The 101,054-nt window shown below is 45.3% G+C and overlaps 1 protein-coding gene across 5 annotated transcripts; it reads right to left on the reverse strand.

The window, feature by feature from the left end:
• Nucleotides 1-13,987: 13,987 nt before the first annotated feature.
• On the reverse strand, nucleotides 13,988-95,245 carry PRRX1 (paired related homeobox 1). 5 transcript variants are annotated; one of them, XM_083445406.1, is made up of 5 exons: nucleotides 94,419-95,243; nucleotides 38,474-38,649; nucleotides 28,945-29,126; nucleotides 21,425-21,496; nucleotides 13,988-15,258 (listed from the first exon to the last, which is right to left on the reverse strand). In XM_083445406.1, the coding sequence occupies exons 1-4, from the start codon at nucleotides 94,660-94,662 to the stop codon at nucleotides 21,442-21,444; spliced, it is 657 nt and encodes a 218-aa protein (XP_083301532.1). In that variant the 5' UTR covers nucleotides 94,663-95,243; the 3' UTR covers nucleotides 13,988-15,258; nucleotides 21,425-21,441. The 5 variants fall into 5 exon arrangements, 4 of the variants coding, with proteins under 4 accessions (XP_083301532.1, XP_083301531.1, XP_083301530.1 ...); XM_083445407.1 differs by having other exon boundaries at nucleotides 15,120-15,255; nucleotides 94,419-95,245; XM_083445405.1 differs by lacking the exon at nucleotides 21,425-21,496 and having other exon boundaries at nucleotides 13,988-15,255; nucleotides 94,419-95,244.
• Between the last annotated feature and the right edge of the window lie 5,809 nt (nucleotides 95,246-101,054).

Raw genomic sequence — 101,054 nt, forward strand, 5'->3', positions numbered from 1 at the left:
CGGCTAGTTTTATATAAAATATAAATGCACTTACTGAAACGTGAAGGTTCTTTTTCTCATATTCTGCCTGGGAACTTCTAGCTTTCAGAAGCTTTAGGGTATCATACCAATTCATTGGTTCGGAAATTTTCCTCTATCACTGCATCAGGGGAATGATGATTAAAATAGAAAGAGACAACCCTTTCGCAAGTCTGCAGTCCATTTAAGTATTTAGAAGGTAATGGAAGAAGCTTCTGGAAACTTAAGATAAGGATTTTGCCTTGAGCAAAGATCTCAGGTTACATAGAAACATAATGGGACACATAAGCAAACGGAAAATCCCCTTCTGGAAACAAAACAAAACAAAAGATCCATCACGTAGTCAAGCCAGTCTCCAGTGATCTTGGCTACCTGCTGGAGTTTGTATTTCCAAAAGAAGATACAGGAGAGGTAGGCAGGACCAAGGTAAAAGATAAAGGTACCTCAGGTTACAAACACTTCGGGTTGCAAACACTTCGAGTTACAGGTTCCGCTAACCCAGAAGTAGTACCTCGTGTTAAGAACTTTACTTCAGGGTGAGAACAGAAAGCACACACTGTTAGGATATTTCCGTTCCACCTTAAAAGGGAGCAGGATGTTTGTGTCACAGCCTGCGCATTTCCTGTTTCACAGGATGTTTCTGTTGTGTCTTTGCTTTCATTTCTCTCTCTCTGCCGGAGACATTGAAGCAGGCAGTCATGTTTTTCTTTGTTCTGATCAACGCAGAAATAAACTTGTAAATAATGCTCTCCTGACTGCATCTTTCGCTGTGCATTATCTGCTGATAGAGCGTGCACGGCTCTGGAATGTGGCAAGCTATTTCTGGAGCTCGTGTCGCTAATTGCTGATACTGCGTGTTTGTGGGAGATCGATGGACGTCCGGAGACGACGTGGAGTCATGATGGACTTTGTCTCCCTGGCAGTATCCCAACACACACTGGCAGAGTGGCAGCAGCGGGAGACCCCATTAGCTAAAGTGGTACCTCGGGTTAAGAAAGGTTTCAGGTTAAGAACAGACCTCTGGAACGAATTAAGTTCGTGACCAGAGGTACTACTGTAAAGGTAAAGGACCCCTGGACAGTTAAGTCCAGTCAAAGGCAACTGTGGGGTGATGCGTTCATCTCGCTTTTCAGGCCAAGAAAGCCAACTTGAATTAAAGGGGTGTGTGTGAAGGTTTTATAGTCATATGTGCAGGGCTGGACTCGATGACCTTTGGAGTCCCTTCCAACTCTACTATTCTATGATTGTATGGTATTTTGGGAGGAGGGGATAATCCTGATGTATATTTTGCTCTAGGAGTTTGGTCAGAATTGAGCATACACATAGCGGCTGCCATGCTTTTTAGTTGTTGTCATCATGTTGTTGATTCAAAATGCTTTGGAACCGTGCTGCATCCAGTCCTTTTGGAAGGAAGGAAGGAAGGAAGGAAGGAAGGAAGGAAGGAAGGAAGGAAGGAAGGAAGGAAGAGAAAGAAAGAAACAAGCCACGCCAGCCACTGGAGCAAAACATAAGGGGTAAATTTTTAGCCCCCAGCCTCAGAGAAATAGCCTCCAGTTTTGCAGCCTGCAAAACAGGGCTTCAATATATCTTGGCAATTGTAGCACAACCGTAATATTACAAAGACATTCTGTTCCTGCACCATTGTGACCCGAAGCCAGCAAAACCAGGGGAGGGGCTGAAATTCATATTTATGTTAATTAACCATCCAGTTTGTTTGCTGCTGGCTTCTCGATTTGGGGGGGGGGGGTGGTTTTTAAGGTGTGTGTGTTTGTTTGTTTTTGGCATGGGGCGTTCCCGGCACATGTGAGAGAAGTTTCTATAAAACTTTAACATCATGGCTGTGCCCAGGATTCTGTAAATTTCTCCCAGATCAAACATATCCGTGCCTTGTGGCTAGGCACTGGGAGCAAAAGTGTGCAGTACACCGCTGCAGCAGCTGTGTACAAGAAAGGCCCAAATGGTGCTTTCTCTGTTGCAAAGCAGGTTGCAGAGGAAGCGTTTTGCACTGGGGAAGGGGTGAGGAAGATGTTAACCCTTCCTTTGTCCACTCAAAGCATTTTTCACACACACTTACACACCCACCAGTGTCCTAGACTCTCTCACCCCCCCCCCTTGCTTCAATGCAAATCACTCTCTCCCATGGGCTGCATTCCAGGTATGGGATGTAATAATTTTAAAATGCATTGCTTTTCCTTCTTCTGGAATGTTTTCCCTCTTGTATTCCAAACAAAGTACTCTTCCAGTTCATTCCAGCAATAGATTTGATGAAGGATGTAGAGGCTGCAGCCCCGCCTATTCTTTCTTCCTTGTCAAACAATTGCCTTTCACACTCCGCTTTTCTCTCTGGTGAGAAGAAACGGAGCCTTTTTGCAAATTCCTTCATGAAAGTGTTAGCTGAAAGCTTCTGCAGTCGCAGCAGCGAAAGGGAAATAGCTCAGGCTTTGATGTAAATGTCTGAAATGTCTGATGACAGAACAGATTGACCAAAAGTATTTCTTTCAACAATAAACTGTAGGAGCTTAGAAGAAACTATACATTTTAGACGTATACCATCGCAACCTTTGGACACAAGGAACCTGTTGCAGATGTTGCCTCCATAATTCCAAATGATTTCCACTAGGAGCACTAGAAAGTAGAAGTCACAAATGCCTATGATTTTCCATTCCCAAACTAAAAATGACTGTTATGGACGAGTGTCCCAAACAAACTACAAATCTGTGAATAGTTTGCCCAGATCACAGGGCAGGAAAAGGATTGGTGAGTGAGACGCCGAGCAGTGAAGGTAGGCCTGTTATTTTTAAAATAAGGAGTAATGTACAAGCGAGACAACCATGCCTTCGATGTACAACAAATATTCATAAGAAATTAGGAAATGACTTCATGATTTAATTCATATGTATTTATTTCATAAAAATCACACACCGCTTGACTGTAAAACAACTCAAAGCAGTTTACAAAAGACAAAACAGTAAAATCGAGGGGGGAAATCACAAGTCTACTTTAAAGCATACAGAAGTTAAAATACTAAAATGGATTAAAATTACCCCAACTATCTAAGTATCTTAGCGGGCTTGTCTGAAAAGGAATGATTTTGGCAGGTACTGAAAGAGTACCATGAAGAGGCTAGTTCCAAAGTGCAGATGCTGCCACACCAAACAATCGAGTTATGACAAATGTGGAACAGGTCTTATGTGGCACCTGTAGCAGTGCCAGTTTCGACAATCAAAGCAGTCAAGAGTGTAGGATGTGATCCATGAGAGGCAATCAAGTACAACATTCCTTGAAATGCCAGAAAAGACATGCGAGGGGAACTGGCGGAAATGACTGGCAGAATCCGAGACCAGGGAGAAGAGTCGGTGGAAGAAGACTGGAAAAAGTTTAAAGACTATCTACAGAAATACTGTAAAATTAATGAATGTTAGAACAAAGTTGGAATGAAGTTATATGGCTTTAGTAGAAATGTTATAAGGCATTAAGTATAAATAGATTAATAGAGTGTTAAAGGAAAAAATAAGGTTAGAATGTCTTAAGATAACTATAGGATAAAAAACAGAGGGAGATGGAAAGGAATTGCTGAAATAATTAATAGAAGTGGAATACAAAAAGGGAGGTGTGAGGAGGTCATTGAAATAAGTGAATGGAAGATAAGATATTGAAATTGTTTGATGTGTTTTAAATTGTTTTTGTTTTGTTCTGTTAGTTTAATGTGTTAGTGTTAGTGTTATGTAGTGTTTTTGTATTGTATTGTATTGTATTGTCCATTTTTATTTCTTCTATGTAGTGTTTAAATTGTTGGAAAAGTAATAAATATTATTTTTTTTAAAAAAAAGACATGCGAGGGAATGTTTGGTCCAGCCAGTCAAAACTTCCTGTTCCTCCTGGCTGGAGCATCCTTCCTTTTGCATGTGGGCGTGACCTAACCTGTCCCGGTAACAAAAGAACGAGTCACGCAGCACACCTCTCTTTTTGACTTCCTTGTTCGTTTGACCAGCTTCTTAGCTAGGAATGCTCTGCTAGCTCTTAGTTAGCAGAAGCACTGGGATTATTTCCCCTTATGGGGTAGATCCGCATGTACATATTTGTAACTAAGTCTGCCTTCAGGAATTCAGTTGTGAACTGATGTGAGCAAACTTCTTTTATTGACTTTGAATAAGATTGTTGTGTCTTTATTCTTTTAAGAGGGATTCAAGGGAACTTACCAGAAATGTACAATTCAATCTGAGACAGATTGAATTGTATAATAGTGAGAGGCTCACATGAGCCTGCAACCAGCTATCTGCTGTGCATATAAAAAGGGGGAATATCACTCTGCTACATAAAGGAACTTGCTAGGACAATTTAGGGAGGATATTAATAAACAGTATATGCTCTCCTGTCTCCCTGAACATTCCCACAAAGAAGGTACAAGTTGGGTGAGACGATCTTGCAGGCAAACTGGACCCAAGTTGTTAATGGCTTTGTACAAATAGTAATACCTTGAGCCTGGTGTGGTAGCAAATCAGTGCAGATCTCTGAACCCAGGGATGGACCTACTGTACCCACATGTTTTTTAACATTAAGGAAGGGTATGGAATGGTTTTCATAACACAGATGGACACATGACGTCCTAAATCTAAAAACATTGGAGCAGTCCTTGCACTCAGCTACACAGGTCAATTTATGTTATTAATGTGTTATAAAAATGTGACACCAGATAGCACTGTAGAGCAGCAATCTGAAGTCAATGAAAATTTCTATTGGGAGCTGTATTTTTATAGCGTTTTTTTTTCATGGTGTTTTTTTATACCTGTGTAGATCCTTGTTGAAGCTGATGTGACAACACTGGAAAACCAAACACCACAGGCAAAAATATAATAAAAGGCAGAGAGTCATGGTGGAGCAGTCCATGGACATAAACGGGAGCGTTCCACATATTTCTACCAGAAATGTTCTGTAAAAGACAAGCTAAGATTCTTGAGATGCTTTGTTCCATATCAGGGGGGTGGAATGCACTTGGTTCACATTAAGCCAGCCAACTGCCCTGAGGATAGAGGATCATCCTCTAAATGTGTTGTAAAATAAAAGCCGATAAAATGCTTTTGTGCAGTAAGAGGACAGGACTCGATGTGGCAGTCAAAGTTTCTTTTCATATTATAGTTTAGAGCTCTCCTGATGTGCTCCAGAGCGCAGCACTACTTCAGCCTAGCAGAGAATGTGCTCAGGAACTCAGCCAAGGTGGTAATTGGCAGTTTGGCAACATCTCAACATCTCCAGAACATGCTGAAGCAATGCTAGAGCCACATTTTGTTTCCTAATCTCCATTTGTATAAATGTTCTACTCTTTTCCATTGGCCCCAGAGGTGAGGACAGATATACAGGCCCAGAGACCGGGGTTAGTTAAAAAATACACCCACCCCAGAGTCTCAAGTAGATGCCAAACCATGGCGCCTGGAATGGTTTCAGCCTCCTCCTTCCATTCCCCCCCAAAGCTTCTTCTCTTCTTCATTTCAACTCACAGGCAACAAAGCCAACAGGAGAACAAACAAGTCTCTTTGTCACACTAGGCTGTGCCTATTATGTCCTGTGATTTTGGGTCCTGAACATAATTGATCCCCAGCTAAGAGGGGGTCCACACATCTGATCTCTGAGCACCCTCCTCATCGTGCTTTGTAAAGTCACAGTTTGGAGTCATTTTTTAGAGTCAAGATTTTAGAAGTAATGTACATAGAGTACATAATGTACACAATTTGTTCCGGAGGTCCGTTCTTAACCTGAAACTGTTCTTAACCTGAAGCACCACTTCAGCTAATGGGGCCTCCTGCTGCCACCACGCCGCCGGAGCACGATTTCTGTTCTCAACCTGAAGCAAAGTTCTTAACCCGAGGTACTATTTCTGGGTTAGTGAAGTCTGTAACCTGAAGCGTCTGTACCCTGAGGTACCACTGTATATGATTCCCATTAAGTTTATCCTCTGCCTATTTGAATGATACTAATCAGCTTTGTCATATTGCTCTCTCCTGCAGCCCCAGAAGACATTTAGGATACATATTCAACATCAGTTTTATACTGATTCATCACCCTTTGGCTTAGCCCCATTTTTATTTTTATTTTAATATAAAAAAGGGAAGGGAATGAAAGTAGATGGGGAGATTTTATAACAAGAAAACTCCAAATCTGCACTCAAGATAAATTAAAACAAATAACCATTCAAGGACTGATCGTGTGTTACAAACTATGCCAGAATGAGTGATACTTGATGGTGGAATCTGCTCTCCAGAGAGGGAGCTTTTCATTACTGGGACTTGTAATTTAACAGGCGTGGGAACGTTATGCTGTGGCCTGGTCTGCACCAAGGGGGTGGGGTGCCCCGTTTTGCCGCTTGAGGTGAAATGGGAAGTTCCACCGTACCCCACCACCAGAGAAATGGTGTGGGTGCCGGTGCTGATTTCTGGAAAGAAGGCAGGGGTCTTCAGTCCTCGCAACTGCTTCACTGGGGCAAGACCAACTGGGAAGAGGTGCTGGAGTTACTAGGCCTGCACTGGTTTGGTTGTTTTGAATAGTTAACTTCACTGGCACCATGCTTTTATCGCTGATCTACACTTGACTCCGGCTCTTGACCCTCCAACCGAATGAAAATCCATTTTCAATTTAGGACAGAGGAGAAGTAATCTCTTGATGTGGAGAAAATGAGGCGTTCGCTGTGTGCTCACTCAGCGTTTATCTCCACTTTCCAAACTTCATATTTCCATGCCAGGGCTCGGATTTTTAGGACAATTTACAGGAGGCTCCTCTCCAACAGCAACAGGAAGGCAAGGAGAATTTGGCATCTTCCCTCGCTTATCTTGGAGGCTGTCTGTGCTCACACAATGCAGTCACCCCGCCCCAGTTCACACATGCAGGGGGTTGAAAATGGGGTTGTGCCCTAGAGTCAGATCCAGCTCAGATCCTGCTTCACAAAGCAGGTCAGTTCAGTTTGGACTGCTTTGGAAAACATCCACTTTTAGATTCAGCTCTACAGTAGAACTGTGCTCTGGAAAATCTGAGGCTTTTTACGTTACATGGGAAAAAAGGAGAAATGGCTCTATGACTTATAAATTTCCAGAAGGAATTACATGGAATCTACAGGCATCATGTGCCCTTGTGGGTGAATTGAGGCTGCCAAATTTCAGATAGATAGGTGCAAGGAAGGCTGTTAACATTGTTTCTGTGGGAATGTTCAGGCAGGCAGGAGAGGATATATTGTTTAATAATATCTTTTCTAACTTGCATTAGCAAGTCCCTTTACTTAGCAGAGTGCACTCCCCTTTTAAACACACAGCGGTTAGCTTGTGGCAAGCTCATTTAAGCTTCTCAATGTAGGATTCCTGGTAATCCCCTTTTCTCCCCCTTAAAAAGAATAGACATGGCACCATCTTGTGTAAAGTATCATAAAAGAAGTTTACTCACACATTCAGTTCACAGATGGATCCCTGAAGACAGACTTAGGTTACAAAGTTTAACATGGAACCACCCCATATGGGAGTTAGTCCCAGTGACTGCAGACAGGCAGTCACTGCTGCTCACATGCCGAAAGCAAAATGGAGAAGAGAGAGAGTGTGTTGCCTGCCTTGCCCTTTTGTCACCTGGGCAGGTAAGGTCACGCCCACCTCTAGTCACATGCAGAGGAAGTTTGTCCCAGCTCAGGAGGAAACAGGAAGTTTTCTACTGACTGGAGCAAACATCCCCTTTCATGTCCACTCTAGGAATGTTGTACTTGACTGCTATCTATGTGTCACATCCCACAGTTTGTTTGTTTGTTTGTTTGTTTGTTTGTTTGTTCACTTATTTGCCTCAAAAACTTTATGTATCACTTGAGTGTAGCCCTTTGGTCACCTGAACAGTCCAAGTTAGAGCTTAGTAAACAGAACACTTTGCTGTGCCTTGAACAGCCATTTGATCTGCAAGAATTACCATATATTTTGCTCTATAAGACTCACTTTTTCCCTCCTAAAAAGTAAGGGGAAATGTGTGTGCATCTTATGGAGCGAATGCAGGCTGTGCAGCTATCCCAGAAGCCAGAACAGCAAGAGGGGTTGCTGCTTTCATTGCGCAGCGATCCCTCTTGCTGTTCTGGCTTCTGAGATTCAGAATATATTTTTTCTTGTTTTCCTACTCCAAAAACTAGGTGCGTCTTGTGGTCTGGTGTGTCTTATAGAGGAAAAAATACGGTAACAGCTGATGTGATGTTTGCCTTGATTTTATGGAAAGCTTCGCTGATTGATTTGTGCATCTCATGTGGCTACTAAGAGTGGACCATGCAGGGTTTATTTTCCTGGTCAGCTGGCAATTCTACCGCCAAGTAATGTTGACCATGGATTGACAGGTCTCCGGAGGCTCAAACTCTGAGAGGGTGGAGACTGGAAAGACAGGAGTGGGGCCGAGAGATACTTGATGAGGGCAGAAGATGGTACAGGACCAATCAGAGAAAGTTCTTAGCTTTGCCTGCTGCCTTGGGGGCTGACCCTGATGGTCATAGGCTGGTAGAAAATCAAATAACAGCAAGTCAAGCAGAAAATATCCTGTGCCCCTAGGTTCTGACCCTGAGCTGTTACTTCTTCCTCTGGAAATCCCAAAAATAATGATGTTGAAACTCTGAAACTTCAGGTCCAGTCCTAACACCTAGTCATTAGTTACCTTTTGACACTGCAGGCACTTTTTATTGAGGCTTATGGGGAGTAGTAATGGGAGCCATCGCTGAGAAGTTTTTACGCCATTCATTGCATATAATGTTTGATTCTGCTTTAGATTTTATTGCTGTAGATTTTAAGAGTCCCTCCACATTGGTGTTTTTTTTTTATTGTGGGTGTATTCCTCAACATTCCTGAAAGTTGACACAATAACGGGCCATCAATGGTGGATGTATTTTGCTTTGATTTGTTCTGCCATGCTTCCCCAACACAACACCATCATGACTGCCTAGAGGGGCTATGGTGCCACAAAGGCAGGAGAAAACAGGAGAAAACAGAACATTAGTGATATAAAAAGTTACAGGATTTCAGGAGAACGTTATAGGATATGAACTGATTAGAAATGAAACAGTGTGCTGGTCCCAAAAACTTTGTAGGCACATGCGTTATGAAAAGTGGGATTGTAATGGTTCTAGGGGTTGCTTGTGTGTAAATCGGCGCCACACCTGGGTGGGTTGCCTGAGTGAACCCTTTCTGTCTGGACAGCCACTCGCCCGTGGCTGTCTCAATCGCTGGCAGAATCTGTCACTGGGCGTTTCTTGAACTTCTTCCAGCATAAAAGTTCTTTGACGCCTAGTCTTCGCCTACTCTCCCTGCGCAGAAGCCTTCTGCGCAGGGAGGGTGTGGGCATCGGAGGACCCGTGCTCTCTCCGCTGGTCCCCGACGAGGAGTCTTGGAGCCACCTCGCCGATTCCCCCATCTGCCCCCCTCCTCCACTGGGGCTACGCTGATTTCCTTCCCCAGAAGATGTGCTTCTTCTCTCCCTCCCGGGACGCTCTCCAGAATCCCTCTGGAGCCCTCCTTCTCCCTCTGGCTCTGATGGCAGTTCCCTGACAGGGATGAACAAAAATCACCATGAATGTGCATAAAAAAGAAGGGACCCTGTGCTATATTTTATGAAATGCATCTGAGGAATTGGTACTGTAAACCTCAACATGGTCTGGTGAAGCATAGCATAGAAATAATACTGATGCCTCTGGCCTAGGTTGACACACATTTCCTGTCCTGCCGCCACCTTTGACTCCCAGGACACATCACCCAATAACCCATTAAGCTTTATGACATACATATTGGACCAGTTCCTCCACCCATCAGTACCAGATAGCTGTCCATGAAAGGTGAGTCTTCTTCACTTGTTGTTCCTCATGCTGCTCATTCACCAACCTCTTGGTACACTGGGCCAATCATCTGGGGTTGCTGATTTTTTAATTATTATTATTTATTTTTGATATCCCGCTTTATCACTACCATAAGGAGTCTCAAAGCGGCTAACAATCTCCTTTCCTGTCCTCCCCCACAACAAACACTCTGTGAGGTGAGTGAGGCTGAGAGACTTCAAAGAAGTCATTCAGTGGTCATTCAGCGACTGCATGTGGAGGGGCGGGGAAGCGAACCCAGTTGACCAGATTACGAGTCCATGGCTCCTAACAACTACACCACGCTGGCTCTCCTTTTTGATGGCATAAATATTTCCTTGCCCAGCCATAATAGTACTTGGTGGTCTGTAGGTATCTCCAAACGTGACTCAGCAGTCTCTAGTGATGCAAGGGAACCCTATAAATCCTCAGTGATGCAGGTGGCGCTGTGGTCTAAATCACTGAGCCTAGGGCTTGTCAATCGGAAGGTCGGTGGTTCAAATCACTGCGATGAAGTGAGCTCCCATTGCTGTGTCCCAGCTCCTGCCAACCTAGAGTTTGAAAGCACCTCAAAGTGCAAGTAGATAAATAGGTACCACTCTGGAGGGAAGATGAATGGCGTTTCCATGCGCTGCTCTGGTTTCACCAGAAGCAACTAATTCATGCTGGCCATATGTCTTGGAAAAACTGTCTGTGGACAAACGCCGGCTCCCTCGGCCAGTAAAGCAAGATGAGCACCGCAACCCCAGAGTCATTCGCAACTGGACTTAACTGTCAGGAGTCCTTTACCTTTACCTTTTTATAAATCCTCAACTTCTGGCCTGTTCTGGGCAATTCAGCTTTACTGACAAGAGCATATTGCTGTCAGAACATATTTCCCGCTTACCTGTCAGAGATTAATCTACACTTCTTTGTCTGCTAAGTGAAAACCTTAATGGGTCTTTTAGAAACATTATAAATGTGGGGTCAAGGCTGATACTATCTGGCTTGTCATGCCTGAATCCTTGGGGATTTGAGGATGGGCTCAACAGCAAACAAACAACTTTGCTGAACCAGCTCTCAACTTTTGTGGGTTCTAAACTAGACCCCTATACTACATATATTTGCTGCACACAACTTGCTAAAATAATAGTTAGCTGGCGGTCTTGCCATCTGTTTGCTTGATGCATATATTCTATATATACACTCTTAGGTTATCTATTCCTGTTGTTTCTGAGCATCAGGTGCTTGTGTGCTAAAAGCTTGGCTGGAACAGTCTCTTACATAATGCCACGCAGGAATAACCTAATGGCAAAACTGGTCATGGGCTTATCGATACCTCTGTATTTAGCTGCTAGCATTCTCAAGCTCTGGTAAAATACCACAAGGTACTAAGTATTTTATGAGGTGGGCCCTCTGCCTGATTCTGTGTAACCTCACTTTTCACAGTGAGGGAACCACCACAAGGCCCTCAGAGCTGGCCCTTCAGGTATACTGGGCCGAGGCCATTTCCCTTGAGTGGTCAAAATGACTGTCTTAGAATTTTAGAATAATAGAATTGTAAAGTTGGGAGGGATTGCGAGAGTTATCTAGTCCAACCTCCTGCAATGCAGGATTTTCTTGCCCAACGTGCGCTCTAACCCACAACCCGGAAATTAGAGTCTCACGGTCTACTGGCTGAGCATCCTTAGTGCTGGACTGGCATGTAGCTTAATGCTCCTGTACACATGCTCTGCCATAAGGAAATACTGTGCTGAGGACACTGTGAACATCACAAACATGGGATAAATGTTGACCTCTACCTGGAAATCAAGTCAAGAGTAAACCATCAGCCCTATATGTTAATAAATGTGCTAATTGAAAGTATAAGGGGGAAAGGAAGGCATTTCTTCCATGGGAGATCTGATGTGACCTTCAATAATAAGGAATGTGCAATATTAAGGAATGTGACAGTGAAGATCTCTCAGGCAAGCTCCATTATAGTTGGAGTGAACTGGATGTCCCCAAAAGAGGAGCATTTGTTTTGTCACCTTACACAGATGGAAAGTTGAGATCCATGGAGGGACTACAGGTGAGTAGGGAAAACGAAGGCCTGCTAGGAAAAGTCAGGAGATGCAGAAAGACAGGCAAAGTTACAGAACTGAGTAAGGTAGGGAGTCAGGGAACAAAACCTCCTAAACGAGGCAGGGGAGGATTGGAAGGCTGGTGAACACAGAGACATCAAAACATAATCTGAGCCACTGGCTCCTTCGTCAACATATGAAACTGAGTTAGACCATCTGGTCTGGATTGTGCCGTGTGCTAAAATGGGTTGAACTAGTAGCATTGATTTAAAAACAAAAAAAAAAGCAGCAGAGCAACAGAAGGAGTGGGAGAGATTGGGTGCAACGGAAGGTAATGTTGCTTTATATAACTAAAGGAGAACAGCTGATAGCTGCACCTGCCAAAATTCCCCCTTTGGAGAACCAATAGAGGTGAAAGGTGGCTGGCTGCTGTTCTCCCTTGAAGCTCCTCACCCTGGAGCAGCAAATTCATTCACACCTCTTCATTCACAAGAAGCCTGTCTTTCCGCCAGCAGAGGTGGAGAGGTAAGGGAGTTCCAGAAAGTTCACTATTTGCTCTGGCCCTGCCCATCCCCAGCACATGGCCCCTAGCAGATCATCCTGGAGCGAATGCAGCCACCCATAGAAAAAGGTTGCCAATATGGCAGATGAAGCTGATGGACTATATGGAAATGGCGGAAATGACTGGCAGAATCCGAGACCAGTGAGAAGAGTCGATGGAGGAAGACTGGGAAAAATTCAGAGTATATTTACAGAAATATTGTAAGATTAATGAATGTTAGAAGAATGCTGGAATGAAGTTATATGGTTTTAGCAGAAGTGTTATTAAGAACTATATGAATATTAATTGTTAATGTGTTAAAGTGGAAAATTTAAAGTTAAATTGTGTTAGGATAAATTATAGGACAAAAATTGAAGAAGAGGGAAAGGATTTGTTGAACCAGCAAATTTGAACTAGAATACAAAAAAGGGAGGTGCGAGGAAGTCAAAGAAATAAGCAAATGAAAGATATAGATATGAAATTTGGATGTGTGTTTAAATGTTTTTGTTTTGTTTTTGTTGTATTGTTGTATTGTATTTTTTTATTGTTGATGTATTGTTTGTTGAATCTGTGTATTGTTTTTCTTTATTTTCTTTCTTCCCATAACTATAAAATATCTAATAAATATTATTTTTTAAGAAAAAGGTTGCCAATAGCAAAGGATGGACTTAACCTGGAAGGTGGGTGAAATAAAAGTGGATCTCCTGTTAGAAGATGGAGTGAAGGTTGGATCTGAGAAGGCTGAAAGGGAGACTCCCCAAGGCCTTCCCTTCCCTTCAGAAATGTGTCTTCCCTTCAGAAGATCCTTCCTTTAAATACAGTGGTGCCCCGCAAGACGAATGCCTCGCAAGACGGAAAACCCGCTAGACGTAAGGGTTTTCCGTTTTGGAGGTGCTTCGCAAAACGAATTTCCTATGGGCTTGCTTCGCAAGATGAAAATGTCTTGCGAGTTCTTGCGGGGGGTTTTTCCCTCCCCCCCCCTTTTTCCCAAGCCGCTAAGCCGCTTAACAGCTGATCCGCTAAGCCGCTTAACAGCTGATCCGCTAAGCCCGCTAAGCCGCTAATAGCGCTAATCTGCTAAGGCGCTAATGGGCTTGCTTCGCAAGACGAAAAAAACTGCAAGACGAAGAGAATCGCGGAACGGATTCTTTTCGTCTTGCGAGGCACCACTGTAGATGCAAAAAAGGGACTCAGCCTGGGAGTTCCTACATATAAAGCATGTTCTCGTCCACTGAACTACAGCCCTTTCACGGTGTGGAGCGATGCACTCTCAGGTAGATACTGAGAGCGCAGCTGACCATCTCTCCTTTCTCCTTGAGGAGGTGAACCCCCAACCCTTCAGCCATGTCCTCACCTCCATCCAGGCCGAATATTCTTCCAAAACAGGCCTGAAAGGATGGGAGTGGAGTCCCAATGGTCAGGGCCCTTGGGTAGAAGAAATGTATCTGTTGATAGGAGCATGAGGGAGTCTCGGGGAGATTGGGACAGCCAGCAGAACATCCTGCTATGTTTTGCAGTTTGCTGCATGACCACTTACAACCAGAATGCTCTCTCAGTTCATTTTATTTTGTTTAATAAAAAAAAAAAAGAAAACTCACAAAGCTTGCATGTATATTTTATATATATAAATATATACAGTATATATAAATCAAATGATTCTGGACAACACTGTTGAATGTGGCAAGAAACAGAAGTAGCAAGAAAGTTACGTGGGGCCACAATCCAACAGAGGTGCACACATTTAAGCCCACTGAAATCCAGGGATGTAAGCATGTGTAACTCTGTGCCAGATTAGGCCTCCAATTTTTAAACAGAAAACTAATTCCCATGGACAGCACCTGCAAATCTGGACTCTGCTCTTCTTTGGGTTTTCCAAGAAGCTGGAAGCATACACAGGCTTTTGAGTGCCTCAAGTGCACACACTTACATTCTCATAAAATGAGTTCTGTGTGACTTGAAAACTTGCATATTCCTACATCAGTAAAAATGGGTTCAAAATAACATACTTTCGTATCTGGCATTTTTAAATCTCCTGCAACCAACATAACAGTATCAAAGAGACTGTGGCAGAACAAACAGTGACACACAGACACACACTTCTAAATCAAGATTGGCCTCAAATTACTAACAAGAAGAAGTAAAGAAGAAAAATAATTTCCAGGCAATGGATATAAAGACTTGAACACGAAGGCACCCAGGTGTGTGCTGGCAGTCACAACTTTAAATGTGATCCACTATTGCTTTTGAGTGATGGAAGTGATGATGAACAATGGGGTCTTTGGTTCCAGAAATCCTTTTTTTTTTTTCCAAAAGGCCTATGAACAAAAGGGGTGAGTGGCTGGCACAGAAACTAATGGTCCATGGGGCAGGTGGGGGAAGGAAATGGATAAGTTTAAGTGCAGTCATAAGCCTTGCATCCTTCACTGAAGAAGCTCGTGCTATATTGAGCTACAACAGACTTGCTGGTACTTTAAGTGGCAACATTTTCCAGGAGAGAGAAGAGTCACCTTTGAAGCTATTTCCTTTGAATTTGGATCCTGCTGTTATTCCCAATACTGAGTCCTAGTTTGGGCTGACTGGCTTTCTGGGCATGAACGAATTGCCAAGCAAGATGGCGGCCCTTTTGACCTGTTGCTTTCCTTTCGGCAACGGAGGCCACACTCCTCTGCTGTCTCTAATTCACTGTTGGCACCTGGTTCCTCTGTAAACTGTATTCCTTTGCCTTCAGTCTCAGGTTAGCAATGCTGTTGGCCATATTCATGCCCTGAGCAGGGCTGGCATTGGTACAGGAGGCAGAATAAGAAGCCATGGCACTGCTGGAAGAAGAAGAAGGGGGGGGGGGGAGAGAGAGAAAAGACATCAGAATATGGCCTTTGTAAGCCACCAGGTTGCATTAGATGTCTTCAGGTAAAGGAAAATGCGCAGCTAGCCTGATCTTGTAACTTTTAACTGCAGTTTGATTTTCAGCAGGCCCAGCTTTGCGACGCAAATGGTCATAGATTAAGCTACCGTATTTTTCGCTACATAAGACGCACTTTTTCCCTCTTAAAATCTAAGGGGGAATGTATGTGCATCTTATGGAGCGAATGTGTGGTCCCTGGGGCTGGGGGGGGGGGACCCAGGCTTCCCCCGCCAGCCCCACAAGCTCTGGGAGCAGCGGGAAGGCTGCTCCCTGACCTGCTCTTTGGGGCTGGTTGGGGGGGGGAGCCAGGCTTCCCCCACCGCCAGCCCCACAAGCCTGGGGAGGCTTTGCGCGGCTATCCCTGGCTTTTGCAGGAGGTGGGGGAAGGGACAGAGCGAGGCTCTCTCACTTCCCCCACCTCCCGCAAAAGCCCCCAAGAGCCGCACTCCCTTTAAAGAGCTGTGCGGAGTGTGTGTGTGGCTCTTGAGGGCTTTTCCCTGAGGAGGGAGAAGCCTGCAAGCACCGCACACACGCTCCACGCGGCTCATGAAAGGGAGCGCTGAGCAGAGCCTGGGATGCATACCGGCTCTGCTCAGCGCTCCCTTTAAATAATTTTTTTTTCTTGACTCCCCCCCCCCCCAAAAAAAAAGTAGGTGCGCCTTATGGTCAGGTGTGCCTTATGGAGCGAAAAATAAGGTATTGTGAAAGGGTAAAGACCAGGGGCAGGTGGAAATGTTTGCAGATACTTGGCAATCATATCTGCCAATATTTGCAAAGCTCTTGCAAAGCTCGGAGCGGGCTCATGATTTGAAGCATGGAAAGCAACCCTGGAAAAAAGTAAATATGGTTTCTGGGACACTTTACACACACACACACACACACACACACACACACACACCACTTTTCACCATGTCTGGGTCTCAAGGCAACTACCTGAGAGCAGGAATAACCGAAGTGGTCCTCTACATTTGTGGTGGACTATAGCTTCTATCATTCCTGGACCCTGGACCATTGGCCCTGTTGTCTGGGGCTGAAGGGAGTTGGGGTTCAAAGCATTTGGAGGGTGCCACATTGGCAACCTCTGCTTGAGAAGGTGGGGATTTCAGGAAGCCGGCTTCATATACTGGGCCTCTATCTTTCTGTGTTGGATAGTCAGACCATTGTGGGTTATAATGGGACTGGTCACTTACAGGTGTGAGGCTGAGATTTGGGAGCAAGGAAGAGCACACTACCTGTGCGCACCTGAAATGAGAGCTGTCGGGCAGCTTCTCTCTTGCTGAAGATAAGGGCAGGGAAGTTGATTCATCTCTTTTAAGGGCTCTCCGATGCCATTGCTAGGACAACAGTAGGAACAGCACAACTCCTGAACAGGTAGGATCTAATCTAAATAACTATTGGGGGGAGGGAGGGAGAGATGTCGCTGAACCTAAACAGCTGCCACTCCTTAGACTCAGTGACAGCCTTCTTCTCCCACAACACACTTCCATGTGGTAAGGAAATGCATATTGTTATAACAGTTGAGATGTTCCTGCTGCACATTCAGAAGGATGACATGACGTCATCTCTCTTGGGTCTGCCTCATTTCGGAATACACAATACAGATGGTAGACTCTTCTTCCTCGAAGGCTTTTAAGCTGAGGTTGGATGGCTATCTGACAGGGATGCTCTAGTTGAGATTCCTGAGTTGCAGGGAACTGGACTACAAGACTCTTGTGTCGGGATTCACAGAATGCTGTGTGAGATAGTAAGTCTGCAGGCTTGAGTTTGCTAGCTGATGCAACGGGCTGATGCAATCAGCCTGCAATACTTTCTATGGAAGTGCTGGGTCAGAAAGACTCGGCAGTAATGTGCTGTCAGTTGATTGGTTGTCATTGGTTTAAAGGGGAAACCTATCCATCAGTAAGTGGGTGGTATAGAGGAGTGTGGTCAGAGAGATAGAAAGGTCTTCCTGTTTGCCTTAAGGTGCAGCCAGGTACTCTGTTTGACTGTATGAATGGCTCGTGTATTATAGCCTGTAGATTATGGTATATAATGGTGTATATATATATAGCTCACAATAAATATACTGCACTGCACTGAAGAACCTGGAATTCTGACTAGTTCTGCTAAAGTGCCGCAGAGAATTTGCGACAAGTTATGGGGTCCCTTTTAACTGTACAGTTCTTTTTTTTTTTAATAAATTTTTATTGTTAAAATAATTCAACATTAATACACATACAAACATACATTTCATACAACATACCTACAACGTACCTACACTCAATCCCACAGATAATTCCCATCACCATCCACCACCCCTCACCCTTTGTGTTAGACTTCCAATCTACTCAACTGCAATTTCTTTCCACTTCTATTACTTTCTTTCACACACCTTTAACCTAATTTCATACTTCTTTTTCTATTACACATTGTTATCCATCTTATTTAGTATTCCAATATTTGAAACGAAACTTGTTTCTTCTAATAGGAGTTCTGATTTTTCGATATAGTTTTGCAAGTATCTTTTAAACACCTTCCAGTCCCTGTCTGCCTTCTCTTTTGAGATCCTTCCAATTTCTCCCATTGTTTTGGATATATTGAGTGGCTTGCCAAATTATTGGAGTGCTACAATATAACTGTACAGTTCTATGACTCTATGTTCCAATGTTGTGTGTTGACATTGAAAATCAAGTTCTAAAGCAAAGCTTTGGTAGAGGTAATCTACCAATCAAAGAGAATAGAAGTTGCAAGTAAGTCACTGCGGAGTCCACGGATACTTATGGACTGCGTTGTTTAATCCCCCCCTCCCTTGCTGATTCTGTTGCTATTATTTACTTTCTTTATTAAATCCAAAGCATGTCACGGAATCCTTCGAAACAACACTTTTAAAAATGAAAGGATCAAGCCACTGAAAACAACAACAAAATTAAACCAAGCACTAAGTATCACCTTTAACCATGGGCATTGATTATAGTCGTACCTTGGAAGTCGAACGGAATCCGTTCCGGAAGTCCGTTTGACTTCCAAAACGTTCGAAAACCAAAGTGCGGCTTCTGATTGGCTGCAGGAAGGTCCTGCAGCTAATCGGAAGCTGCGGAAGCCCCATTGGACGTTTGGCTTCCAAAAATAGTTCGCAAACTGGAACAGTCACTTCTGGGTTTGCGACATTCGGAGGCCCAAACATTCGGTAACTAAGCTGTTCAACTTCCAAGGTACGACTGTACTAGGAAAATCACTTCTTTCAGTTTGTACATGGAGTTTGGCTAAGTATTCTTCAAAATAGCCCTATTATTCCAATTTTATAGATCAGATAAGCTGAGTAATGATGACTTGCACCTGGCTATTATAAGACAGGAAGACAGATATCACATATTAGTAATATTCAGAGTTTCACTCAAGCCCCTGCATGTTAATGCATACCGTATTTTTTGCTCTGTAAGACTCACTTTTTCCCTCCTAAAAAGTAAGGGGAAATGTGTGTGCATCTTATGGAGCGAGTGAAGGCTGCGCAGCTATCCCAGAAGCCAGAACAGCAAGAGGAATTGCTGCTTTCACTGCGCAGCGATCCCTCTTGCTGTTCTGGCTTCTGAGATTCAGAATATTTTTTTTCTTGTTTTCTTCCTCCAAAAACTAGGTGCGTCTTGTAGTCTGGTGCATCTTATAGAGCGAAAAATATGGAAGTTCTTTAGAGCGCCCCCACCTGCTCAAAAAAAAAAAAGGAAAGAAGGTGGGAGTTATATTCTTGGCTCTAGGTCAGGCATCTCCAACCTGCGGCCCTCCAGATGTTTTGGCCTACAACTCCCATGATCCCTAGCTAACAGGACCGTTGGTCAGGGATGATGGGAATTGTAGTCCAAAACATCTGGAGGATCGAAGGTTGGGGTGCCTGCTCTAGGTCTTTCCCAATAAATTTATATCTACAGTGCATTTAGCCAGGGTAGCCCAAAGGAACAGGTGAGAGTTGATGAATTTGGGGTGATATCAAACACGGTTGATGAGGATATAGAGAGATTGTCCACATGGCAACAATCTGCAGTTTGGATTAATGATGTAATAAAACGTTTGGAACTAAATTGGAAGGTATTGGAAAAAGCAGGTGTCTTCCTATTCTCCTGGAGCTTCACCAATGTTCTGCAAAGCATACAGACCCATAATTGCTGTCTTCAAATGTGTGGAGTAGTATGTGTTACAAATCAACACTCGCTGCAAAGTTGGAGATGAACTAGGCGTGCACATCAGCCCTGTGCAGGTGTTGGAAGATAATTGTCTTATAACTGGATATCTGGTGGTGTTTCTAGAGTCCTCTATATTTTAGACCAGGAATGAGGAATCTGTGCTCCCCCCCCCCCAATGTTTTTGGACTCTGGTTCCCATCATCCCTGACCATTGTCCATGATGACTGGGGCCGACAATTTCAGAAGCTGTGCTTTTTTCTGGGGGGACGCATACCCCTAAACATTTTGTGAATCTTTGTACTTTTGTCCATTTACTGTATTTATTTTTCCCAATTTGAACTATAAAATGGTGATTTTTCTTGAGTCAAAATGAGAGCACCCCTAAACATATTTTTTTTAGAAAAAAAGGACTGATCAGAAGGGTCTAAGGTTTGCCACCCCTGCTTTGGATGTTAGAAGGTTCTGATGGTATCTAACTCAATCAGAGGTCCCTTCCCCTTGCTCATTGCAAAACTGTTTTTGGAATACACAACCTCTTTGGGTAAGAGTGGCCATTAAGCTGTGATGCTATCTGAAGCCAAATATATATGGAGCTGGCCCACACATTCATAATATAATCATTCGGTTGCCTTTCTCTGAATTCCACAATGACTGGCAAGTTGAACATGTCATCAGCTGTCTCCATTTTGAAAAGCACAAAGTCTTGAACTGCTATAAAACTGCTATATTGCCTGTTTGTTCTGTGATGACTCAAACAAGAATCTTAACTCCACAAGTCTCTTAAAATGTTCTGGGAAGGCTTCAGTAACTGAGTAGCATTTTGCAAGGCTGAATTTAGGCAGCCATCATTGGAGGGAAGGGTTTTGACCAGGGTGTGGATAGAGAACGCTTTGACTGCCACCACTGCCATAATCCTTTCATATTCCACAAAGCAGGGGAATCAAAATACAGTGGTGCCCCGCAAGACAAATGCCTCGCAAGACGGAAAACCCGCTTTTCAATGCGCTCCGCAGGACGAATTTCTCTATGGGCTTGCTTCACAAGACGAAAATGTCTTGCGATTCTTGCGATTTTTTTTCGCTCCCCAACCCCTTTTTCTAAGGCACTAAGCTCCTAATAGCCTTTTAGCAGCTAATCCGCTAATCCCTTAAGCCTTTAATAGCCGCTAATAGCCGCTAATAGCGCTAATCCGCTAATAGGGTTGCTTCGCAAGACGAAAAAACCGCTAGACGAAGAGACTCACGGAACGGATTCTTTTCGTCTTGCAAGGCACCACTGTACGAAGAGGTGAAGGCTGCTTCTACAAAGTTCTCAGAAAACTGAGCTAAGCCTACTGCCATTGATCTAGATAGGAACTTTGACGCAGTCTAAGGACTCAGCTAGATTGGTGTATATGCATTGTATATGCATATACACCACCAGATGGCACTGTGGAGTCTTGTCTTTCCCTACTGGATTCCCCTGTATGAGTTTACAACGCTTTTAACTGAATCACTTCTTTGACATGTCTAGATCCAGCCTAAGAGACTAGCAATTTGTAACGTAAACTGGAGTTAATGTCTTCACATACATGCACGAAGGACCTAACTAGTGAGTTAGAAGCTTGCTGGTGGTCTGGGCAGGGCAAGGGGGGAATCGTTCACTAAACCCACCCTCAGGGGTCATTTTATTAGGCTTTTTCCTGCTTTTATCATTATTGTGCGTTCTGTTGCGGTGACTTCATTGGAGGCTAAGGCAAAGAGAAGGTAAGCTTGAGGCTTCTGTTACACACGCCTCTTTTGTATCTCCTCATCCTGTCTAGCACCTGACAGAGTCGAGAGACCCTACAAAATTGGCCTGGGAGTGGAGTTGGCACCCTTTTCCCAGAAGAACTCCAGGCGACTATGGACAGCCCCACAACCATGACACTTCTGCCCAGAAAGTTACCTTTGTAGAGTCTTCGCTTAGAATCCATTAGGGACCCCCTCGTGCAAACAACATCTTAGGAGGGATGAGGAGCTATTTTAGAAAGTGTGAAAGGAGGAAGAAATAATAAGGCAAGTGAGTTCATCAGATACCTTGTACTTGAGGGCTCACCCACCGTGACATTAAGGTGCCCTTGCAAGATGGTGGCACAGTCTAATGGCATTAGAGTATGATGATGTCACCCACCACTTCTCAGTAGGACTTGGGAGCAGCCAACATGGCGCTCTTTAGATGTTGTTTCCCATCATCCTTGACTATTGACCATGCTGGCTGGGAAGGGTGGGAGTTTGGTATCCAGGAACTTCTGGGGGGGCACCAAGTTGGCTATTCCTGGTCTAGCAAGAGAGTGTTGGAACTATATGTGTTATGTACTGAGTTGAATAGGATCCAAAATGCAGCAGTCTAGAACAATAGGATTCAGAATGCAGCAGTCTGATTGGTCCTAGAACAATAGGATTCAGAATGCAGCAGTCTGATTGGTCCTAGAACAATAGGATCCAGAATGCAGCAGTCTGATTGGTCCACAGGAGCCACCCAGTTCAGCTCCAGGTGGAAGTGAATCCGCAACCTGATTGGCCTACAGGAGAATCCTGGAATTAGCCAATCACGTGGGGCCCATTGTGTAAATAATGTATATAAAGCAGACATTCTGGGGGGACTTCCATTCCTCCTCACCACTATGAGCTGAATAAAGAGCATGAAATCCACTCTTGACTCCAAGTACCATATTTTTCGCCCCATAGGGCGCACCAGCCCATAGGTGTGCACTGACCCCTCTCACTCTCCAGGCTTCAGCGAAAGCCTGCATTCGCCCCATAGGACGCACACACATTTTCCCTTCATTTTTGGAGGGGGAAAAGTGCGTCCGATGGGGCGAAAAATACGGTATATTTCAATATGGGAGGGAGGTACTGAACTGGGGCTCTGCAGAGGGTAGACTTTAAATGAATTGGCCGTGCTTCTCTCTTGGCCCAAATTAAGGCCAGGGCCGTTTCATACCAGCTTGCTATCAAGGGCTTCAAAGTTAGGACGTAGCTTGTTGAAAATAAGCAAAAGTGAGCGAAATCAACATAGCACACAGGAGCCTTTTGCTAGCAGAAGCAATGAGGAGAGCTGACAACAATTTAAATGAAATCCGATGAGTCTGTTTGAGCTGAATGACTGTTGAGTCATTCTGTCACTCCATAATGCTAAGCAGGTCCCCAAGGCTTCTTCACTAGGAGCAAATGAGGCCCTGCAGCCCACGTCCTCCCTTTGTTACTCACCCCGCTCACTTTTCCCTACATCAGCCCAAAGGTGGGTGGAGGGCTCCTGTAAACTGCCATTGAACATCAACAGAAACTCTTACTAAGATCCACTGTTCTTTCCAACGCACAAGCTAAGCCACTAGCAAGTGGAAGTGAGAAGCTGAGGGGCACAGAGGGAGAGCTTCGCTGAAGTCTCTTGTTGTGGTTCGCACTTAGAAGAAGGTGGTCTTGGCTCATACAGAAGTGAGGGAATGGAGTCAATATTGATGGTTTTTCAGTCATTGCTCAGCTCTAATTATGGCCTCTCTCAGATATTAGTTGCTCACCAGGATGGTGTCTCTTTTGTAAAATTCACTATCTTACTATGTAATATACAACATTATAAAGAGCCTTGTGAAACATCCTGCCTGAATTTAGCTGTGAGGAAAATATTGTTACATCAAATGAGTGTAATTATTTTTGCTCTTGGACCAGGAAAATTAGGTTACCTTGTTTCTTTCTCTATTTGTGTTGGCTGCCAGGAAATTAAAAGCAAAATTTGAGGCTCAACTCTGGATGTTTTTTATCTTCGCTATGGCTTACAGCTAAGCAAATGAAATAATTACTACAGTGGTACCCCGCAAGACGAATGTCTCGCAAGACGAAAAACTCGCTAGACGAAAGAGTTTTCCGTTTTTTGAGTCGTTCCGCAAGACGAATTTCCCTATGGGCTTGCTTCACAAGACGAAACGTCTTGCGAGTTCTTGCAAGTTTTTTTCCTTTTTCTTAAAGCCGCTAAGCCGTTAATAGCCGCTAAGCCGCTAATAGCCGCTAAGCCGCTAATAGCCGTGCTTCGCAAGACGAAAAAACCGCAAGACGAAGAGACTCACGGAACGGATTAATTTCGTCTTGCGAGGCACCACTGTACTACTAATGGTAACACTTCCTAAACTGCCCAACTCCAGCCACTCTTGCAGACCAGATTCTGGTCTGTGTGGACCATTGCTTGACTCATTAAAACATCCTTACATCCTATGTCAGAAGCCACTATTCATATATTGAAGATATCCCCATCCTCTTTGACCTCAGTACCCCAAATTGTACAAAACTCTTGATCGATGAAAGGATAATTTGTGCTGGGCTCTTGTTTAGGGGGTTTTGGTTGTGGGGCAGTTGTTGCTGCTGTTGATGTCAATTTTTTTGCAGCTTTGTTTTGGATCTTATTATTTATATGAAAATTGTTTTATTTGGTTGGGTACTTTTTGATGTTTTGTTTATGAATACTTTTGCTATGTTTGTAGTTATGTAATTTTTTAATACATTGTAAGCCTAGGACTTGCCGATCGCATGGTCAGCGGTTCGAATCCCCGCGGCGGGGTGCGCTCCCGTCGTTCGGTCCCAGCGCCTGCCAACCTAGCAGTTTGAAAGCACCCCCGGGTGCAAGTAGATAAATAGGGACCGCTTACCAGCGGGAAGGTAAACGGCGTTCTGTGTGCTGCACTGGCTCGCCAGATGCAGCTTGTCACGCTGGCCATGTGACCCGGAAGTGTCTGCGGACAGCGTCGGCTCCCGGCCTCTAGAGTGAGATGAGCGCACAACCCTAGAGTCTGGCAAGACTGGCCCGTACGGGCAGGGGTACCTTTACCTTAAGCTGCCTTGAGCATGGGTTTTACTTTGGAAAGGCGGCAATTGATTGATTGGTTGGTTGGCTTGCAAAGTCCTTTGTATACTAAAAATGTTACAGAAGTGAAAATGTGGTTTTACATCAAGTAGATTCTAATGGAATTCCAAGAAGCCAGATTGGATAGAAAGCCTCAATCTGCTTAGTTCCGCAGAACTTTGCTCTTATGCTTGAGACATCTGTAAATGGCTAGGGGGAAAGTTTCATATCTTGCAGCACAACTTGTGTCTCCTTCCCTATCCCTCTTGCCTATGTTGTGAGGTCCCTAGGAGTCCACCGTGTTGGTTTAGATCAGGCATAGGCAAATTCCGGCCCTCCAGATGTTCGGGACTACAATTCCCATCATCCCTGCCCACTGGTCCTGTTAGCTAGGGATAATGGGAATTGTAGTCCCAAACATCTGGAGGGCCAGAGTTTGCCTATGCCTGGTTTAGATCAAGTTTATACATGTGATGTCTATGCATATGAAATATCTCTGGGAACTGGTGTACTGAACTTAAGTTTCAGTGGTTCAGGGTACTTCTTTGAAGAGGAGTAGCCATTAAGTTTACAATGCCCTCAAAATAAACCGTGTATTTCAAAGAGGCTGGTACAGGAGAACTGGTTTCTTTTTCTTTTTAAACATTTGTATCCTGTCATTCTCCAGTATAGAATACAAGAATAAATCTATGTGGTCTCTTAGCCAGTCACCCATCCCGACATTGAAAACAGGCCTGCTTCGCTTCTGCAAGGCAGTGGAACCCAATGAATTTAGCCCTCTGTGTGATTGGCCCAGCCAGTGCAACTTTGGGAACATGTGCCTTGTCTTTCCCCATTCTTGCTGGAAATAAAAAAAAAAAGGTAATTACGTACCAAGCAAAAGCTTTTGATTTCCCACACGGTCCACATTTGTTATGTTTCACTCAATTGTACAGGGTTTTGCCAAGAGAGTTTCCCACAAGTTTTGCGCAATTTTCCCATTGACTTTTTTTTGTGTTGTTTTTTGGGAAGAAATAAGAAAAAGTATTTCAAAAGATGACCTACAATGGTGGCTGCCAGTGATGTGGGAGGAAAAAACAACAATGCTTAAGCCTGGGAACAATCTTCCTTTTGGCATGGGTTGTCCATTGCAGTGGACATAGGGAATTTGCTTATAATTTGGCAGTAATTAAAGGAGATTGTCAGATACAAATATGATGCTGGGACCAAAAGGAAGAAGGAGCTGTTTTGAAAAAAAATATGTTGATGTGAAATGAAAGATTGTGTCCCCCATCTTTGCAGTTTGCCAAGGGTTGTTGTAAAAGTACTGAGAAACCGATTCTTAGAATGAGCTCCAACTGGCTAAACTCTAAAAGGCTTCATTTACCCTCAGCAATGTCAGCACATAGCTAAATATTTTAAAGTGATTTATTGGTCTATCTTTTTTTTTGTAAACCGCTTTGAGGTAGTCTACCATCAAGTGGCATATAAATTTTATGAAACCAATAAATCAATCTGACTGGCGGTGTTTGATTCAGGTTTTGAACTTCCCTTGGGCAAGATGCTACAAGCTGCTTTTCCCACACTGAGTTGACCTCCACACGGCCATTATCACCGGTTACCCCTCCTCTTGCTCCTCATCACTTCTACCACTGATTGCTCGCTCGCTCGATGCAGCCAGAGGATCATGAACTACAACTCCCATGATCCCTCACCACTGGCCATGCTCACTAGGGAGGATGGGAGTTGCAGTCCAACAACATCTAGGACTCAGACATTTAGAAAGGCTGAGCTAGAGAGTCAACAGCCAGCCAGACCGTGATGTGATCTCCTGCTTCTGCTTCTCACCATCACCGTTGTCTGGGCCAGAACAAATGGCGGGTGAACAAGCAAGCAGGCTTCAAAGGTCCAGGAAGCTCTTGCCTGTGGCCCCCAGCAGATACTCAACCATGCTACCCTTTGACAGCAGCTCTGCTGATCGTCTACTGGCCAATGTGGTCTAGTCCTGCCCAGGATGGAATTCCTAACTGGCTTGGTTGAATTGAGGACAGATAAAATTGTGGGAATGTTCAGGGAGGCAAGAGAGGGTATATTGTTTATTAATATCCTTCCTAACTTGGCACTAGGAAGTTCTTTTACTTAGCAGAGTTTCACATTCCCCTTTTAAACACACAGCGGGTAGCTGGCTGCAGGCTTGTGTAAGCCTCTCACTATTAGGTTCCTGGTAAATTCCCTTATATCCCTCTTAAAAGAATAAACATGCCACCATCTTGTGTAAAGCATATAAAAGTAGTTTACTCACATTCTCTTCACAGTTGGATCCCTGAAGGCAGACTTAGTTACAAAGTATATACATGTGGAGCTATCCCATATGGGGATAATTCCAGTGTCCTCTATTGGCTGAAACCCAATAGAGAGCATCTCTAGATAAAAGCTGCTCCAACGACAGAGGAAGTCAAAAAGAGAGAGGGTGCTGCGTACCTTGTCCCTTTTGTTACCTGGACAGGTAAGGACACATGCAAAGGAAGTCTGTCCCAGCCAGGAGGAAACAGAAAGTTTTCAACTGGCTAGACCAAACATTTTCCTGCATGTCCACTCTAGGAAAACAAGGAATGTTGTACTTGACTGCTGCTTACATATCACATCCCACAAAAACAGGGAAATGGCTGCCAAAGCAGCAATGGGGAAATGAGTGACTGTGAACAGCATTCCAAATGCCCCCCCCAAAAAAGTAGGATCAGGTGTTTTTCAGAAGGTGGCCCCTCATTTCCCCAAACCACTACTTCTAGAGGGGGCAGAAATAAAATATGGAGCATGTGTCCTAGTATATGGCAAAGCGACACTCATAGGAGGTTATATATGTGAATAAATGTTTTTCAGCCCCTGTTATTCATCTCTAGCAGCTTCACCCTCCTCCCCTTGGTGGCTCCAATGTCTGAGGTAAAAGGCAGGATTAGCCACCTTTCCACTCTCTCCTGGATGGTAGACGCTTGACTTTGTCTCGGATGGGATTCACTGAGAGTGCAGCAGGTAGACAAACCTGTCCATTTTGGCTTCTCTCCATTTCTCATTTTTCCAACGTTACATTTCTGCACGGGCTTGTGATATACATTTTTAACAAGTCCTCACAAACCATCAGCATTTTAGCACACATTTCTCCCAATATTCATGATTCCTTCCTAATATTTCCTAATATAATGTGTTTTTGTTCATTCTTTTCCCAAATACATGCATTTTTATGCATAAAGGTAAAGCTAAAGGGACTCCTGACCATTAGGTCCAGTCGTGGTCGACTCTGGGGTTGTGGCGTTCATCTCGCTTTATTGACTGAGGGAGCCGGCGTACAGCTTCTGGGTCATGTGGCCAGCATGACTAAGCCGCTTCTGGCGAACCAGAGCAACGCATGGAAATGCCGTTTACCTTCCCATCGGAGTGGTACCTATTTATCTACTTGCCCTTTGACGTGCTTTCAAACTGCTAGGTTGGCAGGAGCTCACCCCGTCGCGGGGATTCGAACCACCGACCTTCTGATCGGCAAGTCCTAGGCTCTGTATTTTAACCCACAGCGCCACCTATTTTGTATACTTTTTTTCTAGGATTGCATTTCAAAATTCAGATAAGTACAAATTTTGAAGGACAGCTGTGATTTCGGTTCACATGTTAGTTTGAGACATGTGAATTAGATTGCACTGAAGTGTGGACTGAACCTACATGACCCTGTTCTTTGTTTGTTCTCTCTTTCTGTGTGTGTGTGAGAGAGAGAGAGAGAGTGAGTCATGATGAAGTATGATCCCTTCTGAAGAAAAAGTCTCATCATCAGGAATGTGTTTATTTCATCCACAAGTAGTAAGAATGGATTAAAACAAAGTAATTTACTTAAGCAAATGCACATCGTGTCAAGTATTCCGCCTGAAGCTCCAGCTCTGCCACCATCTTGTCTCTGCCTTCTTGGTTTTCCAAAAAAGGCTTCCAAGGTTCCTTAGGACCACATTTCTTCAGGGGTGATTCTTTCACATGCACAGAACAGATTTGGTATCTGGGATACAATCTTTTTCTAGCTGCCCCAGCCGTATTGGATTCCTCAACTGTATTCATGCCCCAGCCCTCTGGATATAACTAATCTACAAACATATGTTGTTTTGAAGCTAGTTTGTTAGCCATGGCTTTCTCCAAAGAATCCTGGGAATTATAGTTTGGCGAGGGTGCCGAGAAGTCTATCAAAGATCCATCTTCCCCCTTCCCCATGCACGTACAGAGAACAACGTCCCAGGGCTCCCTGGAGAGAGAATGAATGGCTTGAACACCAGGTTGACAATGCAATCCTATTCACACTTCCAGAAGTAAGTCCAACTGTCTTAAATAGGGTTTACTCCTGTGAGCAAGCATGGATAGGATTGCAACTTTGGTGTGTCCCTGTGTCTGCATTGCCTACTTGCTCACAGAAGAGTAAAGGAGATCATATCTAAACCATTCCGAATAGTTTTCTTCTGAATAGATGAGAGGCAGTGGAGAGTCTTGGCTCAGGCCTTCGTTCCATTCCCTTTCCTCCCCAGAGGAAACCGGCCGGACACGGCAAGAGAAAAACTGGCAGTGTAATATGGATGTGTTAGGGTCACCTGTAAGGAGAGGCAGTCCCCCAGGAGAGATAGTCGGTGGGCCTTGGAGCGGGTCGAGGTACAATCGGCTGCTCCACTGCGGTCACATCCCCAGAGTAGGACTTGAGGAGGGATGCGTTCTTGTTGGCTAGCATGGCTCTCTCATTCCTGCGAAACTTTGCCCGTCTGTTTTGAAACCACACCTAAGACAGGAGGACAAACACAGCAGTGTCAGCACCGCAGTCAGTGTCAGGCGGCAGGGGGACCTGACCCCCACGGCAGGTTGCCAGGAATGGAGAAGACAAGGAAAAGTCCTTACCATCTGCTTTTTATTCAATATCTACAGAGAGAGAGAGGCTTGAGTAAATCTCCACCCCCCCCCCTTTTCTCCTGCTTCCTCATTCGTCAACAGCACCCCCACCCCTACAGTTGCCTCTTAGGATCATCTGTCTCCAAGCTCTTTGATCTCCTACTTTTATTTTATATATATATATAATTATTATTATTTTCTTTTTAAAACATAAAATATACAAACATTGCAATAACAATTCATACAGGTCTTGATCCGCCGAGCTTGTAACTTCCCTCCATCCCTTCAACTGGTTTTTTATTTCCACATAGATTATATGTGCTCTTTGCATAGATTATATGCGCACTTTTGCATAGATTATATTCCGCATAGATTATATGCGCACTTTGACTGTAAGTCCCTGACCTTCTTTACACTTGAAGATACTATTTTAACATTTTGTTGCAAGACTTATTTCCATCCTGCTAGTGTCTCCACATTTTTACAATGATCATTCAAATACCAAATAAATCTACTCCAGTCTCTTTGGAATTTCTGGTAACTTTGGTTCCGGATCCTACCAGTCCGCTTGGCCAACTTCTTCGTCTGCCACTCCTGCTCTCCTACTTTTAAGGCACGCCAGGTTCTGGGAGATGGAGGGGCTGGAAGCTTTTCTAGTGTCAGCCAGCTGCTCCAGCTCTGCCTCCTCCTACTCTCCCATTATTTTCCAACTTTCCCCCTCATCTTCCCCTGAGCTGTGACCTCCCTCAAACCCCTGTTGTAATTCTGAACTGTCTTCCTCTTCTCTGGAAGGGTCAGGCCAGGGAGGCCATCTCCATCATTCCTCCTCTGTCCAGTCCCTGACAGTCAGGTTCTATGACATGGGCGGGGCTTCTTGAACAGCCAGTTATTTTAATTATTTCACCCATCAGCAAGAGATATCAGACCAAGGCAACAATTAAAAGGCAAATAATGGCAGAACAACAACTAGTTACAGTGGTACCTCGGGTTAAGTACTTAATTCGTTCCGGAGGTCCGTTCTTAACCTGAAAGTGTTCTTAACCTGAAGCACCACTTTAGCTAATGGGGCCTCCTGCTGCTGTCGTGTTGCCGGAGCACGATTTCTGTTCTCATCCTGAAGCAAAGTTCTTAACCCTAGGTACTATTTCTGGGTTAGCGGAGTCTGTAACCTGCAGCGTATGTCACCTGAAGCGTATGTAACCCAAGGTACCACTGTATAACAAAAACCACATCACTCCTAAAAAGTTTTGTGAGCCCACTTTTTTTAAAAAAATCATTTTGTCACCCCCTTCAGTGATGACACCCAGGGCGGTCCGCAGCCCCCCACCCCCTTCCTCCGCCACTGCCTAGAGAAGCATATCCTGCAACTGTCACTCAACCTGAATTCAGTTAGCATCTAGCCACAAATGCCCAGATTGCTCTCCGCTACACACAAATTAAAACGGATCTGTTATCACTTTGAAAGTCAGCAAGGCAAAGGTAGCTTTGGTTCAAGTGGCCTCTTTGTTTTCACTGGCCACAAGAAAATGCTTTATGTCGTATCTTACTAGAGGTGATGATCATTAAACAATGAGCAAAGGGATCCTGTACATTCATTAGGCCAAATTAGATGTACATGTGCTGGCCCATGCGGCTATAAATCAGAGATGCGGCTGTGTGTCTTCTATTGCACTGAGCACACAGGGGACGGGAATGAAGCCCAGCTCCTCCCATCCTCTTCAGCAGGTCTAGTCTAAATAGGGCTAGAACTAAATACAACCCAACATGGACAAATATACTAGAGGGCATGTCTTGTTTATTATGCAGCTATGCTTCTTGTCAGGGAACTGAGAGTTCGCAACACCTCGCTGTTGAATATTTATTTATTTATTTATTTATTTATTTATTTATTTATTCATACCCCACCCATCTGGCCGGGCCTCCCCAGCCACTCTGGGCAGCTTCCAACAAAATATTAAAATTCAATGTTTGTCCATCAAACATTAAAAGCTTCCCTAAACAGGGCTGCCTTCAGATGTCTTCTAAAAGTCTGGTAGTTGTTGTTCTCTTTGACATCTGGTGGGAGGGCGTTCCACAGGGTGGGTGTCACTACCGAGAAGGCCCTCTGCCTGGTTTCCTGTAACTTGCCTTCTCGCAATGAGGGAACTGCCAGAAGGCCCTCGGTGCTGGACCTCAGTGTCCGGGTAGAATAATGGGGGTGGAGACGCTCCTTCAGATATACTTAAAGTGTGTGCTAAGAGCTTAGCTACACATTGCATACAGCTGGACTCACATACAGCTGCTTATACAAAGGTCTCCCTCGTACAACTACCCCAACAAGGGGACTCATCCAGACTTCCTTTCGTGCTGCACAGGTCTGGATTTTAAAGCTCCGTGCCCAAGCAGCTTCTTTGTTTGTTTTTGTCTGGGAAAACTCGCATTTTGCTGCTGAATTGGAGCAAATGGCAATCAAGTTCCCTGCAGATTGCTTTGCTCCGATTCAGTAATAAAATATGGATTTTCCCGGGGAAAGCGCCAGGACAAAAGAAAAACCTTCTCGAGCAGAGAGCTCGTCCATACTTTTCCACAGGTCTGTTGGGTTTTCTGCTTCTCTCATGTTGTCTAGACACAGGTCCAAGCCTTTGCCCCGTAAACCCTGCTTTGTGTCCTCTAAATCAGAACCAGCAGCAATCTGCAGAAAAGCCAATTGTTTTGTTTTTTTCTGATTCAGCGCTTCAACTGCAAGTTTTCCCTGGGGGTAAGTGTTGGGACAAGCGGAAGTGTCGATGAGCACACAGCTTTAAAGTGTGGACCTGGAAAAGGTTAAGGTACCCCTGACCATTAGGTCCAGTCGTGACCGACTCTGAGGTTGCGGCGCTCATCTCGCTTTATTGGCCGAGGGAGCCGGTGTACAGCTTCCAGGTCACGTGGCCAGCATGACTAAGCTGCTTCTGGTGAGCCAGAGCAGCACATGGAAACGCCGTTTTGCTTCCCGCCGGAGTGGTACCTACTTGCACTTTGACATGCTTTCGAACTGCTAGGTTGGCAGGAGCAGGGAACAAGCAACGGGAGCTCACCCCGTCGCGGGGATTCGAACCGCCGACCTTCTGATCGGCAAGTCCTAGGCTCTGTGGTTTAACCCACAGCGCCACCCATGTCCCTGGACCTGGAAAGCATGGTGCAAAAAATAAGTCTGCATGAGCCCAGGCAGGGAAGGCTAGAGTATCTTGAAGTCTCACTCTTCACGAAGGAGGAATACTCTTGGTTAATCAAAGGAATAATAGCTCGTTGCCCAAGGATTAAAGGAACTATGCAATGATATGGTTGCTGATGCACACACACACATCCTTATTGGGGAAGATACGCAGTTTGAGAGTTAACCACTCCTTCTCTACCAAGTTATGGAAAGCTTGACTCCTTCCCTCAAGCAAGTGCCTATTTCTGCTCTCTTGAGTTGCTTGTGCTTTTCCTGGAAAGAGAAGGAGACAGGAAAAGCATCAAGGGTGAGCCATTTCAAGCCTCTCCAGTCTCCCCTGACTGTCAGGTTAGCGGTAGGAAGGAGACTCTTGGATAAACAGCCAACTCCGTCTGCTTTATACATGAGCAGCTGCAATGTGTAGCTAACTTTTGGCATACGCTCCATCCACAAGGAGGCACGGCTAATACCTGCTCCCAAACAACTTGGACTTCCCTGCTCTCCCATTGTCATGTGAGACTTTGAACATCAGAACAGGGTTGAAGTGTGAAGTAGTCAAAAGTACCCATCTATGACGCGTGAGGGGTTCTGTCTTTCTCTCCGCCCTCCCTGCCCAGGGTAGTTAGGAAAATGCAACTCTTACCCCAGTGCATCGGTTGCTATTTTGACTGCTGTGTGGATTGTTCCTCTTGGCCCCTGTCCCAATTTCCTAGCAGTTCCAGAACGTTTTCCTGCTCCTCAAAGACAACCGGTATACCATTTCTCCAGCACATTCAAGAGCCTCTGCTACCTACTGCTACTCAGATGAAATCTCCTAGATGAGAAGCCAGCTGCGATCTGTTCAAGTCCATGTTAACACTGCATTGACTTGGGAAGCAATTGCAATCAGGAATTATAAAGCCTTGAACGGTGCAGGGGCACAATATCTCAAGGACCCCTCACTTCAGATGAACCTACCCAGACTCTGAGATCATCCTCAGAGACCCTTCTTTGTGTGTCCCCTCCACAAGAGGCTCGGAAGGTGGGAATACAACAGCAGGGCCTTTTCTGTGGTGGCTCCTGACTTGTGGAATAGGCCTAATATACATACTAAAGGACCCCTGACCGTTAGGTCCAGTCGTGGCCGACTCTGGAGTTGCAGTGCTCATCTCGCTTTACTGGCCGAGGGAGCCGGCGTACAGCTTCCGGGTAATGTGGCCCACATGACTAAGCCGCTTCTGGCGAACCAGAGCAGCGCACGGAAATGCTGTTTACCTTCCCGTCGGAGTGGTACCTATTTATCTACTTGCACTTTGACATGCTTTCAAACTGCTAGGTTGGCAGGGACCGAGCAACGGGAGCTCACCCCATCGCGGAGATTCGAACCGCCAACCTTATGATCGGCAAGTCCTAGGCTCTGTGGTTTAACCCACAGCGCCACCCACGTCGCTAATATACATACTATACCGTTGAAAATGTGTTTATAGGAGGGGGTGGGGATTATTGGATTGTTTTTAATTTTTTATGTATTTTTAGGTTTTGAACTGCCCTGAGATCTATGGATAAAGGGTGGTGTATTATTATTATCATGGAAAAGGACGTCCCTATTTCATCGGAGAAATGTTGGAGGGTGTGCAGTTATAAAACGATGGCTGCTGGGTCAGGATTTGTTCTGCAGTGGCAATCTACAGGAAATAACTCCTGTAACCCACAGAGTTGCTTGCCTGCCCACACCTGCAGGCAGCCTTTGTCCCCCTTCTTTAAAATATAGTTGACAGTCTAGAGAGGCCCCTGGCTCTCACCTTTGCAAGCATATGTTTCTATGATTAAAAATAGATAGGGGACCTCTATGAGGACTTCAGCAAAGTCCATGGCCCTACAAGATTTGTTTTGGCAGCCTCACTTGGCTTAGAACTTTGCCTATGCCGTAAATTCAACTTTAAAAAAAAAAGGGCATAAATTTTCTATGCATTTTTCCTATTTCCACAGAGTTTCTTCTGATTGTTAAAGCAGAGAAAACCCGCAGCTGCTTCTAGACATTAATAGCTATCCCCCCCAACTCTGGAATTTCATATGTTACATTTAAGTCTGCTGCAGAAAAAACACACCACTCTGAAAAAACATCAGGATTGTCAGTTCCTGAGAACAAAGACTTGGAGCGCAATTCAGCCCAAACTAAAGACCTTTTCATTTCCAGTGGGACTGATCTAAGCATTGTTTGATTTTGCCTCACTAAAATCACAGGGGACTTTGGTTGGATTGCATCCTCTGCAAGCCTTGCCCATTTAGGCATGAAACCTCCCTCCTAAATGGATCGCCTGAATTGTTATACAAATTCTTTTTTATTATTGTTAAAACAATTCTTTATTACAAAACAATTTACATATAACATAGACAACAACACATAAACAAACATAGACACTAACTAACAACGTATCATTAAGTTCCAGTTCACCTAATTGTACTTTTAAAACCTTATTAATCTATATGCACTTCATTATTATTATTATTATTTCTATTACTTATCACAAGAAATTATACTTTTATGGTTTCCTTATACTTATACAAGATTCAATCTTGAAGTCAGGAGACTTGCATTATCATAATACTTTCTAAAGTATCATCCAGTCTTTGTTGACTTTCTCGTTTGAGTTTCCTCTTATTCTCCCAATCATTTTCGCGGGTTCTAAATATTCTAACATCTTCGCTTGCCAGTCAGTTTTTGTGGGGATTAAGTTTCCTTTCCAATTTTTGGTTATCAAATCCTAGCCGCCGTGGTTGCGTACATAAAAAGGGTTCAATGGGTTTTTTGTATTTCAGTGGACATAAATACCTAACAGAAAGGCTTTGGGTCTTTTTTTAAATGAGAATTTAAAGATCTTTTTGAGTTCATTATATATTATATCCCAAAATTCTCTTATCTTAATATAATCCCACCACATGTGCATAAAGGTACCTACCCCTTTTTTTACAATTCCAGCAGGCATCTCAAATTTTATTGTACATCTTAGCCATTTTGGCTGGAGTCGGGTACCATCAATACAGTACTTTCATTACTTTTTCTCTCACATGCTGTGAGCCTTATGTCTTCCCTCCACAGCCTTTCCCATTCATTCATATATATATTATGTCCAATGTCTCGGGCCCAACAGACCATAACCGATTTTACCTCTTCCTCCTTGACTTCCCAGTCAAGGAGGAGATTATACATCTTAGAAAGATATTTTCCCTCAGGCTGTATTAGATTTTCCTCTAGTTTTGATATTTCTCCAGCAAACCCGTTTTTCTTGTCTGTACTTTATCTTTCATTCAGTTGGAAGTATTGAGCCAGGTATACAAAATTGTTATACAAATTCATTGGTTAGGATTGGTCTGGTCTGGTATCGACAAAATGCTATTATTTTTAAAAAGAAATTTATCCCTTCACTTCCAGGTGGCCCATCCTGCTTTGCCACTTGAGGCAAAATGGTACCACTTATTGCGCTTCTGCCACTGAGGCAACTTGCTTCACTTTGACCCATGGGTGGGCCGGCTGTGCTGAGTTCATTTTTATTTTTTTAAGTATATCTTTATTGATTTAAAATAAATACATTTATGGGCATAGCTGTCAAGTGTCCCTTATTTGGCGGGACAGTCCCTTATCCCAGCGCCATGTCCCGCTGCTGTCCCTTATTGATGATGTCCCTTAAATAAGCTACTGAAGGTAATGGGGCCCTTTCTATGTCCAGCTGTCCATTGTCAACCAAAGATTGTTGCTGTTTTTTGTGTTGAATATATGCTATATGGTAATTTATGGACCTAATAGGTATCTAAAGCCATTTTCACGCAACAAAATATGTATTTTATCAAAGTAATTGTTGATCCCTTATTTTGGCTGCTGATCCCTTATTTTCGAGGCTGCTGGTCCCTTATTTTCAAATCTGTAAGTTGACAGCTATGTTTATGGGAAAACAGACAAAAGAACAAATAAACAAACATGCAATCAAACAAATAATGAAGTCAAACAAACAACCACAATATAAGAAACAACAAAATTAGTATAACTAACATCATTTATACTTCCGATACTGAAATCAATTATAAAACTTATAAAGAAAGAAATTAAAAATGACTTCCAATTAATCTCACTGTACTTTATCTATCCTTATACCGCACAGTTGCGTATTACTTATATAGTCTCTTTTTATCTCCCTACTAACTTATATTTATACAATACAAGGACCAGTCCAGTTCTGCCAAGATGTTTCCTTTTATACCATAGTTTTTAAAGTATTCTTTAAAGATTCTCCACTCCTTATAGACTTTTTGTTTTGGTTGGCCTCTTAGCCTTCCTGTCGCCTTCGCTAGCTGCAGATATTCTACCATTAGGTTTTGCCAGTCTGCTGTATTGGGTATTGTTGTATTTTTCCAATTTCTTGCTACTAATATTCTGGCTGCCGTTATCCCATGCATGAACAATGTTCTTTTCAGTTTCCCTATTTCTTTTGACAGGATGCTTAATAAAAATATTTCCGGCCTTTTTTAATGTAAATTTAAATAATTTTTTAAGTTCTTCATACACAAAAATACACAAATATCTGTACACTTCCACCACATATGCAAATAAGACCGAATTTCTCTGTTACATCTCCAGCATATCACTTCAATAACTATTCTGTTTGAGAAGAACATTGGCACAACTATTGTAATAACCTGCAGTTTTGTAAGAGTATGTATTTAAAGTAGATGAATAAATGAGGAAATTAAGTTAATTTGGATATGCACAAAAACATTTAAAAAACAAATTTAAGGAACTACAGAAAGAGGGGGAAGGAAGTCAAGTTTTGAATTGTTAAAATGATTGTGAAATTATTGAAATGTATAAAATTGAAAATAATGAAAAGAAGAAGGAGGAGGAGGAGGAGGAGGAGGAGGGGGAGAATTTTTTAAAAGACTAAGAGTTCCAAAGCTAAATGTCCTTTTCAAAGAGTGGCTTTTCATCTGTGACAGAGGGAGGGAGGGAGGGAGGGAGGGAGGGAGGGAGAAAGAAAGAAAGAAAGAAAGAAAGAAAGAAAGAAAGAAAGAAAGAAAGACTGGGGAGAATAAGATCCATCAGATATGTTACTTTCCAGCCTCACAGTCCAGTTTTAAAGCAAACCCAGAAAATTACCATCAATAGCAACCTTGAGTAGAGAAACTAAAATTATTTTTATCCTTTCTTTTCCAAATTGCCATATCTGTAGCTCAGGGCTTGTCCACGCTTCCCCTTCCCCTGGGGAAAGCCGCTTTTTGCCGCTGAATCACAGTAAATGTCCATCGGGACAACTGGCATTTTCTCCAATTCAGCGGTAACCAGCAGGTTTCCTGGGGGGGAAACAGAAAACCTCTCGGCAGTGGCGGAGGAACTTTCTTCAGCACCTGGGGTGGGGCAAGCCACCTGGTGATGCATGTGTGACGTCCGTACGGACTGCGCATGTGCGGCATCCCATACGGTCGCCATGTAAGCAGCAGCCCATACGGACGCCGCTCGAACCGCGCCCATACTGACTGTGTGTGCCCTTGGCTGCTCTACAGCTGGGGAGAGCCAGGGGCCACCTTGTCACCCCCCAGAGTGGCACCCGGGGCAGACCGCCCCCTCCGCCCCCCACTTCATACACCCATGCCTCTAGTACCTGTGCTTTCTAGGCGTGGGACAAGTGTGGATGAGCCCTCATTTGCCAGTAGAAGAGCCCTACTAGAACGGATCAAAAGCACACTCGGTCCAGCATCTTGTTCTTCCAGCGACCAATCAGATGCCTCTAGGAAGCCCAAAAGCAAGACCTGGGTACCACAGCCTCTCTTCCCTCTTTTGATTCTCAGAAACTGGTATTGGGAGACACAGTGCTTCCAAGAGTGGACGCGTTGCAATGGACAGCCTTATCCTCTCCTTAACACATATATGAGATTGCTCAAATACGGTACTAAATTAAATGCAAAACATTTGCAGTTATTAACAGCATCCCCCTGAGGGTTCTTTATCTATGTCACCACAGCTGTTCCTATAGCCTATTGCCCTCATAAGCTATCTCTTGGGTCATGTGTGTTGCGATCAAGGCAAGATTAATTACCTGGACCCTGGCTTCAGTGAGGTTGACCCGGCGCGCAAGGTCTTCTCGTACAAAGGCATCCGGATAGTGTGTCCGCTCAAAAACTCTCTCCAGGGCCTGCAGCTGACTGCTGTTGAAGGTAGTTCGGTTCCTTCTCTGCTTTCTCTTCTTCTTCTCTTCAGAATTTAGCTGGTCACCTGGCAAAGCAGAAAGCAGAGAAGATGGTTATTCTGGAGGGGATTTTACAGGTCAAGAGGTCTGTCTTCATTGGGAGCAGATGGTTCATGCAGTGGCGTAGCGTGGGTTGTCAGCATCCGGGGCAAGGCAAGTAATTTGCGCCCCCTAACCCGTGGATTTGCGCACCCTAACCCTAACCCCCAGATGTTGCGCCCAGTGCGGCCGGCCCCCCCTGCACCCCCCACGCTACGCCACTGGGTTCATCATCCCTCTTAATGACTTCTGTTTAAATACATTCACCTGTGGCTTGAATAGAGACAACAACTCTTTATTTCTCTACAGCTTTCTTTATTTCTGGTATCTGAAGAAGTGTGCATGCAAACGAAAGCTCATACCAATAACTAACTTAGTTGGTCTCTAAGGTGCTACTGGAAGGAATTTTTTAATTATTATTTTATTTTATTTCGTCTACGGCAGACCAACACGGCTACCTACCTGTAACTTTCTCTACATTTGTTAAGTATCCTAGCATTGGGAAGGCAATTGCATATTGAATGGACACTGCAGCAATGGCATTAATAATAATAATAATAATAATAATAATAATAATAATAATAATAATTTTATTTATACCCCACCCTGCCCAGCCAAGACCGGGCTCAGGGCGGCTAACAACCAATTATAAAAACAAGTTGATTAAAATACAATTTAAAAGATTAAGATACAACATTAAAACATTAGGGGGGCAATCTCTTCATAGGAGGAGAAAGGAAAAAGAAAGAGGGGGAGGGAATCAAACTGATTCTAAGCCAAAGGCCAGGTGGAACAACTCTGTCTTACAGGCCCTGCGGAAAGAGATCAGATCCTGCAGGGCCCTGGTCTCAAGAGACAGAGCGTTCCACCAGGCCGGAGCCAGAGTTGAAAAGGCCCTGGCTCCGGTTGAGGCTAATCTAATTTCCTTAGGGCCCGGGACCTCTAGGGTGTTGCTATATATATGGACCTTAAGGTCCTCTGTGGGGCGTACCAGGAGAGGCGGTCCCGTAGGTACGAGAGTCCTAGTAAGGTAAAGGTACCCCTGCCCGTACGGGCCAGTCTTGACAGACTCTAGGGTTGTGCACCCATCTCACTCAAAGAGGCCAAGGGCCAGCGCTGTCCGAAGACACTTCCGGGTCACATGGCCAGCGTGACATCGCTGCTCTGGCGAGCCAGAGCCGCACACGGAAACGCCGTTTACCTTCCCGCTAGTAAGCGGTCCCTATTTATCTACTTGCACCCAGGAGTGCTTTCGAACTGCTAGGTTGGCAGGCGCTGGGACCGAACAACGGGAGTGCACCCCGCCGTGGGGATTCGAACCGCCGACCTTTCAATCGGCAAGCCCTAGGCACTGAGGCTTTAACCCACAGCGCCACCCGCGTCCGACGAGAGTCCTAGGCCTCTCCTATTACAGGCTGGACTTTTTGCATTGGCCTCTAACCTCACTGCTTTCAATGTTCTGCCCCCACAACCATGTATAGCTATTTCTACCAACTTGGGGCAACACATGTATCTCATGAAGCAAACTGTTCTCCACCCAGCTGCAGGGGAAGCCTCTCGGGCACCTGGGGTGGCGCGAACCGCCCATGGCACCCATAGGGACAGCCCATCCCTATGGGCACCGCGCGCCCCATCCCATCCGCTGTCCGCCCGCTGCCTCCCCCCCCCCCAGCTGTAGGGCGGCTGAGGCCCCACAGCGCACCCCATCTCTATGGGAGTCACATTTCCCGTTCCTATGGGCATCCCTATTGGCCCAGCAGTGATATGCCCGGGGGGGGTGTCAAACCCTCCCTCAGGAATGACACCCAAGGCGGCCCGCCCCCTCCACACACCCCTTTCTCTGCCACTGTCTCCACCAAAGCTGACGTCATTAAAAAATGGTTAGACTTCAAGGTACTGCAGAACTTTTTGCTCTCTGCTTTTTGCATGTTCCCTGATTGCAGCCAAGCTGGTGCCAAACGTATTGCTCTGCTTTCCTTTGGACCACATCAGCCAGGCCAAGAGTCTTGTCATCTGGGCAGCCCAGGATCTCCATACATATTGGCAAAACCTATTGATGTTTCGCAACTTTCCGACTAGTTGCAGGACCTTAGCCAGACCTAGCAAAGTCAACGCAGAATCCACGGAAGCAATTGGCGACTTGGCTGCAGACAGGATAGACGAAGCAGGAAGCAGGAACTTGTAGTTAGGTGTTTATTATATACAGTGAACTATTTACAGGAACAGAACATGGATATTTAGCTTACTCTCCTATACACGACTCACAACTCCTACCCTGACACAAAACTCTGAACACTGAACTCCAAACACTGAACTAACACATTCCAGTTAGTAGGCCTTTAATTATCACTCCCTTGAGAGAGCCTGACCAATCAGGGAGCTGTCTCCATGCCTCTGTTATCACCAGGCAGACTAACTCCTTCACATGACCTTCTGGCTGTCTGCCAAACCTTAATTGACTCTGTGTGAGTAGCTGCACGTACACAGTTTCCCAACAATACATACTGCCCCAGGGAGGTCACTTCAGTGCTGCTAGCCCAATGGTTTGACTTCACCCTTGGAGGTGCACTCCATTGTCTTTTGGGATAGATAGATGCCAACAACTCAACGTGAGGCATGAGGCTTATGGAAGGATACTACAACTACAGATTTATTAATCATAAATCAGGACAAATAAACATGTCGTCTCTCTCTCTCACGTCGTCTCAGAGAGAACAGCTAAAGCAAAAGCTATACACACAACAGAAGTTCCCAGCATACTGTACTGGAATGTAAACAGACATGTGACACGTAACAATCCCATGTTTGTTCCTTAAGGTGGAACGGAATTCTCAACACCTGCCTCCCCACTCTGTTCCTTTTCCATTCTCTCTCCCATGGCTAGTTTCTCACTCATGACTGCATTGTAGATTTGCCCTTAGAAGTCATGAGGAATGCACTGAAAGCCAGATTTTATACTTTGAGCAACATCATTGCTACTTTCTCGGATGCTCATGCTTTGTGTACTGTGTAAGGAGCCAGGAACATTTATGACAGGGGAGAATGCCTAGAGAGGGCAAGAATTAAGACACGAAAAGGTAGTGGTAAAAATATATGTGTGACGCTTATTTAAGCAAGTGCCTTTGCTTCCCCACCTCCCATAGTTAATTTCTTATTCTGTTGAGATGCAGGTGGCGCTGTGGTCTAAACCACAGAGCCTTGGGCTTGCCGATCAGAAGGTCGGTGGTTCGAATGCCTGTGACGGGGTGAGCTCCTGTTGCTCAGTCCCAGCTCCTGCCAACCTAGCAGTTCAAAAGCACGTCAAAGTGCAAGGAGATAAATAGGTATCGCTCCGGCGGGAAGGTAAACGGCGTTTCCGTGCACTGCTCTGGTTCGCCAGAAGCGGCTTAGTCATGCTGGCCACAAGACCCGGAAGCTGTACGCCGGCTCCCTCAGCCAGTAAAGCAAGATGAGTGCCGCAACCCCAGAGTCGTTTGCGACTGGACCTAACGTTCAGGGGTCCTTTACCTTTGAAAGGAAAAAAAGGCTCTCTGATACAGACACCAGCTGATCTCAGTGGGAAAGCAGAATCCATTCATTCTTCTGTTTGCCATTCAACTGAGAGCAGATATCAAAGCACGTCGTTGTGGGTTATCAGTCTCAAATAGCATTTCCTGGCTCACAGCTATACTGTACATCTTTCACTAACACCTGGGAATTTTGATGCATGCAACATGTGAAACAGTCTTATATAAAGGTGACTGGTTCTTTCTTGTTCAATACTGTGTCCTCAGACTGGCGGTGACTTTCCTTCCCAGTCTTATCATGCAAGATCCTTTACCTGGAAAATATGGGTTCAACCCAAGGCTTTTGACTTGGAAAGTTTCCTAACCAATGCTAATACAGTGGTACCTCTGGTTAAGAACTTAATTCGTTCCAGAGGTTCGTTCTTAACCTGAAACTCTACCTCTCCTTTAAATCGGAACCAGTGAAGGCAGTGAAGGTCCTGTGTGAGTGCCTGGAGGCGGTTGGAGGATGGATGGCGGCTAACAGATTGAGGTTGAATCCTGACAAGACAGAAGTACTGTTTTGGGGGGACAGGGGGCGGGCGGGTGTGGGGGACTCCCTGGTCCTGAATGGGGTAACTGTGCCCCTGAAGGACCAGGTGCGCAGCCTGGGAGTAATTCTGGACTCACAGCTGTCCATGGAGGTGCAGGTTATTCTATGTCCAGGGCGGCTGTCTACCAGCTCCATCTGGTACGCAGGCTAAGACCCTACCTGCGCGCCGACTGTCTCGCCAGAGTGGTGCATGCTCTAGTTATCTCCTGCTTGGACTACTGCAATGTGCTCTAGGTGGGGTTACCTTTGAAGGTGACCCGGTAACTGCAATTAATCCAGAATGCGTCAGCTAGACTGGTGACTGGGGGTGGCCGCCGGGACCACATAACAACAGTCCTGAGAGATCTGCATTGGCTCCCAGTACGTTTCCGAGCACAATTCAAAGTGTTGGTGCTGACCTTTAAAGCCCTAAACGGCCTCAGTCCTGTATACCTGAAGGAGCATCTCCACCCCCATCGTTCAGCACGGACACTGAGATCCAGCGCTGAGGGCCTTCTGGCAGTTCCCTCATTGAGAGAAGTGAGGCTACAGGGAACCAGACAGAGGGCCTTCTTGGTAGTGGCACCCACCCTGTGGAACACCCTCCCTTCAGATGTCGAGGAAATAAGCAGTTATCCTATTTTTAAAAGACATCTGAAGACGACCCTGTTTAGGGAAGTTTTTAATATTTAATGCCGTATTGCTTTTAATATGTGATTGGGAGCCACCCAGAGTGGCTGGGGAGACTCAGCCAGATGGGCGGGTTATAAATATATTATTATTATTATTATTATTATTATTATTATTATTATTATTATTATTTAAACTGTTCTTAACCTGAGGTACCACTTTAGCTAGTGGGGCCTGCTGCAACCACATGATTTCTGTTCTCATCCTGAAGCAAAGTTCTTAACCCAAGGTACTATTTCTTGGTTAGCAGAGTCTGTAACCTGAAGCGTCTGTAACCTGAGGTACCACTGTACTAGCTTCAGAGGAAGAATTTTCTTCGGGACCAAAGCAGAGGAGGAAAGGGTTAAATTTATTCTCCATGCCTGTTCTCATCCTGCTATCAGCCACCCAGCCCCGATCCTGCCACTGATGAAATTTGAAGTTTTAACAAAACAAAAAACAAAACCTGCATGTTAAATGCAAAGATGCAGCATTTGGTGTCATGTCTAGTTTGGTCTTGAATCATACTCTGTAAGTCTCAGGTTGTCTTGTGCTGAATTGAGTTTTCAAATTCTTCCGAAGAGGAAGACAGCAGAGGGATGAAAATAAATTTAAAAAACACAGAGAATGCCTGCCTTGGAAGGGTCGCCAAAATTCTCCAGCTGTTAATAAGCTTTGTTTTTTTTAAAAAAATCTACTGCAGCTTCTGGGGAAAGTATCATGTTAAAAAGGCACAGATCCCTGAACTGATCAAAGCCTTATGCGACTGAAAGAAATTACTAAGAAGCAAAATATAGTCAATTGGCCCCACATCTGCTAGCAGAGAGGTGTCTCATCTATTAGGCAAATGGGACATTTGTCCTTGGCATCCGTTTCATACCCACAAGTCAAATCCAAGTTTCAAACTGCAATGACATGTTCTGCAAGCTGCTAAATAAAATACGAAAATTATACAGTTCATGCAAGTGTTTGGTCTTTTAATCTAATAAAACTACCACAGTTGATTTTTCCAGACATTTTTTTTACTTTCATCGTCAACATTGCTGGAGTGAATGGAAGTGTTTGAAAATCGTTTGGGTGGCTTTCCTTTCCTTTCCTGCTAGAATTTTTCACATGAATACTCTCTCTGGGAGGGAAATAGCTCTAAGGGAGAAAGTTTGACTAAGAAGGCAAGCAACTAGGCACATTATTTAAGCCAGCTGTTTGTTTCCCTATACATCTGACACTGGGATGCGGGTGGCGCTGTGGGTTAAACCACAGAGCCTAGGACTTGCCGATCAGAAGGTTGGCGTTTCGAATCCCCGCGACAGGGTGAGCTCCTCTTGCTCAGTCCCTGCTCCTGTCAACCTAGCAGTTCAAAAGCACGTCAAAGTGCAAGTAGATAAATAGGTACCACTCTGGCGGGAAGGTAAACGGTGTTTCCATGCGCTGCTCTGGTTCGCCAGAAGCGGCTTAGTCCTGCTGGCCACATGACCCGGAAGCTGTACGCTGGCTCCCTCGGCCAATAAAGCGAGATGAGTGCCGCAACCCCAAAGTCGGCCATGACTGGACCTAATGGTCAGGGGTCCCTTTACCTTTACCTTACATCTGACACTGCCTATGCCACTCAGCTCCACTGGACAGTAAACCCGCTCTGCTAGAATAACTGGAAGAAATATATGAACTATTTGAAGAGCAACTGTAATCAACCAATTGCACTAGTAGGACTACAAGAAGTTTTGTAAGGAGAAATATATGAAATATTGCAAGGTAGAGAAAGAATAGAGATATTAGTTATGAGACTTAAAGGTAATAGTGAAAGTAAGAAATGTATATGAAGTGAATAGATTGGAAAATTTTCAGATGTGATTGATGCTATTTGAGTTGTATATTTTGTCGGAAGCACTGACATTCATTTTTCTTGCTGTCAGTTTAGGATATTTTTTCACGGATTAGGAACAGTGATCATATGCATATAGAGTCATACCTCTTGTTACGTTCGGTTCAGGTTCTGGTCAGACCTCACCTGGAGTACTGTGTCCAGTTCTGGGCACCACAGTTCAAGAAGGACACTGACAAACTGGAACGTGTCCAGAGGAGGGCAACCAAAATGGTCAAAGGCCTGCAAACGATGCCTTATGAGGAACGGCTAAGGGAGCTGGGCATGTTTAGCCTGGAGAAGAGGAGGTTAAGGGGTGATATGATAGCCATGGTCAAATATATAAAAGGATGTCACATAGAGGAGGGAGAAAGGTTGTTTTCTGCTGCTCCAGAGAAGCGGACACGGAGCAATGGATCCAAACGACAAGAAAGAAGATTCCACCTAAACATTAGAAAGAACTTCCTGACAGTAAGAGCTGTTCGGCAGTGGAATTTGCTGCCAAGGAGTGTGGTGGGGTCTCCTTCTTTGGAGGTCTTTAAGCAGAGGCTTGACAACCATATGTCAGGAGTGCTCTGATGGTGTTTCCTGCTTGGCAGGGGGTTGGACTCGATGGCCCTTGTGGTCTCTTCCAACTCTATGATTCTATGATTCTAGATTACGTCTTTTCAGGTTGAGTCCCGCGGCAACCCGGAAGTAATGGAATGGGTTACTTCCAGGTTTTGCCGCTCGCACATGCGCAGACGCTCAGAATGACGTCACACACATGCGCAGAAGCGGCAGATCGCGACCCGCACAGATGCAAGTTGCGTTCTGCTCATGATGTGAACAGGGCTCCAGAACGGATCCCGTTCGCAACCAGAGGTACCACTGTAATTTGCTCTGAAAAAAATCTCAAGTGCACTTTTTCACAAGATTAACTTTTTTAAAAGTTCTATCAGAAAAAGGGAGGCGGAGATGGGTGCATCTTTCAAAATGGCATGAATGTTGGGGGAGCAGTGGATGGTTTGCTTTTTGTGATACAGATGTTGCTCTTTCCCAATTTACGGAATACAGTGGTACCTCAGGTTACAAACGCTTCGGGTTACAAACACTTTGGGTTACAATCTCCGCTAACCCGGAAGTAGTACCTCGGTTTGAGAACTTTGCCCCAGGATGAGAACGGAAATTGTGTGCCCGCGGCACAGCAGCAGCAAGAGACCCCATTACCAAAAGCGTGCCTCAGGTTAAGAACAGTTTCAGGTTAAGAACGGACCTCCAGAACAAATTAAGTTCATAACCCGAGGTACCACTGTATGCAGAATTGGCTAAACTTACCGGAAAAATAAGAAATCAAGATAACAAACTTTTTATCAAACAATGGAAATGGTTCATGGAATATTTACAGATAAGAACATTGGCAGGATTATTGGAATAACCTGCGGTTTTATAAGAGTATATATTTAAAGTAGATGGATAAATGAGCAAATTAAGTTAACTTGGATATGCAGAAAATATTAAAAATACATTTAAGGAACCGCAGAAAGAGGGGGAAGGAAGTCGAGCTTTGAAATGTTAAAATGATTGTAAAATTATTGAAATGTATAAAACTGAAAATCATAAATAAAATATAAAAAGGACATTGCTCTTTCCCTGTAAAATCCCCCCCAGCAGTTGTTACAAAATGAATGTGCTTCCTTTGCCCCAGGAAATGGGAGGGGAAAAAGACTCTGTAACTACTAGAAACGGCTGGCTATAAACCTAGCCATGCTTTGTGCGTTCCTTGATCATTATAATGCAATTTCCCTGTTTTCCAAAATCTTGCATGCTTTATTCAGGTTGCAACAAAGTCATTTGTATCATTTAGGCTGATATCGATCTATTCAGTATCTCTGCTTTTTCTAAACTCAACATCAGCTTTTTGGATAGCCATATTGATTCGTCCTCCAGATTTTTTCGCCTCCGAGTAATGGGTTATGTCTTTAGCCCTTGGATTTTTTGTTCTCCAGGCATCATAGAAATTAAAATTCTCAATTAAGTGGAAAAAGGCGAGTGGTAATCTACCTGAACTCAACATTTTTTCTCTTTGCGTTGTGTCCATTTCTATCGATGTCACCCCATTAAAATCTCCCATAATTACTATATTTTCATCCACATTATCCCATAATCTCTCTTCCAATTTCTAAAAAATTCATCTTTTTTACTATTCAGAGCATATATTCCCACCACTATGATTTTCCCTTCTTTTGTTTGTATTTCTACTCCAAGTACTCTACCTTCATCATCTTGGAATAACATTTGAGATTTCAACACTGTATTTACATAGATGACCACTCCCCTCTTTCTTTCCAGTCCAGATGCTATATATTCCTGTCCTAGTCTCATATTTTTTAACACCCTTACATGTGTTTTGGATATATGTGTTTCTTGTATACATATGACATCCCATTTTTTCTTCTTTAATATACATTCTAACAGGCTGATTTGGGCAAATGAGGTTTGGTTCACAGGCAGTGATAGAGAGATAGATGGAGAGACTAGCAAGAACATGCCACCATGGGCGTCTAAGGGCTGTTCACAAAGCCCCATTGCGGCATCCCATATGTTCACTACAGCTGCCTACTTCTGCTGGCCCATCACTCTGCACCAGATGATCCACATGGCTGACCCCACATCACAGGACTGAACACGGTGCCCCTGCTTCCAGAAGGATGCCCTTGATTTACTGGCTGTTTTAAGGCTAGGGCAAGCTGCAGTGACAGAGATATGATAAAAGCAGCAATATGAGAGTGGAGTGGGGATGAGCTGAGAGGAATCTGGCAGTCGGTCATGGTCAAAGTCCAGATGTGCAACGCTGTGCCTGAAAAGATTCACTCACAAACTACAGAAAGATCTGTTAAATTCCTTCACCAAGCAAGTTTCCTCCCATAGCTTCCTCCTTTGCGGCAATTTTTGTGGTCGTCACAATTTTCCATGGGGCAGCATCCCATTCCTATTAAAGCCGTTATAAAACGTGAAGTATAGAGCACATAAAGAATTCTGGCAAATACCGCACACATGATTCTACAATCTGCAAGATACGCGCAAATAAATTATGACATTCTGGGAACACGGTGACCTCATAACCCAGAAGGAAATCTCTGTAGAAAAGCAAGGCTTAAGATGTAGGATGTAAGCAAAGTCGAGGGACACATAATGCTAATCAAGCTCTGGCTGAGGGGTGGGGGTGGGGGGCAACCACGTCAAGTCATAATTTCAGATCATAATGGGTGGAAATGATTAATTGCCAAGCAAAATTCTCCAGCTGAGCTGCCAACTTTTTTCTGGCAGGGCTCCTGTGCTTTTAATAGCTACAAGACTGACAGTAACTTGAACAGGTCCCTATATTCAGGTTTTGGTAATATGTACATTTATTTATTTAATCAATCAGTTAACTGATTAATTAGTTAAAAGGAGGGTGGCTTAAAAATCTTAAGATGAGAGCCCTGTCTTGTATATAGATTTTCTATCCAGTCATCTTATGACAGGTACTACCAGATTTTGCGGCTAAACCTGAAAGGCGCATGACTAAATTAGTCCATGGAAACCAAAATGCTTGTTTACAAAGCTATTGTACTACCAACCTTACTATACACTTGTGAAACATGGACCACTTATAAACGCCATCTCCAACTCCTCGAAAGATTCCATCAACGGTGTCTCTGAAAAATTTTACACATCAGTGTACTGGAAAAAGCAAATATCACCGGTGTTGAAGCAATGATTCTTCAACATCAACTTCGTTGGACTGGTCATGTGGTGCGGATGCCTGATGATCATCTTCCAAAGCAACTATAGTACCCCGAACTTAAAAATAGAAAGCGTAATGCTGGTGGTCAACAAAAGAGGTTTAAAGACTGTCTCAAGGCAAATCTAAAAAATGTAGCGTAAACACTGACAACTGGGAAACGTTGGCCTGCGAGGGCTCCAGTTGAAGAACAGCCTTTACCAAAGGAGTCATGGGCTTTGAAGACACTCGAACTCAGGACGCAAGGGAGAAACCTGCTAAGAGGAAGGCACGCTTGGCGAACCCTCACCGGGATCAGCTCCCGCCCAGAAGCCAATGTCCCCACTGTGGAAGGATGTATGGACACAGAATTGGCCTCCACAGTCACTTACGGACTCATTGCTAAAACTGTGTTTATGGAAGACAATCTTAAACGGCTACAAGTGATCACTAAAGAAGAAGAAGAAATGCCTTTGGTCATTTCATCCTAGATCTGCTTTTGGGATGTTCCCTTATTACTTAGACCTGGGTTAACTGTAGCTGGAATTTCATTTTGACTTGTTTTGTAGGAACCACCAGGGACTTGCGTGTGTCATACAGAAAGCAGTCTTTGGAATGCCATTGCCAGCTGGATTCGCAGGTCAACAAAAACAAAATCTCATTTTAATAAAGATTCCATCTGTATGTCATTCAAATGCTCAGTTCACAAACGCAAGAATGTTTGGCTCCAGATCACCTTCCTTGCCAACTCTGCAAATAGCCAGGAAGAGAGCAGCAATGCTGTAATTCACCAGCACTGATTGGGTGTTACAGGGTAATGAAAGACAAAAATACGAGCTGGAGCAAAGGGTCAGGCCACCAAAGGCAACACTCTTATTATATAAAAGAACAGAAATGAATCTTATTTGCTTAAATGAGGCAGGTTCCCAGGATAATACCAAGATCTTGTTGGAACCGTAAGCGGATTTTCATTTAGAAAGTGAGCTCTGAACCACTAATATGCTTTATGGGTCCCTTTGGCAAAATCTGTCTTGACTAGGACTCAAGAAATGAAGGCATGAGATCCAATAACAACACAACCTGAGACTGCTTATTGCATTCCAGGCTCCATTAGTCTTTCAATGCAGACAAGCAGCTCAACACATTCCACGGATGAGGAATAAAGACTCTTTCATCTCGTGCTGGTGTGGTGGATCTCTTTGGTTTCTTTGAAATTAGAGTGTTCAGGGCAAAATCTTATTTGTTGCTTTCCTGCAGCTTAATGGTCTTGCCATTTTCAGATAAATAGTTCTGAAACTAGATGGAGACCGTTCTGCCCTTTGCTGCCAAGGTCTCCTGTTCCCCCCTTCCACATCTGCAGATCTGGAGTCAAGGACACTTGGAAATCATTTGACTAGTCCCAAAATAGCTCTCTGAAATTTGTAGGGTGAATGAGCTATGCGGAGATTATTAGCCTGGTGTCAATGGGTATGACCAGTGGGTTTTTTCTGGGGGGACGCAGGGGTACGCAAACCCCTAAACATTTTGTGAATCTTTGTACAGTCGTACCTTGCATCCCAAACGCCCTGGAACTCGGACGTTTTGGCTCCTGAACGCCACAAACCCAGAAGTGATTGTTCTGGTTTGCAAACGTTCTTTTGGAACCTGAACGTCCAATGGGGCTTCTATAGCCTCTGATTGGCTGCAGGAGCTTCCTACAGCCAATCAGAAGCCACGATTTGGTTTCCGAATGTTTTGGAAGTCAAACAGACTTCTGGAACAGATTCCGTTCAACTTCCAAGGTACGACTGTACTTGGACAAAGGTATGACTGTACTTGGACATTTGCTATATTTATTTTTCCCGATTTGAACTATAATATTGTGGTTTTCTTGAGTCAAAATGAGAGTACCCCTAAACATTTTTTTAAGGGGGAAAACGCACTGGATATGACTACACCTAAGGCTGCAATCTTACACACTTTTCAGTACACTAACTCAGACATAATAAGCCCCACGGAACTGGACGGACTTCCTTCTGAACAAAATCACTCAGCTTTATCAGCTGGCACTTGGAGGGGAGGGAAACTTCTAGCATAATTGTGTCATGACCTGGACCAGGGTTCAAATCCCCACTTGACCCTGAAGTTCATTGGGTGACCTTGGGCTAATCCCTCGCTCTCATCTTAACCTACCTCACAGGGTGGTTGTGGGGATTAAGAGAGGAGGGCATAGAACCATGTAAACCACCTTGAGCTCCGTGGAGAAAAATGAGGAAAATAAATGCAATCAATCACATTGAGGAGAGGTGAAAGTCACATGGCAGTTGGTAAAGGGATGATTCAGAGACCTCAATATTGATCGAATACTGAGTGAATTTGGAAAGTGTTAATTCCAGAAAGAAAGAAAAACACAGAGAAATGACATACGTAGATATGAAAATTAATCATGTCAGCTAGTGGCGAAAGCCAAGCCAAACCTGAACATGAAGCCCTCCACAGATATGAAAGCCGTTTTCCTCTTAGAGGCAGGAATTAATGACAGTCCAAGGTCAAGACCACAACTAATCCTGGATTATTTGAGTCAAATGTTAAGGTTGCCCCCTGCAGCCGCTGCCACTGCCACCACCAGATAGTGGTTGGTCCAGTGGTTGTAGACTGAGCAGATCAGTTGGCAAGTGAGGCTATCAGAATATACCACAACCATTGGTTTATTGATGTGTGCGCCAGCAAGTAAGTTCCCCAAAACGATGTGCACACTAATTTTGGGAAAGGCAGGCTGGGGCTGCCATGTGGAGTGCATCAGCTGGGCCCCACAGAGCCGTGGCATTGCTTGGGTTCCCATCAACCCATGCTCTCCCACTTACGCACGTGTCAAAAATGGCGCTGGAAAAGGGGCGGGGCAGAATGGGGCTGGGGCGGAACAGGCAAATCCCCACTTACGCACGTCCTTTACTGGAACCCCAGGGTAAGTGGCTTCCACAGGGGAGCCGCAGAAAGAATGTGGTCAGTCGAGGGAGCTGTGGACTCGGAAAAGTTGAAAACCACTGGGAGGGAGCACAGCAACTGCTGTGTCCAAGTAACATGGCACATTATTGTGGCGCGGCAAACATTCATTACTCCAGCATTGCAATCTAAGAAGTTCTGTACAGATGAGTAAGACTGGAGTGAAACTTAACATCTTTTTGAAGTCAATGTAATTCCTTGGGAGTAAGCAAACAGAGGCTTTGCAAAGCACTTTCTCTGGAATGTTACCCCAGAGATGGAAACTTTAACCCATCATGAACAACAAATGGATTTCACATTTCGCTAATACACTCACATCTCACATCTCTTAACCTTTTGGTATGACGAATATTTGGAACGTATTGTTCCTGGGTTCCTGCCAGAAATCTAATGACCATCTTGAGATTCTAAATCTCAAGGATGAGTAATATACGTTTCCAAAGACTGCTGTTTAAAACATAATTCCCTGTAGAAAAATAGACGGAGTAATTATTATTTGTATTAATTTAATTTGTATGTTTCGTTTATTTCATAGATTTATATGCTCCCCTTTAGTATGACTATTTCCAGTACTGTTGAGAATTGTCTGTGCTATTTCTATGCAATTCCACAAACAACTGAGGAATAATTTCAGAGTAAAAAGTGGGGGCATCATCCAGTCAAAGCAGAGCACATTCTGAGTCCCATTAATTTCAATAGCACAAGTTGGCATGCACACATCTGTTCCTCTGGAATTTGTGGCACTTAAAAGTTGGGTAGTGCTCTCTTTGAAATAACTGCATGTTGCCACCTTGCAGAAGGGCCAAACATCACCACAGAAAGTGAGGATTAAGAAACTGGCATTGAATTTATATCTGCTTTTCATCGACCATTTCCACACAAGGGCTTCAAGCTCTTGCACTCTACATACAGATCTCCGTCCCGGTCTGAGTGATCCATATCATTAAAAAATAAACAAACCAACCTTTGGTGACCAATTCATTAGAAAAAGCAATCGTCTTCTAATCTGTTCCCTGGATATCTTCCCATTGAATCACATATATACTGCAGAATTGTGTGGGGTTTTTATGCCTGTGTATAGTTATGGTTTTCCCAGTAGTGATGTATGGAAGTGAGAGCTGGACCATAAAGAAGGCTGATTGCCGAAGAATTGATGCTTTTGAATTCTGGTGCTGGAGGAGACTCTTGAGAGTCCCATGGACTGCAAGAAAATCAAACCGATCCATTCTGAAGGAAATCAGCCCTGAGTGCTCACTGGAAGGACAGACCCTGAAGCTGAGGCTCCAATACTTTGGCCACCTCATGAGAAGAGAAGACTCCCTGGAAAAGACCCTGATGTTGGGAAAGATGGAGGGCACAAGGAGAAGAGGACGACAGAGGACGAGATGGTTGGACAGTGTTCTCGAAGCTACCAGCATGAGTTTGACCAAACTGCGGGAGGCAGTGGAAGACAGGAGTGCCTGGCATGCTCTGGTCCAGGGGGTCACAAAGAGTTGGACACGACTAAACGACTAAACAACAACAACATTGCCTTTTCTGTGGAAGAATAAAAGCATTAGCCCTGATAAGAGTGCTGGTAGCTTGAGAACTGAGAAATAAATGAGGGGAGATGACGAAACTCATCGCTCCTTATTGAAACAGTTTCTCCTAGCTTACCATACAATTCAGAGGGAATGAGGGGAGAAACAAGCGTGCGAAAAGATTTTTCAGTGTGCTGGAGTCAGGGAGCACACGTTTATTCTTAAAGGGGAAATGTATTTAAAAAAAGAAAATTTGGTCTATAAGGATTCCGATGGGAACCACCAATTGCAGGGGTTGGGGTGGAGAGATGTAATATTATTGCAGAAAGGAGACCTGGAAGAATAAGGACAGAATGAAGAGATCACTTTGACACTATCTGCAAGTCCACACAATACATTTAAAACATATTCAATTTAAAATGCATTACTTCCCCCAAAGCATCCTGGGAACTGTAATTTCCCCCTCACAGAACTACCGTTTCCAGCAGCCTTAGCAAACCGCAGTTGCCACCTCCATTCTGGCAAAGTTGTGTGCTTCAAATGTGCATCATGAATCATCTGGGTCTGCTCCTGAGTGGGTCAAGGGACGAGACCAGCCATGCCTGGTGCCTCTGGGGCAAGGCTCGCCCAATACATTTTGGCACCAGGGCAAACCACAAAATGGTGCCCCTCTCTGCCAGGGAAGAAGAGGTGAGTGAATCTCTACATTGGGAATGAGGACGGAATAAAGATCTACCATACATCAGGAACAAGGATGTGGAGAAAAGCAGTGACTCCTATTTGCCAGGAGGCCTCTGGCATTGAGGGGGGAGCTAAAGCACATCCAGCCTCCAAGGGGTGAGCCTCAGCTGCTCATGTGGATCTGCTGCTCATGTGGATCCTCCCACCCAAGGCAGTTGCCTCACCTTGCCTCAGGGAAAACATGAGGGACACTGCAGAGGCAGGAGAGAAAAAAACAAAATATTTCCAGCCCAAGCAGACCATAGCCTGCACCCTCACATTTCCAACTCCTTGTTTTCATAGTTTACTCCTTTCCCTGGATTACCCTGAGGAAGAGACTGAAAACCCAAAACTTCTGGCAGATGAAGGTGATGGACTATATGGAATTAGCAGAAATGACCGGCAGAATCCAAGACCAGGGAGAAGAGATGGTGGAAGAAGATTGGAAGAAATTTAAAGATTATTTACAGAAACAATGTAAAATTAATGAATGATGGAATGATGTTGGATTGAAGTTAAGGGGTTTATAGCAATAAGGTTTGAAATACTAGGAGGAAATGGAATGTTAAACAGAGGGAAAGGTAAAGTTAAAATATCAAGAAAAAAATTAAGATAAAGGTAAAGAGGGAAAGGATTTGCTGAACAAACAATCGAACTGGAATACAAAGGGGGGAGGTGTGGGGAAGTCCAAGAAACAAGCTAATGCAAGATATGTTTTGAAGGATGGAATTGTTTTTAATTGTTGTTATTTTTTGTACTTTTTCTGGTATTTTTTTTCTTTTTTTTCTTCTTTTTATGTTTGTATTACTTTGTGAAAATTTTAATAAAATATTATTTAAAAAAAAATGAAAACCCATCTAACTGCTGCATTCTGGATTAGTTGTAGTTTCCGGGTCACCTTCAAAGGTAGCCCCATGTAGAGCGCATTGCAGTAGTCCAAGTCAAGCAGAGCCTCAACATTCAGAGTCAATATAGCACTGAATGCCCGGTGCTGAGTGCAAACAACAGCTTGGCTTCATGTTCTCCTTACAGACTTCCTGCAAGCATCCAACTGACTAGATCTATGGTCAGCAAGGTTTACCTCACCTGGGCCAGTTCACTCCAGCAGAGATCCCTCTATGGGCCAGATCGTGTGTGCACCTGTGATTCCCGCATCTGCGCAGACACGATTTCTGGCACCCTGGATACGAGTCCCCACACCGCGCTGTGCCAGTTTAGCACAGTGCACTGGGACTAGCCAAGCAGGCAGCTTGGTTCGGGGGTGGCTCGTAGGCCGGTTAAATGACCCCCATGGACTGCTTGTGGCCCATGGGCCTTAGGTTGCTTACCCCTGGACTAGATGCACCTTCAGTCTAACCTGACCCTGCTGTTCTTACTGTCTGTAACAGCCACATGTTGCTTACGCTCTCCCTGTGAAAAATGTATCATTTTCAATAGTTTGTGACATAGATCAGGACAGAAAGAGAGATGTTTCAAATGCCTTAGGGCCAGTTTAAGACAGCCCTTCTAATGGGTTTGTAAAACACAGCTCATTAAATGTTTGCTGGGGGAATGAAAACAGGAAAGATTTTTCCACCCCGAAAAGAATGTCGAAGAAAAGGCCCTTTTCAGTGAACTTGGCAGGCAACTTGGAGACATTTATCTTCCCTGCCGAATGCTTTCTGTCACTCAGCCTGTAACTAACAATATGCTGACAACTGCACCACAGACTTACTCTGTATTTTATTTGGCATGGGGGGATTATTCCTTAGCACCAAGTACTTGCAACTGGCATTGGTTAAATGAGGAATTACAGCCTTTCAAAAGCTCTGCGTATTATTGGCAGCAAATTTGCCTTTGACTTCAAAAAATGGTATTATGTACCTTCACACACTCATAAGCTATAATGTGTCTGGCATCAGGCAGTTAATTTAGGACGGAAAATTGAATGTCTCATGGTTAGTCTCTCCTCCAGAGAGATTTTAATTTGTTACATGTTATACAACTAGGGTTCTCTTTCATCTTTCAAACCAAAGGAGCTCTTAAGCACTCTAAATGAAACAAATGATGGGATAAGTTCATTAGTTACACATGCTGTACATTTGTCATTCCCACGTTGATTTATGTGAGAATAACATGTACAGCCTGCGAAATGAGTGGCCTTATACTAATACACGCTCAACATTTATATAGCAGTTAAGAATGCTCAGAGTGCTTCAGATACATTATCTCAGCAGCTCTCAGATCCACAACAACCCTTTGAGGTTGTACGTCATATTGCATATAGTCATATACTGCAGAGGCTGAGGTTGAAAGACGATGGCTCACCTAAAGCCACCTAGTGAAACTGGGGTGAGTTTATGAGCTGCAAACACCTTGATCCAAAAGCTCAGTCTCTTAGTCACTAGCCACACAGGTATTTGATAACAGGATGGTCGTGTGAGGGTAACGAGTTCAAGAGTTGTTGCAAGTCCACGAACCATTCATTGCTCATTCAGAACATCTGGGAAGCTCTGCAATTTAAATTTGAAAGGAACCAGTAGCAAGAGTCTCACAACAGACCATGATCTTAGTGAAACCTGGCCTCAAAGAAACTGCAACACCATGTCCTGTTTCTGAAGGCCAAGTTCAAGCAGCAGAATAATTTGTCTCTGTTCATTTCCATGGGAGACTTGGATCTACACAAGTGCCTGTTGGATGTCAGTGTGATATCTTTTGGCTTGCTACTGCAAATGGAGGTTGTAGAACTCCCCAAGATTTTTATTAGGGAGGCATAAGGCAGGAAAGGGACACAAGCACAGGAATTAAAAAACAATGACTAAAGCATAGAGAATTGTTGTTGAATTAATCCAAGAGAACGATACAAAATGTACTGTGATATCTCCTGCTTGATCAGCGGATACTTGACTGGGTAACACAAAAGTCTTACTGGGTAGGTTTCCAGCAACAACAACTTTGCAACTCAATAGCTTGCCTTCTCTTACACCAACCTTTCTATTTCCAAAACCTTCCTACGCTCCAACCAGGAACTTGGAATCCAATTCTATTTTTTAAATCAGATACTATACATTTTACTTCATCTATCTTTCTGTCTGTGTAGATTCACCCTTTCCCCCTTTCGATTTGTCTTCTTTTTTGTTGTTATGCTTTCTCTATCTCCTTCAGTCTCCAGAAGATTAACCTAGTATCACCAGCACAACTCAAATTAAGTAAATTGTGGGTCAAAGCCCATCAGTTGCAAGCCAACATCTTACACCTACAAACAAAACATCACCTGAACCACAACTCAAAAGCATGTATCATTTTTTTAGTGTAATGTGCACATCAATGCAAGATTTCAGTTACATGCCTTTTCTGTTATGATAAAAAACAGTCACTATTTGTACTAAGTGAAGAGCTGTGAGAAGGCAGAAATAGTATAAAATCTGAGCTAAAATAGGGATCCCTCTGGCTTGGTGTGAACTTGACTTTCTCCATGTTAGCAGACCTTGCAGCTTGAGTGAATTAGATCAGAATAATCACTTACAATTTATAGAGTTCAAAGGCTTTATTCATGCAGGAAATATTTACAGGGTGAATAGTAATGAAAGCAACAGCAGACATCTTGTCTCAACAAGTTGGAAGAGAACAATAAACAAAATGGCTCAGCTTCAAGGGGTGGAGTTAACTTAGACAGAGGCTTACAAACAAGTGTTGGCTCGATTGCTACACAAGGATTGCCCTCTGGTGGTTTAAAGTAACACATGCATTTACTAGAAACTTCAGAGAAGGAAATATATTTGCTTTTCTCCAACACTCCAAACTTCACAGTTGAAATGTCAGATGTGCATACCAGTGAATCAAATGCTAACTCGGCCAACAAACTTGCATTAGTGAAGACTAATAGCTGAACCTGCATTCTCATTCTTTGTTGTTGATGTTGTGTGTTTTTAAATGTCATATGTATGTGTACAACTTATTTGCTTGTCTTGATGGTGCTGATTATGACAATAATAAATGGAAACTTTCTTTTTTAGGAGGAGATTTTGTGATGGCAACAGGGTTGCCGGCCAATCAACACCATGCAGAACTCTTTTCTTTCTTTCTTTCTTTCTTTCTTTCTTTCTTTCTTTCTTTCTTTCTTTCTTTCTTTCTTTCCTCAACCCTGGAGAGGAAACATTGGAGTAAAAACAACAATAATTCTTCCAAAACACCCTGCTGCTGGGAATATATTGTGTCTGTTTTTAGCCTAGTTTTCTAATAGACTTTGAAGGCTGGGGTGACTACCTCCAAGCTAAATGAAGTGGTCATGCTCAGAGTATTTGGAGATGATTATGTATCAAAGGGCAGGAGAGAAGAAAAAGTGGAAGGGCTGAGTATTGAGTTTGCTTCAGATCCTAGAAACCTGTGGAGACAGGCAAGAAGGGAAGAGCCGAGTTCCTTTTCTCTTCCAGCACTTTTTACTATAAAAGGTTTTATTGAAGAGTCCAGAAACAGCTCACCATGGAGATCCTGCTTCCTGTATTTCCATAGGGTACCCGTACAACTGTTGAACATCTGTAGATGTACTTGTGACTGGCTTGAGATTGCCATTTCTCACTACCCATGACAGACAAAAATAGCAAAGCTACTTAAGGCCTGGAGGGTGTGAATCTGTTTAATTGGAAAACAAAACCCTGACATTCCTTGCCAAGAAGGCCAAAAATAGCTTTGAAAAAGCAGCAAGATGGAGTGAAATCAGTGGAATGCTTGAATGGGGGGAAGACTATAAATATGTCTTCTTCTCTGTCTCTCTCTCTTTCCTGTGTGTGTGAGAGAGAACTTCATGATTTCCCTCCTCTGCTGGAGTTTGCCCTGAGATGTAGAGAAAGCAGCTCATAGCCAAACTGGAGCAACTAGTTTCATTGGACAGCTCCTTATCGTTTTACCTCCTTCCTTGGTGGGATACTGAAACCTCCACAGGGTTCCTTCACTAAGCAGTAAAGATCATTGTGCGACATTCCATCCCCAACCCCACACACTTTGGACCTAAGTACACATTACATGATGGTGTGGTTTCCAATCACATTGAGGATTTAAAAATAAATAAATTAACACCAAGATTTTTAGGAGGGATACATTATCCTAAGCAATGCATCACATGGAACAAGGAGATTCACAGCTTCCCTCTCAAGTTGAAATACTGGTGAAAATCTCCCAGTCCGTCCCCCCATGGCAATTAGCGCATGCGCACACACGTGTACACACACACACACAGAGAGAGAGAGAGAGAGAGAGAGAGGCAGGCAGGCACTACAGTGGTGCCCCGCAAGACGAAATTAATTCGTTCTGTGAGTTTTTTCGTTCTACGAGTTTTTTCGTCTTGCAAAGCACCAAAGTGTATTGACGGTTTCCCATAGGAATGCATTGGAGGTTTTTTTTTTAAAAAAAGGCGCAAGACGTTCCATCTTGCGAAGCAAGCCCATAGGGAAATCCGTCTTGCGAAGCAGCTCAGAAAACGAAAAACTCTTTCGTCTTGCGAGTTTTTCGTCTTGCGAGGCATTCGTCTTGCGGGGCACCACTGTATTTAAAACCTACAACATGATTTCAAATCAAGTTGTTAAGTACAGCAGAAAACACTTTTTCTGGCAGTAGGAAGTGGCTTCATAGAGGGAGGTAGTTCAGGGAAACACTGGCAGAAAATTGAAATTTAGGGCAGCTGCCATGATCAGTACAATTGTAGTAAGAGGCCCACAGTTTTGTGTAAAGTTGAGTTCCTGTTTCATCATTTTATAAAGTTTGCAACAGCAAACGTTTCAACTCTAAACACTCCTGTGATGACCAGAAACAACTTATTTAATTAGATTGAGAAATGGATGGAAAGATTTGTGTGATGGTAAAGGACCCTGTGGTGGTAAAGGAGCCTTGGGACGCGGGTGGCGCTGTGGGTAAAAGCCTTAACGCCTAGGGCTTGCCGATCGAAAGGTTGGCGGTTCGAATCCCCGCAGTGGGGTGCGCTCCCGTTGTTCGGTCCCAGCGCCTGCCAACCTAGCAGTTTGAAAGCACGCCAAAAGTGCAAGTAGATAAATAGGGACCGCTTACTAGCAGGAAGGTAAACGGCGTTTCCGTGTGCGGCTCTTGCTCGCCAGAGCAGCAATGTCACGCTGGCCACGTGACCCGGAAGTGTCTTCGGACAGCACTGGCCCTTGGCCTCTTGAGTGAGATGGGCGCACAACCCTAGAGTCTGTCAAGACTGGCCCGTACGGGCAGGGGTACCCTAAAGGACCCTGGACAGTTAAGTCCAGTCGAATTTGACCCTAACTACCTCTGGCTCCATCTACCACTGGCAGGGCCCCCCTGACATGGCACTTCTGAGGGTATGTGGTCCTGGGAAGTGGGATGTTCCAAACCCCTAGTAGAACTTGGTGGGTCGTAAATCTCCTTGACTGCAGCAGGAGTTATTGTTATTTATGAGTAGTCATGTGCAGGATGCTACAGCGTAAATCACTTTCCGTTTATTTATTTATTTGTTTGTTTGTTTGTTTGTTTGTTTGTTTTTAAGCGCCAAGAGCACAAGTACTTCTCGCTCCTTCTGCTGCCAGTCTGGGGTGGCACAAGAGGTTTTGCTCCCTGAGGAGAAAAACAAAATGGCGCCCTCTCATGGGTCCACGTGGAGAAGCTGACCTAGTTGGTAGTCGAATGTGTGACACTGAAAAGACGCCATTCTCCACCCCCAGACAGAAGTTGGCTAGTGCACAGAGCTGGTGGCATGGTGCCCCCAGTTCTGTCCTCCAATGGCAGGAGGGGGCTGCTACTGCTGGCCCTCAAGCGCTGCTGCCTGAGGTATCTGCCTCACTCTGCTCAATGATAGAGCCAGCCTTGTTGCACTGGCATTCATTGCCCCAAAACTTGGAAGGTGTAAATGTCCTGTTTCCTGGGAAATCGGGCTGAATGCTGGCTGTATATTTCCCTGTATGTTCCTGCCTGTAAGGGGACTGAAAACCTTATTTTTAAAAATAAAAGAAATTGGAATATTCAAGGAAGAGTCCTAGCCCAACTTAGGGCAGGTTGGGCCCTCCAGACAATTCTTCTGAATGGCTTATATAGCCCTCCGGCTCCATTCAGCCTCATCCCACCCTCTCCTTTCCTATTGCCTTGAGGATATTTTTCTCCATCCTTGTTAGGTAAGGAAGGAGAAGGGCTGGAAGAAACCAAAGCTAACCATTCCTATAAGAAACTGTTACACAGGAACAGCACATAATTGCTTAGGGAGTTGTTGCAAAGGACCGTTCCTGCATAAATTGGAGCTGCTTTGAAAGGTTCGCAAGAACGCGGACAATGTACCCTTTCTCTGGTATGTTCAGTTTAAAAGATCTGTCAAAAACTCAACTTAGGCAAACACTCTGGTTGTTTTGCTAAGCTTCGCCACTTCCGTTTTCCTGCAATGATCCCACTCTGTTCCATAATGCCCATTTAGCGACAACTTCTGATATCCGAGCCCTAGCCCTGTTCTCTTTTCAGAACATATCAGTTGAGAGACAAGCTGTGGACTTTTCCCACTCACCTTTCACTCAAAAACCCTGACATTGTTTTTGCTCAGTCTTTTCCCCAATGTTCATCTTTAAACCAGGCAACAGGGGTCTGGGAAATTTCAGCGTAATTGGTAGATAAATGTTTCAGAAAGGCAAGGAGCTGAAAACACTAGGTAGTAAACGGAACCCTTCGCATTAGGGTGACAGGTATGTAACAGCTCCTTCTTCCTATTGGGAAGAAATAAATTCTCTATTTAAAGGGGGGAATATTTCAAGAGTGTACTGAGCAAATACTGAGCAATGCGAAAAAGTTATCAATTTCTCCCTTCTACTGTACATCCTTGTGCAAATTAATTGAAACAAAGCATGTTTCCTATCTTACTCGTAATCCTGTACTCAAAACAAACACAAAAGGTCAGCTGATCATTATGGTGTTGGAAGTCTGCAGCCAATAGAAGGAATGATGCGCTCACCACAATATATTGAGGTTCTACGAAAGAGAGTTATTTGAGAGCTGGAAAAGAGGTATCCTGACAGTGCTGGGATATTGCAGCAGGACCTAGCCCCCCGTCACACATCGAAAACGATGAAGCAATTCATGACAGAGCAGGAAATACAGGTACTTGATTGTCCAGGGAATTCCCAGCAGAATTCAATTCCGAGCACAATTCAAAGTGTTGGTGCTGACCTTTAAAGCCCTAAATTGCCTCGGTCCAGTATACCTGAAGGGGCATCTTCACCCCCATCATTCTACCTGGACACTGAGGTCCAGCGCTGAGGGCCTTCTGGTGGTTCCCTCACTGTGAGGAGCCAAGTTACAGGGAACCAGGCAGAGGGCCTTCTCGGTAGTGGCACCTGCCCTGTGGAACGCCCTCCCACCAGATGTCAAAGAGAACAACAACTACCAGACTTTTAGAAGACATCTGAAGGCAGCCCAGTTTAGGGAAGCTTTTAATGTTTGATGCATTACTGTTTTAATATTTTGTTGGAAGCCACCCAGAGTGGCTGGGGAAGCCCAGAGTGGCTAGGGAAGCCCAGCTAGATGAACGGGGTATAAATAATAAAATATTAATATTAATATTAATATATGTGAGAGCTTTTCTGCATTCAGCCTTGCTTTGGCAATATTTTTGTTCTGATCCCCTAAGATTTTGCACACTGCACTAAGCAGGGATGTTTGAGCACTCGCAGTGGCAAACCAAAAGTCAATTATACACTGAGTGCGCCTTATCCTGCAAACTATTTTGTTTGCAGCATCAGTGGATAGAACTCAGCACAGGGACATCCTGCCACCCTAGAGGCAGTCGTGAGAGTCAGATTCTGCAGAAAGAGGCTTAGCAGAGTACAAACAAAACGTTCTCCATTTATGCCCAGGATAGAAAACGCTGGGGTTTTAAATTAGATCAAAACAAGAGGAAAGGGGGAAAATAATTGTGAGCTTGTTTAATACTATATCACTGTAATATCTGTACGTGTAATAAAAGGCCAAGTTTCTCTATCCAGCACATTGAATTAAAACCTGTATTTTATATGAGCCAGGAGAAACAAACATTGCTTTGGAGTCCAACAATGCTATGATCAAAATCTCTGCAGCTACTTTAAGTGGTTTTTTAATTATTGCTCTATCTTCTCTCCCACCCACCCCCACCCCAATGTTTTCAGCTGTTCTTATATTTATCTGTGATCTGCCTTGAGTCCCTGTCAGAGGAAAAGGCAGGGTATAAATAAATATGTAATAATAATTTAAAGTGAAGAGGAGGTGTAGAATCTAGACAGCCAGTCACTGAACCTTCATATCGTATCTGTTTTAGCTCTACATTGAGTCCAGAAAAGAATTGCTTCAAGGGCCAAATCAGACTCCTAGTCTAGGAGATTAGCTGCCCCTTATTTAAAGTACATCTGCAGGGACTCTGGTATTGTTTGGAGCTATGATGTTGGCGTATAATGTCTGTTTCAGCTCTAGGAGTCAACAAAACAATGTGGCCATTTCCTTTCTCCATCACAGAGAAGCACTCTTGTGCTCTGCAACTACCAGTCTTTGCTTCTACAAAGTTCTGGATAATTAGTCTTCAAGCAAGTGATATTGTCTCCTGCCTTGTGTGCGTTTATAGGCAGACAAACAGATATGCTGAATTTCACAATTGCTCCCCTAGGAACAAGATACAGATTATACAGAGCAGACGTTATTCAGGTCTCATGATCAGAGTTTTGGTTCTATGGTCCTGTGTCCTGGAAAAGCTCTGTATAGTTGCAAAGAGATATGGATTCGTTATTATTGGAATCAATTAGCTTGTTCAGGAAATACGAACTAGAAAGCTGAGAAACATGCTGAGAAGCATACCCAACAGTGCTGAAAGAAGTTATCTGAGAATGTGGCAAGCACTTTGCAACAGGGCATAGGATGTAAATCAGATCAACCGAAGGCTTGGTTAAAAAGGAACGTTTTTTGCCTGACACCTAAAGGTGTATAATGAAGGCGCCAGGTGAACTTCCCTGGGGAGATCATTCGACAGACAGGGAGCCAATGCAAAGAAGGCCCCATTCTCGTGTTGCCACTCTCCGGACCTCTCAAGGAAGAGGCACATGAAGGAGGGCCTCAGAAGATGATCTCAGGGTCCAGGTAGGTTCATATGGAAAGAGGAATCGCTGTCCTGAGCCATTTAAGGATTTATAGGTCAAAACCAGCACTTTGAATTAGGCCCGGAAACTAATTGGTAGCTAGTGCAGTCGAACCAGGATCAGTGTAATATGCCCAAACCATCTTGCTGCTGAATTCTGTACCAGCTGAAGTTTCCAAACCGTCTTCAGAGGCAGCCCTACATATGACCCATTGCAGTAATCATATCCTTGACAGATTATGCAGAAGAGACAGGAACAGATGCACTGTGGCAAGCCTCTAAAGAGTGGCATCACCTGTTGGCCCACTTCTTTGTGGGGTGATCATATTCAATGTTTTGAGTTATATAGAATGCTTCACTCTATATATGTGAGCCAGCGTGGTGTAGTGGTTAAGAGCGGTAGACTCGTAATCTGGTGAACCGGGTTCACTTCCCCGCTCCTCCACATGCAGCTGCTGGGTGAACTTGGGCTAGTCACACTTCTCTGAAGTCTCTCAGCCCCACTCACCTCACAGAGTGTTTGTTGTGGGGGGAGGAAGGGAAAAGGAGATTGTTAGCCCCTTTGAGACTCCTTAGGGTAGTGATAAAGCAGAATATCAAATCCAAACTGTTCTCTTCTTCATCTGGATTGACAAGTGACTGAGGGGACTCAAGAAAGCCACTTTTTTCAGCCTCACCCCCCCCCCCCAAGCCTTGCAATATGAAGATAATAAAAGTGATCTACACGAGAACGATGCCGTAGTGTAAAAGACTACTAACACAGGATAGCTGGATAGCTCAGTTTGTTAGAGCGTGGCACTGACAACATCAAGGTTGCAGGTTCAGTCCCCATAAGGGTCCAACTCTGTGATTCCATATGAAGTCCACCAGACACTCTGAGCACTGTCTGAATGCTGAACATTACTTCCGCAGCAACAATAGTGAGCCCAGTGAAAGAAAAAGCTGGACTTTTTCTGCATCCCTTGTTTCCTGGGATCCAGCTGAAAATGAGCACAACTGTTTTGCATGCAGACTGTTTTGGATCCAGCTGCCGCCGCTCTATTCCTCTTCTCCGCCTCTTCCCCGAATTTTGTCTTCTTCTTCTTCTTCTCTCTCTCCTCCCCCCTCCCCCCTTTCCTTATGCTTCATTGTGTTCCATCATGACATCATGCAACCCTGGAGCCTCCCGGGCGCCTTGCTTCATGCCACATTGCAGCCTCTGCTGTGTCCAAAAGGGAAAGAAAAATATTCCATGCTGGGAAAAGAGCTCTGAGGTTTTGCTGGAGAGAGCACTTGGAGGCAAACAGTTTGTGCAATTTGCTTGCTAAGGAGGAATCCGATCACAGGCCTCAGCGCAAACATGGAAAACCGCAGAGATCAGGGAGCTGCTCTGTCACCACTCCCTGAGATATGGTCTCTCAGCTCTAGCAAATCCCCTTAATAACCCCACCGTCTCTGCCCAGTGCTAAATAAACAGGCTTTGGGCCAGGGCTGGAGGCCAAAAGGGCATGACCCACCATTCCCAGACAGGAAAGAGCTCCCGGGGAGCTCAGGAACTTCAACAGTGGGTTAGACTAGCCCCAGACATGGACTCAGACCCCTTCCACCAAATATTCAGTAGCTGCAGCTCATAATTTTATTTCATTATCCTGTGAACCGCCAGGAGACCTGTGGGTATTGGGCAGTATTAGTAGTAGTAGTAGTAGTAAAAGGTAAAGGGACCCCTGACCGTTAGGTCCAGTCATGGACGACTCTGGGGTTGCGGCGCTCATCTCGCTTTATTGGCCGAGGGAGCCGGCGTAGAGCTTCTGGGTCATGTGGCCAGCATGACTAAGCCGCTTCTGGTGAACCAGAGCAATGCACAGAAACACTGTTTACCTTCCCGCCAGAGTGGTACCTATTTATCTACTTGCACTTTGACGTGCTTTCGAACTGCTAGGTTGGCGGGAGCTGGGACAGAGCAACAGGAGCTCACCCCGTTGCGGGGATTCGAACCACCGACCTTCTGATCGGCAAGCCCTAGGCTCTGTGGTTTAGACCACAGCACCACCCACGTCCCTATTATTATTGGTAGCTCTCGCTTTTTTTCCGTCATGTAACATGAATCATTTTGCCCCAGCTTTGCTACTAGATTCCCAGGTGGCAGCTGTGGCCATGAGCTACTGTAGCCCGCCCAACCATACGTCTGCATGTTGGCATTGCTATTGCTGTGGCACACCTTAGATCAGGCCATGACCAGGTAGCAGGTCCTGACGCTACAACTGGTAAGGTAAAGGTAAAGACCCCTGGACGGTTAGGTCAAGTCAAAGGCAACTATGGGGTTGCGGCACTCATCTCGCTTTCAGGCCAAGGAAGCTGGGCATTTGTCCACAGACAGCTTTCCAGGTCATGTGGCAGGCAGGACTAAACTGCCTCTGGTGCAACGGGACACCGTGATGGAAGCCAGAGCACACGGAAATGCCATTTACTTTCTTGCCTCAGTGGTACCTATTGATCTAAACTGCTAGGTTGGCAGGAGCTGGGACAGAGCAGAGCAACAGGAGCTCACGCCATCATGTAGATTCGAACCGCCGACCTTCTGATCGGCAAGCCCAAGAGGCTCGGTGGTTTAGACCTCAGTGCCACCCGTGCTGCTAGACTTTGCTCCAGAGAATGTCATCTTATTGGTGGTTCCAGCTGAACGGTTTCAAGGATCAGTTCAAAGTTTTAAATCATTTTTTTAAAAAAGGAAGATTTGATTGTTTTTCATTTTGATGCTAGCCACCTTGAACATATTTGCAGAAATGGAAAGGTGGGATAAAAATACTCTTGCAAATATAAATAAATATTTTCTCGCCCGTTCCTTTGTTAGCATAGTTGCTGGATAATAGTATCCCGGAATGATAAATGAAGGTTGCAGCAGGAGATGTTCTTCTGATCAGTGGAGAATTTATCTCCAGCTTTTGGAATGCAATGCCCACCCAACTTGAGCAAGGGGATAACCCTCTGGCTGAGGAAAAGGTGCAGAAAGACTTCATAGAGCACGTATGTTCTCTGTATTCATCTGGGTTTGTCAGGAGTCAACAGATGATTCTTTTTTTTTAGAATACAGTATGGATGAAAGCAAGACAGGTGGGCAGAATGTTCAGCTGGACTTGGCTAGATAAAGGTGGCATCTTTGAGTAGATGACACAAGGTCCCTTCTGAGAATCTGAGGCAGGCAGACATGCCATCTGCTTAGAAAAGTCTTTGCTACTTCTCTGCTTGCGAATTGCAAAGCAAATATTACAAAGGTACACAGAACTCTTGTCTGAAAATCAACTTGGGCTACACTTGCAGGGCAATCCTAACCACCTACTCATAATTAAGCACTATTGAATTTGGATAAGAAGGGCCAAGATTGCTGCCTTGGCCAGGAGTAAGCCTCATTGAATGCAATGGAATTTATGCCTTACGATGTCAGGTTGCAGAGGAACCAACCCCCACGGCAGGTCGCCAGGAATGGGGGAGACATGGAAATGTCTTTACCATCTGTTTTTTATTCCATATTCACAGAGAAAGGCTTGGGAATGCAGCTTCTTGGAATAATGGCATTTTCCCAAGTAAGTCTCCACCCCCTCCGTCTCTCCCTATCCCTCAGGCGTGATCACTATGCATGCTGAAAAGTGCCCTCTGCTTTTGAGCTCTTTGCTCTCCTACTTTCAATGCTCACCGGGTTCTGGGAGGTCTGAAATGCTTTCTAAAAACACTGTGTCCATCAGCTGTTGCCTTCCTGGTGCTTCTTCCTCCTCCTCCTCCTCTCCCTTTATTTCCCAGCTTTTCCCATCTTCCTCTGAGCTGTGATCTCCCTCAAACCCCTGTTGTAATTCTGAACTGTCTTCTTCTCTGCCCAGTCCCTGACATATTAATAATAATAATAATAATTTTTATTTATACCCTGCCCTCCCAAGCCAAGGCCGGGCTCAGGGCGGCTAACAAGCAATAATAAAAACAAGTTGATTGAAATACAACTTTAAAACAAGATTAAAATGCAACATTAAAATATTAAAATGCAGCCTCATCACAGGAGGAGAAAGGAAAATGGAAAAAGAAAGAGGGGGAGGGAATCAAATTGGCTCCAAGCCAAAGGCCAGGTGGAACAACTCTGTCTTACAGGCCCTGCGGAAAGAAATCAGATCCTGCAGGGCCCTGGTCTCATGAGACAGAGCGTTCCACCAGGCAGGGGCCAGTGTTGAAAAGGCCCTGGCTCTGGTTGAAGCCAATCTAACTTCCTTAGGGCCCGGGACCACTAGGGTGTTGCTATTTATGGACCTTGAGGCTCTCCATGAGGCATACCAGGAGAGGCGGTCCCGTAGGTACGAGGGTCCTAGGCTGTGAAGGAGCCATATTGTGCTGTTAACCTACTAATGTTGTCTCTGGAACTTCCCAGTACCTGAGGAAGCAGACAGCACAGAACAATATGATGCCAGCTTTTTAAACCAGACATTCGTGCATATGACAAAAAAAAATGCTATCTATAGGAGATGAATAATACTAGTAATATTTTCTCCCATTGTTAGCATATACCTCATTCACCCGGTGCTATACCAGCTGCACTGGTTTCCGGTGGAGTACAGGAACAGGTTTAAGGTGCTGGTTTTAACCTTTAAAGCCCTATACGGCCTAGGACCCTCGTACCCACGGGACCGCCTCTCCTGGTATGTCCCACGGAGGACCTTACGGTCTTCAAATAAAAACATCTTGGAGATCCCGGGCCACAGGGAGGTTAGGCAGGCCTCAACCAGAGCCAGGGCTTTTTTGGCCGTAGCCCCGATCTGGTGGAACACTCTGCCACAAGAGACTAAGGCCCTGCAGGACTTGACATCTTTCCACAGGGCCTGCAAGACAGAGCTGTTCCACCAGGGCTTGGCCAGGGCACAGTCTGATCCCCTCCTTCTGTAAACCTCATAGAACTCTAGTCCAATGGTTGCCATTAATTTGATTCTGAATTGATTTTAGAATGAATTGATTTTAGAATGTATTTTAATTAATTGACTGTGATTGTATGTAAACTGTGCTATTTTGGCTGGGGAGGGCGGGATATAAATAAAATTATTTTATTATATTATTATTATTATTATTATTATTATTATTATTATTATTATATGTTATAGTGTGGTGCTGGAGGAGACTCTTGAGAGTGCAAGAAGACTGCAAGAAGATCAAACCGATCCATTCTGAAGGAAATCAGCCCTGAGTGCTCACTGGAAGGACAGATCCTGAAGCTGAGGCTCCAATACTTTGGCCACCTCATGAGAAGAGAAGACTCCCTGGAAAAAACCCTGATGTTGGGAAAGATGGAGGGCACAAGGAGAAGGGGACGACAGAGGACGAGATGGTTGGATAGTGTTCTCGAAGCTACCAGCATGAGTTTGACCAAACTGCGGGAGGCAGTGGAAGACAGGAGTGCCCGGCATGCTCTGGTCCATGGGGTCATGAAGAGTCGGACACGACTAAACGACTAAACAACAACAACAAAATGTTATAGTGATTTGCATGAAATTGGGTGAATGTTTACATTCACCTGCAACTCCTTCCAATCCCAGATGAATGCTGATGAAGGTCAGAAGTAGGTGTATATTTTCCCACATTTTGGACATGTACATCAGTGCTGATGAAGCAGCTCTAGGTGGCTGTTCAGCAGGCATTGTTGGATCTCAGAGCCTGGGATTGTCATCATTTGTCTGAAATCAAATTCAGGCATGCACTGCAAGGCATACACTTCAGGTGGAGTAAGTGAAGAGAATAAGAATTCACACCAAATAATATTCCACCAGAGACACAATAATAAACCTGATGTCTATATCTGACTCCTTCATTACATAAGATAAGCTCACTTCTAAACAACTTTATCTGAAAGCAAATTCCAGGGGATCTTAAATGAATTCACTTCTGAGCAAGTGTATTAAAAACTGTAGTAATAATTCCAAATGCTTCACTCGGAGGTCAACAGCCTGAGGTCAGGGCTGCAATTTCCTCTCCCTTTCACCCCTCCTAAGCCATTTGTATAGTTCTTGCTGCTGTTGAAAGAAAGAAACCATTGGTGTAGGACTCAGTGGTGTCCAAACTTTTTTCAAAGAGGCCCGGATTTGATGAAGTGAAGGGCCGTGAGGGCCGACCGAAGTTATTAACCTTTTTTTAGGATTGAAGTTGTTGAGGTTTTTTAGGGATTTTACCCCAGGAAATAAAAATTGCCACAGGGGCCAGATTAGGCCCCCGAAACGGACTTTTGGACATCCCTATTGTAGATGGTGTTTGGCAGAGCAACACAAGCAAAGAAAGGAGAATATCTGAAGAACTTAGGAAATTTTGATTTTGACAGTAAGAAAAGTAGATGGCGAGCAAAAGCCCAGATTTGGCTAAATTTCAGTTGGGAGAAGAAGACATCCCGGCCAAAAAATCCACAGAAAATACAAACTCTGAGAAGGGAAGGTTAGTCATTGGGAAAGTGGACCCGTGATTTACCTATCCAAATGGTTTCTGCCTCTTAACTAACAATTTGCTTTGGTGTGTTTGCTTCTCTGCAGTCAGTATTTGCCTCTGAAACCTGCTATGTATTTCAGAAAAAGGAAAATGCCTGGTTTGTTGACTGAGTAATGGTTACACAACTTAGCTTTTTTCAAAGGACATTCCCATGGGCTCCAATCAGGGTTTCATACCTCATTAAATTACACCATTTGGAATGAAAATTCAGTGCAAATGACAGACTGTTGACGGTCGTGAAAGGCAATCTGTCAAGTCACGTCGACCCAAAGTTTTATCTTCCAAAACCTGATGTGTTAACAGACATTTATTGATTTGCGCTCTTATTTTAAATAGCGATGGTACAGTCTACTTGATGCCACACTAAAGGCAAGCAAAGTAGACTTAAGAATCCTACAGTTTGCAAATCTAAAAAGACCATCAAATTCTCTCTGTGTGTGTCTCTCTGTCTCCCCCCAACATATGTTGAAGCAAAAAGATGGAAATGGAGAAATATCCTTTATTGAAGACAGAATTCACTGGCATTTTAAGACAAAGTATAGCAGTATAAATATTTATAAGTAACATAAACAATCTTTTAGAGCAAAAAAAAAAAAGGCTTCTCTATCTCACTAAATATAGTGATGAAGGAAAATTTATTCAGGTCAGGAGTGCCAACTTGTCCCCACAACTGGGTGCCCAGAGCCATGGGTGCCAAGCAGCATACATGGCCCTGGCACCAAAATTTGTGGGTGCCCAACCCTTTTGTGGATGCTCAGGCACCCAGGGCCCCAGGGAGTTGGCAGGTTATGTTTCAGGTTATGTGCCAATAATATTAAATCCCTTCACCTCTTTTTTTTTTAAAAAAAGATGGGTTGATATTCAACTGCTCCTTACTCAGAGTAGACCCATTGAAATCTATAGGCTTAAATTACTGAGGTTGATTGGTTTTAATGGCTCTACTCTGGGTGTGATTGACATTGGATATCAGCCTTTGTCAAGAATATTTCTACTGCTGGAGATGTAACTCTTTTACATCAGATTTTATACATATTTGGTAGACAAACTAGAAAATGGTGCAATGGTTAGGAACAGAGGTTTCGATTTCCTGCCCATGGGAGAATGGAAAATTCAATTTGCCAATGATGCCCATCAACTCACCTATCTTTTGACAGGTTACCATTTAAAATAAGCTTCAAGGGTGAAAACAATGTGCCAGTGGTACAGTGGAACCTCGTGTTATGTACCGTCCTCTTTGTGAACGCTTCAGTTTATGAGCACCACTAACCTGGTTAACCTAGATGCTCCTGGTTGTGAACTTTGCCCTGGGATGCGAGCGGAAGTCACACACTAGTGGCATGACGGGAGTAGGAGGCACCATTAGCGAAAGCGCACCTCATGTTAAGAACAGTTTTAGCTTAAGAACGGACCTCCGGAACGAATTAAGTTCGTGACCGGAGGTACCACTGTATTTGACTCCTAGTAAGCTAGCAAAAATGTATAAAACAAGTAAAAATACTTGCTGGAAATGTTAAATAAAAAGGAACCTTTTATGATATGTGGTGGTCATGTAAGGTAATAAAGGCATTCTGGGAAATGATATACAATGAATTGAAAAAAAATGTTTAAAATAACTTTTGTAAGAAGACCAGAAGCCTTCTTATTAGGAATTGTAGGTACCAACATTCCAAAGGAACAGAAAAGACTCTTCATGTATGCGACAACAGCAGCGCGGATGCTATTAGCCCAGAGATGGAAAGAAGGAGTCCCTACCAGAGAGGAATGGCGAATCAAGCTGTCAGACTATGCCGAAATGGCAAACCTGACCGGAAAGTTCAAGGACCAAGAAGACAAAAACTTCAAGAAAGAATGGGGGGGGGGTTGTAATTTATTTAGGAGACCACTGTAAGCAGATGAAAACATTAGCAGGATTTTAATCTCACTTGTTATGTAACAATTACTATGGACAATATGGCTAGATTTAAAACATAGATTATGTTATATATATTTATGTGGTGTAAATGTTAAGGTTGCGTTGGTGTAACTTTTATTGTCAATATCCATTTTCTAATTTTTTTATTGCTGTATATTGTTTTTGTTTTGTTCTTTTTGTTATTGTTTTTTTCTTTTTGTGTTGTTTGTCTTCTTTTTAAGGCATTTCTTTTAGGGAAAGGGCTGTTGCTCAGTAGGAGAGCCCCTATTTTGCATGCAGATGCTTTAAGGCAGGGACGCAGGTGGCGCTGTGGTCTAAACCACAGAGCCTAGGCTTGCCGATCAGAAGGTTGGCGGTTTGAATCCCCGTGACGGGGTGAGCTCCAATTGTTCGGTCAAGCTAACTGCCAAGCTAGCAGTTCAAAAGCACATCAAAGTGCAAGAAGATAAATAGGTAACGCTGTGGCAGGAAGATAAACAGTGTTTCCGTGCGGTGCTCTGGTTTGCCAGAAGCGGCTTAGTCATGCTGGCCACATGACCCGGAAGCTGTACGCCGGCTCCCTTGGCCAATAAAGCGAGATGAGCGCCGCAACCCCAGAGTCGTCCGCGACTAGACCTAACGGTCAGGGGTCCCTTTACCTAGGCAACCTTAGGCCCAATCGCCTTCTCAATCGAGCCCGCGAACGGTCCAGAAATCAGCTTGTTTTTACATGAGTAGAATGTGTTCTTTTATTTAAAATGCATCTCTGAGTTATTTGTGGGGCATAGGAATTCGTTCATTTCCCCCCCAAAAAATATAGTCCAGCCCACCACATGGCCTGAGGGACGGTGGACTGGCCCACAGCTGAAAAAGGTTGCTGACCCCTGCTTTAAGGTTCGCTCCCTGACATCTGCCGGAAAGGATGAGAACAGGCATAGGCAAACTCGGCCCTCCAGATGTTTTGGGACTACAACTCCCATCATCCCTAGCTATCAGGGCCAGTGGTCAGGGATGATGGGAGTTGTAGTCCCAAAACATCTGGAGGGCCGAGTTTGCCTGTGGCTGGATGGGAATGTCCCCTAACTGGTCCAGTCAACTTCCTGTGTTCTTCCTGTCTATCTGTGCAAATAGTAACATTATTACAGGTGAGAGCTTGCTAATCAACCCCTCCCAGGAAGCCTGCTCAAAGCCCAGTGTAAGAGGAAGATGCAAATTGAACCAATGTTTTTAAAAAAAAGGGAACTTACAACCAATGCACCTCTGTTTCATAAAGCTGGCCAATAAACATTTGTCCTTTCTACACCGTTCCAATTTAGAAGCACAGTTTTACCTTTAAAACGTATTTCATTATAAGGGATCTCACCATCAACACCCAATAAAATTTTACTACAATCTGAAGTAACAGATTTCAATTACCATATTTTACAAAGAGACTCCAGGAAAACAAATCAGGCACTAACAGCATTGATACCTGCAATTATTTGCTAAAGTCTTCACTGGTCTTAAGATAATGCCTTTAAAAGCCCAGCCATGGATTTTTACAAAACGTTCGCTGATAAATGAGCTTCCTCGAGCCGTTACAAATGAATCTGGATTTTATGAGGTTGTTTACAAGATGCATAAAGCATTTTCTGATTAGGTTCCTTTAACAGCAGCTTTCCTTCAACTGCTTTTGGGCACGGCTCCCACTTCTTATCAAGTTCATCAATCCAATTCAATAATTTCATAAAGGATGTTTCCTGTTGGTAAGTCCTGCATCTAACTCTACTATCTGTACTTTGTCAAAGCGATTAAATTTGGCTTCTAAATGTCTAGCTTGCTGTCAACATTTTCTCCTCCCGTCTCCTGCTTTCTTGTCCAAAATGTCAATTTTTTTTATCTATGATGCGCAACCCTTTTCATTTTGGAAACAAATGTTATACTATGCAGGAGTTTAATAATGCTGATCTTAATCCCCCAGTGTTTTCATAAGCTAAAAGAGGAACAGAATTTTGGGAATGATCTTTTTTATGATTCTAAGCTATGTCAAATAGTAGCTAAGACTGAAATCTTTTGGGTGCAATCTTGAGAATTAAGACTTGTGTGATCAGTAAGATTTACTTCTGAGTAAACATGCATAAGAACTGGCTGAACACCGTGAACTAGGCGGTTCCTGGTTCAAATCTCGGGCTTAACTCACTTAGAGATCTTAGGCACAGCGCTATCTTGCAGACTCAGGTCCCGTTCTTATCTGCATTATATAAATACACTGGTCTGAACCTAATTGGATACTATACATTTCATTTATATATTTAGAAATGTATATGGCACTTTTCACCCAAAGGCCACAGGGCAGTTTACAGCATGTATGCATAGACAGATAGACAGAAAAATATAGATAGATGATAGATAGATGATTGATAGATGATAGATAGATAGATGATAGATAGATAGATGATAGATAGATGATAGATAGATAGATAGATAGATAGATAGATAGATAGATAGATGATATAGACAGACAGATGATAGAGATAGATAGATTTTATATACCGCCCCATACCCGAAGGTCTCAGGGCAGTTCACACAACAAAATCAAAACATAAAACCACAAAATACATAATCAAAAATAGCCAGACACTGGAGAGACCTGTCAGGAGTAAGCATGGACCAATGGTATCAAATAATATGGGGAACAGCCTTATTAGAAAACCAACCAATAAGCTGAAACTGACACGGGGACAAATAGAAGAAGACTCATTCACCCCAGTATGGCTCCTCTTTATCACATACACAGCCCAACAAGACAATGACAAGAATCCGCTGACAGCATACAAATCAATCTGGCTAACCTGATTCAAAAGTACACACACACATTCACACCCCACGCACAAAACAAATCTCACTACAGACAACCAACGACAGCCAACCACACTCTAGGCCACCCCCTAACCTCTCTCACCACCAAAGGAACACAAGCGGATAGTGAAGGGAACCCGCACAAGCGACACTGACACAAAACCCCACACATACACTAAGTAGAATAGAAAGATTGCCACCCGACCCCACCCCACTCAACATTCCCCCTCCACCTCTTCCCCCTTTTCTTCCTAATGCAACACCAATGTCTCAGCACGTGAAACTGACTGTAGAAAATGTAACTTGAAAAAAGAGACATTGCGCATATTTCTGTAAACCAAGAAACTTTTAATAAAAATATGTTAAACAAATAAAAATAAAAACAACAACCCAATAATGGCCACCCCAAAAAAACACACATAAGAAATACAAACCAACATAAGAAATATTCATAATATAATACGCATGCCGTACAAAAAAAACCCCATTTATTTCAGTGCAGTTAATAATAAGCAACAGAGTCTAATTATTCGTAAATTATTTCAGACCCTGAAAACTTGGCAGAAGAGGCAGATATTAAGAGCTTGGTGTGTTATTCAAATGCTAAGTGTGCGCACACATGTTTACGGGGGCATTCATGTGTGTGCATCAGAAAAAGAAATAGGCTGGAGGCTTATGGTGGTTTTAGAGCGAGCCAGAGCATCATAGAGAAGCATCAATGGTTAGAGTGTAGCAGAAATGTCCATTGTGATCTATTATCATCAACATGACCACTCTTCTATCGGATGTCACCAACAGATAAACAACTAGATTCGGGTAGGTAGCCGTGTTGGTCTGATGCAGTAAAAATAAGTAAAAAAATTGTCCAGTAGCACCTTAGAGACCAACTAAATTTGTTCTGGGTATAAGCTTTCTGGTATACCTAGAACAAACTTAGCTGGTCTCTAAGGTGCTAGTGGACAATTTTTTAATTTTTTTTTTTGTTTATTTAGATAAGCAACTATATGGCTTTTAGAAGATGTCTGAAGACAGCCCTGTAGAGGGAAGTGTTTAATGATAGTGTTTTTATATTTTGCTGGAAGCCTCCCAGAGGGCCAGAGGAAATAATAAAAGTATTATTATTATTATTATTATTATTATTATTATTATTATTATTATCATCATTCTCCAACTGCAGGATTCCTTACTCAAAAGCACTATGAGGAATGTAAGGATTCACACAACCAAGCCAGTGAAAACAGTTACAAGATGTGGAGTATTGAATGCTGGCCAAACATTGTGGATATAATTCAGGCAATGTTAGACATTTTGGAGTCCCATTGATTTCAATGGCAGAATTAAGCATGTGTGGTACTTAAAATCTCTCCCAATGAACAAAGGGAATCTAAACTTTTGCTAGATGGGGTGGGTGAGTGCACTCCACTGTCATTACCGAGATGAACCCCTAATGATAATCAGATGCAAATACACAGTTTGCTCCCCAGCTATGGCTCTTAGCAGATGTAGATGGTAACAGTACTGAATGAAACTGAATGGGCATTCTGCCTCAGAATCCCCTGGAAGTTCTCCCACTCAAGCAGCCATATTGGGGTTAAAAGAAGCCCTGCAAGTACACAGCTATGTGTTCCTGCCTGTGGCCGCATCTCTGGACAGAGAGGAAAGAGCTGGATGGAAAAGTTAACTCCTAGGCACAGAGTTCTGGTTTGGCCAAGGAGGGCCAGTTCAAGCAAATGAATGGGTGCTCACCTTCATGAAACCATGTTTAGTATGCTGAATACCTAAGACGTAGTCACCAAGTCATACTCGGAATCGATGGATTTTGAAATGGGCATCAGTTGGCCATGAATAACCAGCTCCATTGATTATGACTTAGCTGAATACCATCGAGAATGACAAATTACTATACACACATCTGAATTCTAATCATATTTGCTGGAAGTAAACCCCTCTGGCAACTGCCAGGTGTTAAATACTAAGGAACAGGTCCATTGTTGTACCAGTTCAGATAGAGTAAAATGTAAAATACAATATAAAATTAATTTGGATATCAAACTTTATATCCCACCTAGCAAATACTATCAAAAATTGCATTTCCAAACAAAGTGAAAAACTGTTAAATTAAATTGAAGCATTCAGCGCATACTTAAATGTGTCCCTTTTGAATCGATATAACTTTTAAAGTGTTTAACTTTTGGCTGTATCGTACCCAAAAATGTTGAATCAAACATCAAGGTAACATTTTACTCATCAAATCAAATAAAAAGTAAATATCCAGAAAATATCCAGTGGGTATTCAGCAGCCAGGAGACTTTTACAAAGCAAATTCATTTTAGCTGTAAAATACTGTAGTTTGGCTTCCATTGTGGAAAGCTATTTGGGCTCTAATACTGATGATGATTATGATAATATACTGCATACAACATTAACGTCCCACCCCAAATGAAACTGATCTGTCAAAAACACAACATGATGATGTTTATTACTTATGTAGCATCATCAGTGTGCATGTTTACATTAACTTTTTAAGAGTTTAAACCTATGGCATATTTGGGATGCAAGAATAGACTTTTTCTCCAGTGTATGGAAGAAATGGAATGTGCCCTAAGTGGGTGATTTTCAACTGAGAGATAAAGGCCTCTTTCAAGAGACACATTAATTTTTATACAGCAAAATGCATCATAATTAATTCTTCATGAATATATGATTCTTAAATATTCTGTCTTAACTGACGGTGACCTTTTGTGGGAATTAAATCTTTCTGTGCTTGCAGGCATGCTACAGACAGGCATACACATTTGCTTTGATTATTCCTGAGAGTTGCTTTCGAGATAGAAAACCCCACAGGTCTAAGGCTACAGGAGATTTCACACTTAATGCCTCGGTTTAGGAAGCAAAGCCCAAGTCATGACTCGAGCAAAAGCTCTCTTTTTGTCGCGGCAGAAGGACAGGAAATTATTTCCAAAACTCCACACATTTGCAAATATTGCCTGCCAGAACTCTGGAGGGGAACAAACTGCAGCTCTGTGAAGGCTCCACTGCAAACCCTGAGCAATGAGTAGATTAAAGGCAAGCAGTGGTCTTTTTCAACATGATATCGACGCCGTATGTAGCATCTTAGTGGATCTTTCTGGATGTTTCCCAAATATTGTAAAGCAGTACATTCTTATTTATTTGTTTTTTTGAGGAAAAAGTCTCCAAATGGAGGCGACCTGCTCTCCAGATTAAGAGTCGGACCACAGACGAAGGCATGAGCGTAGGGGAGTAAATAAATCAAGGAAATAAATAAAAATACTTAACTAACTGACCAACTGCGTCGCGGATACCTTTGCTCTGCCACCGCCCCCCCAACATAAAGCCACCCCCCCCAAAAAAATCCTGGCTACGCCCATGGTCGAGGGGTTGACGGCGTCAGGCTACCGGGGAGCCCTGCTGCCACTGGCTTTCAACGAATGGCGCTCTCGCACAGCTCTCCTTCGGGTCCGCGCGGGCTTCTCGCGTGCCCTACATTTACGCATATACTGATTGCGTCAATGGCGCTGCCTCCTAAACAGGGATTGTCGATTGTCGGATTGCAAAAATGCAGGATTGTCTCACGCCCTAATCCTTTCTGGCACACCTCCACGCCCGTGGGGGGATTTCGTGCTATGATTTAGCACTTTAAACCGGTTTAAGGAAGCAATCCTATTAAGCCGCCCGCTCCTACGCGTGCTTACTCGCGGAGCTCAACGAGGTTTACTTTCAAGTAAATGTGCGCAGAATTTCAGCCTTACTTGGAAGTAAGTTGGTTCTACTAGAATCACACTTATTTCTCAGCAGTGTCCCGAATGCTGTGGTGCTAAACAAAGTTTACTTGTAAGTAAACTTATTAGGGAACAGAGCTGTACCAGGAAGCAGCTTTCATTGACTGATTTCCAGGAAACGTGATTCTAAAAATGATGAGCCCGACTTGGTCGGACTAATTTTTTAATTTAAAAAAACGTGCAAACATTCCAAAGTAAATAAATTCCCCTACTCTCTTCTTTAGAATTATCCAGCCCATTTTAAAGTCTCTTTAAGACCGGTTGCCTTTATCGGGGAAGAGGTGCGCGCTTGACTCTCCCACTGAAACAGGTGAGACTTTCATGTCCTTTGTGGTTGGTCCAGTGTGGTTCAGATAGTCATAGGTGCCAACTCCCTGGGTGCCCGAGCACCCACAAAATTCCCCATGAAGGGGCCGGGCACCCACAAATTTTGGTGCCAAGGCCATACACGCTGCATGGCACCCACAGCCTCGGGCCGGGCAGCCACGGTCGCGGGGCCAAGGTGCCACTCTTGCAGAAAATTGGCTGTCCAACTGATATGATCTTTATGACCGTGGAACCTGATGAAGTCAATTCTGAAAGCGCCTAAGGGCATTTATCTGGTGGGACTTACTCCCTGGTAAGTGAGCTTGTATCTCTAGGATTCTGCTGCCGGGCACTTAAAATTCCTGCAATACAGTGGTACCTCGGGTTACATACGCTTCAGGTTACAGACTCTGCTAACCCAGAAATAGTGCTTCAGGATGAGAACAGAAATCGTGCTACGGCGGCAGCGGGAGGCCCCATTAGCTGAAGTGGTGTCTCAGGTTAAGAACCGGTTCAGGTTAAGAACGGACCTCTGGAACGAATTAAGTACTTAACCCGAGGTACCACTGTATATCGGCAAATTGGCAAGAGACACGGAGGAAACCTTGGAAAAGCCCAGATAACGACCTCGCTTTTTAAGCCACCCTAGGAAACTAAGTGGAGACGGGGGTTGGAGGTCCCGGAAAAGAGGCTTCCGATCTCGCGTCTGGACTAGTCCCTTTTGCTAAAGCGATGCTAATGGATCCAGCTGAGGACCTTGATGCGCCACAAGAAGCCAAAAGGATGCGAATTTGGGGGGCGCCGCCACCCACGTGAAACGAATGGTATTTCCAAATGGAATGGGGTGAGGAAATGGTTTGCGCTTTGAACGAAGCACAGACTCACAGACCGTCGGGTTCATTTTGCGTTCATTTCCATTAACAGGCTTGTGGCGAGGCCACGGTGTGAAAATCGAATTGCAAATAAATTATCTCTCTTTAAAGCAACAGCAACAGCAGCGCTCGAGTACTTCCTTACGCAGGAATCGCTTGCTGTCATCTTCTGACTGACATGGCATCGGTTTATATCATCATTACATTATAGTGGTTTCATTGGATTTCACTGGATTTTTTAAGACAACAACAATTTCTGGGACGACCTGTTCGCGTTTCTTTTTTAAAAATTTAAAAGAGCACTGGCGAAACACCGCCTTTCGAAATTCTCCTAGGAAAAACGACTTGTAAAATTTATACAGATTTTATTTTATATTTTAAGAACGGCTGGAGCCGCTGCGTTTTAACCGGCTTCCCTTTCTTGGGCTGAGAAGCCAAGACAGTCAGCTTTCAGGAGATGGCCTGTTGAGGAAGTTCCGATGAAGAGGAACTTCTCTTTCTACTGCAGACATAGGCCAACTCCGGCCCTCCAGATGTTTGGGACTACAATTCCCATCATCCCCGACCACTGGTCCTGTTAGCTAGGGATGATGGGAATTGTAGTCCCAAACATCTGGAGGGCCGGAGTTTGCCTATGCCTGTTCTACTGGGTCTTGCAAGACCTCCTATGGACACGTCCCTGGGAGGGAGGGAGGTCCAGTCCACTGAGCCCCGTGGCACTTCCTGCCAGGCGAGCGTGCCCGAGATCAGGCGGCCCGTCCTCGAGGTACCGAACAAGGACTCGGTATAATTTGGGCACGTCTTGACGGTGCGCAGCACGATCTCGAGCTTCTTCTCTCCATTTCTGGAGAGCGACGGAGGGGCAGGATATGATTCTCTTAACTGAGAGCTTCCCATGGCTGCTAGCTTTCCCTTAAGCACGCTTCACAGACTCAGAACTGATTTGTAAGAGGTGGAAAGAATTCAAATCCTAGCCTCGTCTCTTCAGAAGTACAGTGGTACCTCGGGTTAAGAACTTAATTCGTTCTGGGGGTCCGTTCTTAACCTGAAACTGTTCTTAGCCTGAGGCACCACTTTAGCTAATGGGGCCTCCCGCTACCGCCGCTGTGCGATTTCTGTTCTCATCCTGAAGCAAAGTTCTTAACCCGAGGTACTATTTTTGGGTTAGCGGAGTCTGTAATTTGAAGCGTCTGTAACCTGAGGTACCACTGTAAGTGCTATTGAATTCCACGGGACTTACAGGTAAGCGGGGTTTTAGGACTGCAGCCGAACTTTGATGGATTGTAGCCCTGCAAGCAGAGACCTGACGCAGAGGCTTTAAAGCAGAGGTTGGATGGCTATATGTCATGGATGCTTTTGTTGCGATTTCTGCAGGGGGGTGGACTAGAGAACCCTATCGGGTTCCTTCCAACTCCGCAATTCTGTGATTCCACCGGCCTCACATTTATTCCAGGCTATTTAGCAATCTCTGAGGTGACAACAACCCTGTGAGGTGGCTCCCCCCCCCCCACACACACACAGAGCGGATGAAGTCCCTTTATTGCCAAGATTCTAGGTGCGTACCCTATGGCCGTCATGGAGCTGGGACTAAAACCGCTTGGAATCCCTCGGCTGAGAGATCCTTCTTGGCCACCCATTCTCAGAAGCTTCTCCCACTCGTTTTCAGCGGGGCGTCCCCACATCAGAATTCTTAGGGCGAGTGGTGGGTGGGTGTGCTCTTTATTTGTTAACCTCGATTTACCTGTCCAGCTTCTCTCTTTAACGCCATCCACACCCTGAGCCCCCTCACCGGATTCGTTTTCGACGCACCTGTCCAGAGGAAGTGGGCTGGAGAGCGTATTTCCTTTGCGCGCAGCGCTTCGCGCGGCCAAGTCTATTTTGTCCGGCAAACAACGGCAAGTTGGAAAGCGGGTGAGGGGATTCACCGGCAAAAACACTCTTCTCCCAGGCTTCTGGCTAATTAAACCATCTACAAGCTTTTTAATTGTAGGGTGTTTTTTATTGCTTTTGTTATGTTATTTTTTGTGCTTCTGTATTGAGAACCTACAGGACGGGCTGTTCTCCTGCGCAAAACGCCGTTGCGCGGAAGGGAGATGCGCAAGAGCAGGATCAGGCCTCGGCGAGCCGAGCTGGTTCGAGGATCTAGCTCTCCTAAAGGAGCGAAAGATCCGCAGAATCACAGAGCCGCGGAGTGGGCAGTGGATCGAGGGAAGGAGCGTGCCTGAATGCCCAGAGACTATTCTGACCCTGCAATTATTCCGAACATGTTGACAATAATAATGTTGGAACATTCAGAGTTGGCCCGTTGCGTTTTCAAAGGAATAATGCTTAGGGCTCATAAGACGTCGGCGACCTTGCGTCAGACCACATTTGGTACCCATCGAGGCCCTGGAAAATCCCAGGTTCAACGTCACATTAGCTCATACCTCTTCCCACCCACTCCTGCCTAGGCTGTAGCGCGAGAAGAATAATACTGGCCTGGGTGTTTTATGGATTGTTGAGGCAGTGGCGTAGCGTGGGTTGTCAGGACCCGGGGCAAGGCAAGTAATTTGCGCCCCCTAACCCGTGGGTTTGCGCCCCCTAACCCTAACCCCCAGATGTTGCGCCCGGTGCGGACGCCCCCCCCCCTGCACCCCCCACGCTACGCCACTGTGTTGAGGTCTCTGAGCCCGGAAGTACTTGTTTTGTGTCGCTGTTTTTTTTTTTTTTTTGTTTTTTTTTAAAAGGCGCTTTAATCCTTCCTTCCCAAAGTTCCCAACGCGCTGTGCGCACAAGCCCTCCTAGTCTGCATTAAGTGCGCATCCATCGCTGGTTTGGGAAACGGGTAGGCACAAAGCTAACCACGATCGTTATCTATCTTGTCCTTTCTGAGGACATCCTGCGTTCCCACGCGTTCTCCCCAAAGCCAGTTTAGATCCGAATTGGGGGGGGGGGAGGCCGCATTTTTAAGCCGGGAATAGGAACACTCCCTAAGTCTGCCGCCCGAAATAAGCTTCCTAAACCAGAGAGTATTCCCATTGAACACAATAGAAGTTACTGCTAGGTATAATACGTGCGCTACATGATAAGATAATACGATCCAACACAGGGAATTTCGTTTTTAAAACATTTCCATGGTCACTATATTTGGGATTCAGTACTATTCCACCGAGACTGCTAAACAGAGGGTTTAGAAAAGGGGTAGAGAACCTCTAGCTCCCACCTGTCCCAGGGTCCATACAAGGCACACACACACACACACACATTTTTATTATTTTTTTTACCGCGCCATCGCGACAATCTTTGCTGGGCAAGCTATCTGTGAAGTTCTACAACTCCTGCTTTCAATTCTGCTTCCGCCTGCAAACGTTTCCAATCAGAGCATATCCTTTTCCAAGACCACAAATGGGTTTTTTTTTGGGGGGGGGGTGCGTCCCACTTTTGTTGCGCAGCAGCCTCTCCGCACAGCTGTAACATGGTAGTACAGTGGTACCTCGGGTTAAGTACTTAATTCGTTCCGGAGGTCCGTACTTAACCTGAAACTGTTCTTAACCTGAAGCACCACTTTAGCTAATGGGGCCTCCTGCTGCTGCCGCGCTGCCAGAGCACGATTTCTGTTCTCATCCTGAAGCAAAGTTCTTAATCTGAAGCACTATTTCTGGGTTAGCGGAGTCTGTAACCTGAAGCGTATGTAACCTGAAGCGTATGTAACCTGAGGTACCACTGTATTGGGGAAGCATCGCAGAACAACTAATAAAGCGGAATAAATCCACCAGCAGCCGGAGGTGCTGCTTCCAGACGACCTATTTATGGCGCGTTTACCCGGCTTTGTCTGGGAGGGGAATGTGAGATGGTGCTGGCTCAAAGGAAGTGTTTTCCCACACTCTTCACACGATTTTCCTGCTCCTTTCCCTATCATAAAACGTCTGGTTTGGGGTGAGGAGTAGTTTGTTGCGCAAGAGCCCCAAACCAGCTTGTGAATTGGATCCCACCCGAAAATAACATCAGTCTAGAATGGCCCGGCCCTGCAATACAATACCGGCCATCATAGCCAATGGTCAGGAATGAGGTGAACTGGAGCCCAACATCATGCGGAGGCTTGGTGTTGTTGTTGTTTAGTCCTTTAGTCGTGTCCGACTCTCCGTGACCCCAGAGCACGCCAGGCACTCCTGTCTTCCACTGCCTCCCGCAGCTTAGTCAAACTCATGTTCATAGCTTCGAGAACACTGTCCAACCATCTCGTCCTCTGTCGTCCCCTTCTCTTGTGCCCTCCATCTTTCCCAACATCAGGGTCTTTTCCAGGGAGTCTTCTCTTCTCATGAGGTGGCCAAAGGATTGGAGCCTCAGCTTCAGGATCTGTCCTTCCAGTGAGCACTCGGGGCTGATTTCCTTCAGAATGGAGAGGTTTGATCTCCTTGCAGTTCGTGGGACTCTCACGAGTCTTCTCCAGCACCAGAATTCAAAAGCATCAATTCTTCGGCGATCAGCCTTCTTTATGGTCCAGCTTTCACTGGAGGCTACTGGTGGAGGCTACTGGTCAGGGCCCAACAGCCAAAGACTCACCCCAAGTCACCACCTAGAGGGACCCCGCTTCAGCATTGGGGGCCTCCAGGATAGACGCTGGGACCCCGCCTCACTCTTCCTACACGCTTGCTTGCTTTTATATTTAAAAACCATTTTTAAAACAAGGGCCACAAGCCAGCGTGTAGGAGGTTAGAGATGCTCATGTTGTTGTTGTTGTTGTTGTTGTTGTTGTTGTTGTTGTTATTACTCTAGTTTTACTTTAAAACCTGTGATCCTTTAAAAAAACAAAACACTGTTTTATTCCCCCCAAAAAATGTCTCGCAGCAGAAGCAAACCCCGGTTTATTCCTATAGTCGTGGTAGTGTCATAATTAAAGTAATTCAAATTATGTAATCTGAGTAATTGTAAATAATTATCTACCCTGCTTAAAATATCCCATTCACTCTCTTTCCCCCTCCTTCCTCCCGCCCCACCCCGAGTTACCGGGATTCTAGAAGCAGAGAAAAGAAACGTGTTAATTAGCGTGTTAATTGTGTGCTTCACAACGGAAACGATACCTCTTCCATCCGAAGGCGGGGACCCGACATATGAGGAAGGCAATGGCCTAGCCACATAGGAGCCAACTGCTAGGGGCAGAGGGGTCTGTGCCCCCTGTCCCCCCCCCCGAAATATTTAAGGGGGCAAGGCCCTCCAAAGGTTGATGGGCATTGCCATTCAAACAGTGTGCGCGCCGCATCGTGTGATAGATTATGCGGAGCAGGACTTATCCCCCCCCAAAAAAAACATTTTATTCAAGATCGCACCCCTGCCCGCCACGCCACCACATTCTGCCGCAAATGCTCTTACTGTCAGCCCAATCCAATGCACGGATCATCCTCAAATGGAAATCTCCCTTGAGGCAACGAGGAGCCGTCCGAAGGGCGCGCAGTTAGATCCTGCCCATGTCCACTTGCCCACAAATGAGGCAAGCAGTCAGAAACCCACAGGTTTCCGCGCAGGCATGAGCGCCTTCAGCGGCAACGCTTTGTTAAGGGTTAACTCGAGAGTAGTAGATCCCTCGCAACAACTCTTTTGAGCAATAATTCACAACATCGGGCTGGATCTCTCTTATACAGTCGTACCTCGGGTTACAGACGCTTTAGGTTACAGACTCCGCTAACCCAGAAATAGTGCTTCAGGTTAAGAACTTTGCTTCAGGATGAGAACAGAAATCGCGCAGCGGCGGCGCGGCGACAGCGGGAGGCCCCATTAGCTAAAGTGGTACCTCAGGTTAAGAACAGTTTCAGGTTCAGAACGGACCTCCAGAACGAATTAAGTTCTTAACCCGAGGTACCACTGTATTTAAATAAAGCGGAGCTGAGTAGGGTCTATTATTCCTGCAACAGCTTCTCCTGCTGACGCACGTGAGTCCTCCTTCGTACATTTCCAGGCCGGAGGCCTTTGAGAGCACACAGATGGAGAGGCTGGCATGACCCCCACCATCACGGGGCAAGACCCCAAGGAGGGAGTTTCTCCTCTCCCCTTTTGGACAGCGAACCCGTGCCAATTCACTTTTTCGGACCCCAGCTCCCATGCTACCTGCATTGTGAATCGGAGTCTAGAGGCGCCGCTCCCATTAACGAACTAAAAAAGAAGCCAGTCACAATTCCTTTTTGGACAATTAAAAAAATAAAAATAAAAAACGAGCGGGTAAGGCTGGGTCCCCGATTTGGAAAAATTATGCGGCGCTGCGACCCTTTCACGCCTGGAAGCGCACGTTGTTCGCAATCCAAGGCTGTCGGAATCAAAGGAGGCGAGTCCCCATTGGTCCGCCTTTCGGAAAGGAAGAACAGGCGTAGACGCGGAGCGCTTGCCTTCCTGTGCTTGAGTGCGCAATGCGCGGTTGCGGAGCGCACACGTGCGCCTGTCCGTGGGCTCTGCGGCGTCTCCCGCTGTCCCTCGGCTCCCAGAGGCCCCCCGGCCTTGGAGAGGCCTCTGGAAGGAGAAGGCGCCTCTTGGACCACTGGAAACCTCCTGAGGAAGGGACCGCCGCAATGCCAAGCGAAACGAAGCCATTCATAAATTTTCAGGTGGGAGCAATTGGCTTTATAGACAGCCCCACGGATGAATGAATGGCACTGGCTTTCAAGGAACTGCGTAGTTTTAACACGAAGGAAGCCCCGTTCAAATGGATGGCGTTGTCAAACAAATTTAGGATAGGGTAGTCAAGTTTTATTCGAAGCCTAACTGAGCGACCCAAGGCAGGCTTAAGCACTTTTAAAGCGCGCTCATTTTAAAAGAAGAACTGTGCAGATGCTTAGGGCAAAAATCTTATCCGTTTTTCCTTTGGGAGAAGCCCCATCGGAACTCCTTTATTTACCTTGCTTGGCAAGGAAGCAGGCATCGGCTGCATCTGTCCCCTGTTGGAATCTGTGGAATTTCGAGGTGCTTAATTCAGGCTGCGTTTATGTTTAAATCTAGGTGCTGATGCGTTAGGGGTTAGTTATGTCAGCTGCAGAGGGATTCAGAAAAGAGAAGAAAAGGCAGGAAATCCTCTCTAAATTTAACCAGACAGCAAAGAAACTTTCGAAGCATCCGTAAGGCCCAGGTGGTAACCAAACATTCGTGCGCCACGAGGAGACATTTTGGAATCAAATGATTTCGCTTCGTGCCCTAACTGCTTGCGGGGACCCTACCCCTACCCCCCAAAAAAATCACAGGACATGCTGCAGTTCCAGTTCCCCTTTACTAAGCTCACTTCAGAACAAAATTCACAGTAGAATAACTTCCGGAATAGGACTAACCTACAGTGGTACCTCGCGTTAAGTACTTAATTCGTTCCGGAGGTCCGTTCTTAACCTGAAACTGTTCTTAACCTGAAGCACCACTTTAGCTAATGGGGTCTCCTGCTGCTGCCGCGCCACTGGAGCACAATTTCTCATCCTGAAGCAAAGTTCTTAACCCGAGGTAATATTTCTGGGTTAGCGGAGTCTGTAACCTGAAGCGTATGTAACCTGAAGCGTATGTAACCCGAGGTACCACTGTATGCTCACATGGGGGGCGTAAACTTTCGAGTTACACAGAACTCTTCTTCAAATCGGATGCTCAATAACATTTCGATTTCTGACGGAGGAAAAGAGACTAGTGTTTGGATAAAGCAGAGTGAGAAACCTTGCTGATCTTTGTCTGCAGACTGTTAAGACCCTTAAGATGGGAAAAGAAGAAGCTCTTGCGAACTGCAGTATCCCCCTGGCCCCTTTCCTATTGTGGATAGATTTATGGAGATCGCCCTTTGATATTTCGAGGGTTCCCTCTAAATGTGTTTTCTTCCTTTGGATTTGTACCCAAGGTGTATCCTCATCTCATTGTAGTCTCACAATTATGCCAGTACAGGCAAGCTTTCGAATTAGACAGAATTTTTCATCAGGCACCACTGAAAAAGCAAGTTCTTTCTTCACTTCTGTATGCCTTGCCCAAAGCCCCCCAGCGAGACCTGAGACGCAGGGGGGCTTACTTGCGCCCCCTTTCCCAGCACTCCACCCCCAACTGCATCGCAGCGTAGTTGCACCAGGGTTCTCTACCCCCACCCACCCGAGGGACACAAAATGAGCTCGGATAAATTGATTATCTGTCAGTCCCGAAACTTATATGCTTGGTCGTTCTCTTTTATCCGACCAAGGGAGCAAGCAAGCTTTGGGGCAAGACAGAATTCTTCGTCAGATAAAATGGGAAGGGAAGGTCCTTCCGCAAGCAGAGTTATTATTGAGCCCTGAACGGATGGTTGCCACAAAACCATGCAATTTTTTAAAGAGGAAGGCGTCGTTTGTCAACAACTTCTTTTTCACCACAGTTGGGAATTCGCTGCTTTTCCAGCTCAGCCTCGTGACGAATTCTGTGCAAGTGAAAAACTTGCAGCCCAAAGTGGCTAAGGAAACCGAACAGCTTGGGGAGGGGGGGGGTCCCCGCAACTTATGTTCGGGGACAACCAGTTGTGCATTTTCCCGGTCATTAAAGTCTGTGGGGATTGAAGTTTAACTCTCCTTGGTGAGTAAGTCTTCCGGAAAAGTCTCCCGGACTTCTACATGAAAGTAAGTCACAGTGAAATGGACAGGTCTTCTTCTTCCCAGGCACTTGTGCTTGTGGTGCAAATCTTTGCTCGGGCCTACCTCTCATTACCTTCGCTGTCTCTCCCTCTCCACAACTTTTCAGGGTGGAGGGAGCTACGAAGCTCAGCTCGACACCCGTTCATGCTCTTGGCCAAGGCGGACAGTCAGCTTTCGCTAGCGGGCTAACTCACCTACAGAGGGACCTGAAGCAAAGGCACATTTCACAAAGAACCAAACGCTTTAAAGACATACGCACGCGGCGCCGTCTCCTCCCTGCCCTCGGCAGCTCTTGGAGGAGCTCTGTGGGTTAGTTCCGAACCCGGCGCCCCCTTCTGAATTGCCGGGGTGGGGGTGGGCCGGCAGTCATTGTGATGAAGGGAAAGAATCGCCTGCCCGGGACTTGGACGGGCGCAAGAAGTGCGCGCGTGTTAACGGCTCCCCTGTGCAATGCAGAATCCGTTTTAGACAAACTGCCCGAACGGGGGAAGCGCGCGAGGGTTTCCTGTTCACCGCGCGCTTGAACGCAAGGGAAAGACGCGGAGGGTAAACCCACACCCACCTACTGAATTCAGCAGAGCTTAGTTGACGTGGCTAGGATGGCCTGTAAACGCGATCCCTCCATTTCTTTCTGCCAGAGAGCTCCCAGCACCGCTCGAAAACTGCTCACTTTAAATTTCTTGCCTTCCCAAAAGCGGCTTGGTTCACAGTTGCAATTGCAAAGTCATCTGATTTTTCTTGGGGGGGGGGTAAAAGTGTGGCCAAGGTGGCTGTTGTTGTTTTAAAAACAAGAACAAGCACGCCCTGATTTCCTTACAAAAAACACACCCGTGTGGTTATTTTTTGTAGGTGGACGGCACAGCTATAGGGGAACATGGAATGCGTAAATATTGCGCGCCTTGTCTCCCGCGTCGGAGCCACTTCTCCGCTCCAGCAGCACCAGCGAACACCCAAGAGACGCCTGCATCGCAGAGAGTTGGACTGCATGGCCCTCTTGGTCCCTTCCAACTCTACGAGGGCCCTCGTGATGCTCCGAAGAGGGTTCAGAGCCCTGGGAAAAGACTCCCGGCGGCCCTGACTCTCCCGCACGCACCCTTTATTCCTCGGCGGGCACAGGAAGGAGTCGGGTCCCGAGGAGAAGGCTCCCCTTGCCTTCAAGGGACCCCCTTCCCCACCTTCAAGCCACCCCCTTGAAAATGCACCCCACTCCTCCCCGGGACAGCTCTGCTCCCTGTCGCTCTAAGCAAGAAGCTGTGTCTTCCGAGAGGAGTCTCCCCACCCATTCGGGCCCGGTTTCCACCCCAAATCGGATGGCAGGAAGAGAGAGTTGAAGCCTGCCCTTGTGGAAGGGAGCAGCGAACTAAAGCGGAGGAGTTGAGGAACTTGAACCTGCATTCCTCCTGTTAGCTAGGGATGGTGGGAGTTGTAGTCCAGCAACGGCTGGGGAGTCAGGGTTGAGAAACATTGGAACCCGTTGGTACCCAGCCTGGTGAAATCCCGCAGGCTGACCTTCCCAAGGGCAACCAGGGCCTGGCTCGTTTTACAAAGGGCCCTCGGGGAAGGATGAGTTGCTGTTTCGCCCCTTTTAGCCGCGACGCTGCGCTTATAAGGCTAGCAGGCTGAGCGCGCTTCATTGGAAGCCAGTCCCACAAGCGCACTGACTTCCTAGGGGTTAGACCCCAAAAGAGGACGAGAGGGCGCGACATGGGAGAAATCTGAAGCTAAGTTCGCCTGCAGCCAGACCCCGAGGCAGGCCTTTGGCTGGGCAGCTCCACTCCAGGAGCAGGGAACTCGGGGCCAACGCCATTGCCCGTTGGAGAGCGCGCCAAGGTCTGTGCACTTTCCGCGACGAAAGCATTATTTCCCCGGGTAAGACGCTCAGGATGCAGCTCGAGGTCCTGCGCTCAGCGCTTTTCTCTTTCTCACGAGTCCTGTACACGCACTCGCGGGATTTCTTTAGCTCCTCCGGCAACTTCTGGCGTCAAAGGAGCGGGGCAGGCAAGGGAGGTTTGGCTACGGATGGAGCCAAGAAGGGACCCCGCAGCTTCAGTGGCTTGCTGGTGCGACGACCGATTTCACACGTGCAGATGAAAGGCAGGCCGACTCGGAAGTCCGTCCCGCTGTCTCCAAATGGGTTTTGTTTTCAAGGAAGCGAATGCATGACTCCTCGGGCCTAAACTGCAAAGGAATAGATCCGGGCTTCCTCGGAAGCTGCTTAGAACCTGGGCGAAATGCTTTGGAAACCGGTTAGAGCTAGCAAGTCGGACGGCCTTTACTTCTGGGCTGAGCGTGGGCTCTAATAGCCCGAGATAAAGTGGTTTGGAGAGGTCAACGAGCAACTCCAGTCCAATGCAGAAAACCCTTAACGCATCCATGGGCGTAGTCAGAATTGGGGGGCAGGCTTTTGTTTGGGGGGGCAGAACCTCAGATTTGTATTGATTTTTATTCATTAAAGGGGCAGCTGCCCCCTGCCCCCCCCCCCACTTTGCTACGCCCATGAACGCATCTTTCTTCCTCGACAAGCTGCATTTGAAAACGGGGAGACTTAACTTCTGAGTTCGTGTTTCAAGGCTGCACTCCCAAAGCAGTCTTAATCGGATGATGTCCTTTGGCTTGAGCGATTGAGGGCTCTCTTCGATCGTGATTCCGATCCACGACGTATTTACTCACCAGTAAACCCAAGCAACTTGCTCCTAGCCCTAAACCGCTGTAAAACAGACTGGCTATGAATTGGTGGTCCCAAGAGGTTTCGGGACGATTTTGATACGTGAGCAATTCTGATCAAATATGAGTCAATATGTCTTGGATCGGAATCGAAGAGAGCGGGGCGATCCTAAATCCAGTGAATAACATCGGAATGCGTCTGCATTGTGAAGGCAGCTTGTTGCGGCCCTGTTTTTCTTGTATTATACTGGAATAGCTCGTTTGATTTACTAGGCAGAGTGAGAGTCTGGGTCCGAAGGAAAGGGGATCTTTTTCGCCCTGCGTGAGTTCTGCATAGACCGGCGGAGACCGGGGGTGGGAAGTGGGGCGGGTTCTACAGCGTCGATCCCCGCTCGGCTCCTACAGTTCGCAATCTGGAGCGAATTATTTCAAGTGAAGCTGGACTCCTAAATAATCAGGCTTTGGGTAGCATCTCGAAGCAAAGTCCAAAAGCTTTTAGTAAAAAAAACTTCGTGGAAATTGCATGAGATGCAACAGACAGCAACAAACCAAACAAACAACGGGCACACTCCAGTCCAAGCCGAGCAATTGTGAGTCCCATTGCCTCCATTGCAATGAATGAGACGGGAAGCCTTTGAACGCCGGATGGATCTCGCAGACCAAGTCACCCACATCCCTAGGAACGGGCTGCAACCTCCAGCCTATGGGGAGTCAGGCCCCGTCGGAAGGATGGGGGAGAAAAGGCGCACCTGAGAATCTGTACCTGACGCAAAGCAAAGGGGCCCAGCTAAGTTCTATGGGACTTACTTCGGAGTAAGCCTGCCTAGCACACCTCCCTACAGAGCCCCTGGGTATGGCTGGCCCAGCATTTGTTCCCAGACTGGCCCAGCAATCTTTCCTGGAGACAGACTTAAGCAGTTGCTGTTGTTATTTATCGATCCCAATATTAGAAAACTCTGCAAGGCCCTCTTTCTTTCGGAAAGATGCACAACCTGCTACCTCCCCCTCCCCGCGCGCCCCCCACAACAGATGAGGAGGGGAGCCTGGGTCTGGCTGTACCACTTCAAACTTGCAGGAGGGGCCCCACGTGACTGACTGTTCCTCTTTTATAAAATAACTTGTCGTCCCTAGAGAACTCGGAGAATTCCCTGCGGAAGGAGTATTCAATCCGGTGGCATTCTGAAGCCCGACACCGTTTAGCTATTGTTTGTGAGAATTAGGCCTAGGGTTTTGTGGCGTTTAAACGTGTTTGACCCGTGAGGGACCGAAGGATAAAAGGAGCTTAATGCAGAAGGATTCCCAGATGACGCTACTTTCAGCTATCTTTAAAACGAGTGTCTGTATTTAGCTTAAAATAAACCAGACTTCCAAGTATCTTCTTGGCTCAGACACCGGCATCACCGCCTCGTTCTTCTGCAGTTATGGAAGGATCCATAACTTCCAGAGCTAACTCTTCCAACCAGGGGGTGGGGGAACTGAAAAGCATTATAGTGTGCATTTTATACAGACGTCCTTAAAACGCGCGCACACAACAGAAATCTGTGCTCTTTCTGAACTGAAAATAATCACAGCAGTGACGCTGGTAAGATTGGAACAATCTGGACTGCGGAAAATTAAAATCCAAATCGCAGAAACCTCTCCGGGAAGCAAGACGCCGGTTGGGGATTCTGGTGCTCGCAGTTTTGCTTGCGTGCGCGTCTCTGAGCGAGGGCGAGAGGCTTTGATCGACAGACGGCTCAACAACCCACGCCTGCTTTCTCAGAAGCAGATGCTGACATCAACAGGACCTCTTCTCAAAAAAGTGTCCGTAGGATTTCAGCTCTCGAGCAGATCTAGGGAGTTCTCCTGCGTAAGTAAGCCCCGTGGAAACCGCGCGTATCTGCCCTGCTGTTCGTTTCAACGAGACTCGCGCAGCGGAACTTTTTGGTGGATCCTGCGCGGAGCAGAGACGCTTTTTCCCCTGCTACCCTATGATGGCAGCAGAGATGCTCGCAGAGATACACCACTAGATACAGCTCAGCCGGAGGCCCGCCAGCTCCCGGGACCCGCTTCCACCCGGTCTCTGGCAGTGGTCGCTCCCTTTGCCCGACGCATCTCATTAACCCGGGCATCCGAAGACGCACGTGTTGACCTTCCCTGCTCTTTACACAAAATGTAGTAAAAGGAGGCGGTGGGGATTCTAATTTGCACCGACAATTCGTCTACGGGAGGCTGATAATATGAATTAAACTGATCTGGATTAGTAGGTCCGAAACAAAGCCGAGTAGGACCGGTTTGATAAATGTTAAGCTTGGTTCCGGGTGTGATGCGACCATGCCTTGACTACTGGCACAGATCTTCCCCTGTATACATTATTCCTCCGCCGTGTGTTTTATTCTAATTATTTTACCCATGTTTATCTTTGCACAAGACTTTCAGAAACCTAGGGCCCACGGGGTGGTTGCTGTTTTTTAAAGCGCTGGGTGTGTTTCGAAGGCGCCTAAGTCTTCTAAACCAGCCCCCTTGAACGGGGCTATTTCACACCCGTCCTAGTTCCCCACTCCGGCTTACTCTCCGGGAAGGCGAGGGCGGACCCTTCAGAAAAGACCAGTCCAAGTCTCGGCGACTCGCAAGTCGAGAGCCTGGGCAAGAGGAAGCCGCTGCTTCGCGGCGCGCCACTTACCGTCCTGCTGCTGCGTGTCGCTGCCGCTGGTCAGGCCCGGCGATTCCAGGAGGCTGCGGCCGCTTTCCCCGACGCCCTCGTCGGTCTGCGCTGCCACCAAGTCTCCGGCTTCCTCCAGATCCAACAGGTGGCTGACAGAGAAGTTCTTTTTCGCCTGGAGGCTGTCGAGGTTCCCGGGGCTCTCCAGACGCGTGGGGAGGACGGCCGGTTGCCTCTCCAGAACGTGCACGTAGCTGGAAGTCATGGCTTTGGGCCCCCAGGCCAGGGACGGGGTGGGGTGGGGTGGGGAGAGGACGGGAGCCAAGGAAGAAGAGCAGAGCCTGAAGGGGGTCCCCGCCTAAGCACGTTCCCCCAAACCCCGCAGCAGCTGCCGCCTCTTCTCCGAAGTGCCGTCGAGTAAAACTCCAGAGGGGAAAATCCACACCAAGCGCGCAAAGAGGCCCAAACCCGGGAGGCTGCAGGACCTGGCCGGGGATCCAAAGGGTGCCTTCTCTTGCTGAATCGCAGGGCGCCTCCAATGGGACTGCCGGTGGCTCTCGCGATCCTCCCGCGTCTCCCTGACTGGGCGCGCTCCTTCGACGGCGCGCTTAGCAGTGAAGGCGGGCCGTCGGGAGGGGCTGAGGTCTTGCAGATGGAGTGCTCCGACCGGCCGACAGACGGACGCAGGAGCGCCACTCCAGATCCCCTCTCTCTCTGCTGCCTGCCTGGTGAAGGAAGGGGAGGAGGAGGAGGAGGCTGGTTGGGGAGCTCGAGCGGGTTTCTTTTTCGCTTGCTGCGCACCCGCCCCTCCCTCTCCCGATCGAGCGGCTCTCTGGCACTTCAAAAGGCTCAGCCTGGCATGTGGGTGGGTGGGGCTGGGGGAGCTGGAGGGACCCTGGGGAGGGCAGACCCAGACTTAATAGGAGCCTCTAATTACGTGGCAAAGGCTTTGTGCTGTTTCTGACGTTTTACAGACCTCCTTCCTCCACCCACCCCGGGCAGGCTCTCTCTCTCTCTCTCTCTCTCCCCCCCCCCCACCCCTACTTTCCCCTACCAATCCAGACTCACCAAACCCACACTCGGATTTAGAGACCCACTTCCCCACCCGCTCGCAAGCATCTGATCCCAGAGAGCGCACGCGAGAGGCTTTTTCTTCAATAAAGATTGCAGCTTTGCGCGCGCGCCCCTCCTAACGTCGGGTCGAAAGTTGGGAAGCCCAGGCGGACGCAGGCGGTGACTCCCAACACGGTCTGCTTATTTGTTTTTCCAATTAACTGCTGCGGATTAGTTTAAGGTCCTGCTGGAGAATCTCATTTGCATGGGGGGGGGGGAGGTTGCAGAAGCACTTTAGGAAACGGGGCATCAGCTCAGCTTCTGCTGAAGGTTACAAAAAAAAAAAAGTTTCCTGCAGTTGCAAAAGTTTTGGTTGTGACGCGCACATCATATGTATTATTCCTATTGCTCTGCATCAATCTGAATAAAGCACGGCTGATTAAGCTCTCTGTCCATCACTTGGTCACTCAGCAATCGATGAATGAACCAGCTCCAAGGGACGATCTTGTGCTCGTTAGGAAAGCTTTATGGTGGGATTGTTGCACCCGCAATGGTTCATTGACATATGCAAGCCTCACTAGGCGACGATGAACCTACATCAGTGGCGTAGCGTGGGGGGTGCAGGGGGGGGGGCGGCCGCTCCGGGAGCAACATCTGGGGGTTAGGGTTAGGGGGCGCAAATCCACGGGTTAGGGGGTGCAAATTACTTGCCTTGCCCCGGTGCTGACAACCCACGCTACGCCACTGACCTACATCCACGAGCCAGGTCTTGTGTTTGTTTGCTTTGCATATTTTCTTCTTGCTGCTTCCATATTTCAGTATGCACATATTTCAATAGTTACATAAGGTAGACAATAAAATCCAGTATATTTATTTATGCTGCGTTTATGATTTGGGGGGGGGGGGGGCTGGTGTCAGAGAGAGAAGGGTAGCCACACTACAGCTCCTGTGCTTCTCCAAAGGGTTGGCCAAGACTGGATGCAGTCTTTGGGATCAGAAAGAGGTAGCCGCCTCCAAATTAAGAGAATCAGCATGAGCATTTTAAAGCCCTGTAAATATCAGTAGGAGGGTGAAGTGTGCTTTAAATCTCCCATGGAAACCAATTGGACATCACCATTCTTAACCCTTGCTGGATCAACCATAAAAAAACCCCTATTTTTCTGTCCACCTAGAAAGCTAAGAGGCAATGGACAACCTATTTAAGGCTCGTTGTTTCCAGTATGAGAAAGTGAAGGAAATGGTTAACTCGGGCTTCCTCAATCTCGGCCCTCCAGGTGTTTTTGGCCTATAACACCCATGATCCCTAGCTAGCAGGACCAGTGCTCGGGGATTATGGGAATTGTAGTCTCAAAACATCTGGAGGGCCAAGGTTGAGGAAGCCTGGTTTAACTCTTCCATTAGTATCAACGGAAGTAAAAATCTCCCAACTTTGGCTGGATCATAAGCTGATGCGAGATACCATTTCAGGCACTGTGATTTCCTAGCTGTTTGACTTCACCTCCAGAGGCACACTCCATTGTCTGCAAAGACAGACATCCATGTGTGGTGTGTGTGAATTTTCTCTCACTGCTTTGAACATGTACAATATATCAATGCACACATACATCATGCATACACCTTACACAATACAACATTGGATGATGGCTTGCTTAGTACGTCTTCCTTCTCAGGAGACCTTCAGAGTGAAAACTTGGGAAGGTTTGCTCAGGAGTGAGGAGCAGATGGCCCTTCGGATGTTGTTGTATTCATCAGCCCCACTCAGTGTCGCCAAAGGCCAGGGGCAGCAGGGATGTAGTTAACCACTCCTGATCTAGACCATGGGTAGGCAAACTATGGCCCGGGGGCCGGATCCGGCCCAATCGCCTTCTAAATCCGGCCTGTGGATGGTCCAGGAATCAGCGTATTTTTACATGAGTAGAATGTGTCCTTTTATTAAAAATGCATCTCTGGGTTATTTGTGGTTCATTCCCCCCCCCCCCAAATATAGTCCGCCCCCCCCCACAAGGTCTGAGGGACAGTGGGCCGGCCCCCTGATGAAAAAGTTTGCTGACCCCTGATAGACATTTGCCCAAAGCCATTCCAAGAGGGATAGGCTCAGCCTCAGTAATACAAGCTAAAAGAAGTCACAAAAACAAAGACATTTGCACTGTTTGAGGAAACTGTTTATCAAAGAAAACTTCATAAATGAGAGACGTTTTCTGCTGTGGAAAACCAAAAGTTGGGGACATCACAGTCTTTTGGATCCCATTCCATCACAGAGATGTCTGTTCCTCCCATGATGTCTGACTGGGCCATCATAAATGTAACACCACAGGCAGGGAGAACTTGACATTTCAGCTTCCAGCTGAACTCCTCTTGCACGTTTAGCTGCCAGTTATTACCTGAATGACAAAGGTGAATGTTTCCATCGGGTTACATTTTACATTTTAAGGTCTGAACACTTTTTAGTGCGGATGAAGAAAATGTTCCATTTAACATTTGTTTAAAAACCCGAGGCATTTTTGTTGGGGATTGTAGGGAAAGACCTGCCAAAAAAATTGAAAAACATTTTCATGTATGCGACAACGGCCACAAGAGTTCTGGTTGCACAAGGATGGAAGACTGAAGAAACCCCAACTAAAGAATCCTGGCAAGAAAAATTGATGGACTATGCAGAACTGGCAAAACTGACATATAAGCTACGGGACAAGGATAACTGTGACTTTAAGGATGAATGGGAACCTTTCACAAAGTATCTGAAGATGCAACAAAGCGACCTGGACTCCTTGGCAGGTTTTGAATAAACATTCACAATTTTTTTACCGATAATAATCAGTTTGAGGATCTATACAACTTTGAAACATGCAGAAAACAGCATTACTGGAGAAACCAGAGTGGAACTGAGGGAAGTCGGGTTGGGTTCGGGGGGGGGAGGGAGGAAAAATGGGGGGGGGGTAATAAGGATATGTTTTTGGATAATATGTCTTGTTATAACTTTGAATAAAAAAAAAAGAACACTTTTTAGTGCGGCTGAAAAAGTTTGTGTGAATTGTCCCATGGCCTCGCTGGAGAGAAAAGAGTGGAGGTGAAGCAGGCAAAACATGAAGCCGTTGTTCACAAGACCCGTGTGCCTCTCTGAGCGGGGGAAATAACAGGACTGAAGCGGGGGTGGGGGTGGGGCTGAGTGTGGTGCAGGGGTCAGCCGACAGCAGGGAAGGAGAAGGGCCCCTGGGGTTCAGTGACAGGAGCCAGCCTGGGCTCCAAGCTGCCACAGACAGGCCAGAATTTCCACACACCCTCCGTTAGGGAAAAGAACATCTGATGCCATCAAAGGGCCCGTGCAGATTGAAACCAGATGTGCTTCTCCCGGTTCTTGCCATGCATTTAATTAAGGAGCTGGGACTTGGGAGGAGGCCGTTTTATCCTGACTTCTCCTTCTCTCACACACAAGCAGCTGTGCGGGATGGTGCCAGGGTCTTCTACCATGCTGGAGACAAAAGTTCTGGAGACCAAGCAAAAGCAAGAGCCTTGCAGCTCTCTTGTCTGCCAGAGTGTTCGGCAGAAGAATGTTCTTGCAGGCAGACCCGCCCACTGAGCCCTGCACCCTCTGACCACGAACCTTCTTTGAAAACACCAACCCAACCCAGAAAAGTAGGAGATAAACATACTTCTGGGTGTGCATGGGGGGGTCTTGTCCTCACTAGGGATCTGCAGCTTAGAATCATAGAATCATAGAATTATAGAATCATAGAATCATAGAGTTGGAAGAGACCACAAGGGCCATCGAGTCCAACCCCCTGCCAAGCAGAGCTTGCACCTCCACACATAGCAGTCAAACAAAAGCTTCTTCCCAGAGCAGATACAGGGCTTTTCACACAACCGGTTAAGGGTGAGTGCAGAATGTCAGAGCATGCCTGCTTGATCAGACTGATGGTCCATCCAGCAAGGATCATCCTAGTTCATGCTCCTTAATTTGTAAAGGTAAAGGGACCCCTGACCATTAGGTCCAGTCGTGACCAACTCTGAGGTTGCGGCGCTCATCTCGCTATACTGGCCAAGGGAGCGGCGTACAGCTTCCGGGTCATGTGGCCAGCATGACTAAGCAGCTTCTGACGGAACAGAGCAGTGCATGGAAACACCGTTTATCTTCCCACTGGAGTGGTACCTATTTATCTACTTGCACTTTGACGTGCTTTCAAACTGCTAGGTTGGCAGGAGCAGGGACCGAGCAACAGGAGCTCACCCCGTCGTGGGGATTCGAACCGCCGACCTTCTGATTGGCAAGTCCTAGGGTCTGTGGTTTAACCCACGGTGCCACCTGCGTCCCCCTTAATTTGTATCTTCTCATTATTGCTTGATTAAGTGGGACTTGGTGACTGTTCATCTGTCCAACCATTCAGGAAGTTTCTGGACTGGTTCCAGTCTCTTGTCCTAAAATCCAAACCTTACCCTTCCGTCTGCAACATGGGGGTGATAATCACATTAACCTACCTGAGAGGGTTTCTGTAAGGAGTACAGCAAAATAATGCATGCTGGCGATTCAAAATTGTTATATAAAATGCTAAGCGTTTATAATCTGCCATAAGAGCCATCAGTGGCTTGGGGCCAGTTTACTTTTCCACAGGCACCCCTCTTGGAATATTTTGATCTGTGCATCTATTGCTTTTATAAGTGCCACATCCTGTTGACTCTAGGTTTGCAAGGAGTTGATCTTTTAGTGTGGTAGGATACGTCCTTTGGAACTACCTGCTAATTGATATTAGACAGGTGCTCTCATTACATTTTAGGTGACTGCTGAAAACTTCTTTTATTCCAGCAAGCTTACCCAGACATTGAGTTTGCTGTATTTGTTTGAGATATTTTACTGTTTCCATATATGGTTTAAAGATAATTATTTGATGTATATTTGTTTTTTAATGTGGATTTCAGCTTGTGTTTTATCTACAATTTTTTAATGTGCATTGTGTGGAGAGCTCTTTGACTGGCTTTTAAATCTTCTAAATCTAAATCTTCTACATCTAAATAGAGAGAGCAATCCTAGGCATGTGCTCTTGCTTTGTACATTTCCAACCACACAGCCCTTCGCTTTGGCAACTTTCTTTTAAAGAAATTAACTTATGCCTTCCGTGACCCGCATTCTGAGAACTGCCAGAATGTTATAAGAGACTATTATCTCACACCAGCGCCCTGACTGTTCTTGTTCGTTGCCATCCCCGGGTGCCAAAGACACAAACACAGCAGACTCCTGGCACTCTATGCCAACCCTTACCTTTTTAAAGGTATGAGCAGGGCACTGGCACACAGTTCCATAAGCCCTTCAAAAGGATGTGTACACATATAAACAGACACAGGTAAATGTACAGAGAGAGGCCTGGACTCATAAACACAGACATGATGGATGTGTCTTTGCACATTACATTCAAGATAAGGATAACCATAGCTAGATCAAGGGAAACCTGGAGGTTTCTGCCACAATCGGGGGTGACTCACACATTACTGATAGCCATGCAAGAGCTTTTTCCTGCAATGTACCAATTCTATTTGGGCCAAGGGCTTTCCTTGGAATATACCATTTTAGACTGTAGGTGAGGTTTGTGCAATTGAACTCTTGCCCACAGACATCTA

The sequence above is a fragment of the Podarcis tiliguerta genome (assembly GCF_965153285.1).
Source record: "Podarcis tiliguerta genome assembly, chromosome: 6".
In the NCBI taxonomy this organism is placed as follows: Eukaryota; Metazoa; Chordata; class Lepidosauria; order Squamata; family Lacertidae; genus Podarcis; species Podarcis tiliguerta.

Bases quoted from the DNA above. Each gene is read 5' to 3' on its own strand.
- PRRX1 (XM_083445404.1), bottom strand. From the start codon at position 94,662: ATGACTTCCAGCTACGTGCACGTTCTGGAGAGGCAACCGGCCGTCCTC. The intron at 38,650-94,418 runs GTAAGTGGCGCG...CTGCTTTGCCAG, and splicing joins CGACACGCAGCAGCAGGACG to GTGACCAGCTAAATTCTGAA. The intron at 29,127-38,473 runs GTAATTAATCTT...CTCCTGTCTTAG, and splicing joins TCACTGAAGCCAGGGTCCAG to GTGTGGTTTCAAAACAGACG.